This window comes from Lissotriton helveticus, chromosome 2_1 (assembly GCF_964261635.1).
Source record: "Lissotriton helveticus chromosome 2_1, aLisHel1.1, whole genome shotgun sequence".
Taxonomy (NCBI): Eukaryota; Metazoa; Chordata; class Amphibia; order Caudata; family Salamandridae; genus Lissotriton; species Lissotriton helveticus.
In genome coordinates this window covers 408,845,290-408,989,468 of record NC_136059.1, presented here as the reverse complement: position 1 = coordinate 408,989,468, position 144,179 = coordinate 408,845,290, and positions in this window count along the sequence as shown.

The following is a 144,179-nucleotide window of genomic DNA, read 5'->3' as shown; positions in this document are numbered from 1 at the left end:
CCTGGATAGAGCATAATTTCAGAGGAAGGGCGTTCCATGCTTTAGCTGCTTTAACGGAGAGAGACTGACCCCCCAGCCGCATCCTGCGGAATTGGGGGATCGCCATCTGTCATTGGGTGGCCGAGCGCAAAGATCGACTAGGGACATAGAAAGCAAAACGATTACTGATATACATTGGTCCAAGACCATGCAGGGCTCTATGGGCCAAGGTGAGAGCCTTAAATTGCACTCTGTGGGTCACAGTAAGCCAGTGCAGTTCTCATAAATGCTGTCTTACGCTCGATCTTCCTGAGATGTTAAACAGAAGTCTAGTCATAGAATTCTGTATGGTCTGCAATTTTTTTAATAGATATCCCGGGATGCTAATGTTCAGGGCATTGGCATAATCAATGCAGGAGAGGATGACAGCACGGGCAACCATCTTCTTAACAGGCCTTGGAAGCATGGGGAAGAACCTTCTTAATGATTTAAAAATCCCAAAGCAGACTCCAGCAAGTTTATTGATTTGCACGGCAAACCGAAGGTCTTCACCAAACCAAACCCCTAAGTTCTTTGCAGGGACGCCCTCTAACTTAGGTTGAGGGAAATCTGGTGGTCACAGGGTTTCTTTAAAGGCGGACGGAAATTGACCATACAGAAGGACCTCTGACTTGTCCTCGTTGCACTTCAGTTGGGCATGTGCAAGACACTGAAACACAGACGAGAGACATTTCTGGGCAATTTCTGTCGACAAGTCGGAGTCCTTCCAGGTAAATAGGAGCTGGATGTCATCGGCGTAAGCTATTATTTTTTCTCCCAGATCCTCCGCCAGAAAAATCAAAGGAGTCAAATATATATTAAAGAGCAAAGGACTCAAAGAAGAACCATGTGGGACTCCGGTAGAAATGTTCTAGGCAGCTGATGAAAACGGTGGCATCCATACCTGCTGAGTGCGTTCTTCCAAAAAGGATTTCATCCAATCCCAGGCGGGGCCACCGATGCCAAGGTTTGAGAGTTGAGTGAGCAATAATTGATGGAGCACCGTATCAAAGGCAGCAGAGAGGTCAAGTAAAATCAAGGCCACCCTGCCGCCCGTGTCCAGGCACTCCCTAATCACCTCAGCTATTTCCACCAATGCGGTCTCGGTGCTATATGATGCCCTAAAACCGGATTGCGCCGGGTGGAGAACACCAGATGCTTTAACATAGGCCTCAAGCTGACGAAAAACCACCTTTTCACAAACCGCAGTCAGTCCTGGGAGGAGAGAGATGGGGTGATAACTCGCAAGTTTGAGCGGATCTAAAGAAGGTTTTTTTATGAGTGGCAGGAGCTTTGCCTGTTTCCAATTACGAGGTACAGTAGCAGTCTGTAGGGATAGATTGATAATAGTATTTACCTCTGGATAAACCACCTCAGCAACCCCGGCCAGAACTCTAGCTGGACATGGGTCTGTCGGGGAACCCAACTTAAGTGATTTGAGGATTGGCCAATGTATCAGACCCAGCAATGGGAATAAACTTCATAAATGCAGAGGCCGAAGGAGGAGGAGCTAGAAAGGACATAGGAGAGGGATCTCTCGGCAGTCGAGAGCCCGTCCCAGGCTATCTTGCATGTTCTGAATTTTTTCAATAAAAAAAGAAGACAGCTCCTTACACCACTGCGATGAAATTGGAAGGGCTGATTGTTCAGCGCAGGGTGCCAAAAAGCTTTTAACAATGAAGAAAATCTCCTTACTATTGTTATTAGCCTTGGCAATCTGCTCTATATAAAAGCCACTTTTCGCCTCCCCAATGGCTGCATAGTACTCTCTCTGGGCCCTACGAAGAGCACTTTTGCCCAAGGGACAGTACTCCGGCGCCATTGTCGTAACAGTTTTTTACATCCCAGTTTAATCTATCTAGGGGTGCCAGAGTACCGAAGTTGAGAAGGAGTCTCGATCGCCTATTGGAAATGAGTTTAGAAGCGGAATTAACCCCTTGGCTGATCCAGGTGGTAAAACTATCCACCACTTCTTCAAGATCGTGGGCTACCGACGGGCGTGAAAGTAGAAGGGCCTTAGAGAGGGCCGGGGGTATTGATCTTCTATACTGGCTTGCTTTGGGCCGAGACTCTAAAGAAAAGGAACTTCCCTATTGTCCAGGAAAACTTGACCAATTAATGATCTGACCACGTGACCTGGCGGGGGTCAGTAATGGACAAGGCAAAGTTGGAACACACCAAGTCGATCATATGTCCTCCTTTGTGAGAGGAGGTCTTGAGCCACTGGGTCAGTTGTGCCAGATCAAACAAATCCATTAATTCCCTGGAGTCAGAAGCCTCTGGGCAATCTAAATGGATGTTGAAGTCGCCCAGAAGAACGAGGTTAGAGAAGCGAAGCGCACGGGTAACAATGACATCATCCAGGGCTTTCAAAAATGCTCTGGGAGGGCCAGTGGGGGCGGTAAACCAGAGTGACCCCCAGCTTATAATGCGGCGACATAACAATGGTAAAGTCAAGAGCCATGAATTAAGCTAAGGACCAACTTAATTTTTGAGCCTCGAATTTCAGATTCCCTCACATTCACAAAGGGTTTTTAAATTCTACAAAAAATTCCTGGCCTGCATCTGTGAATCAATAATACAATGTCACCACAGTCAAGATTATGTTAGCCAGTACACTACAGTAGTCCTGTGTCCAAGGACTGTACGTTTGTTGCACCCCTTAAGATCTCAAGTCCATGCACTGAGCTTCAGTAACATTCACTAAACGTGGGTCCATGAGCACCCATTTGATTGTCACACCTGCAGGTCACAAAAAAAACCAGATTTACCAAAGTGTCACGCAATGCTGCAGCCAAACATTCTGTGCTGCATGCTGTATTTTAGGAGCAGTCGTTCTGCCACCTGAAAAAACTTTACCTATTATGTCCCCCTTTTCAGATGGGATTCACAATGTATGTGGAAGCAGCACACAACTGAAAAAAACAACAATTTGGATTCAACAAATCTTTTTTGTATCTTAAAAATGAGTAGGTTAGACAAAATACCAAATAACTATATGCAACATACACAGAAAAATACACATGGATATTTACAATAGTGACATGAATTGGTGACAGATTGTGAAAATACACACCACAATACTCCACACATATTTACAAAGAGACAAAACATCAAAATGGAACATCTATTTCTTTATAATATTTCTAGCATTCACAGAAAAACCTAGTAAGACCACTTCAATTCTATAGATCTTGATGGGCTGAAAACATGCTAGTTCTTGAATGTTGACGTTTTGACCCCTACTAACGTGTGTTTCATGAAAATCACAACGAGGTCTTCTTCAGGACAATAAACTGTTGGTATGCCCTTGTAAACTGTATCAATGGATTTCAGTGTTCATTAGATAAAAACGTATCAAAAATTATCCATCATATTCATGGTGTGACAGGAAGGCAGCAAGAAAGAGAGTGCCATATATACAAAGATATGGCACTCCCCTCCCCTCTCCGCTAGCGCCGGCACAGAATTTTGCTGCGGTGTGCCACACACACCTCACCGCCGTAGTGCATAGGTTTTGTACTTGAAGGGTTTCCTCACAGTACAAAACACTCTGTCTAGGCAACTTTATAAACGTTTCTTACTTTGTATATATGCTGTACAATGCAGCACACCTGCAAAGTCGAAAAAAAGAAGAAATAAAACATTTCTTTTGATGCCTGCTTTTAAGTGGCATAACATTTTACCTCAAAACTATGTTCACTATTGTTAGTAAATGGGCTTTTGCATCAGAAATCATGGGTGGTAGCAGGGGAACGCCCATGGAACACCCCCTGGATGCAGTGTTATGGAAAAGCAGTACTTTTTTGCTGCTTTGTGTTACTTTTTCTTGAAAACCAATGCAAATACCAATTCACGTTGGTTTGTAAATGCCACAAAAATATTTTGCGTCAGGTCTACGTTAAAAAGCAACACAAACCTGACGCGGAACCTTTCTAAATCTGGGCCAATATGTTAAAATACGATATAGACTTGCATTTAATTAACTCAGGGTTGTGCCTTCGTGCTTGCAAACCCATTCAGGGGACATTTGTGTCCCAACAATCCCTATGGGTCAGGACTTGATCTATGCTTCTGTATAGACTGACTGAAGTACTGAGAACTTGCTTTGCACTGCAAGATCCAGTCATTCTTATAATTCTGGGGGTTACTTACGGCTTATAAATCAACCAAAGCAACATGGAGAAGTGGATTCTCTTGTTTGTTGCCCTCAACAAATGAAACCCTAGCAGTCAAGATGCTGGTGTCTTGGCATCTTAATTTAATGATTAATAATTGTCCTGACCCACTCCAACATGAGAGGGATGCTCGCTCACATCGAACAGACAGGTGGCTGGTATGTGTGACACGGTCTCAGGACGTCACCCTTGTCTAGCTATACCTATTGTGAGAACATTCATACCAAAGGATGAGTGAACTGGCCACCCATTTTAAGAACCACAGAAAGCCAGCAAAGGTGTTGCTCTTCTCACAAGCACCCACAATCATCTTGGAGTCCAGAATTTTTGCCAACATTTTAGATCAGGAAAGTGGGAGGTTAAAGAAAAATCGGAGAACTGTGTAGTTTCGAAATTGACAGATATTGAAACGGAGGATTTTTCAGGTGAAAGACTGCTAAAATAAAGCAATTTTCTGGCTTAAAAAATCGGATGATTACTACCGGAATCGGGTCTGGTGGTATGTATGTTCCAGGGCTGTAGCAATGAACAGAATGAAGCGTGCCACCATGTCTCACCGGCACCTGTTTCAAACCACTACAGGCCTTTCAGAAGAGCAGGCCAACTTACTTCTCTTGGCCTTAGTACTTTTATTGCTGAAAGGCATCACGATGACCCCGGAAAACTGCCTCTTGCGGGGAAGCCAGCAGCCTGACAAGTAAACACCAACATACTCAAAGAGCAGCAGAGACAGTAAAATATTGGTGTGAATCAAAACACTTTGCTGAATTAGCAGACACTGCATTCAGCTGCAAACCCCATGATTGCTCTGTCCATGATTTGCTACATGCATCCAGTTGCAGCCGAATGACAGAGTTACAAAATAAATATGTTATAAACAAATATTAGAAACGCCGTACAACTTATGGTCAACCCCACTACTTCTTTTTTTACTTCACTGCCCCTCAAAAGTGAAAGTAACAATTTACTAAGCCCACAGTGGTATCTGATTACTGTGTTTTCAGAGACAGCTGCAACACGTGTCACAAGCGCTGTTTAACGGCCCTTGAATCATACAGGATCTGGCATGACAGATAAAAAAGGATATAAAAGTGGATTTAATATACCACTGTCTCATTATCAGATATAAACAGTGGCTTTAATATGACGGTCTAGTCAAGATATAAATTAGAAATTGTGTAGTTAATCGAAGTTCATCATCACAGTTATGATGGAATGGTATCCCTGGAGATACGACCACTCCACCATTCTATAAGTGGTCCAGTTTTGCTGGAGCCGAGATTGCGAGGTCTCAAAAGCACTGGTTGCCTTCCTCACGGAGACCTGGATGAATGCATCCTCAGCTCCCGACATCGCCATCGCCATCCCAGAGGGCTACAAGATCGTCCGGAGGGACCGAAACGCCAACCAGATGGGAGGAGGCATCGCCATCATCCACAGGAACACCATCCGTCTCACGACCAGCACCGACAACACCCTGACCAGCGCCGAACACCTGCATTTCCAGATCCACACCAACCCGACCACCACCCTCAGAGGCACCCTGATCTACCGACCCCCGGGACCACGCACACAATTCAGCGAGGACATCGCCGACTTCGCCAGCCCGCATGCCCTCCCCTCCGCTGACTACATCCTCCTGGGAGACCTCAACTTCCATCTGGAAAACAACAACGACCGCAACACCACCACCCTGCTCGACAACCTCGCCAACCTTGGACTCAAGCAACTGGTGTCCACCCCCACCCACCTCGCCGGACACACACTCGACGCAGTCTTCTCTTCCAGCACAGACATCGAGTTCAGCCACGCCACAGAGCTTCAATGGACGGACCACAGCTGCGTCCACTTCACTTTCAAGAGAACGACGACCCACCAACACCAGCAACAGGCCGCCCGCAGAAGCTGGAACAAGATCACAGCAGACCAGCTCGCCACCTCCCTGAGCCAGCACCCCCCTGCCAGCTCAGCGAACCCCAGCCAGGCCGCCGACAACCTCACGAAGTGGATCAGCAACTGCGCGGACAAACTCGCCCCCCTGAGGACCCCGCCTAGCAGACCCGGCAGCAAGAAGGCCCCATGGTTCACCGACGAACTCAAGAGCTCCAAGAAGAACTGCCGAGCCCTCGAGAAAGTCTGGAATAGGGAACCGACACCGGACAACAGGACCTCCTACAAACTGGCCACCCGGAAACACCACCAGCTGCCAAGAAAACAGCATTTAAGGACCGGTTGGACAACAACGCACACAACTGCAAGGAACTCTTTAACATCGTGAAAGAGCTTTCCAACCCCAGCGCAGGAAACAACGACGTCACCCCATCGCAAGACCTCTGCAACTCCCTCGCTTCATACTTCCACAACAAGATCACGGACATACACAGCAGCTTCAACAACCAACCAACGCACACCGTGACCGAACAACCACCCCCCACCACCATCCTTCACGCCTGGACCCCGATCAGCACCGAAGACACCATCCGCACAATGAACTCCATCCACTCCGGATCACCGACCGACCCCTGCCCTCACCACGTCTTCAACAAGGCCGACGCTGTCATCGCACCCCACCTGCGAGACATCATCAACACATCCTTCGACACCACCATCTTCCCGGAGAGCTGGAAGCACGCCGAACTCAGCGCTCTACTCAAGAAACCAACAGCGGACCCCACCGACCTCAAGAACTACCGCCCCATCTCGCTCCTCCCGTTTCCAGCCAAAGTCATCGAGAAGACCGTCAACAAGCAGATGGCCGCCTTCCTCGAGACGAACGGATCCCTCGACCCCTCACAGTCCGGCTTCCGAGCCAACCACAGCACCGAGACCGCCCTCATCGCCGCCACCGATGACATCCGAGCCCTGATGGACAATGGAGAAACAGCGGCCCTCATCCTCCTGGACCTCTCCGCGGCATTCGACACTGTCTGCCACCGCACCCTAGTACAGCGCCTCAGCAACGTCGGAATCCAGGACAAGGCGCTGGAATGGATCATCTCCTTCCTCGACGGAAGAACACAGAGAGTCCGCCTACCACCGTACAAGTCAGAGGCCTCCGAAGTCATCTGCGGCGTCCCCCAAGGATCATCTCTGAGTCCCACCCTCTTCAACGTCTACATGAGCCCCCTCGCGGCCATCGTACGCAAACACAACCTCAGCATAATCTCCTACGCCGACGACACCCAGCTGATCCTCTCCCTGACCAACGACCCCGCCGCCGCCAGAGCCAACCTGCACGACGGGATGAAAGAGGTAGCCGAGTGGATGACGATCAGCCGCCTGAAACTGAACTCGGACAAGACGGAGATCCTCATCCTGGGCTCCTCACCCTCCGCCTGGGACGACTCCTGGTGGCCTCCCGCCCTGGGCACCGCACCCAAACCGACAGACCACGCACGCAACCTGGGCTTCATCCTGGACTCCTCCCTCTCCATGACCAGGCAAGTTAACAAAGTCTCCTCGACGTGCTTCAACATCCTACGCATGCTACGGAAGATCTTCTGGTGGATCCCCACCGAGACCAGGAAGACCGTCACCCAGGCCCTCGTCACCAGCCGTCTGGACTACGGCAACGCCCTCTACGCCGGTACCACCGCCAAGCTCCAGAAGAGACTCCAGCGGATCCAGAACGCCTCAGCCAGACGACATCCCACGAACCAGCCACATCTCCGGACCTCTGAGAGACCTTCACTGGCTCCCCGTCGACAAAAGAATCACCTTCCGCCTCCTCACCCACGCACACAAAGCTCTACACGACCGAGGCCCGAGTTACCTCAACAGCCGAGTCAACTTCTACGCTCCCAAACGCCACCTCCGCTCAGCCAACCACGCCCTCGCCGCCGTCCCCCGCATCCGAAGAGCGACTACAGGAGGAAGGTCCTTCTCCTACCTGGCCGCCAAGACCTGGAACTCCCTCCCCCCCGACCTGCGCCTGACCCAAGACCACCTCTCCTTCAGGAAGAAGCTGAAGACCTGGCTGTTCGAGCAGTAGCGGCACCCCCCCCCCCCCCAGCGCCTTGAGACCCTACGGGTATGTAGCGCGCTCTACAAGTGTCATTGATTGATTGATTGATTACTGTTTAATTAGGCGCATAACATAGCATGTATTTGTAAAGCGCATGTGCAGACCGTTGGGTAGCTTGGCACTTAATAATTGATGTTTATTGTTACCCAACTCAATGGTACTCATTTCATCAGCCTGAGAAGGATAAAATGCTGAGTGAACCCGCCAGGGGGGTTTGAACCTGTGACCATGAGATTGAACCAAGGACCCTACAGTGGACGCATTAGTACGCTGTAGGGTCAAGGCTGCTGCTACAGAGCCATGAAACTGCCCACATTAGTCCACTAAGCCACCAGACCTGGCCTGTGCAGATTCATACACAGTAAAACCACAGCTGGAGATGGACATGGGCTGCATAGAAAAGGTGTGGCCCAGACACCAAGGCCCCATCAAGCACGTCAAGGGTGGAAGAGAACTCTCTATCCTGCCAAGCAACACCCTACCCTCATTCTGGAAACCATCCTATCCCCATCATCCCCATCTCATGACCTGCACCTCATCCAGCGGTTTACCAGCAACAGGTACTTTAATACCACTCACCTGGGCCCATAAACACACATTCACACTATCTAGTAATAAACTGCTGGGGTCAATTGTTTGTACTTTTTATCATTCTAGATTAGTCTCTTCTTATTCTCAACAAATCTTTCACTGATCAAAAAGTTATTTCCTCTGGTCAATGGACCAAAATAGTTTAACTAGTTGATGGTGAAATGACATAAATATATTCTACTTACATTTGATGAAATAACCACAGACTCTGGAAATATTTAGAATCTTTATCTAGATTAATTTCATGTGAACCACTTACAAAGTACAGTACAGCATCTGTCACTCATAGGAAGGAAGATTCAATTAATCAAACATTCAAACAAATATATATCATTCTCTGCAATGATGTTGCTAAGAAAGGAGAGGGTAGAGAGAAAAGCACATCTGCACATACACGAAAATATATTTACCAAGGATGGTGTGAAAACCAGTCCCTTGGCCAAAGGGAAGGGGAACGGTCCCCCGGGAAAGATCAGGCAACAAAGGCTTCAGGACAGGAATCAGGACAGGATAGTTGACCTCTCTATCACTGACGCTTGTGTAGCACCCCTCTCTGACACTCTCTTCCTCCTCAAGATTCTTCTGCGATCTTCTGCTAAGAAAATGAATTTAAAATAAAGTGGTTCTGCATTTGATTCTTCTTCAGACTCTCTCGTCACTCCAACAGCATCCTGAGCTCTGCAGCATTCAGCAAACTCTCCTTCTCTGGTAGCATCCCGGTCTCATGCTTACTAACTAGCTAAGAACTACCTCAATTATACTCTACAATATTCATGTACTCCCCAAAAATGTTTAAATATCATGAAACTCCTAACTCTGATTGGACAAGCGAGGGGGGATGATCATCACACTATGCTTATTTTCCAATTTAGTCTTTCAATCCATTGTTCAAAGATCCCACCCCTTAATTTTTATTCACAACTTTTAATTCCCATCCAAATTCACATCACAATTGAAACAAAAGTATAAACGTCATCCATTTCCCATTCATCTTAGAGGTTCTCAAGCTGTTTCCCAGGGCATGTATCCGTTTTGGCCTTGGACGACGTTCCAGTATGACATCACTTCTTTCAGCTTGGTCATTTACGCATGCGTGAAGAATCAGGTGACCCACAGACTTTAGTCTCACACAAGAGGCCCAAGACACGTACTAGTAAAAGAGGCAAAAAGATATATGTTAAATTTGAACATAAATGGTTTCACTGTATACCACCTATCTCTTCTCTAATCCCATTCTGTTTTCCCCGCATTAGCCTTAGTAAAATAGTGTGTTTTAGTTTTGGCAAAGCAGATGCTGAGGATGTGAGCTTCGAGGCAGCCATGTTAATAGCATGTGTGCAAGCCCAAGAAATTCCCTCCAAGTGACAGCTCGTCATACTGCGTAGATGCAGCTGACACATGCGTAGTACAACTTTTCCATTAGCGGCCATTTTAGAAATTCACTCGAGTTACTTATTAGTAATACACGTAGGCAATCTTCTCTTTCTTGTATGTGCAATGTTGTGCATATCAATTTACACAATACATGGTTAATACAATATTAGAAGTGAAACGAGAGGATTGCTTCCGAGCCAGTCTCTTTTCTACAAGTCCTTGCTCCATCACACCGACCCCCAAGGATTTTTACCATCTACTCTAAACAGTTGTTAAATGACGGTGGATTTATCTGGTGACACCGAGATCCAGGGGGAGATTTACCAAATCTCCATGCAATGCAGAGCAGCCTCCCGTGAGTCTGCACTGTGTTGCGCGACAGGGAAGGAGCAGGAGAACGCCATATTTTGAAAGATATGGCTCCCCATTCCCCTGCGCCGGTCCCATTTCCAGCTGTCGTTTGTCCAGCGCTAGGGTGTGTGTGTGTGTGCGTTAGTCTAACATAGGTCTTGTGCAGGAAGGGTACCCTTCCTGTACAATATACTTTGCATAGACACTAGGGAACATTTTTCCCACTTTGTAAGCGTTCTGCACAGTGCAGCACACATGCAAAGTCGGAAAAGGAAGGAGAAATGAAAGCATTTCGTCATCATTGCGACTAGATTAAAAAGGACGCGTGTTTTCTCGTGCTAAACCCAATATACTGTATTTATTAAATTGGGTGGTTGCATGCGAACGCCCAAGCACCACCCTTGGTGCGCCCCAAGGACATGTGTGTGTGTAACATAGCACTTAGAAAAATGCACTAAAGTGCATTTTTCTAAGTTTTCGCTATTTACCACGTAGTTATACTTCGTGGTAAATAGCGGCCCCAGATTGCGAATTCGCAATTTTCAAATGGTTCATGAATTGCATTTAAGGAATCGCAAATTGAGATACCTTAAATGCAATTCATCGCAATTTAGCGAGTTCTAGATTTGCGATTTTTGCATTTGGGATGATGAATCCCAAATGCAAAAATAGCGCTCGCAGAATCTGGCCCTTTGCAAGCCGATTTTACTATGATGAATCTGGCTACAAGTGTTTAAATTACCATTGAAAGCATCCAATATGATATGTCTGGTTTAGAGACGAGAAAAGTGGTAAGTTTATTGGTGAAAGACAAGGCTCTATTATCAACTGATTGCAATTGATCCACTATTACCTTTGTAATATGATTTGCTTCTAGCTTGAAAGGGTAGTTAACTTGCTCTTGAGGTCCACTGCTTAAATGAAAAGCATGTGCAATAGAGTGTTGATCCCACCTCGCTTGGTTTCTGTATAAAGATTGGGCCTTTTTAATAGCCCATTCATTGCTATAAATTTCCTTGATTTCTTCAGGTCATATGGGAGAAAAGTCTACCCTTATTACCCTCTCATCCCTGATTTACTTCCCTACTATAGACTAAGAGCCAGTCCTCTGCAGCTATTTTGATATCATACTCTTCAGATAAATGTGTCCAGAACATTGCTCTAAAGATGCATATTGTACCCCCTTCAATCTGTATCTCTAGGTTATAAACCTTATCTGGAGGATTGAAATGCTTATCTGAAGTCTCAACCAGCATGTTCTTCTAAGTTGGATTTGCCACCAGAAACGTCTGGACAGTCTGGTGCACTATCATGACTTCTGCTGTTCTGTCTAAAAGCACTCTCATCCAAGTTCTGTCAAACAGGAGTATCCGTAGCTGTATCGGCATGTTTTTTAGAAAGTCCTGTTACTTTCTTTTTCTTAATTGAAGTCATAGAGTCTAATCCCTTCTTTTCCCTCTTTACAGTACTGTTTGACATTCTTGTGATACTCTTCTTTTCTTCGGTATTTGAATTGACTCTCTCTCCCTGCAAGTTTACGGTCAGTCCTGAAAAGAATGTGAGGAGCAGCTATCAGAATACTGATACTGTTCTGTTTATTTCATTGAGTCCATCTTTTCTATCTAGCCTTCTGTTTCTTCCTACCTTCCATTTTAGATTTATCCTTAATGGAACTTTAGCTATCACTCCTATCACTTTTAGGTTTTAAACGTGAGTTAACTTCTCATGTATCCAAGGTATCACAAACCAGTGGTATAAACGTCCGCAATTATTTTTGGCACTTCCAATTCAGATCTTGAACTGGAACTGCTTTAAGTCTTTGGCATATCTCGCTTAATGTCGCTCAGGATGATTGAGGTAACTCTAAGGAGGTTCTCCATGAACCAAATTCCTAAGTCCAGAGCTAGTACAGCCACTTGCTCGTTTTGCAGTTCTTTCAGTACAGCAGGGAGAACTGCCAATGAAGGTGTGCCATGCATGCTAGTATGGATGTATGCGCATATGGTTCCCTTCAGGTGGCACCATCCCAAAAGGAAGACACATAGTCAGTATTCAACATTTGTCATAGGGTGTCATATGTAGATAGACCACTTCCATCTAATTTGTCCTTTGAGAAATTCCGAAGGCAATCTCATTACACTTCATGGGCATCTTTCGCATGATAGCATTTTTTGTCTGTGGACTGATTGATTGATTGTCCTTGTCCCAGTACTAATGGTCCAGCCTGTAGAGCTGGTCTAGTGTTAATGGTAAGCAGTTCATACTGTATATGTTTCCTGTACAAGGAGACTTTATAATTTAAAATCCCTACAACATCTCTGAGTGTTAATGTCCCAGGAAGCAGAAAGGGTGTATATCAAGCTTGTAGTGCCTACGTAACCCCATAAATACCGAGGGTCAATAATCAGACATTCTTGCATGTGTGTGTTGTTACCTACCAGCAAATCAGTTTTCGTGCTTTTGGTAAGTTAAAGGAATTCCAGGTCCTGGTATGCCCTATAGTGAGCAGGCAGTCATCCAGGTTTCTAAGCCTGAAAATGCACTGAGGCAGCGTCTACAGCCTCAAACACCACCCATGAGTAAAACGTCTCAAAGGCATATGCCACATGAGCAGCAATTACAAATATAACTGCCTCCACATCAACTTTTTTTGGGAGGCCACACAAACTTCCCAGGCTCCACCCACTTCTTCCACTGGCTCCTCCCACTTACTCATTCAGCTGCATCCACATCCTCAATTGACACTGCTGAAAGCCAGATGTAATAGTGCAGAATAATCTATCCTGCATCCCTAGGCAGTGTACTGTGGTAGGTGGTGTTCCACAGAGGGATGAAGGTGGGATAGTGGTAGGTGTGCCACTGCTTTAATAATAGGGTTCCTCTTCAGTGGTTGTGTTAGGCACCCTCAAGCAAAAGGGGATAGAGGAATTCCTGCTTTGACTGAGGCGCAGTGTCCTGTGAGGGAGGGAGGGCTGACTGAGTTGCTTTCACCACCCCCTTTTTGAATCATTTTGGCCACTACGAGTGTGGAAGGGTATGCTCAGACTAGAGTCCCTTGCTCACTGCACCATCAGGATTCAAGCAAGCCGGGCCGAAGACGGCTGTAATGCCAGAAACCGGTCCCCGGAAGCTTGGTCCTTTCCAGTAAAAGAATTGGCTTGGTAGGTTGGTCTGCCCTGTTCCCATGATGCACTGGGCCAGGGTCAGACTAATTTGCATGTAGCCAGGTTCTGAAATGGGATGGTGCAGTGAGCTAAAAAACGGTGATGGATCAAGCCCTGATCTGTTGACTGGGTAGGAGTGTTCTGCTTAATTCAGACACTCTGTCCATCACCACCCCCTTTTTGAATTGTTTTGGCCACTACGAGTGTGGAAGGGTATGCTCAGACATGATTCCCTTGCTCACTGCACCATCAGGATTCAAGCAAGCCGGGCCAAAGACGGCTGTAATGCCAGAAACCGGTCCCCTGAAGCTTGGTCCTTTCCAGTAAAAGAATTGGCTTGGTAGTTTGGTCTGCCCTGTTCCCATGATGCACTGGGCCAGGGTCAGACTAATTTGCATGTAGCCAGGTTCTGAACTGGGATGGTGCAGTGAGCTAAAAAACGGTGATGGATCAAGCCCTGATCTGTTGACTGGGTAGGAGTGTTCTGCTTAATTCAGACACTCTGTCCATCAACACCCCCTTTTTGAATCATTTCATTCATACAGCGCTTAATACCTGCATGTATCTCTTTTTCTGCCACCCTGCCTCATCATCTTGTATATGTGACAGTGACACATGATTCCTTACATCATGATATATAATCTGTTGAAGTTCTATTACTTTATGCATTGTTACGATTACGATACCAATACTTACTTACTTACTGACTGACTTTTTATTATTCTGAGGCCTGCTGTGTACTGCTGGCCTACTGCACAACACACTGTTGGCTTCATTTGCTTAACGTTGCAGCTGTGCAGTATGCTGGGGCGGGCAAAAGCAATGTGGGGTCACGCATCACATTGATCTACTCGGGACACATTACTGTTCAACTCCAAGGAGGGACAGGCTAATAATTATTTGCAAGCGGTCGTTGATAATGCGCTGGCGCTATGATTGATGATGGATGGACCTGTAATGGTCGCTGAGGCAGAGACCCCCCCAGGCAGCTTCAGATGCTGTGTGCCTCATCATTATAAGGCGGGCGGCTGCAGTGTCACATTTAAAAATGTTTTCACACTGTTCGACACAAAGCACTAAATCCAGCCCAATCCGTGACCCAACAGTGCTTTTTCCGCACACAGAAGAGAAAAATGTCATCCATTTGTGTGGGAAACCGTACAATACAGCAGTACTGAACACAGGCATGCATTTTTCACATGTGCGGTATCGGCTCTTTACCAGGAATCTGGCAATCATGCGAAGTGAACTGATATCGCGTGTCACACATTGCCACCATGTGAGTTGGCACTTGGCAGGCAGGAATGTCAATAGACCCGGCCCTGAGAATTAAGTGGTATTGCCAAGCACTGGAAACCACCGGCACAAATTAGGCACTGAAAAAGGGGAGTTGCCCTAGGCCACTTGGTTAAACGACATTTGGATTGTGTAAACTGTTTAAATTGTTTAGTATGGGATGTGAGCTTAATTCCCAGATAGTCTATGTCCAAAAACCCCGTCGAGGGAATGACTATAATGGTGCAGGTTGTTTTAAATGAAGGTTTATTAGAGTTTTTTCCTCATTAACTAAAAATTAAGTTGGTGCATCACTCCATGTTTACAGTAAGTAATTGCATATAATAAGTTGAATTTTTCCAGAGAAGCAGAACAGAGATGACTATTAGGGACATATGGGAAAGCCAAAGAAAGTAGGTATTGTGGAGCTAAATCCCATTTGATCTTAAACATATAACTCAGGGCTTTAAATTTTACATGATTTTCCACCCTGAGCCAATGTAAGTCGCGAAGATAGCCGGAGATGGGTGTGATTCTGGGAACACTGCATAGCAGTCTCGCTGCGGCGTTCTGCACCAGCTGCAGTCTATGGGTCACAGCCTTATCAGCACCCAGAAAAAGGACATTGCTGTAATCCAGCCATGAGGTGATAAGGGGATGGGCCACAGTTTTCTGGGTGGTCTTAGGTAACATCCAAAGGATTTTCCTAAGCCATTTTAAGATGGTGAAACAGGTGGCTGTGATCTTGACTGCTTGATGATGCATGGATAAAGAATCATCAATATAGACGCCCAGATTACAGACGTAGCTGGAAGGCTGCGGAAGAGCTCCCATCTCAACAGGCCAATGTAGTGGGCCCCATAGATCTTTCTCCTTGCCAAGAACTAAAACCTCGTTTTTTTCACTGTTAAGTTTCAAGAAGTTCTGGTTCATCCATATAGCAATTCGCCTGAGGCCCGATTGGAGACAGGATGTAGAACCAGGGTCAGAACGAGATAGTGAAAAGATGATCTGCGAGTCATCAGCATAGGTAAAAAGAGTCAGACCAACCTGTTCAGCAATGTCCGCTAGAGGACTAACATATATATTAAAAAGTAAGGGACTCAGTATAGAGCCCTGATGTACCCCAAAGGGAGATGGATGGATGTTGGACCTATCTGTAGCAGAGAAAATCTGAAAAGTACGACCATCCAGAAAAGAGACAATCCAGTCCAAAGCAGAACCACAGATTAGGACCTCAGCATGTTAACTAGTATGGGATGGGAGATAGTGTTGAATGCTGCACTTTAGTCTAATAATATGAGCGGAACAGTTTCTCCAACATCCAGGAGGTGACGGAACCTCTCTGTGACCCCAACAAAGTGGTTTCGGTGGAAAATCCAGTTCTGAACCCAGATTGAGAAGGGTGGAGGATTGTGTTAGAGAAATTGGACGGTAGTTAGTAAGAATAGCAGGATCTGCAGTCGGTTTCTTAAGAAGGGGAGTTACCATGGCGTGTTTCCACAGTGGAGGAAATTTGGACTCCATTAGGGAAGAGTTTAGTGTATCCAAGATGACCTTCATGTGAGAACAGTCGAGTTGCTTGAGAATGGAAGTTGGTAGTGGGTCATTAGGGGAACCGGACTTGACTTTATCTAAAATGAGAGTGAGGGAATTCAAATTAAGAAGGGGCCAACAACCCAAGCGAGGGGGGGTAATACAACACTCCATAGCTGAGTGTGATGTGCCAGCAGTCAAATTAGAGGAAGATAGTAACTAGTGGCTGTCAAATTTGATTGCGGAGGCATGGATAAGGGATAGTTAGCAATTTCAAGATGAATCTTCTCAATTTTTTGAGTGAAAAATTGCGCCAGGTCTTCACACTGCTTTTTGTTTAAAGGCGTGGGGTTGCCTGTAGTTTCTGATCAGGCCAGTTTTTTTAATAAACCGAAAAGTGTTTTGGAGCAATTGGCTGTACCAGTAATGGTTTTAGAAACAAAACTGGCCCCAGCCGTTTTGCAGAGATTATGGTATACTTTTAAAGCCTTTTTATAGGCATATTTAAGATCAGATGCATAATCCCTATGCCATTTTCGTTCTAATACTTTACATTTAGATTTCTCAATCTTTAAGTGTTGTTAAACCAAGGAGCAGGAGGGCGATGATGTATAAGCTTTTTCTTGGTCGGGGGAAGACAAGAATCTATGGCATTAGAAAGCCAGGTATTGACACTCTCGGAAAATGCGACGACCAGCGAGTCAGAAGTAGGTAGGTTACAACTTAAATGATTGTTTAAGACATTAGCATCAACTTTGTTCCAATCATGTTTAGAAGACATAAGGGAGGGGTGTGAGGACACCAAGGCGGGTGGGAGAGAATTGTAAACTTTAGTAAGAAGTGATCAGTCTCATAAAAAAGAGAGTTTCCCAGGGACCAGAAAGGACTGGGTATCAAATGATTATCAACAAGAAATTCCTTTCTGTGTAATTATTCTTTCAGTTGGTGACCATGGGGCCTACACATACAAATCCTTAACCTTTGATTTACAGCTGTGACACTGGAAAAATATTATTGCTCCACACTAGAATAAGTTTTTTGTTCTCTCAAAATTTATTTTCATAGAATTTTTTTTTATATTTAATAAAACCATGTTCAAAAATGCATTCAATATATACTTGGGTGCTCTGGTACAATATTGCACAAACTGTCTAACAATTCCGTATTACGGTATCTACCTCAGAGTCACTCATTAGTACTGTAAAATCATATAATTTCAAAATCACAAATTAAATAATGAACAAATACATTTCATATACATTTAAAAAGTCCCATTGTCGACGCGTTTCGGTGCGTTGGGTACAATTATAGCACCTTCCTCAGGACGGACAGAGTTAAAAACCAATTTAGTTCTTCTTTCTAAAAAAAAGAATGCATACAATTGATACATTTTCCCTATGGAGAGTTACTTCTAGTTGTGGGCGTTTTTAGTTGTGTCACTATTTCGAGATTTTTACAAGAAATATCCTTACTTGTATTGGTATTTTTTAGAAAGAAGAACTAAATTGGTTTTTAACTCTGTCCGTCCTGAGGAAGGTGCTATCATTGTAACCAACGCACTGAAACGCGTCGACAATGGGACTTTTTAAATGTATATGAAATGTACATCATGTAAATCAAAGGTTAATGATTTGTATGTGTAGGCCCCATGGTCACCAACTGAAAGAATAATTACACAGAAAGGAATTTCTTGTTGATAATCGTAAGAAGTGATCAGACAAGCAAATAGGTATTGCTGGAGCACACTGAATGTCAGCAAAAGTGGAAAAAATGGGATCTAGAAGGTGTCCTGCTTCATGAGCAGGACCGGAATTGCAGAGATTAATATTCATAGCAGCAAGGCCAGGAATACAATTAATGCACGTAGGGTTGGACAAATCATCTAAATGTAAATTTAAATCCCCGTGTATTGAAAAGTTTTTTGTGCTGATAATTAATGGGGATAAGAGACCTGGCAGAGAAGTGGCCCATGAGGTGGGAGGGCCAGGCGAGCGATAAACCAATAAGCCGGAAAAAGTGAATTTGGAGTTAAGTACAATTTTAAACAAGGCCGCTTCACAATTAGGAAGATCTACTGGCTCAAGTTTACATTGAGGATGTTTCTTGTAAATAATGGCTATCCCCCCACCAGTTCTCATAGATCTATCCCTTCTAACGATGGCATAGCTAGATGGTAGGGCAGTGTCGACATCGGGCCAGCACTCTCATTTAGCCACGTTTCAGTGAGAAAAAACGCGTCAGGTGATTTCTCAAGAAGAAGGTCAAAGGTATCCCTTTATGATTAGGGAGGGAGCGACAGTTTACACTGAGAAAAGTGAACTCTTTAGAGGGGGAAAAAGTAAAAGATGTGACAGAACTATTTCCTGGGGACACAGGATAATGTAGCTGAGGAGTGGCAAACCAGCAACTACAGCCCAGACAATATTCTTTTTCTAAGTTATCGCCAAAAAGCTGGTACAATCAGATTTAGTAGCCAGGCGGAGGGCTAGTAGTTCATTAGACGAGAATATAAGTCTATTGGGGAGCATTTGGTCAGGGGTCGTGGCCCCTGGTCCCGGCCAGGCACGAACGGGCGCAGACGGGCTTGCCTGCGCACGTCTGCTGCGTGGAGTGTGAAGCATGCAATTTGAAGGCCCGGTCAGGTGACCGGCAGCATTTGATCCCCCGCCTCCTCTCTCTCTAACCTGAAAGGAATATGCCGCAACCTCCCTCCACAACGATCCGGAAGAACCGTGATGGAACGGGGAGTATGCGGTTAAAAAGGGCATCAGAGGTGAGCAGGAAGGAAAGGTGAATCAGGGTCAATGAAACACAGTGTCAGTTAAAAAATATTTTGTCAGACAATAGTCAAAACGATCAATGGCAGGTAAAAATAAAGTGCATTTTGTCAGCGTACCATTTTAAAAAGTATAGCGCATGAAACAATAATGCTGCAGGAGAGCTTTCACTCCCAGCGCTCGTCCGCTGCATGGAGTGTGTAGCATGCAATTTGAAGCCCATGTCAGGGGACCAGCTGCCCTTGATCCCCCACCTCCTCTCGTTCTATCCCGGAAGGAACTTCACTGGTTACCGGTCCACCAAAGGGCAGAATTCAAAGCTCTGGTCCTGGCTCATCGAGCCTTGCCAGGCAAGGGCTCTGCCTATCTTTCCACGTGCCTGATTCCTTATAACAACTCCAGGACCCTACGCTCCTCTTCAAAAAACCTCCTTACTGTCCCCAGATTTAGGAAAACCCGTTCTGGTGGGAAATCTTTCCCAGTATTGACGGCGGCTCTCTGGAATAAACTACCCAATGCCATCCGGTTGATCAAGGATGAACAACCTTTCCGGAGAGCCCTAAAAACCTACCTGTTCTGTTGATTGCCTTTCTTTTAACAACCATTCCATGCAGTATGAAGTTACACAGAAGCGCCGGGACACCCCGTTGGGGTAGCTGTGCGCGATACCAAAATACACTAAATAAATATTATGCTGCGACCTCCCTCCACAACAACCGGGAAGACCCATGGTGGAACGGGGGGTATGAAGTGAAAAACGGCGTCAGAGGTGAGCGGGATGGAAAGGTGAATCAGGGTCAATGAAAAACAGTGTCAGTTGAAAAATATTTTGTCAGACAATAGTCAAAACGATCAATGGCAGTTAAAAATAAAGTGCGTTTTGTCAGCGTACCATTTTAAAAAGTATAGCATAGAAAACAATAGTCCCGCAGGAGAGCTTTTACTCCCAGCGCACGCCCGCTTATGAAAGTGGCTGGAGATAAATAATTCTGTGAGCGATGCATAAAGCCTTGATTTGAATTCTCTTTTCTATCAGGAGCCAGTGTAGTTTACGTATATATTTGGAAGTAGGGCAAGATTTCGGGAGGGCAAAGAGGGTACGGGCAGTGGCGTTTTGTACCCTATGTAATCGATTAATGCCTGCCTTATGGGCACCCAGTTACAGAGAGTTACAGTAATCCAGTCTAGAAAGGATAGTAGACTGGATGATGGTCTGGCGTGTCTGAGTGTCAAAGAACCCGAGCAGCAGTTTCAAACTGTGTAAGAGTCCAAAACAGCTGACAAAGTGTGAAAGACACTGCTACCGCATCCCAATGCACATCGGCACGAGTGAGGGAATCAAGGGGAACGACGTGAACTGCCTAGCCAAATAAAAATAATAAGCTGGTCAAACATAGGATGTGAACACATCTCGTTTTATAGCTGACTAAGGCAATGACCCCAATAGAATGTCAAGTAACCTGTCCTTGTTCGAAACATGCCGCAAGACAAATGCTGCTTTGTTGTGTAGGAGTGAAAACTGTGCGTAAGTGCCATCCATGGTTTTTAAAACAAAACGTCATATTGCATAACGTGAATGTGATAAAGAAGAAAGACAGACCCAGTTCGTGGGAATTGCTCATCTATCGTGAGGGTAAACAGAGTCAGAAAAGTCATAAACAAACGGAACAAAACAGAAACATCCCTCTTGATGCATAATGACTGTCCTTCAAAAACATTACTACACGTAGAATATAAATTCAATGTAGCAGAACCCGGTAGAGTTACAACGGGTTTGAGTGGGCTCCTTAACATATATGCAATTTAATGAAAAATACAAACCCATCCATAGTTGTCATAGACCCGTCCCTGAGAAATAGGTGCCAGTGCTGGGCAGCGGAAACCACAGGCACAAATTAAGCATTGGTTTTCAGTAACTGTCTACCTGTTATTTAGTCCTCTCTCAATAGGAGCCAATTATTCATCCAAATGGATTAAAGTGCATTGGATTAAAAACATGGTAACCCACACAATGGGAATAACATTTTAAAAGTCAAGTGCTTGACAAACCTACGGCAATAGGAGCTCCCTTATTCCATGTAGGGCTAACCATGATTACATGGCTACTGCAGACATCTCTGTAATGATGTAATGATGATTCACATGTGTATGAATATTAAAAGAAACTACTCAAGGGTCCAACAAAAAATCTGTATTCAATGCTTGGTGCCAATATTTCATAAAATAAGCCTCTGGATTAGCTCTGCAGCGGCAAGACTGAACCGTGTTTAAAGGGCTACTGAGAGGGTGGCACAATCAAGGCTGGAAGCCCACTAATAGCATTTAATTTACATGTCCTAGGCACATATAGTGCACTTTACTAGGGACTTAGAAGTACATTAAATATACCAATTGTGGATAAGACATTGTAATTCTGTTTAGAGTACAGCGCATATGCACCTTAGCACTGGTTAGCAGTGGTAAAGTGCACTGGATCCTAAAGCCAGCAACAATGAGGTCAGCAAAGCAGGAGGTCAGGAGGCGAAAGGTCAGGGGAAACCACACCAAGGATACCCACCTCATGAAATAATCACAACCTTTGCCAGGGTGAACTCTCAAAGATATTAACCTGAGCTCAATCCCCTAGTAGCTATGGCACAGAGCGGACAGGCTTAAAGTAGGGCAATGTGTGAATTAGTGATATAGTACCAAAAGAGTAATAAAGTCAAAATGCTAAACAATAAAAAATAAGAATAAGAATAATAGCAACAATAATAGTAATAATTGTAATATTAATAATATGACATCTATCCAAAAAGGGGAACAGGAGAATTTGTAAAGTTTTAAGTAGGAATAGTGAAAAAAATCATAAAGTGCACAGGCACAATTCGCTACTGACTACAATGGAACACGGATCAAATGCACCAACCAGGTTAATTCTAGTCAAAGATTTAACTTCTGAATGTATTGCTTTAAGTCTCAATCCACCAGAGGAGTACACTTCTAAAGCTCCCCAAGATCTCAACAGGGGTACTTAGAGATTTACAGGGTGTCAGGCAGACGCCAACAGCTGGACCTAGTTGCCAATGATCAACTGGGCAGTTGCAGGAACGGCCAATTGTAGCTTTGGCCATTCCTGTAACTTGAATAGTAGTTCAGTCTTCTTATCACCCTTGCACTCCACGTTTTTTCACTAGGGACAAAAGAGAGCATGTGCAGTGTGTCCAGACTATTTATTCTCAGGCAGCAAATAGCAGGTTCAGTCCTCTTCTGATCCAGGATAGTTCTGAAGTGGGTGCCTGAAGATGATACATTTATGGCTGGCCTGAGTTATTAGGTTGAAATGACTCCAGGGAATGCCCTTACCAATGGGGTAAACATTCCCTAGGCCAGCCCTATGTCATTCGGTCATTTTCAAAATGGTGCAAGTTTTCAGCCACACTAAACTTGGGCTCTGAAGGTTTGGTGTGTACGGGGGAGTGCCCTCTGTCAAGCTCCGTATCTTCCCACATCTAACAGTTAAGTCCAGTCTGAGCCAGCCACTGCACCCACAATAAACCCAGTGAAGCCTGGTAAAAGAAAAGTAGGGTTCTCCAGCAATCATACAGTGTACACATAAGTTTGGGATCCTGTTTCCCTTCCTTTCAAGTGTAAACCCAACAGACCAGTGTAAAAGGTCAGGCTACCAATCAGAATAAAAGATCCTTAAGTATTGCCCGGCGGTGTCGCCTCTTAAACCCACAAGATATTAACCAACGAAGAGGCAGGCGCTGGAGACTGGAAGGCAGGAAACAAGGGTTTATTCTCTCCGGAGGAGAACACATCAGTTCGGACAGCCAGTATCGTCACGAGGTGCTCTAACCGCATCTCTGAGGCCTGGCCTCTTATACACAGTTTTATGATCTTTATTGCAGGTAACACATTCTTGCAATGCTTTGAAGTATGAAAGGACATCCTCGGAATCTCCCCTTCAGGCCCGTTCCCACACACATTTACAGTTGAAGTCCCCACCCCGGTCACAATAGGTGATGATTATCGCGCAGCTGGACATTCCGCCGATTCACGGAATGGGTGGGATTGATACGTAATGGATTTTGACCATGGTATAATATCATAGGGTGGGGGCTTTGATCAATTCGAGGGTCCTTTAATGGGGGAAGCTTCCTACTGTACGGGGGGGCAATAAACAGTATCCGCAGAGCCAGGTGGCGGCCTGGGAACGAGGAAGAAAAACGGGCACACAGGAAAAGGGGGGTTCGTATCAAAGGGTCTGGGACCATGAAAGGAACGAAGGGAGGTGTCGCGCTGGCAACAGGATGGGGTTCTGAGGCAGAGCTGCGCTGAAGAGGGGTTTATGACCCAAGGCATGTGAGAGCGGGGGTGGCCAGTGCGTGGGGGGTTTGTGAGGGCAAAGGGCTGTGCTGGGGGACGCGCTGGCTATCAGCGAGGGGCAGGGAGGCCATGGTGCTCAAAATGGCTGCCGCTTATGTGCACGAATGGGTTCAAGAAGAGCACGATGGCGCCGATAATGTTGACGTTTGCAGCCTAACTTTTAACAGTCCTCCCTTTTCAACATATCTAGCCAACTTGCCTACTCAATGTCAATCTTCATCAAATTCCTAACCTCGGCATCATATAATGCTCCCATGCGTTCGTTTCCAAAGTCCACAGTCTTAGGGCAAATACAATTTGTACATAGTGAACACAGAGGTGGCAGACATTGAATTCCTAAGCATAGACCGCATATTACAACTACAGGAATCAGGATAATGGTGAACAGTCTCCAGCCCCAGTTCTTAACGGTGTTCCAGAACCAACCACCAAGCGACCATTCTTCCTGATCCTGGTGGACTTCTGCAGAGAGTCTGTGAAGATGTTCGATGGCTTTGTACACTGAGGGTGAGTTGTCCGGTATGTATGTACAGCAGCTGGACCCAATAATGCGGCATGCTCCACCACGGTCCGCAAGAACCACATCTAGGACAAGGCGGTTCTGGAGGGCCACCAAGCGGACCGCTTGAAGCTCGGCGGTGTTGTTAGCAAAGATACCAGCTGTGATGTTCATTGTTGTCTCACCTGCCTGAGTCAGATGTCGGATGGCACGGCTGTTTGCCATCGGGCCCCACAGGGGAACAAGTCCCTTCATAGCATCGAGGAACTGCGCTCCTGTTGAGTCGGCTTGCTCAATGTCCTTGGCTCGTTTTTGTCTATGATGATTCGCTGGGGCCACATAAGTCGGAGGAAGGATGAAGGAGATGAAACAAGTGCCCCCCCAGCCTTTGGGGAGCCAGGTGTAGGCCTTTGTGCCGCAGACGAAATACATGTTTGGGGACGACACAAAGGAAGGTGGATCTGTGGAGTCCAAAGTTCTGGTAAAACGGCAAGCACTGCTGCCCACCAGCTGTGTCCCATGTCCTTCTATGCACATGTGGCCTGTGACGTTGATGACTGACAGGGCCACAGTCAGAGTGGCAGCCGTTTGTTTCCGCAGGTAGGAGAAGGTGGGTCTGGTTGGATTGTTGAACACCTGCATTTCAATTCGTTCTTTAGCAGGGATGTCCATGTGGATTGAGTCGTTGGAGGTCTGCGGGCAGAAGTGTGCCTTTGTTTTGTTTCGCCAGACCCCGTGGAAGAAATGCGTTACGGTTTTGCTGGAGGTGGCATTGTCCTTATAGCTTTCTTGCAGGAGGATCAGCCAAGCAAGGCAGGAGCCATGGACTGAGAAGGGTGAGGGGATGAATGGTATCGAGTGTCCAGTGGCGTGGGGTAGCAACCCACAGATCCAACAGTTGGTGGCATTGGTGGCGAGATTGTGCTGGTGAAGGAGCTGTACGAAAGAGTTATTCCAAAACTCCTTTCGCCTCTCTCTGAGTTGAGGAGAGAGCGAAATCAGATAATGTTCCTTCATGGTGGTAGGCTGAGCAGTGGTCAGGAATGTTTCGTGAGCAGGTGCATTTTCTTCCACAATCCAGAGTGTGGTCATGAGGAGAAAGCAGAAAAGGATTGTGATGAAGAGTGCAATTGTCTTTGAGGTGTGGAGTCTGTCTGTTCTTGGGTTTCTGTAGTGGGTATTTCCTGTTGCCTTCATCATCTTCTTATTTGGCGCTTCCATCATCTTCTTATCTGGCGCTTCCATCATCTTCATTTTCAAGGTGCTCGGTAGTGGGCAGAACCACAGACTTAGTTTAGCTTCTCTCCAGGTAACCCTTGGTTGCTTTGGGTCACCGTTCTGAGATTCAACTTAGTTCGTGGTCTACTTAGCCGAAGCTCCCTCCTTTCGTCGCAGGAAATACCCTTCTCTGGATGGCACAGTGGGATCAGAGAATTTTGAAAGTTCAAGTGCTTCAGTATCAGGATAGCAGGTTAGCGACGGTCGGTCCTTGTTCAGGAGCTCTTCTTGGTTGTCGATGTTTTCTGTCGTGGCCAGGGTCGAGGAGACCTTCTTACAGTGGTGTGCGTCCAGCCAGTGCCGTTTCCCCTCCACACGAAGAGCCGTCCGGGTGGTGATTAACACTTGCCAGGGGCCCGTCCACCGGGGTTCCAAACTCTTCGACCGCTGAAAGTTTCGGATCAGCACGAAATCTCCAGGTTGGATGGTGTGACCCGGACCCCTGGAAGCATCGGGGATGGCCTGCTGCACCTGCTGATGAATGACAGACAGAGTTTCAGTCAATTTATACAGATAATCAGACATTAGGATGTCCGGGACGTCATGAATGGAAGTTGGTTTCGGTGCAGACCAGACACTCATGGGTCGACCGAAAACAACTTCATAAGGTGTTAAGTGATGTCTGGTGGGGGTGGAACGCATCGATAGCAATGCCAGTGGGAGGGCGTCTGGCCATTTCAGACCCGTGGTAGCCACTATCTTGGCCAGTTTAAGCTTTAGTGTGGCATTGTGTCGCTCAACAAGTCCAGCAGACTGGGGGTGGAAGACTGCGTGGAATTTCTGCTTGATGCCCAACCCCTTTAAGATGAACTGGATGACTTCGGCTATGAAGTGGGGGCCATTATCGCTCCATAAAATACGACAAAGGCCGTAACGGGGGAAAAACTCCTTTAACAGTACTTTTGCAGTGGCCATAGCAGTGTTGTCACGGGTTGGGTATGCTTCCACCCATTTGCTAAATGCGCACACCACGACAAGTACATATTTCAGGCCTTGGCACCTGTCTAGCTGGATGTAGTCCATCTGCAGGACTTCAAATGGGTGATTTGGGACCCCAAATCCTCCCCGGGGTACTACAGTTCCTTTCCCGGGGTTGTGTTGCAGGCATATCAAGCATTGTTGGACCAGGCGTTTGGCGGAGTCTGTGATTTTATCATTGTGCCAAACTCTGGAGACAAGTTCAATCATGGGGGCTGATCCTATGTGGGCAGGGGAGTGTGCCATAGCCAGTATGGGAATCAGGTACGAGTCAGGTAGCAACCATTTGTTTGTGTCTCTTGTCCGCCAGCAGCCTTCGTCATCTTTTAATCCCACCCGTGTCCATTCAGTCAGCTCGTGTTGTGTGCTAGCCGTTTGAATGTCTCTTATAGTGTCCCTAGCGTCAGTCCATTTTTCTGCTTGTGACCTGGTCACGTACATATGTGTTGTCGTCCTATTTTCAGCTGTCGTTCGGGCCGTGATGTCGGCTAGAGCATTTCCCTCCCCAATGATGTCTGTCACCTTTTTGTGTGCCTGGCATTTGACGACTGCAAGCTTTTTGGGGAGAAGGACAACTTCGATCAAGGCGGAGACTAGATCCCCGTGCAAAATGGGGGTGCCGTGTGAGGTCAAGAATCCCCTTTCCCTCCAAAGGAGCCCAAAATGGTGAACCACCCCGAAGGCATACTTGCTGTCGGTGTAAATGTTCGCTGTGGTTCCTGCTGCCAGAATGCAGGCTCGTGTCAGGGCAATCAGTTCCGCTGCCTGGGCAGATCGTTGCGTGATGCGGGCTGTCTCGACTACAGTTCGAGCCGTGGTGACTGCATAGGCAGCGGAAGTGGTGCCGTCGGGGAGTTTGATGCAAGAACCGTCCACCCACAGCTCTCCGTCAGGGTCAGGGAAAGCCGTGTCTCTGAGGTCAACCCTACTTCTAGTCTGTTCGTCCGTGAGAGTCACGCAGTCATGTACAGGGTGCACATTGGGATCGTTCTCTGGTAAGGGTAACAGAGTTGCCGGGTTCAGTGTGGTGCATCTTTTCAGGGCGATATGGGGTGCAAGCAAAGTCAGTTCGTATCCAGTCAGTCGTGCACTCGTCAGGTGTTGCGTCTTGGTTTGGTTCAGGAGGGTGTCAACTGCATGGGGTACCAGTACCGTGAGGGAATTCGAGAGTACGATCCCCTCACTCTGTCGGATAGAGATTGCAGCAGCAGCTACAGCTCGAAGGCAGGCAGGCAAGGCTCTGGCTACAGGGTCAAGAGTGGCAGAGAAGTAAGCGCACGGTCGTTGCTTTGGGCCAATGGCCTGGGTCAGGACAGATAAAGCGCACCCCTCCCTTTCGTGAGTGTAGAGGGAGAAGGGCTTTTTGTAATCAGGGGTACCTAGGACAGGGGCCGAACAAAGGGCATCTCGTAGTTCCGTGAAGGAGGTTTGACACTCAGGGGTCCAAGGGAGTGGGAAGGGGACGTCTTTACCTAGCAGAGAAAGCAGCGGTTTCACAATGAGGCTAAAGTTTGGTAACCACTGTCGGCAGAAGGAGGTGAGGCCTAGTAGGGAGCGAACCTGTTTCTGGGTCTTAGGGACAGGAGTCTCGAGAATGGTTTGGATCCGGTCGGGAGTGAGTTTCCTTCCTTCTTTGGACAAAAGGTGGCCTAGGTAAGTGACCTGGGGTTGGCAGAATTGCAACTTCTTCTTGGAGACCTTGTGGCCATTTTCCGCAAGGAAGTGCAGGAGTTGAATGGTGGCTGTAACTGCTAATGGAGTGGTGTCGGCTGCCAAAAGGATGTCATCGACATATTGCACTAACACCACTCCATCGGGTAACTGGACTTGATCCAGTTGCCTCTTGAGGGCCTGGCTGTAGATGCTAGGGCTTTCTGTGTAGCCCTGGGGTGCTCGGCAGAACCTATATGAGCGGGCTTTTAGGGTGAAGCCGAAGAGATATCGGCTGTCTGGGTGGATGGGGATGGAAAAGAATGCGTTTTTGAGGTCAATGACAGTGAAGGTGGTGGCAGTAGAAGGAATCAAAGTCAGGATGGTGGTGATGTCTGAGACCACAGGGTACTGGGGTACCACCACTTTGTTGATCTCTCGAAGGTCAATGATAAAACGGTATGCTTTCTCATCTCCCTCTCCCTGTTTCTTGATGATGGGCAAGATAGGGCTGTTGCAAACGTTGCTAACCACTTCCTCTACCACTCCTGCGTCTATCAGTGACTGAATAATCTTTACCAATGCCTTCTCGCCCTCGGGCGATATCCGATATTGTGGAAGTTTTGGGAGTGTTGCGTCTGGTCGGACAGTAATGTGCACTGGGTCAATCAACATGCGCCCTACGTCCGAATCCGCCTTGGCCCATAGATACGGAGGCAGAGTGTCAAGCAGGGATGTGTCAGCGTCGGTGATGGAAAACATGCGTCGGGGAGGGCAATGTCTAAGCAGAACGGGGTTGTCGTAAAGGAAAACTCGAACTCCGTCTTGAGAACATCTGATCGTCGCTCGGAAGTGTTTCAATAAGTCAAGTCCCATAATGGCGTCAGGGCTATTGGAGGAAAGCAAAAACGTGGTGTCAGTGGTGTTGTTTTCTACGTCAAAGAGGATCGGGGCGGACAAAGGGTTAGTGGAGGGCGTTCCTTCGAAACCTATCGATGTTATAAGTGAGCCAGACAAGGGTGCCCTTGGAATCAGTCGTTTAGATAACGCACTACGTGTTGCGCCAGTGTCTACCAGAAATGGAGACTTGGTACCCAGGACCTTAGCAGTGACGTAAGGGCCTTGCTGGTCAACATAGAGCTCGACTGGATCCCTCCCTTGCCCTTGGCAGTCCTATGCAAAGTTGTGGGCGTCATCGTAGTCAGATTGCTGGTATTGGTTCTGTCTGGGTCGATCAAATGTATTTGGTCTGCCTGATCTGTCGTTAGTCATGTCATTTGGGGGCCCTCGCTGTTGTCCCTTATTTCTCGGTCCACTTGCTATGTCCTTGGGGTCTTTGTTTCTGATTATTTCCAGAAGAACTGGGCACTGGGATTTCCAATGGCCAGTTCCTTTGCAGAAAGCACACTGGTCCTCTCTAAGGTCTGTACGTCCACTGTGGGGAGTCAAAGTGCGGTCCTGGGGAAATGCAGCCTTAGGGACGTTCGTCTGATAGTTTCCCCGGTATTGGTCTCGTCCTATAGTCACCCCTTGCAGTTGGGCAATCATCACCCTCTCTTTCAAGTCCTTCTTCTTTTTCTCTGTTGCCCTATCGTTTTCATTTTTCTGATGTTCATAATATTGGGCCATCTGGAGGATAGCCGTAGGTTTGGAGGCTGCCCAACTACTCTCGCTAGCCTGCAGTTTCTGGGAGACCTCCGATGACAGACCCTTAACATAATTCTGGACAAACAGATGGTGTCCGGTCGCAGTGGTCATGTCCTGGCCGCTGTAATCGGAGAACACCGTTTCAAACCGGGAGAAGTATTCCGATACATCCTCCTGGGGTTTCTGGCGACAGGCCGTTACTATCGACCAGTCCACTTTCTTTTCTGGAATCAGGGTTTTTAATTTCTGTACGATTTTATCTGGAAGGTCTAGAATGGATTTCAAAGGCTTTTTTCCAGGTCCTCGTTGTTTGTCAATGTTATCGAGTTGTGACCAGGTATGTCCAAACAGCTCAAGGTGGTCGACTTTCCGGATTTGCTTCCACACATCAGCTGGTAGACATAACCCGAAAAACAAGTCGATGTCAGCCAGGGTCATAATCGTTGAACCTAGGGCTGTACCTAATTCAGTATAGAAGGCAGTGGGGTTTTTACGTAGGTCAGGCAGAGATTTCCGGAATGTCAGAATCTCTTGCCGGTCCCATGGCTGGTAGACCCAGTTGTACACTACCCTTCCTTTTGCATCTTGATGGTTTGCATCATCGTTAGTCCCTGCACCTCATGGAGGAACCCAGTAAGGGGCAGCCTCTCGTATCGGCATCATGGTGTTAGATTGCTCAGTTTGTGGTTCGGTCGCTACGGATGTCGTGGGTTTAGTTCCCGATTCTCGTTCAGTGAGGTGGCGGAAAACCTCAAGCGTACGCGTAAGGAGGTCCGTCACATCACACTCGCCCTCATCCCCGATATCGACCTTCCGGTACAGAGTCGTTAGGCTCTCGGGACCTTTGTCTCGATATCGGTCCTCATATGCGTTCAAGACATGGTAACACAGTCGTACGGTAAAATGTCGTCTGTGACTCCCTGTATACGAGTTAAACATATCCGTGATGTACTCTTCATCTTCCTTCCTTTCTACCAGTGTCCTTGCTATCTTGTCGATCCCTGTTCGTTCATCTTTGCTTAGTCTGTTTGTTCTTGCAGAACCAGCCCTTCGGGTCTCAGGGTCGCCTAACGTTGTCGTTTGCGTAGTATTTAATACAAGGGGTTCGGCCGGCACAGAGGCCATGGGGGCCGAAGCTGTGGCGCTACCTTCGTTTGTACCTGGGGGTGGTGAGTGCTGTGCTAAGGGTTGGGAAGGGGCATATGGAGGGGGCATGTAGATGGTCAGCAGATCATCGTTGGCTCGTTGTCTTGAGGGTAAATCAGGGTAGAGCATGGAGGACGTTCTAACCGGACACTGACTTGATGTTTCCATTTCTAGTTTCTGTTTGGCTTTCTCTCTTTCCTTTATCTCTCCTTCTAGTTTCTGAGCAGCTAGGTGGGCTGCTTTTCGCAGCTCTTTTCCCAACCTACTTTCAGTTTTCTTTTTACGTTGTTCAGTTTCTTTGCGCCACATGCCGAAACTATCAAGCATAGTGGGCGTTGTCTTGTTTTTACCAAGGGCTGTTTCTAGTGCATTTATTTTGTCATCATCGAAGGATCCTATCAGTGGCCACTGACTTTCTCGATCCTTTTTCGTATATTTATGCCACAGCTTGTTATAGGCTATAGCGATCAATCCATGCTTCATGAACATGTCCTTATTAGGGGTGCCTTCCAGTGGAGCCGGATGGTCCATCTCTAATAAGCGGTCCGGGCTAAACAGGCTACCAATCAGTGGGGAGAAGACAGACATGACGGATCACAACGGGGACAAAAAGTCAGCACTGCCTATCTTATCACTGCGTGCAAAGACTAGACAGAATATTCGTATTCTACGTTGTTTGCAGGCAGTGAATACCTCATGAACCAATATCAAATAGTAAACGTTCGGTCAATCAAACAGTTCAGTGGGGAGAATAAGTAGGCCCGCAAAGGTCTGCGTTACCTACCCTTTCACTATCTGCAAAAAGGGGGGGGGGCTCTTTCCTGTTTGTAGACAAAGAATCTCCAGAAAACGGTCTGTGAACAATAGTTCAGGTTCAAATAATTAATCAGTGGGGGAGAAAGATAGGCACGACGGCTGCATTACCTATCCTCCACTGCTTGCAAAGAGAGAGCCTGTTGTTTCTCCGTTTGCAGACAGCGGATCTCCAAATAAATTAACAAAGAGTAATACTAGTATTTTCTAAACAATTAAACAATCATTTCGCAATTCGTCGTGTTTACACGACCTTACCCGGACCGCATGGACAGTTTCTTGTCTTCCGAATCCAGCGCCCGATCGTCCTCTTTTCTTCGTAATCCTCGCGGCACTCCTGATGGTTCCCAGTCAGGACCGTAGATCACTCGAGAGAGGTCTGTTCGGAACCAGTGAAGTTCGGATGATCGGCTGTCAGACGAGGGTCTATCGGACAGGTGCACTCCCGATCGTTGCAGTCATTCACTCTGTCGTCAGGACCTCTCCCACTGGATCCACGAGTCACTGATGGGCCCCACGTTTGGGACGCCAATTGTAAAAGGTCGGGCTACCAATCAGAATAAAAGATCCTTAAGTATTGCCCGGCGGTGTCGCCTCTTAAACCCACAAGATATTAACCAATGAAGAGGCAGGCGCTGGAGACTGGAAGGCAGGAAACAAGGGTTTATTCTCTCGGGAGGAGAACACATCAGTTCGGACAGCCAGTATCGTCACGAGGTGCTCTAACCGCATCTCTGAGGCCTGGCCTCTTATACACAGTTTTATGATCTTTATTGCAGGTAACACATTCTTGCAATGCTTTGAAGTATGAAAGGACATCCTCGGAATCTCCCCTTCAGGCCCGTTCCCACACACATTTACAGTTGAAGTCCCCACCCCGGTCACAATAGGTGATGATTATCGCGCAGCTGGACATTCCGCCGATTCACGGAATGGGTGGGATTGATCGGATATCATAGGGTGGGGGCTTTGATCAATTCGAGGGTCCTTTAATGGGGGAAGCTTCCTACTGTACGGGGGGGCAATAAACAGTATCTGCAGAGCCAGGTGGCGGCCTGGGAACGAGGAAGGAAAACGGGCACACAGGAAAAGGGGGGTTCGTATCAAAGGGTCTGGGACCATGAAAGGAACGAAGGGAGGTGTCGCGCTGGGAACAGGATGGGGTTCTGAGGCAGAGCTGCGCTGAAGAGGGGTTTATGACCCAAGGCATGTGAGAGCGGGGGTGGCCAGTGCGTGGGGGGTTTGTGAGGGCAAAGGGCTGTGCTGGGGGACGTGCTGGCTATCAGCGAGGGGCAGGGAGGCCATGGTGCTCAAAATGGCTGCCGCTTATGTGCACGAATGGGTTCAAGAAGAGCAAGATGGCGCCGATAATGTTGACGTTTGCAGCCTAACTTTTAACACCAGTGGCTTTGACACTCACGCAGGATCTGACATTGTATTGCCTCAAAGAGTGCTCACAAGCCCTAGCCTTTTGCTGAGGTCAAAGAAGGTGTATTGCCCATTGGGGTCAATCTGTTAATCGCAGTAACCTAATGTGAACCTTCAAGTCGGCATTTAACAACTTTTCTTGTATCTATTCAAATGCTAATATGTGACTTGGAAAAATCGGAAAGCAAATGCAAATTACCCTCCAGAAGCGTCAGGCAATGAAAATGTAGCTTTCAAAAAGTTGCATTACCTTGATATTTATAAAAAATCTGGTGATTTGGATTTGTAATATTATTATATTAATATAAATGGTTTCTAGGCAGTGTCATTTCCTACAGTATTAAGCTTTTATTCTGTAATCTGGATTTTTACATAAAACTGCTAGGAATGCAACAATGAGAAATTGCTTTTTGGTGCTGGTCTCTGTAAGAACATGTTAACATTACCTTTCTATATGTCCTACTTTGAATTACCACGAATCCTGTCTTGTGGAGTGCAAGACATACACATGGATGGCTTATCATGTTTTTAACAGAGGTTTTGACCTATCAAAAGGGTTTGTTTTGACAGATTTAATTGTAGTGTTTAAACTGACACCATCAGGCTACAATTGTAGGCCTGACACCATGTTTTACAGTGTCACTCTAGTGGTTGGCAGGACTCCAGCAACAATTAACGTATGCTCCATTGGTACATTTTGTACCATATACCAGGGACTTATATGTAAGTCAAATATACCAATGAGGTGTACACTAATTTCATTATGTTGAAAGGAGTGCAGGCACTTTAGCAGGGGTGAATTGCACAGAGTTCTATAGCCAGAAAAAATAGTTGAGGCAAAAATATGGGGGTACACTATAGTAAGAATTGTCATTCTTACACATGGGGTAAAAATGTTCTGCAAGCTTACATCTAGGATTTGACTCTTGAACAACTTGCACCACTATTACATAAACTACAACTAACTGACTATGGTTTCAATTGTGGTAATGTAATTGCAAAACCTGGTCTTAATTTTAGGTGAGTGCATAAGCAGCTGGGAGCTAATACTTAGGCCACTCCTGATCAAAAAGCCAAATGTCAGATGTGAAGACTTTAAACTTCAATAGAAACACAGAAGAAGCACACCAACATTTCCTACAATGAGCTCTACATGGCCCAAACAGGCAGGAACAGCCCATTGTGTTATGACAACTTATTCGTTTTAGATACTCATAAGATAAATACCCTACAAAGGAAGTAAATCACAAACCTAATTTTGTTATTTTAACACAGGGCTCGACAAATCCGAAAAATGGTACTAGTCCTGCAGGTCTAGTACCATGGAAAATCCCCTCGACCTGACTGCAACCCACTTGACCTCCGTCTCTGAAAACGGAGCAAAAGTGACAAGATAATAAGATTTAAAGGCATCTTTATTGCTCAATCCCTTTGTGAGCAATAAAAATGCCTTTAAATCATGTTATCTTGTCACTTTTGCTCTGTTTTCAAAGACAGAGGACAAAAGTTAGTTTGACTTCCTACTCGCCAGAAAGGGCGAGTAGGACCTAAAAATAGCTCGTCCTCATCCATTCTCCCTCGCAAATGCGAGCGGGCGAGTGGATTTGTCGAGCCCTGTAACATCATAACTTAGAACTGCAAAACCAAATTAAAAACGTTCAGCATTAAAAAGATTATTGTTATGGAAATTTGGACATCCATACTACTATTATAAAGAGAGAGCTGAAACCTTTGAGGCGGGTAACTCAAGAAGTACAGCACCAATCACAACACCCAATACAGCATTGGAAAGGGGAGTTGCAGCAGATGGACTCAGGCTATACAGGTGGCCACCATATACATTAGAAACGTCAAAGAACCTTAGGGGTAAAGTAGTCCCTTGTGGGCGTGGGCGTTGGCGTGGGCGTGTCGGGGGAGTGTCAAACTACACACATTTTACTTTGTGGCCGTAACCGTTGTCAGAGGGGCATGGGCCTGTCAGACTACACACTCAGAGGGCCATGGGCGTGCCGGGGGCGTGGTCGTAGCCGTGTCAAAGTACACACATTATACTTTGTGAGAGGGGTGTACCACAACAGCGTTCTCAGAGGGGCGTGCCACAAATTTTATAACAAAAAAATGGCCTCGTCATTCAGTAGCGCGCCTTTCCATTCACGAGTTATAATCACTTCTCACATGTCCGTATAGAAGACACAAGGTGCGCCGCATTCACGCACATTGCCATTCAGGCGGCGTTAATAACATATGTTGCGAAGCAACCTTTGTGGGCATAAGCGTTACCGATCTCAACCGGGGATTAAGGCAGGCGTCTCAGAATGCACACGCCCACACACAACAACGCTGAACAGCACGCACACCTCACGACGTGCACAAACGCTAATCTCACTTTGATGAGATTAGCGCTCATGCACGTCGAGAGGTGTGCGTGCACTTCAGCGTTGTTGTGTGTGGCCGTATGCATTCTAAGACGCCTGCTGCATTGGAAAGCGGTGGGGTAGCGTTCAGTAAAGTTTGCCGTCCTTCAGGTAAATCTTTTTTATACCCGGACAACGTCGGGACGGGCAGCTAGTATTTGATAAAAATTTAACTTTAATTGAGCAGGGTTTTAAAGCTATGAACATTTTTGTTAATATGGTGAGAAATGACTCTTGGAATATAGAAATATTGTCACTCGTGCTGTGCGTCGTGGGCGTAGTGGGGCTAGGCGGAGCACCATGGAGCTGAGAAAAAAATCTATGGCGCTCCGCATAGCTCCGCGACTCCACCCGCCTCCCACCCGGCCTATTTACAATTAATACAACTTTCTATAAACAGCTATAAAATAACTAAAAAGAACCTTACCTTAAGCTGTGGCGTCCCGGGGCAGCCCTCCTCACCTTCATTGCATTCTCGGTGAAAACTGCACATGTGCAGGCGCCCGCGCATTCGTAGTTCTCACGAGAAATGCACAGGCGCAGTTTTCACTGAGAACACGATGAAGGCGAGGAAGGCTGGCCGGGGATGCTGCAGCTTAAGGTAAGGTTCTTTTTATTTATTTTACAGGCGTTTTTTAAAAGTTGTATTAATTGTAAATAGGGCGGGTGGGAGGTGGGGGCTGGTCAGCTCCCCTCCACCGCGGAGTGTGCAGAGATTTGCCTACTCCGTGTTCTCCACGGACCGTGGAGTAGGCAAATCTCCGCACATGTAGCGGGTGGAGAGGAGCTCTCCGCCCATGGCTAATTGTCACAATGCACGCTAACCAATAGGGAGCAAGATCAACTACTTGCCCAGCATTCAATAAAGAACCAGTAAGGACTGTTCACATTATCGTGCTTGGGGACCATATAACATGTAAACTGTCTGAAAATGGTGGTGCTTGACTATTTCTTTCTAAATGTTGTTAACATAATATTTTAGGAGTCCTGAGAAATGGAGTATTTGGAAATCAATCTTCAGAAAAAGAACTGAAGACAAACTAATTGACTCTCAAGGTATTTCTCTTCTGGATATTTTGACACGGTGTTTGCCAAGCTGTCATAAAATCACCTTGAAGGCTAGTAAAAGGAATTCTGCCCATAGACCAGTTTAGCTTTAGAGCAGTACACTGTTCAGTCGATAATGCCTTAACACTAAGGGGTGTATTTAAAAAATTGCCGCTCACCAGTATTAGTAAGCTGCAATATTTTTAACATTGCCTATCACTGAAAACTATTGCCCTGTTAGAGACGTATGTACAATGCATCGCTACATGGCAATAGTATCAGCTAGTTGATGCTAAAATGACCACTTACACTAGCGTCAAGGTGATAACTCTTTTGACGTTAGCAAGAGAAAAGTGACAGCCAATTAGCGGCGACAAAACTCATGTTAGTCAACCCAATGTCACTTTTCTGCCTCTAGAGGCAAAAAAAGCTGATAAGTCCACCTCCAATACTAAAAATATAATAAAAACAATGGAATGTAGATTGGAGGAGCCAGGGCCATGTAAACAACCCCCCAAAAAACCCCAACAGCCAGGATGACAAGCCAGGGTAAGAAGAAATGCAAATAATTCACAGTTTCATTTATGTAAAGAGGTGCATCGCTGGGGAAAACCAGTGATGAAGCACTTTGCATAGCGCCATACTTGCGACACCATGGCAGCCGATGCCTGGAAGAGCGGTCATTTTCTGGGGCCAGGAGGCCTTGCTGCGCCTGCGTCTGAGATCCGAGTGGGAGGTGGCGGTGTTGTGGAGTGTCATGGTGGAGGAGGGCCATGTCAGGGACAAGTCTGTGGGCTGTGGTGGTAGACATTGAGGTGTCGGCGTTCGCCCTTACCTGGTGGTGAAGTCTAGCTGGTCACATGAAGACATGTTACTGACCTGTGTGAGAAGACTTCCTAGTGCCCCTTAGAGCTGTGAACAGTATAGTTGCTCCTACGCACCAACTTAGGGAGGTATGCATCGCATAACATATGCTACCACTACACAGGGGTGCACAGAAAAGATTACCAATCGTGCCCCATGCCTCTTTGCATCCAGGCCAGAGGAAGTGGTGCTGCCCTGATGCTGTGGAGTGTAAGGCCCCTGAGCTGCGCCAAACTTGTTTGGTAGGAGCACTGCAACTTCACGCCTAAGGGGGCCCTGTTGCATCACCTGCATCCATTTGTTCCCCAGTGGACTTGGCTGTATCCAAGCTTGTAAAATCCCCTCTGGCTGAGGCTCCTGCTGGCTGAGGCACAGGTTTTGAGAGAGTGCAGTGAATTGAGCCCCTGTGTCAATGTCCAGGTGAGGAGAAGGTGGGATGCGTAATGGAGGAGGCCTGGGGGTCGAAACGGGCCCAGGTCTAGTGTGTGTGGGTGGTGCACACTGTGCCCTGAGCAATTCCTGCACTGCTGCAGATGTACATCACAGAAGGTACCGCACAAGTCTGGTGGAGGACTCCACTTATTGTCTCAAGTCACTGAGATCAGCCTTTGAGAGCAGCAGGTGACAGAGGCACAGGGCCGAGTTTGGGCCCAGGGTCTTGGGTATGCAGCTTGATACTCTGTTACTCGCTGGGGAACTGGGGAACACAGAATGTGTTTTCTACTTTTAGATCGGAAGACGCAACTGGGTGGTGCGGCCTTTCCTTGTCCCATGTTAGTTGTCTTTTGGGTGTACGGGGGACTATCCCTTAGTGGACTAGTTCTTCCCACGGCACTGCACTGTCTGGTAGCTGCTGCTGCTGTCCCCATCTGCTGCTGATGGTTCCTCTGACCGCGAGGCCAGGTATTCGAGTTCCTCCTCTACCCACAGGCTCCTGCCTGTGCCTCATCCCTGGTGGTCCAGTGGCAGAGTTTTAATGCTCTCTGTAGTAATCACGCCACGCTGGTATGATGTAAACCAAGTAGGTTTATTCACAGGTTGGTTAACAAGTCCTGTAGGTGGTAAATCACAGCCCCACCACGAGAAGCCTGCTAGCTGCTCAGCCCCTCTCACTAACTGTCATTCTTCATCCAGTCACCCAGGCATTCTACACAAGGCCCACACACCATCATTCCACTCAGAACATACACACAGACTGAGCAGCTAGGGAAAGGGTAACATAGGAGAAATATAATGACATGAGAATACTACATACCTAATGAACAGAAGAATGAACGAAAGCAGAACTATAAACATGCAATTAACTATAAACATAAAAGTACATCATACATAAATAGTGCACACCCAAAATGAAGGGAAGATCATGAAGAGGAAATGAACTATTTAAAACAGAGTAAAAAGTCCAGACCCATGGATGACGGGAACACCGCACCACGAGAGGGAAAGGAACCCAAGACAAGAAGGAAAGATGGATACTCAATACAATATAACCATCCCCCTCCTCAAATACAGAAAATAAATATAGATCAAAATGTAATGTGGAATAAAGGGACTGAAACCCAAAGTCCTGCCCCCACCATTACCAAGGGACAACCGTATGTGCTCTCTGTGAGGAGAATCAGTCGTATGGACAAGAGGGACTAAAAACCCAATGTCCTGCCCCCACCTTTAACAAAGGACAACCATAAAAACGTACGTTCTCTCCATGTAGAAACAAGTCACGTGAACAAAAGGGACTAAAAACCCAGTGTCCTGCCACAAACTAAAATAAGGGACACCAATGTAAAAATATGTGTCCTCCCATGTAGGAAGACAAGTAATGTGGACAGAAGGGACTTAAACCCAACGTCCTGCCCCAAACTAATCACTAAGGGACAACAAAAATGTAAAGTGCTCTCCATGTGGGGAGGCACGTAGGGAATATAACCCTGAATCTAAATTTTCCGTGCGGCACAAGGTGTCTTACGCAAGCAGGTACCTAGACCCTGCAACCAGTCAAAAAGACCACACTCACATAAGGGTACACTGAAATAGAGCGTAAAATTGGACATTAAAAATCCCAAATCTTACCCTGACGTAGGGGCAACCCTCTTGTAAGGGGACATTCACCCTGTGTAAGGGTAAAAATTTAAATATGAAATAAAGTGGGACCTAACCCTCATGTAAGGGAAGAAAATCAATTACACAATTATAAATTGTAAATAATGCAGGCTAAGTGAAAGCATGGCATAAGAAACGATTGCTGTGGAGCACACCCACTATAACATGTTCAAAAAGAAAATATATTTTAAAATTTGATCCCAAACTATACTGAAAACACCTGCAATACTCAATATGTAAAACTGTAATACTGTAATGACATTTTGACTTAAACGCTGCATACTGATATAAAAATGTGAAAATTAGACATAGATGGCAGCAATGTACAGCACAGTGAATACTGAAGATATGAATGAAAACTAGAATTCTATTTAACTATCCTGCATTACACTCGAGTAGAGAAATACTCCGATGAGCCTTCCAAGAAGATTTTTGCCATAGTGATAAAGAAATGTCTTGATGTCCGAGTATCCATATTAAACTTGTGTGAATTGACACCCAACCATGAACAAGAACTTCATAATGAAGTTTAATGTCAATGATGTACATAGCTCCAATGTACACAGAATTTCATCAACGTTAAGTACCTGAAATAATTTGTATTCTCCACCACGTACCGGAGGTTACCAAATATGCCAAAACGAATATACTCCGAGCTGTGACAGGTTTTAAACTGTCCTTTTTTTTTGCTGGAACAAGCAAGAAATGACGTGGTTGCCAACATGGGAGTCCGGTACTCGAAATTCAAGAGAAGAATTGCCAGGCTTTAAGATGGCGGCACGTTATCTGGCGCAGCGCCGGATGGCTCAAGTCTCATTGAAAGTGAGAAACATCCTGTGTTAGTTCTGTGAGCAGAGTAGAGAATGCAATCCTCGTGAAGGTAAGGGCGCGCAATGACAATAGCCTGTGCAGTGTTGATTTTAAATGTAAATGTGGCGGTTTAGAAACACCGTAGGCACCAAATCTCTGCATAAACTTAGCTTCTAAGTCAAAATATAATTTTACCTTTTTAGTTGTAAATGGCACCTTCCTCAACGAGTGCAGCTTCCAGAGGAAGGCATCCTAAATCGGCATTTTTCAATTGAAATGGCACACCGTTCTCAACTAGTGCAGTATCCAGATGACAGAAAAAGCTGTCAGTTTACTGTAAAATAGACATGTTTGCAGACAGGGCACACTGAATAGTTGTCATCAAACACCGCCAAGACCAAATTGAATCATTTTTCGCCAAAACGTGTTGTAAGGAAGTCCTTCACATTTCAAACTGTGCAGGAATCAATTTGAGTTGACATGTGTAAAGTCTAAATGGATAATTCTCACTTCACTAGAATCGCAGTTCTTGTCAAAATATACCAAATGAAGAGAGTACAGAATGCTTTAGCTTGCGCAGCCTCACACCAAACAAATGTCCTTGCGCAGCATTCATGGAATAAGTGGTGACATATTTTACATGTAACCTTATTCTTTGCCATTGTCTCTTCATAAGATGAGGTACAACATACTTTTTTGGAGCAGGACCACACAAAACAAATGTCCTTTCACAGCGTTCATTTGATTTAAAAGAGCCAAATATAGTTAAATAAATCATGCTTTCTTCTCTTGAATGAGCACATTGTGTCCATAACTTCCAGGTGAACACCACACAGCACGCTTGGGCAGGGGCTGTCCGGCCTGATGGACACTGGTGGGGCTGCTTGGCATGCAGTTTATGTTGCTTATGTGGCTTCTTACTTTGTGGCTCCTTAAGTTTCTGTTTTGAGTGTTGTGGGTCATACCTGTTGCGTCTTGTTCCTGTTATCTGTGCCAGTCGTTTTCTCTCAGTTGTAGCCTTTTCCAAACCTGTTGTGGAAGACATCTTCAGGTTTCTTCAGGCTACTTTTACCCCTTTAGTGCGTGGGGAGGTCTCCAACACGTCGCCAAAATTAATGTAGTAATCACTCCACGCTGGTATGATGTAAACCAAGTAGGTTTATTCACAGGTTGGTTAACAAGTCATGTAGGTGGTAAATCACAGCCCCACCAGGAGCAGCCTGCTAGCTGCTCAGCCCCTCTCACCAACTGTCATTCTTCATCCAGTCACCCAGGCATTCTACACAAGGCCCAAACACCAACATTCCGTTCTGAACATACACACAGTCTGAGCTGCTAGGGAAAGTGTAACATAGGAGAAATATCATGACATGAGAATACTACACTCTCCTGCTTGACTGCCCTCCTGTCCCTCTTTTCTGCTGTTCCTGTCCCTCTTTCTGCTCTTCTCGGTTGCTTTTTTACCTTTAGCTTTTTTTCTTTGCTTTGCTTGGCATTGCTTTTCCTGTGGTTTTTTTCAATTCTTTTTTCCCTGTCCTTTCCCTCAATGCTGCTGTAATCCCCTGCGGCGCCATCTCCTCCAGTGTCCTTTCCCATACTCCCCACCTCCCAGCAGCCCAGCCCCCCTCACAGCACTACTTAATGGTGGCCACTGTGCAGCCATGCACAGCGGGCATGCCACTGGTGCGCCGAAGGCAAGCCAAAGGCAAGCCCATCTGCGTCCCTTCGCCCCAGGACCGTGCCCAACACCAGGGACCCTGCCTCTTGGACACTATGACACCAGCACCCTCCTCGCCCTCAACCCTGGACAGAATACCCTTGCACCCTTTGCCTGCTGAAACTGCCAATGCACCTTCTGCCACATCAATACACCGACGCCTCTTGCCACCCAGCCAACCAACAGCATACCTGACCAACTCAACTGCATCGTCCTCAATGTGAGGTCCCTCCACAAACATGCCACAGAAATGTGGGACCTCCTCGATGCCCCTTCTATAGACATCACCTTCTTCATGGAAATTAGGACCAACCTCTGCTCCGGACCAGACATTGCCATCCTTGACAGCTACAAAATCACCCGCAAGGACTACCCCCACAGCTCAGGAGAAGTCATTGCCATTGTCTCCAAAAGCACACTCCGACTGACCAAGCACTCTAATGACCCAACGGTGACCATGGAACACCTCCACTTCCAGAACCGGCCCAAACCCAAAACCACCCTCTCTGGCACCCTCATCTACAGGCTCCCCAGCCCATGACCCCCATTCCAATCACATTGTAGAACTCATCACGCCCCAGGCTCTCCCATCCACTGACTACATCCTACTCATAGACCTCAACTTCCACCTGGACAACCCCAGTGACCAGAACACCACTACCCTCCTGGAGAACTTAGCCAACATCAGACTCAAGCAGCTAGTCACTGCATCAACCCACATAGCCTGACACACGCTCGACCCCATCTTCTCCGCCAGCTGTAATTTCAACTACAGCCACACTTCCGAACTATCCCGTACCGATCATCATTGTATACATCATGCCTTCACCATGCCCACCGTAAGCCACATCCATCACAACTGGATCAAGGCCATTGAATAACTTTGCGTCAACTCCCTCAGCACCACCACTGTGCCAACTGTTACAGATGCCAACAATGCGGCACGCAACTCCAACTCCGCCGACACCCTGGTTCAGTCTTACCCTCCACTAGTCCAGACGCACCTGCATACGTCTCGAGAAGAGATGGAGCCACAACGATACCGATGAAACTCGTACAACTTTCAAATCCACTGTCAACGCACACCACCTCGTCATGAAAACCACTAAGAAAATGACCCTACAAGACAAAATCAATGTCCACGCTCACAACAGCAAGGAACTCTTCGCCAACATCAAGGAGTTCACCAGGTCCAACAGTGAGACCACAGATGCCCCTCCCTCCCAAGACCTTGCAAATAGCACAGCACCTTCTTCCACCATAAGATTAGGAAGATCTACAACAGCTTCAACACCCCAGATCTGGCCATCATGCCCGCCACTATTGTACACACCCAAGCTGCACCCCAACAAACAGTGCTCCACTGGACCCTGCTCACAACAGCAGACGTGCTCAGGACCATGAAGAGCATCCTTTCAGTTGCACTGACAGATCCCTGCATGTACCATAACTTCCACAGAGCAGCCGACAACATCTCCCTCCAGGTTTGCCACACCATAACATATCCATCGAAACCACCACCTTCCCCGACGACTGGAAAATTGCCAAGATCAACCTTCTGCTGAAGAAGACATCCTCGGACCCTACAGACCTAAAGAACTTCAGTCCAATCTCACACTTCCCCTTCCCATCCAAGGTCATAGAGAAGGCATTCAATGCATACCTCTTTGAGTTCATCGAAGTGGACCATGTCCTGGACACCTCCCAATCCGGCTTCCGAAGCAACCACAGCACAGAGACTGCACTCCTCACTGCCACAGATGACATCCACTCCCTGCTAAACCAGAGTGAGACTGCAGCCCTCTTCATATTAGGCCACTTGGCCACCTTTAACGCCGTCTCTCAATGCACCCTAATCACAAGACTCCACAAATCCGGCATCCGCAATAAGGCTTTGAACTGGATGTACTCCTTCCTCACCGGCCAGACCCAGCGAGTCAGACTACCACCGTTCCTCTCAGAACCCACAGTGATCAGCTGTGTAATACCCCAGGTTTCCTCCAGGAGCCCCACCCTCTTCAATGTCTACATGTCCCCCCTTGCAGCCATCGTCAGAAGCCACAGACTCAACATCGTCACCTACACCGACGACACCCAATTGATCCTCTCTGTTACCAATGAACCCACAACTGCCAGAACCAACTTCCACAGTGGAATGAAGGCCATTGCTACCTGGATGAAATACAGCTGCCTCATGATCAACTCAGACAAGACAGATTACTCATCCTGGCACCCACCCCTTCAGCCTGGGATAACTTCTGGTGGCGAGCCACTCTGGGATGTCCCCACCCAGCACCACAAACACAACGTCAGCATCATAATGGACTCATCACTCACTATGAACTGCCAAATCAATGTAGTTTCCTCAGCCTGATTCCACATGCTTCGCCTGCTTTGTAAGAAATTCATATGGATTTTTTTCATAATCCAGAAAGACGGTCATTCTACTCCAGAAATAGCTAAAACAAACTACTGAACGTCCTTAACGCCGCGGCCTGACTGGTCCTCAACATCCCCCGCTGCAGCCATATCACCCAACACCAACTATAACTACACTAGCTCCCAGCCAATAAGAGAGTCATTTTCGAACTCCTCACTCACACCTACAAAGCTTACACGATGAAGGAGAAGCATGTCTGAACACCGCCTCACATTCCAAGTACCCGTCAAACAACGGCGATCCTCCCAACTCACCCTCACCTCCGTCCCCGGAACAGGAAGTAGGTTGCTCTCCTACCCCTCCACCAAGACTTGCACCTCAGGCAATCTGTGTCGCAGACCCAATTGAGGAAGGACCTCATGACCTGGCTCTTCAAATGATCCTCCACCCAGTCTGACCAGCAGCCCCTCTCCCCCAGCACCTTGAGACCCTGATGGGTGGGCATCCATGCTATCGAAGTCCCTGATTCATTGATTGATTTCAATCGGTTCCGCCTGAAAGAAGATTCCTGGCTAACATACACCTGACTGGAGGAGAGTAGCCAGCTGGCCACACTGCACTGCACAGCATGTCATATATAGTGCCTGGGTGTCTGGAGCAACTATGGGCTGCCTGCACATGGGTGTGGCATTGACACCTGGTAGCTCCTCTGTGTCAGTGGACCGAGCAGCTCGGGGTCACTTGCTGCCTGGGCAGCTTACAGCAGACACTCTGGATGCCAAACTAGACTCTGTACTTGCGGCTGTGGAGAAAATAGGTACCTCCTTTGAACAAAAGGGTACTTCCCTTGAGGGACAAAATCTCCTGGAAGAACAATGTGCAGGTGGTGGGTCTGCCCAAGGGAGCAGAAGGAGCTGAGGCAGTGGTATATACTGAGACATGGTTGGGTGATCTACTACCAGCAGTTGCACTCTCACCATTCTTTGCATTGGAGTAGTTCCATCAAGTGCCGGAAGCCGTCTGCCGCCCGGGACAGACCTAGTCCCTTTCACTTCTTACGCCGACAGGGACCGTGATGCTGTCCTAAGAGAGGTACAGCTGGGGAAGGTGAAAGTGGATAATGCCACATTACCTTTCTTCCCTGACTATGCCACAGGGGTGCAGAGGCAGAGGGGGTAATTTCCATTGGTTAAGTGATGTCTCCGAGAGTTGGGCATAAAATGCTCCCTCCTTTTCCTGGCAAGGCTAAGAGTAGTATAAGATGGTCACACGTGATTGTATGATACAGCTGAACAGGTCTGGACCTGGCTGGAATCTACGGGTCACCAGGCGGTGCAGACAGGGAGGATTGAAGGGTCTGCACAACAAGCTGTCATTCGCGGAGCCAGTTGTACTGGGAGGCATAGAAGGAGTAGGCATCCACACCACAACTACAAGCCACCCCCAAACTGAAGCAGGTTATACAAGAGAGGTTGAATGCACTGCATGCAGCAGTGATGATGCACAATTGCACTCAGAGACAGGTTCCCAACACTTCCCCGGAACGCTCCTCCAGCGACAATGGCTTCACTGCGATGTGGTCATCCGGTGTGGAGTCCAGGTAGCCCACTCCTCATATGGTAGATAACCTGATTTAATGTTTACTGGTTTTGTGTCTCACCATCTTCCACCGTTACAGACAGCTCCAGAGAGTCTCTGGTTTTCTGGGGGTCCTGGGCTCCAGCCTCCTGTTGCTGATGTTCCATGTATAGAGGTAAGCACTTGAGGGGATCAGGTCAAGTTGTCAACCAAAGGCAATGAAGCAGTTGTTCAGGTGTGCAAAGCATAACAGGGGTGGTGGTCTCCTTGAAGCTAAAAACTGCAATGACAGGAGGTCAATGGCATTGCTGACCTTGCCAAGGATGAATTGTTAGAGTTCTTCTATTGTCTAAGAGCCTCATTTGCGAGATCCTAGCTGCACTCTTGCAAATCTTTGACCTGATGTTTGGGGGGCGCTACGAGGATAAATGTTTTAATTTCTCCTCTTTTTCTCAATTTGTCTATGTGTGCAGCATGGTAGTGAGACAAAATATCGAAATTAAAATATCGATATACAATAATATCGATGTTTTAATTTCGATAGTATAGAATATCGATGTCCAAAATATCGACAGACAGAATATCGTTTTTTTAAGGTATGTATGTTACTAATATCGAATTTTACTAATATCGAAATTTTGTTTAGTGTTATGTATTTTAATGTGTTGTTTATATGTTTGTTAAACATGTTTTGTAATGTATGTTTGAAAATTTGTAAATTTGTATACATTTTGCGTTTTAGTATCAGAGCGGGTTGTGGGTTTATAGGGGAATAGGGTGGGAAGTAATTTAATAATAATTAATTAATTAATATATGTTTGTAAATATTTTTAATTAATACTTAATTGGTAATTAATTAATATTAATTAGTTAATTAATTAATATAATGTACATATTTTTAATTAATAATTAATTGGTAATTAATTAATATTAATTAGTTAATTACATTAATTGTAGTAATTTTTTTATATATATAATTTTTTGTTATTTTTAATTAATTAATTGGGAAACAATAATATTAATTAGTAAATTAAAATATTTACAGCTAATGTGCTAATATATTTACTTTATTGTGATTGTTAATTAATAATTAATTGATAATTAAATAATATTAATTATGTAATTAAATTATTTAGAGTTAATGTGCTAATATATTTAATGTGTTGTTATTGTTAATTAATAATTAATTGGTAATTAAATAATATTAATTATGTAATTAAATTATTTAGAGTTAATGTGCTAATATATTTAATTTTTTGTTATTGTTAAATAATAATTAATTGGTAATTAATAATTATTAAGTGAATAAATGATATGATTTATTTCTGTGTAGTGGGTTGTGTGTTTATAGGGGGATAGGGTGTGATATAATTAAATGTAATTAATTAAAGAGATTGTAATTTTCTTTGGTATTTATTGTTAATTAATTAGTAATTAATATGTGTTATTTAGTTCATTTATAATTACATCAATTTAGTAATATTAATTGTTATTAATTGATTAATTGAAATTTATATTAATTGTCTTTTTATATGTGTAGTGTGTTGTGTGTTAAAGTGGGAGTAGTGTGGGAATTAATTTTTACCCCCATGCTATCCAACGCTTTCCCTACTGATGCACCCTCTGGCGTGTGAATAGTAATTTTTACCCCTACGCTATCCACCGGGGAAACAACCTTTACAACGCAACTTTTACAACGCACTACCATTACAACGAAATTTTTACAATGCAAAAACCATTACAACGCATGTGTTTACAACGCATGTTTTTACAACGCAGGTACCTTTACAACGCATACCATTACAACGTAAGTATAGGTAAGTATATAATAATATTTTCAATTTTATATGTTTTAGTTTTTTAAGGGGTATTTTTAGGGTTCAGGGTTAGTTTTCAGGTTTTGGGTAAAAGGGTATTTTTAGTGTTCAGGGTCAGTTTTCAGTTTTTGGGTAAAGGGGTATTTTTAGGGTTCAGGGTCAGTTTTCAGTTTTTGGGTAAAGGAGTATTTTTAGGGTTCAGGGTCAGTTTTCAGTTCTTGGGTAAAAGGGTATTTTTAGTGTTCAGGGTCAGTTTTCAGTTTTTGGGTAAAGGGGTATTTTTAGGGTTCAGGGTCAGTTTTCAGTTTTTGGGTAAAGGAGTATTTTTAGGGTTCAGGGTCAGTTTTCAGTTCTTGGGTAAAGGGGTATTTTTTGGGTTCAGGGTCAGTTTTCAGTTTTTGGGTAAAGGGGTATTTTTAGGGTTCAGGGTCAGTTTTCAGTTTTTGGGTAAAGGGGTATTTTTTGGGTTCAGGGTCAGTTTTCAGTTTTTGGGTAAAGAGGTATTTTTAGGGTTCAGGGTCAGTTTTCAGTTTTTGGGTAAAGGGGTATTTTTAGGGTTCAGGGTCAGTTTTCAGTTTTTGGGTAAAGGGGTATTTTTTGGGTTCAGGGTCAGTTTTTAGTTCTTGGGTAAAGGGGTATTTTTTGGGTTCAGGGTCAGTTTTCAGTTTTTGGGTAAAGGGGTATTTTTAGGGTTCAGGGTCAGTTTTGGGTTTTTGGGTAAAGGGGTATTTTTAGGGTTCAGGGTCAGTTTTGGTTTTTTGGGTAAAAGGGTATTTTTAGGGTTCAGGGTCAGTTTTGGGTTTTTGGGTAAAGGGGTATTTTTAGGGTTCAGGGTCAGTTTTGGGTTTTTGGGGTACAGGCGTACAGGGTAAAAATAAAATAAATTTATATTTAAATTAAATCAATTAAATGAAATAAAAAAAAAAAAAATTACATTAAAATATTACGTTTTTAATTTATTTTAAATGTATATGTATTAGTTTTAATTTTTTAATTATGTTTTAATGTTTTTATTTAATATTTGTAAAATTATATGTATTTTAAAATTATTTTTACATTATTATTTATACATTTAAAAAAACGATATTTTTAATTTCGATATTTTTGTACTACGATATTAATTTTTCGATATTTTTGTACTTACCTTTATGAAGATATGACTCCGATATTTTTGATTTCGATATTTTTGTGTCGATATTTTTGTATGTCGATATTCTGTCTGTCGATATTATGTCAGACATTCGTGCAGCATTATGCAGTACCCAGAAAAAGAAGAAATACATTGGATTGATGTATTTTATGCAGGTAGGTGTCCCTTCCTGCACAACACCAATCAACTCCGCAACACAGTCACCATTGCAGCATGGCACAAGGGTGCCTGTGTTGGCTCATGGCAGCCATTATGCGTCAACATGAGGAAAAAAATACAGGGGGGCTTATTCATGAACAGTTTAAAGCCTCTGATGGGTCATGTTCTTGATTTACTTGCAGTGCGAATTTTGCACCACGTTGCATCATAGTTACAAAGGGACACATCTAAGAAAATGCGTGACCTTGTGAAGCCCTGTGCCACATTATACCTGTGTCAGGTATGATGTATGCAGGGGGGGGGCATTCCCACGCAACAAAGCCTTGTAGGAGTGAAGCAGTGAAACCTATCAGATTTCACTACGACACTTCTATGACACCACTGCATCAAAACCTCATGGCAGGCATAGGGTGGAGCAGAGCCATAGGGATAGGCTGACCCCATGCATTTCTGGAGTTGCGTCATGCTTGTGACACAACTGCAGCAATGCATGACTTTAGCATTGAGAGATACATCAGGATCCTTTATTTGCAACATAGAGAGGCGTACAGTAAATACGGCGCATCTATGGTGTCACACAGAGGGTGCATTGAAAAGTGTTGAAGCACTGTTTTGTCGCAGCAATGCCACACTTTTTATGAATTAGGCCCAGAAATGCACCCTATCTTACTGATAGGACGCATTCCTGACCTTTTGTTTTGGTGCAGGGCAGCGCAGCAATATTCCTTGCAGCACTGTCCAGCACTCAAACATCTTATATGTGAACCCAAGTTTTTGCACCAATTTTAAGACCAGTGTTAGATTTGGGGGGTCGCTGGTTGGCACAGGTAGGTACTTGTGACAAACAGGGACCCTCTCCTCTAGTCAGGGAAAGGGGATTACACACCTAAAATAACCCCTGCTCACCCTCTAGGTTGCGTGGCGCGAGCAGTCAAGGCTTATTTCAGAGGCGTTGTAAGTTGAGCAGTTGTGACCACATACAGTAAAGCAGTGACAACACTACAAATGGGCACCACACAGGTTTTATATAAAAAATAATTAGACTTTATATAGTTACCACAAGACCAGAAACGACAAAAAATACACACTATGATTACTTTAAGATGATAGATTAAGCTTAGTTCAGTTCAGTTCTTAGATGCGACACTCTGGGTCAATGTACCTTAAGTTGCGTTGCGCTTCTGCGACAAGCAATGGGAAATGCGGCAATGTTCAGATACAAAGAAATAAGGACGTGAAGATCCTCCAGATGCGGCACGCTTCTCGGGGATGAGAGAAGTTCTCGGTCTGATACTTGGACTACAGCGGCGACATCCAAGATGCAACGGCAGCAGCTCCAGCGACGACGCTCTTCTCCCACGATACGTGAAGCTTCCGCTCGATGCAACAACTGCAGCGGCGACATTCAAGGTGCGACGGCAGCAGCTCCGATGGCGGCGCGCTTCTCGGGGATGCGAGGTGCTCTTGATTGATGCGGTGCAGTGTGATAGTTTCAGCGGCGACACCCTCCTTCTCCGGAGTTGCGACGGCAGGCACAACGTCGGCGACACGCTCTGACCTCGTTGCGAGATTCTTCTCCAGATGCAGTGCAGTGCGACATCTCCAGCGGAGACACCCTCCTCCTTCGGAGTTGCAACGGCAGCAGCAGTGACGGTGACATGCTTCCTCTTCGTTGCTGCACGCTTCTCTTCGATGCGGTGCTGTGCGACAGTTACAGCGGCGACACCCTCCTTTCCCCGGAGTTGAGACGGCAGGCACAGTGACGGTGGCACGTTTCTTCTCGTTGAGTCACGCTTCCAGCTCCTTGCGACACGCAGTTCCTCAGAAGGCCCAAAACAGCAGCAGGCACTTCCAAAAGAACTCTGGGGAGCTGGGGGGTGAAGTCTGTTGTCCCTGAGACTTCAGCAGGAGGCAAGCTCTTTTTCGAGCCCTTGGAGATCCTTCACAAGTTGAAAGCAAAGTTACAAAGTTAAATTCTCCTTCCTTTGGCAGTAAGGCAACCACTGCAGGCCAATCCCCCAAGCAGCACTTCAGCTCGGGAATAGTCTCTCCTCAGTTTCTTCAGGTTCCTCTCCTCAGTAAAGGTTTCTTCTTGTAGTCCAAAAGTGATCTAATTTCAGGGGATCAGGGTCCCAATATTTATACCCAGAAATTCTTTGTTCTTTGAGGGGAGAGGGGCCTTTGCCCAGTCCAAACCAGTTCTGAAGCACTCTGTTTACCAGACTTCTCCTTTCCTTTCACAGTGCAGGGCATGCACATCAGATGCCCCGCAGGAGGTGGAACCAGCATTGTGGAAGGCAAGTACAGTCCTGGAGCACTTTGTGGGCATGACTCCTTCTCTTCTTTCAGTGTGCAAGGCAGAGACATCATCCGCTCCCCAGGGGGTGGAGCCAGCATTGTGGAAGGCAGGCAAAGCCCCATTCAGAGTACAAGTCACTCCTCCCTCCCATCAAGATGCAGATCTCTCTATTCACCACGGGGTGACTCAGCCTGTCTCCTGGAATTCCCCAGCCTTGTCACTCACAGAAACCAGACATTGGAATACACATCCTAGCAGCGGCAGGTTTGAATGGTTAGACAAACAAATACCTACTTTCTAAAAGTGGTATTTGCAAACACAGAATATTAAAATAAACTTTACTAAAATATGTATTTTATTATTCTGAGTTCAGGCATACTAAACTCGAATTTCTACCATGTTCTCTGAGCCTGTTAGGATTATAAAATATAATAACTCTATCAGCCCATTCTGGCCTAAGGGGAACAGGTAGCCTTGCAATAGTGAAAAACGAAAATGGCTGTAATTCACTATTAGGACATGCCACACACATCATGGCTTGTCCTACCTTATACTTACAATGCACCCTGCCCTTGGGCCTACCATAGGGGTGACTAATATGAAGAAAAGGGAAGGTTTAGGGACTGGCAAGTGGGTGCACTTGCCCAGTCAGCATGACAGTACCAGACTGCACACAGGCTCTGCAATGGCAGACCTTAGACACATTTTACAAGGCTGCTTCTGTGGGTGGCACAACCAGTGCTGCAGGCCCACCAGCAGTATTTGGATTACACGCCCTGGCACATTCAGTGCACTAGACTAGGGTCTGACAAGTAAACCAAAGTAGCCAAACATGGAATCACTAATCCATACATCAATTTACAATAGGGAGCACTTGCGCTGTGGCACTGAATAGCAGTGGCACAGTGTCCAAAGCATCTAACACAGCAAAAACACATGAGGCAACAGCAAAAAAATCGAAGGGAGAACCACGCCAATGGTGCTAGGTCTAACAACCAGCTATTGTGATCATAAGAAATTGCCTCTAACTGGACTTAGCTGCAATTTTTTTGCTTTTGCACCTCACAAGGAATTCATTGTAAATATTGTGTAGTGTGTTTTGTGGCAGTTTTTGGGCGGGAACGCCTATCTTGCATCTCATTTTCGTTGAGTCCCGCTAACAGAAGTGGTGATGTTAAAAAAACACGTATTCGCTGGAAAGGTGGCACTAACTGCAGTTACCGGCAACTTGTAAATAAGGTTATAAAAAAAGCCGCCACAATGTCAAAAAATGTACTCTACGGTGGTGTTAAGTTCTGGTAACTATGCCTCTAAGTTCTTGTCAGGAAAATATAGAAGCCTTCTGAAGAAAATCTGTCGGTTAATCCATAAGATTCATGAAATGACAAAAAAACTAATTTCACAGAGCACATATGCAGGGTCAAGGACTATGTGCAGAGAATACTGTGGACTTGAGGGCAGTACAAAGCAGAAGACTCTGCACAGCCGTTTTAGTAACACAGCAGATGATGCATGGGCTTGCATCATGCCAGAACCAGAGCCACCTTCATGCATCCAACAGTCATTTGTGTCCTATTTAGGGAATTGGGGTTGACACATGCCCTACACGTCAAACCTGTTGTGCCTGTCTAGACGCAATACACAGCTGTTCAGTTGTATGCCGTGCTGACCTCACTCAGAGCCTCATGCACAAAGCCAAAGACCGTGTGTATCTGGTTCAATGGGACAGAGTTCAGCTGGCACAGGGGCTGGTCAAGGACTTGCTAGAGCACACTGCAGTACCACGGGCTGGTCCAAAACCTGGCTGCTCTTCAAGTCATGTGCCAACAGTCCACCTTGAAAATGAAAAAAACGAATTCAAAACTAGCACCTACACAAGCCATGCATCTGTAGAGTGTTTGTGTGCCATTTGACCTTGGCCAAAGGAGGATAGGCTATGGAACACATAAATTCTAATCCTACCTTTGAATAAGACAGGGGTGAAGCAACAGTCACTATCTCAGCAATTGAGTTCTGTCTGCTTTTTTAGCTTAGTTTGAATACACTGAAGTTATCCATTGCCAAGAATAAAAGCGCTTTTTCAACTTTAATAGACTCTGGGGCAGATATCTCCCTATTGTAAATATATAAAAGACAGGCCTATAGGTTTTTTGAGGAATACTTGCAATGTCTGCTAATACACATTTAAATAAAGAAGTTATAATATATGGGATTCTGCAACCCTTGCATTAAATGCCTGTCTCTAATTTCTAAAGAAAGAGATTACAACTGAACTGTAGTAAGCTATTGCAGTCGAGTTCTGCCATCACTATGCCTGCTGCCAGAGCCAGAAGCTAAGGTGAAAGGCAGATCAGGCCTTGGAGCAGCTGTTTAAAGCAACAAAAGTGAAACGTTGGTTTTCTTTCTTCTGTTCTATTTTTCTATCTTACACTAACTAGCAGAAAGCATGTTTCTTTTTTTAGATTCTTTAGATAATTATAGAAAAGTTGGAATCTTTCTTCATGTGTTTACACAATCTGAGAAGCTTTCTTTAAAGAAAAATAACTTATATTGAAATGTTTCTAATATCTTTTAGCAAATATTTAAAAGGTTATTGATGTTTTTAATTTTGTTCCAGAGCTTATTTTGTGTTCTTCATGTTTTCAACCATGCTCTCTCTTGCATTTGAAAGAGCTAGGCACCAAGGTTTTAAGTCATTTGTTGAAAAGGTGATGGTGTGACCATGTATCCCCTGCTGTACATGATAATGATAGTGCAGGGTGACTTGCAATATCCTTATAATGTATAGCAGTGTGTGTTTATCCCTTCTATAATCAAATCAACATTAAAACAGTGTTGTGGGGGGCGTGGCCGGGCAAGATGGCCGATCGGACGTAGACCGTCTCGGCTCCATGCGCTGCTCTGGCCCGGCACTTGGCGACTGTAGAGCTTCCACCGCGACACCCTTGCTCCCATCCTGAAGCGGAGAGTGTGGGGCACCAGCGGTGCTCCTCCGATCGGTGCTGGTGCCACGTGAGTGGCGAAAATCTGCAGTGCGGGGGAGAAGGCGGCGGTGTACAAAATGGCGGTCAGAAACTTGCTGATAGCTGCAATCCCCAACAGGAGGTACGTCTGAAGGTTGCATCGCAATGAACAACAACGGCTGCCACTAGCTTAACATAACTGCGGGGGCCTAGTTAGCGGCATTGCATTGGAGTCGGCCCTCACCGCGATATTCCCTCCAGCGCCTGCCTTACCCTAAAATGGTGGCCGGAGGCGACCTGCAACTTGCGATCGCCATCTCCTATTGATCGCCAACACTCACTGCCTTCATGCGCCTAAAGCTGCCCCTGATATTACTAATTGCTTCATTCCTCCAATTAACGCACCTTGGCTGACGACACCGCTGGACTGTCCTGGGGCCATGCAAGACTGCTCTGGATTACCATGAACCTGCTCGCCTGCGGTGACACCGGTCCCGTTCTGTAGTGGTGTCCGCATGCCAGAGGTGGACCCTGGCACTTGTGCCCCGCGCCTCCTGAAGATATCCGTAATTAGCAGTTCTGATAGTGTTGAACAAAGCAGATTTTCCCCAGATATCCTCAAGCACTGCTTTGGCGTTAGTCGCCTCTAATTCAATCGTAATTATCAATAAAGAGGCGGGCGCTGGAAATTGGAAAGCAGGAAACTGATTTATTCTTCAAAGGAAAGCACGTCAGATCAGACAAGCAGGGTGTCGTCTCGAGGTGCTCCAACTGCATCTCTGTGGCCTGGCCTTTTAAACATGGGTTTATTTCTTTATTACAGTGTAACACATTCCTGACGTTTCTTTGATGCATTATAAACCATCTTTGGAATCCCCGCTTCAGGCCCGTTCCCACACATATCAACAGTACTGTACCCCGACCCCCGGTCTCAGTAGGTGATTGCTATCGCGCAGCTGGGCATTCCGGCAGGAGCTGAAATACATGCAATCGGTCGGATCTCATGGGGTTGTGGCATTGATTAATTCCGGCTCCTTTGATGAGAGGCGGAATCCTACTGTATTCGGGCAATAAACTGTATCCGCAGGGGTTGGTTATGGCCTGGGATTGGATCGAGCAGCCAGGTGCAGGGGAGGAGATTGTCAAAGGGCCTGTTCCTGCGCAAGGGATGAAAGGATATGTGGGCTCGGCACGGGAAGTGGCTCCGGGGCAGGGTCGTGCTGAGGATGCTTTTATTACTCTAGCATGTGTGCTTGGGGGCTGCCAGCACGTGGGGGGTGATTGCGAGGTCGGGGAGATGTGCAGGCGATCGGCAATGTTACGAACTGGCCATAGTGTCTAAAATGACAGCCGCTTACGCGCTCGCAAAGGCCTAAGCGGGACAAGATGGCGCCGGTAATGTTAACATCGTAATCTAATATCTAACAGTCCTTCCTTTGAACATGCCTAGTCATCTTGTCAATCTATGTCAATGTTCATCATATTCTGTATCTCTTTGTCATACAATGCTTTCATGTTTTCAAATTTTGTGTCCAAAGTCTTAGGGCATATCGAGTTCATAAAAAGAGAGCATAAGGGCGGTATGCATTGTATTCCTAAGCAAAAACTGGCACCAATATTATTATCAACAGTTTCCAGCCCCAGTCTTTCAAGATGCTCCAAAACCAGCTTCCAAGTGTCCAATCTTCTTGTTCCCGATGGATCTCTGATGCCAGTCTATGAAGGTGTTCGATTGCCTTGTAGACGGAAGGTGAGTAGTCTGGGACGAAGGTGCAACAGCTGGCACCGATGATGCGGCATGCTCCTCCATGATCTGCCAGTACCACATCAAGCACAAGGCGGTTCTGCAAAGCCACAAGGTGGACCGCCTGCAGTTCAGCTGTGTTGTTGGTGAGGATGCCAGCCGTGATGTTCAGAGCTGTTTTGACTGCTTGGGGCAGATGTCGGATGGCTTGACTGTTTGCCATTGGACCCCACAGAGGGATGAGTCCTTTTGCTGCATCGAGGAACTGCGATGCGGTGGAGTCTGCTTGCTCTATGTCTTTTGAGCTTTTCTGTCTGTGATAGGCTGCTGGTGCCACGTACGTTGGAGGAAGGACAAAAGCGATGTAGCATGTGCCCCCCCCAGCTTTTTGGGAGCCAGGTGTAAGCCTTTGTACCGCAAACAAAGTACATATTTGGTGATGCCACAAATGAAGGAGGGTCGATAGTGTTCAGAGTCCTTTTTATGGGGCAGGAGCTGTGGCCTACGATTTACGTTCCTTGGCCCTCAATGCAAACAAGGCCTGAGACGTTCACCACAGATAGGGCCACAGTCAGAGTTACTGCAGTCCGCTTTCGTAGATATGAGAAGGTGGGCCGGGCTGGGTTGTTGAACACTTGCATTTCGATTTGTTCTTTTTCCGGAGTGTTCATTTGAAAGGTAGCATTTGAGGTCAGAGGGCAAAAGGGAGCAGGGGTTTTTCCAGTTTTGTTCAGCCAGAACTCGTTGTAAAACTGTGTCATTGTTCTGTTGGATGTGGCATTGTCTTTGTAGCTCTCTTGCAGGAGCATTAGCCAGGCAAGGCAGGACCCATGAACAGAGAAGGGTGAAGGGATAAAGGGAATGGAGTGTTCGGTTGCAAGTGGTAGCAGCCCACAGATCCAACAGTTTGTGGTATTAGCAGCAAGGTTGTGTTGATGCAGCAGTGGTACAAAGGATGTGTTCCAAAATTCTTTGCGTCGTTCTCGGAGATGGGGCGATAGTGAGACAAGATAATGTTCTTTCTTGGTGGTGGGCTGCATAGTGGGTGAAATTGTCTGGTGAGCAGGAGTGCTCTCTTCTATGATCCAGACTGTGGCCATCAGTAAGAGGCAGAGGCGGGATACGATGAAAAGTACAATTGTCTTTGTGCTATGCAGTTTGGCAGTCTTGGGGTCTTTACGGTGGGTCTTCGGTCATCCGGGATCTTCCAATACCTTCAAGAGGCTCGGTGACTGGCAGGACCACATACTTTGTCTGGCGTCTCTCCTGGTAGCCTTTGTAGTGTTAGCCACCGCTCTGAGATTTTTCACTTAGTTAGTGGTCTCCTTTCGCCGCAAGTTGTACCCTTTCCTGGATGGCACAATGGGATCGGGAAATTCTGCCAATTCAAGTGTCTCCGATTCTGGGTAACAACTCAGGGCTGGTCTGTCTTTGTTCAGGAGCTCTTCTTGGGAATCCACGTTTTCGTTCGTCGCCAGGGTCGGTGATATTCTTCTACAATGGTGAGCGTGTAGCCAATTCTTTTTCCCTTCCACTCGAAGTGCAGTTCGGGTGGTGATCAAGACTTGCCAGGGGCCCGTCCACCAGGGTTCCAGACTCTTCAATCTTTGAAGTTCTTTATCAGGATGTAGTCCCCAGGTTTGATGTTGTGTCCGGGGCCCCTGGATGCGTCCGGTATGGCTTGCTGCACCTGTTGGTGGATAACAGTTAGTTATTTGGTAAGGTTATGCAAGTAATCAGACATTAGGATGTCCGGGAAATCGTGGATGGAGGTAGGCTTCGGCGCGGCCCAAATGTTCATTGGCCGGCCAAAGACAACTTCGGACGGAGTCAAATGGTGTCTGGATGGGGTGGAACGCATTGATAGCAATGCTAGTGGGAGGACGTCAGGCCATTTCAGGCCTGTGGTGGAAACTATCTTTGCTAGCTTCAGTTTTAGTGTGGCGTTGTGCCTTTCTACCAGGCCTGCAGATTTGGGGTGGAAAACTGCGTGGACCTTTTGTCTTACTCCCAACCCTTTCAATATGAGTTGGATAACTTCGGCTATGAAGTGGGGGCCATTGTCGCTCCATAAAATTCGGCAAAGGCCGCAGCGTGGGAAAAACTCTTTTAACAACACCTTTGCAGTAGTGAGAGGGAGAGAATGGTTTTTAGAGGTCAATCTAGCGATGGGCGCACTGCCTGTATGGAAGCACTAATGGACAGGTATTTGTGGTGCAACTGGGTGAGCGGAAAACCATATAACCACTCAATGGTTGTGTCAGCAAGCTGGCAAAACCCAATAATTACTAAATAGACGTACTCTATGCACACACACAATATTGTTGTACACGTAGGTGGTAGTACACAAAAATTCATAGAAATGCAAAACATGCAGAGAAACAGTAATTAATGACAATAAATGGAAAAGAAAAGTGTGACAAGGGATGATCCTTTGGTCCTTTTTTAATTTTCAAGGCTTAACAACAGCCAGCCGACACGTGTTTCATCGCTCTCGCGAATCTTCAGGGCTCTAGATAGCTGTGTTTGAGCCAAAGGTCGCTCTGCCGGTGATACTTCCGACCCGGTGGGGCCCAAGACCGTCTTAAAATTCCAATATGGATGAGAGGACGTGGACTTGAAGCGAAGTGCGCTTCTTGCTTATGCCCGGGAACTGTAGTAAATATCTAAAATGAGCCAGTCACTCCGAAATTCTTAGGGTCTAATAAAGCGCTGAATAGAGATGGAGGATCAGAGGTAGCTCTATACCCTCGTAGTATGTCTTTGTTAGTTTCTTCTTGAACTCAGAGGAGCTGTTCCCGGGTCGCCGTGTTCCTGGTAATGGACCTTTGCAGTAGTGGTGGCCGTGTTGTTGTGGGTGGGGTAAGCTTCTGCCCATTTGCTGAATGCACATATAATAACTAGGGCGTATTTCAGACCATGACACCTTTCTAACTGTATGTAATCCATTTGGAGCACTTCAAACGGATGGTCGGGGACTCCAAATCCTCCCCATGGTACTACTGTCCCTTTCCCTGGATTGTGTTGTAGGCATACCATGCATTGCTGAACTAGGCGTTTCGCTGAATCTGCTATCCTGTCATTATGCCATACTCTAGTGATTAGTTCGGTCATGGGGGCGGAACGTATGTGTGCCGGTAAGTGTGCCATGGTCAATATGGGGATCAAATATGCATTGGGTAACAGCCATTTGTCTTTGTCCTTCATCCTCCAACAGCTTTCGTCGTCTTTTATTCCCACCCGAGCCCATTCAGTCAGTTTATGTGGTGTACTCGTCAGTTCGATATCCCTAATAGTGATCCTAGCATCTGTCCATTTCTCTGCCTGTGACCTGGTTACATGCATGCGTGTCGTCGTTCTGTTTTCAGCTGTGGCTCGGGCAGTAACGTCAGCTAGAGCGTTTCCCTGTTCTATAATGTCTGTTACTTTCTTATGTGCTTGGCATTTGATTACTGCTAGCTGCTTGGGGAGGAGGACTGCTTCGGTCAAGGCGGAGACTAGATCTCCATGTAAGATCGGTCTGCCGTGTGAGGTCAGGAATCCTCTTTCCTTCCAAAGAAGTCCGTAGTGATGAACTACCCCAAAGGCATACTGGCTGTCCGTGTAAATGTTTACTGTCGTCCCTGCTGCTAAAATACATGCTCGTGTGAGGGCAATCAGTTCTGCCGCCTGTGCGGATCGCTGGGCAATTCGGACTGTTTCAATAATAGTTCGGGCTGTGGTGATGGCATATGCGACGGAGGTGGTGCCATCGGGAAGTTTGATGCATGAGCCATCTACCCATAATTCTCCGTCAGGTTCTGGGAAAGCAGTGTCTCGGAGGTCTACTCTACTCTTTGTCTGTTCGTCGGTGAAGGTCACACAGTCATGTAGGGGAGTTACATTAGGGTTGTTTTCAGGCTGTGGTAACAATGTAGCTGGGTTCAGAGTGGTTCATCGTTTCAAAGTAATGTGCGGTGCTAATAGGGTCAACTCGTATCCAGTCAATCGTGCACTAGTCAGGTGCTGGGTCTTGGTTTGGTTCAGGAGGGTGTCAACAGCATGGGGTACTAACACTGTAAGGGGGTTGGAAAGCACAATTCCTTCACTCTGTCGTATCGAGACTGCTGCGGCTGCAACAGCTCGTAGGCAAGCTGGTAATGCTCTGGCTACGGGGTCAAGAGTGGCTGAGAAATAGGCGCAAGGGCGCTGTTTGGGACCAATCGATTGGGTCAAGACAGATAATGCACATCCCTCTCTTTCGTGTGTGAAAAGGGAGAATGGTTTGGAGTAGTCTGGGGTTCCTAGAACGGGTGCCGAACAAAGGGCGTCTCGTAATTCTTTGAACGCGGTCTGGCATTCGGGGGTCCAAGGGAGGGGAAAGGGAACATCTTTGGCTAGAAGGGAAAGTAGGGGCTTAACAACGAGACTGAAGTTTGGCAACCACTGTCGGCAGAATGAGGTGAGGCCTACCAGGGAGCGGACTTGCTTCTGGCTCTTAGGGACGGGAATATCTAGGATAGTCTGGATTCTGTCAGGTGTGAGTTTCCTTCCTTCCTTTGATAAGTCACTAGTTTGCAATTTCTGTGAAACTTCCGGTAACAAACCTTTAACATAATTCTGCATGAACAAGTGATGTCCGGTTGCAGTGGTCATGTCCTGTCCACTGTAATCGGAAAACACAGTTTCGAACTGGGAGAAGTATTCGGAGACATCTTCTTGGGGGTTTTGGCGGCAAGCTGTCACTATAGATCAGTCTACCTTCTTCTCGGGGATTAGAGTCTTTACCTTTTGTACGATTTTATCTGGAAGGTCTAATATTGCTTTTGGGGGTTTCTGTCCAGGGTTTCGTTGTTTATCTAGACTGTCAAGTTGTTCCCAGGTATGCCCGAACAGATCGGTGTGGTTGACTTTCCGGATTTGCTTCCACACGTCAGCTGGCAGACATAGCCCAAAGAACAAGTCAATATCAGCAAGGGTCATGATTGTTGATCCCAAAGCGGTACCTAGTTCCGTATAGAACGCGGTGGGATTCTTTCGCAAGTCTGGCAAGGATTTGCGGAACTTTAGGATATCCTGTCTATCCCAAGGCTGATACACCCAGTTGTAATCTACTCTTCATTTTGCATCCTGGTGATTTATGTCGTCATTAGTTCCCGATCCTCTTGGGGGAACCCAGTAGGGGGCAGCTTCTTTTATGGGCATCATGTTGTCAAATCTCTCTATCGGGGGTTCAGTTATCTCAGGCGTGACGCTCTTAACTATTCATCCCTGTACTACGAGATGGCGGAAGACTTCTAAAGTGTAGGAGAAGAGTTCAGTTACGTTACATTCACTCTCATCCCCTGTGTCCACCTTCCTATATAGAGCCATGAGACGGTCAGGTCCTGTTTCCTTATATTTTTCTTCGTACGCTGTGAGGGTGTGATAACAAAAACGCACGACAAAATGTCATTTGTAATTGACAACGTACGAGCTACATGTGTCTGTGATATGCTCTTCGGTTTCCTTCCTATCAACTAAGGTCTTTACTACTCCATCGATGCCGGCCCGCTCAGTTGTGCTCAAACTGGGAATTCTCGACAGTTCTTTCTCTTGGGTTTCAATCTTTTCTGAGGTGCTTTTTGACGAGGTGCTTAGTACGAGAGGCTTGGTCGGCGCGGAGGCCATGGGTACCGAGGCCGTGGCACTACCTTCAGTTAAGTTCTGGGGTTCGGGGTGCTGTACTAAGGGGTGGGTAGGTGCATAAGGAGGAGGCATGTAGATGATTGGGGGACATAGGAGTAAATCATCGTCCGTCCTTTGCTTTGATGGTAGTTCAGGGTAAAGCGCTGAGGATGTTCTAACAGGGAATTAGCCTGAGGTTTCTGATTCTCATTCTCTATTTGCGTTCTCTCTTTCCTTCACTTCCTCTTCCAACTTTTTACCAGCTAAGTGAGCTTCTTTTCGTAGTTCTTTCTCACTTTTTGCTTCGTCTCTCTTTTTACGTTGCGTTGCTTCTTTGCGCCACATGCGCCACATGCCGAGACTATCAAGCATGGTTGGCGTGGTTCTATTTTTGCGAAGGGCTATTTCTAGCGCTTCAATTTTTGTGAGGTCAAAAGATCCTATCAGTGCCCACTGACTTTCTCAATCTTTTTTAGTATTCTTATGCCATAGTTTACTGTTAGCTACGGCGACTAGTACATATCTAACATAATATCCTTATTAGGGGTGCCTTCCAGTGGAGCTGGATGATCTACCTCTAATAAACGGTCCGGGTTGAACCAATTTCCAATCAGTGGGGAGAAGATAGGCATGACGTATATCGGACAAGTGAAGATCTCAAATAATGTTGGACAAAAGTCCGCACTACCTATCCTTCACTACCTGCAAAGACTAGACAGAATATTTCTATTCTTCGTTGTTTGCAAACAGAGAATATCTCAAAGAGAACCAATATGTCGAGTAGCAACGAGGGCTAAACGAACCAATAAATAATCAAATGTGCTGAGTAGCAACGAAGGTTAAACGAACCAATAAATATAAGGGATCGGATCGAGCAGCCAGGTGCAGGGGAGGAGATTGTCGAAGGGCCTGTTCCTGCCCAAGGGATGAAAGGGTATGTGGGCTCGGCACGGGAAGTGGCTCGGGGGCAGGGTCGTGCTGAGGATGCTTTTATGACTCTAGCATGTGTGCTTGGGGGCTTCCAGCACGTGGGGGATGATTGCGAGGTCAGGGAGACGTGCAGGCGATCGGCAATGTTACGAACTGGCCATAGTGTCTAAAATGGCTGCCGCTTACGCGCTCGCAAAGGCCTAAGCGGGACCAGATGGTGCCGGTAATGTTCACATCGTAATCTAATATCTAACAATAGGGTGTTTGCCAATTACATCTGATGAAATTCCTCTTCACTCCAACCTGGTTGGGGAAGACTTAGATCATGCTTCCCCGCATCAGATTGCAAATGCCAGTTGCACTCCTGTGTAGCGATACTGGCGCCAGCTAGACAAGGTACAGCTCCCATAGTAAGTCCTTGGTCAGGGGATTACTATTCTTTCACGTCTGGTTGTCCAGCAGTCCTCCACCTGGCTCAACCGTCTCGCTAGACCACCTGCAGCCTGGGCCACATATAGCTTCGCCGCCTCTGCTAGCTTCTCAGGGGCCAGCCTGGTACACTCCATATGCCGTCGAAGAAGGCGACGAGCAAACCGATGAGTAAAGTGTCAGACTTCTTCGTCCCTCCAGACAAACGTTCGACGCTGCGGGGAGACATGGCAGCCAAAGCTATGGCACTCACAAAAGTGGACCTAATGGCTATCTTCAAAGACTTTAAAACTGAACTACGCAATGATCTGAGCCAGGACATCAAATCTTCTATAGATCTATTACGGACGGATCTAACGGAGCACTTGACCTCCCTTCAGCAAGACGGGGACTCTGTAGGCACCAGGGTTCTAGATCTGGAGACACAATGTCAAGAGCAAGAACGACTCTTGACTAAACTGAGGAAAGATGTCTGCATCCTTCAGGACCAGCTACACCAGTCTCAACTCAAGATGGAGAACCTTGAAAATAGGTCACAGAGAGAGAACATATGTATTAGAGACCTTGAAGAGGGCTCCGAGGGGCCCGACCTGGCAGCCTTCATAGAGGGGCTGTTTGCAGAGATCCTGGCTCCCCAAACCCTTAAAATTTAGCTAGACAGGGTGCACCACGTGGGTAACTTGCAGATTGGTGAGAGAGAAAAGGCTGCGCGACATCTTGGCAAAGTTCCACCCTTTCAAAGTGAAGGAGGTGGTGCTGCAGGCAGCCAGGATAAAGAGATCCATATCATCACCTGGAATCGCGCCGCCGCCATTTCGGATACTAATGCGCATGCGCGGGCGGCCGCGCATGCGCATTTCTCATGAGAAATGCGCATGCGCGGCCGCCCGCGCATGCGCATTAGTATCCGAAATGGCGGCGGCGCGATTCCAGGGACGGGAGAGGGAGCCCCGGGGACGCGGCGGACAGGTAAGTGTTTTTAAAACCTTTAAATCCTTTTATTTGAATATTTATGGAGGGCGGGAGGGAGGCGGGTGGCGGCCGGCTACGCACCGTCTGCGGAGCGCGCGTAGTGCCGCCTGGCTACGCCCGCTACGCAAAATGCGTAGGAGACGGCCCTACGCGCACTCCGTGCACGGAGCGTAGCTGGCCGCCCACCCTTAGTTAAGAGTCCTGGTTGAGTGGGCAAAACAGGAATCCAATAAGCATTGGCCGCATATGGACCGTAGTGCGGCGGGGAGGACTATCTGGGTCTTGGTCTGGCGCCCCAAAAGAGACAGACCCAAGAATGCCTACATTGCTACACCCACACGCACCACGCTGAAAGTATGGGACATGGTCACAGGAGAGGATAGGTGGATTTCTTTCCCTTCACCATTTACACCACTCCATTTTAACCCAGCGTTCCCCCAGTCATGCAAGAGGGACCTTTCGATGCTTGAAGGGAGGGAGGATGCCTTGCTTTGATTCACCTTTTTCACAATTTTGACCCCCTCACCTTCGACAACTGCCAGCGAGACTATGGCATAGGGGACACAGAGCAATACCATTATACCCAACTAATGCATTGGGCCCTTATGCCACAAGTGCGTGAAGCAGCCCTTCGCCCTCTCACAAAGTTTGAATCCTTCCTCACTAAGAACACTACTTTGAAGGGGGAGATTTCGATTATATACAAATTTCTACTCACCACCACACTCTTGCCGCGACCACGGTACATGTCCATGTGGGAAGAACTACTACAACACGGTATCTCTGATGATGAATGGGGATACCTATGGAAAGACAGTACACAATTCAATCATTCCTCTGAACTACGGGAAGCCCACCTTAAGGCTATGATGGACTGGTATCTCCATCCCTCTAGGCTTAAGCAAATCTTTCCCACCACCTCTGACAGATGCTGGCGAGGGTGCGGGCTACTGGGAGACTTCCAACACATTTGGTGGGATTGCCCAACTATTTGCCCCTTTTGGGAAGAAATACTTGTGCACATTAAAGATATGCTAGGATATCCTGTCTCGACCACTATGGCAGGGGTCCTCCTGGGGCTTCGCGACCCTGCATTGGAACACCAGACCGAGCAGACAAGGCAATCATGTGGCTCGGTTTAGGAGCAGTGAAGATTACCCTGGAAGCTGCTTGGAAAAGAAAGGAGGCGCCAGCGATTTCCATGTGTGACTCTCGATTATGGAAACTGCTCAGTCTTGAACGTATGTTAGACGTCTTTCGAGACGATTTAAAGAATTTTGTATTCAAATGGGGCTCCCACTGCCACCACCATTGTAGGGGAGGGGGGAGGGAGGGATTGTCTTTGTTTCTGTGTCTGTTATCTCCCAGTTGGGGGTTGTTCTTACACATATGAAATCTATTCCCAGTGGCTTCCTCCGTATCGGGGACTTAGTACACTTATCATCGCAAAAGAAAGATGGGGCGCACGCTGACGTGTTGGCTATCATTAACTGATGTTAACGATCTACCCCAAACTCCGTTAATGTAAGAAACTGTAACCTTCATCTAAGCAATCCACTGGGATCGGGGTTGGGTTTATATTGAGCATTATGTAATCTTAGCCACTCACAGTCTTGTTGAACTCTGCGACCCCCCTGCGAGGGGTGACTTAATAGCATTGACGTATGATGTACCTTGCAAAAATTCAATAAAAATATGTTTGACAAAAAAAACAGTGTCAGAGACTTTTTTTTAATACTCCTTAAGCCACATGATGCAACCATGAGATCACCCACAAGGAGTCCCTTGAAGAGCAAAATCTCCTGCTCTGAGAATGCTTAAAGACAGTATTCTTGGGTTCATGTTATATTGACCTCAGAAAAGATACAGTTATTTTTTTTACGTAATTGCAGGGGTTGCTTGCTGCTCTGTAACACACTACTTAAAATACATGTTGTGATACCCCTGAACAGATTTCAGCCCCACCATGCAGAAAAGGTATGCAAATTAGCCCAGGAAGGGCATTTTGGGGTTCACCTTGTCAGAAGTGAGTAATAAATTAATGCGCACACTCATTTATTGTTCTTTTTCTATCTTAATCCCTTTTTTGTGGGTGTCTTGATACCACCTGGAACAGCTTTTTATTAGTGGGCTGCAGAAGGATCTCTAGGGCCCCCACAGCCCTGCTGGCTTCCTGCAAACAGTTCAGTTTACAGAGGCCGCACGTAAGCCAACTGCAGCATTTCATTTTTATTTTTAACCTGATATTTTTATGTTGAAGACCGTCGGGGGAATCCGATAACCCCCACAACCCCTACTTCTCCTTGCCAGTTGCCCCATTCTATGGAGCCATGTAGGTACCAGGCAAATTTTTAGGTCGAGCCTAGTGGCAGCGCGCATGCGCTGTCGGTCTGCAAGGCCTACAGTAGTCGTGTATGCTGTGTAAGCATCGCCTTCTCTCCGCCCATACTTTTAATTGGCTGGTGTCAATGTCCTGTCATTGTACTTGGTAAATGCTGGCTTCCAATTCATTAGGAGGCTTGTTAGTCCCTCCTTGTTACCGCCTAGTCGCCATTTGTTACAGCCCATGACGACTGGACCTTTTACTTGGCTCGTTACACTGTCGGCTCTATCTAGGGGTCAGCACTATTTTGATTATGGGCTCTTATGGGGACAATGGCGGATGCTAATTTATTGTATTAGTATACTGAGCGTGGCACCCACTTTAGGAACACCGCGCTCAGTTTATTTATATGTTACTTTCATGTTGAGCACTTCCACTTCTGGAACACAGCGCTCTATTTATTTGTTTTTTTACTTTCATAATGATCGCGGTGCCCGCTTCAGGGATACAGCACTCAGTGTCTTTAGTTTTTTTTACTTTAACACTGAGCGTTTTGCCCGCTTCCAGGACACCGCGCTCAATGTTATAGTAAAAAAAAAGAAACCCAACGCGGTGTCCTTGAAGCGCCGCTGCGCACAGTTTTAAACCTAAACAAGCTTTTAAAATGCAATAGGTATCGCATTTACGCAAGTTTAAGCTATTGGCATTGTAAATGACAGTGTCTTTTATTTATGTTTAAAAAAACTAAATATTACAATGCCAATATCTTAAACTTAGACCTATTGCATTGCAAATTCTTGTTTTAGACAGTGGTGTGTCCATTTGCCCACCCGAGGCACCACTAACATTAGCCAATTTGGGGTTAGGCCTATGGCCCCTGCAGCCCTACTTGATCTCCTGCCAGCACTCATCCCAGGTTCAATGAGAGCTGGCATTGATCAGACCCAGCTGGAGCAGCTCTTCTTTAGAGAGCAACTCAATTAATTAAAATATAACAAATTGGCCACAGGGGCATATCCATCCCGCATCCCCTACATGTTGTTTATACCTTTTTGTAGAACAGGGGACTGAGTCCCCTAATCCTAAAATGGCTGCCACCACATTTTTGATGTGATGGCAGCCAATCAGATTTTATCTTGAGATCTGTCAGCTCTGCAGATGCCCGACAGTGAACAATATACAAAGCTTTTGAAACTTGACTTTTCAAAAATCTATTGAATCAATTTAAAACAAATCACCAAAAAGCACACTATGATCCAGCTTTTTACCAAAGTTGTTGTAATTCCTTTAAACAGTTTTTGTGGTATCGCTGTTTAATTTTCCTATAAAAAGTGAATGAAGCAAATACGTCTTGGGAACCCCTCTCTTTTTCTCGTACTTTTTTTCACAACCCGCCCCAAAACTTTCCTGGAAGGATCATAGGTGAATGAGACTTTTTTATAAAAAAAAAAACATCACAGTTGCCTCAGTGTATTTATAGTTGGGCCAGATTTTCCATAAGAACAGCATTTATTATTTATAGAAAAACAATCCTTCCAGACACTCAAGCCCCGTTAGGTGGCCAGGCTTCTACTATGCACAGCTTTCACCTTCTGGACAGCAGATCACAGAGAAGTCACTCTATCTACATATCCAAGCCCAATTACATTGCAAAGCCCCTACTATGCCCAGCCTTCCTCATATGGACAACTCTTCAAGGAGAAGCTACACCCTCCACAGATGCAAGCCCCATTATGAGGCAAAGCAGGATGTAACTGCATACACTCAATAGCAGTACAAAATTGACAGAATATTGTGTGTCAATGTACCTTGCTAAAATACATTTCAGTCTCAGAAGCGTATAAGAAAATACCACAGTAATTGTATGATGTCATGAGTGATGTAATGTGAGATGTCATAAGTAATGTCAACAAGAATGTTATTGAACATGTCATGAATGATGTAATATGTGAAGTCATAAGCAGTGTATGCTGGGTTGCAAGTTATAGCTAGCTGAGTAAATTCTAATAGTGAATTTCAGTGATTTTTGCATCTAAATTGCGACAAAATATCTCTGGCTTTGCCTAACTACAACATTCCTTTAACCCCTTGTCTGCTGCGCAAATTCCACTGAGGTGCTGGGGAATTAAGGAGTAGGCGGGGATCGGATGGCCCCTAGCCATTCTCTGCACACGCCCACTGTGACGTCGGACGGCCGGGGGCCGTCCGACGCATGCAAAGGGTTAACAGGTTTTTACCCACTTCTATTAATGTTTTCAGTTAAGTTGTGTTTTAGGGACAGGTCATGAAGTCATTATGATAATGAAAACATCGTTAGCTGAAACTGAGAAATACAAATAAAAAACTTTCAGCAGCTGAAACTGAGAAATACAAATAAAAAACTTTCAGCAGCTGACCTAAACTCTGTGCCATTCTAGATGAAAATGTACCTGAAAGAAACAATTGGATGCTTGCCCTTAAGTGGGCATTTTGAAGAGAAAGCTGTTTTTTTCATGTTATATGGAAAAAGTTATGATTTTCTCTGACAAAAAACACAGTAATTGAGGAAGGAAACCCAAGAAAGGAATGATACCCTTTGTTTATAGAGAGAACATTGTGTGTTACTCTGCACATCAACTCCCCTAGACTGCCTTCCACGAGTAAACAGGGAGCCCGTGTTAAGGCTTCTATTCTTTGAAGTCCTGTTTTATGTTTACAAAATGTCCAGTGGCAGAAAAAGCAGTACAAAAGCTAATAAAACCTCTGCATTGAGCGAAACAGACTGTGTATATATAAAGGCAGAATCCTGGGGCCAGGGCCCTCCATCGAGATCATCCATTCTGTAAGCATGGTTCCATTTATCTTGGGCCGCAAACTCGGAGCATTATTCCAGTTGTAAATATTTAAGCATTACTGTTGACACAAAGTTAATACTGACAAATTGAGTTAACATTTCTGCTGGGAATTACTGACCGTGTGAAGAACAGAATAACTTTAACACCCACACTGATTCCGACTTTAAATCCAGTTTGTGTTTAGTCTGTAGCACAGCAGTGTTAACCAAAATTAATTTAAGCTTTAATTTACACCGAGTATAAAGGAAAGTGCCTTCTCGAAGAAAGTCACAGTCCGAGTTTTGTTTAAATAACTTTCAATTCTACCAGATCTTATTCCCGTCTGTGACGAATGGGTCAGTTGCATATGTCAGTAAGGTGCCATCTAATGATGGGCATTGATAACGTGTTTTCCTTCAATATTTATTTGCTTTATTTATATGCTTGTCTTCTACTCCTGATGCAATATGGACTCTTTATTTCCCAAGCTGTGTATCTATGGACCGTGCAGACTAATAACAACAGTAACAGTCAGGGTCGTAGCGTGGTCAGTAAGCCTGTGGGGTTATATGAAAAGCAGCGCACGAGGGAGACTTAAGACCCAGTCGAAAGGGAAAAGAGTAGGGATTGTAAGAGGTACTCAAAACAGTATTTTGTAAAATAGCCATGATTTAAGACCTTTAAAACAGAGTTGAGAGTGTATGTGATTATGCTTTTGTCTGAATAGCTAGAAATCCCAGGTGAAATCTGACAGACACCTTTATTATACCCAACTCAAAGCTCCTGTACCCAATTACTTCTTAATTAATACATTTATTAGGGGGGTGTAGCACCCCAAACACTCCCCCCACCGAAGTTACGCCACTGATGACAGTGCACAATGCTGCAGAACTCATCTAAAATGGACTCTGTCTTTCAAGCGACTGTGTCAATCAGTCTTCTATAAAAACAGGATTTTCTTGGGATGGATTTAAAAGGGCTCAGAAGGTAGACTTAAGAAGTTTATGAACAAAGAAGTTACCAAACTATGGGGCAGATTTACAAGCCCCTTGCGCCACGTTTACGCCGCCTTGCGTGACGCAACAGCGGCGTAAACGTGGTGCAACCCTGCAAGGCATTTACAACGTGACGCATCTAGGGAGATGCGTCACGTTATAAAGACCAGCGCCACAATGGGGGCGTTCCCACGCAGGGTGGGCGTTCCGGCGCCTGTGCGCCTCGCAAATGTGCCTACGTGAAATCTACAAGATTTCACGCACGCACTTCCGCGACGCTGCTACGTCAATTCCTTACGCCTGCTTGAAGCAGGCATAAGGACTGACGCAGCATGTTAAGTATTGGGCGGCCCTGAGCATTGCTGGAGTTGCGTCGCGCTTGCGACGTGACTCCAGCAATGCGCCGCCCTTACTTCACGAGATGCGTCACGCATCTGCCTACCCTTGCGCCATGGCGCGCCGCATTGTAAATGCGGCGCATCTGAAGTGACGCAAGGGTAGTTTTGCGTGACGCATTTGTTCTGGCGCATCTCTGCTGATATGCTGAGATGCGCCAGAACTCGTAAATATGCCCCTATGTGTATTCTGTGCCACGTTCTATGAAAACATGTTTTCTGCACAGTTATCTCTGATGTTTTGCAAAGAGCTGGCTTAATCATAGCGTGTTTTACAGTGATCTATGTCTCATGAGAGTTGTTTTTTGCTACAATTTACTTTAGAGCATAGAAAATTGTACATAAACTGGAGTTCCAAATATATAAAATAATGTGTAAGATACATTTAATTAATGAGTGAAATGGGTGGAATGAGCAAACCGTTTTGTCACTTTTTAATTTAGTCTCACATTTTTTGTCACAAGTCATTCATTCACAACAGTAATTTGATTTGTATCTAAAATTCCCATCTTTTCGTTCACCAAAGTAATTTCACAAAGCTTAAGATATACCTGTATACATTGCCCATAGATGTGAAAAAGGAGATATATTATCAAGGCACCTTTCGACCTTTATCACAAAAGAATAACACCCAGTAGAAGTCCCTCCAACTTGTTTTTAACTCTCATCTAATTGTTGCATCAGTCCTTGGTTTAATATGTATATATAGAGCCTGAGTCCCACAGGTATACATGTTTATGTTTTTTTGGTGTTCGCAAACTACCAGTTAATAGTACGTTTATAACTATAGAGTCTCCGCAGTTGGAGTGGAGAACTCTGCACTTAAAAAGATAGACCTGTCCTATCTTTTTATGTGCTGAGTTCTCCACCGTGACTGCATATTCTACACAATTGTAAACTTACTATTAACTCATATTTTGTGAATACCCAAATCATTTTAAGTGTATATTTACCTATGCAAATCAGGTCCATGATGTTGCCTATAATCACATTTCGTATACCGCAGCATTAGATAATGGGAATATATTTTAATCTTTTAAAGGAGATTGGATTCCATAAAAACATTGATTGACTCATAAAAACATGTTTTCAAGCTTAAGATAAAGAGGTTATTAGCCAGTTTACAAAATGTTATGAATGAAGGTGTGTGGCTTCCCATTACTGGCAGAGAAAGTAATCCAGAATCACTGACACAGCTATTTCATGATTTCAAACTAGACCAAGAAGCCAGTACGCTGAGATCACATCACACGTACCAGCAGGCAGTTGTACAGATCTGTGTTATAAAGCAGTACTTCGCGATGTTGACCAATGGAATACAAATATGGACATAAACTTAAGACCAGCATAGATAATCCCCCCAATAATGACTGGGTAGCCTTAAAAGAGTTACAGAAAGACCCAATCATCATAAGAGATGCTGACAAGTGTGGCAACATCGCTCTCATGGATCTAATTAATTAGAAAAATGAAATACAGAGACAACAGAGCTGAGTACCATAAATATCCACAAACAAAAAAAACTTAAGGGGTGATATGAATTCGGTCTCCTAGGTGATGCATATATAAGTATCTCAGAGTTTATACTGCACGTTTCCCATGTACACCCAGCCAAAGGTGCATGAGAAAGATGATTTTCCACCAGGATACCTGATTATATCAGGAATGAGTTCACCAACAGCGAGATGTTCATAATATAGGGATGTTGTATTAAAAGCATTTGTATTTAATATACCATCAAACATACAATAAATAAAATGTCTTAAATATTCTTGAAGTCATAACTTGAAATGACTACCTGGCCATCGCCATGTTCAATGTTTAGTCTTTTTATATTTGCATAAACCAAAGATAAGAGCATGAGTGCTCTCACACGATTTTATACTCTAGACCTGCCAATTACTACAGTCATACAAACTTGTTACTGAAAATTAATATTACGACATTTCGCATAGTAGCACGCCATTTGTGATAGAAATTTACTGAAAACACACAGGAACAACAGAATGCAAGCATTTGTTGGTCACGGTGCTTTTGTTTAAATGTGTCCTTGTGCCCCAAACTGAGAAGATGCATTTTGCGCTAAAATATAGCAACGAATGATGAATTCGTATGTTTATTATCATGCTAACTACATTCATGTAATTCTGCCAAAAATTCACGAAAGAAAATTTTCGCAAATGCAAATTTTGCACTTCCCTAATAAGGAGGGTCTGCACCACATGGAAACGTATTGGTCAGTATCGTGTCATATCTAAACATTATGAGGGTTCTGTGACTTAATGGGAATGTAGTTTTGGAATTTTGTTTTCATAGGCCCTATGCATAGTGTATTCTCCCGTGGTAGAAAGCCTATTGAAAAGTGTCCAAACTCAATCATTTAATTTAAACCCTTACACCAAGGCATTAAGAGCAAGCAACTTGTATGCGTGCCCAGGTGTGCAGTCATAACTTAATCTGTCATATCTAACATCTTGGTTTTATTCAAAACATTCTCTCCTTTTTGGGACATTGTTAATGCTAAAATCATCCACTTGGGGCTCCAACATAGATACCAATCATCAACAGCCTAATAAATACCCCACTAGCCATAGTAATTCTCAAAAGTTATTATCCAGGTTCTCTGGGTCCTTAAATATGTAACTCCCAGCATATAGACATCTACTGCAGACCCTGATACTGTGGGTCTCTATAGACCCATCCCAGGTATTCCTTATGATGCTAAGGTTCTTGAAATTATAGACACTGCGACATGTGCTCCCATTTGGAGGTAAACAACCTTCTAAGTGATTTTCAGTCAGGCTTTGGACCCCAAAGGCCCACTTCACTTAGAGTACATCTGGAGAGATCTTTCCATTTCCGGACTTGGGATGCTCCTGTGCACTGATGAACTTAGACCTGTTAGTAACATTTGACACAATTAGCCACCTGATCCTGATCAAAATAGGTCAGTGCTGTTAAAAGCTTCATTCCCTTCCAGTAAAACAATACTTATCAAGTCAAATTTTGTCCAATCTTCCCCAGAAGGAGATACCTTTTAATTCCAGTAAAGATACCCCAAGGCTCTGAACTGTCATCAGCACAATTAAACATTTACATTTACATAGTCATACAGGCAACGCTACAACCAATGTTAACCTATGAATGCAAGTCTACGCAAGGGAGGAATGAAATTGAATTGGACAAAATCATCAGCCGTGCCTTTAGATCTTCCACATGCCAAACTACGCTTCCCCAGCCCACATCCGCCAGGAATTTGCTCTACAGAAACAGACTGTGGCCAGAAGTTCATAAAACCCTGGCATAAAATCAGGGGAGCCGAGCAAGTTTTGCTAAACTTACACCTCTGGGATGAACTGTCACACTGGGGAAACTCCCCCGCCATAGAGTACCTCTTAGACTTCCTATCGAAACTAAGATTAACCAATTTGTGGGATAACCCAGCAACCCACCTGAGCTTCAAAAAAGCAGTAACTAAAGCAGCAAAAGCTATATCTACCATCGCAGATAAAGCAACTCTGGCAAAGAGGGCACTTGGATGGTATGTTCTCAATGACTATAAAGCCCTCTAACCACAGCCATACATAAGTGTAGTGTTTAAAATCAGAAAGAAGGTGAAGTGTTTAAGATATTGCCTGTTTTTCCCTTGATCTTAATCACCGCCCGCATTGCCGCACCATAATTTGTGACCTCACCGCTATTCAGGCGGCCCGGACCCTCGCGCTTTGAAATTGGTGGGCGCCATCTTGGGTGGGTGCTAGGGAAGCGCTGCACTACTCCGCGCTCTAGCAGTATGGTGGACTGGCTAGAGGCAGTTCCTGGCATTCTCTATATTACAAGGCTCGAGGTAGGACCGTACCTTGCTGGCTGTCTACAACTTCGCATTGCGCTCGTATTCAGACGCTTTTAGCGCTTTTAACTTACCCGTTTTTGTCCTCTAATTTTGCTGTTATTTTAGGCCACAGTTTTTCCCTTGATCTTAATCACCGCCCGCATTGCCGCACCATAATTTGTGACCTCACCGCTATTCAGGCGGCTCGGACCCTCGCGCTTTGAAATTGGTGGGCGCCATCTTGGGTGGGTGCTAGGGAAGCGCTGCACTACTCCGCGCTCTAGCAGTCAGGTGGACTCGCTAGAGCCCTATATTAACTGGACCTTATGGCGCGCAGCGTGTGCGCCGCAGTGACGCTGGAGTCACGCCAGAGTCCAGCCCGTCTGCGCCCGTACGCGCTGAGGACGGGCAGGATGGTCGGACGGCTGGTCACGATAAGGCTGGCCCCCCGCCCTTTAGGCACTCGTTACAGGAGATGTTGAAGCTTAAGCCTCTGGGACTTTCGTGTTTTCACAAAAGCTCCCCGGATGATCTCCTACTATCTCCTCGCTGCGGCTGCTTTCCGACAGGCCCTGGAGGCTCTAGCCTACCTCCTTCCACTCATCTATTAGAATCTCAGGTTGTTTTAGGAGCCAATGCATTGCAAGAAGATTGCATTCTTATCAATGCTCGCTCGCTTATTAAAAACAACATTGCTTTTAAGGAGCTTGTACTCGACAGGAAACCTTCGTGGGTCTTTGTCACGGAAAAATGGGCAAAGGACTCCTCTGGTCCTGACCTTGTTGAAGCTGTCCCTGAAGGGTACTGCCTGGCACGGCAGGACAGAATGGGCCGTGTAGGAGGTGGGTTAGCGATTCTTTATAAGGACAGCTTCCATTGCCATATTACACCAGTCTCTGACCCTAAGGACATTTTTCAAGTACTATATTTTTCACTGACAGGCCTCCATAAGTTTGCATTCAATGGGATTCTGGTTTACCGCCCACCAGGCCCCAGAGCAGACTTTGGACAGCAGCTGCTCCATGTCCTAGAACCTTATTTTGGTCGTGAAAATCTAACTGTTTTGGGAGATTTTAACTTTCATCTGAAGTTGCTGGAGACCCACGATACTCTCTCCCTGCTGGATGTTATGTCAGCTTGTGGACTCACTCAACTGGTGAAAGGGGCCACCCATCGAGCAGGCCATACGCTCGATGGGATCTTTTCTAATGATCGGAGGCTGACGGTAAAAGATCCCTTCTTTCTCTCATGGTCAGATCACCTGGCCGTACCATTCAATGTGTCTTGCCCGACCTTGGATGGAGCCAGAAATATTCCGAGTAAAAGGGAGCTACGCAGGAACTTTAAGAACATCACGGAAAGTTCCTTCGTACCTTGGATATCTAGCCTGTCTACTTCCCAGGGGGACAATGTCCAGTCGGCGGTCTTACAATATGAAAAGACCGTTACAGAGGCTCTGGAAGTACTGGCTCCCATACGGTTGTGCTATTCAGCAGGAAAAGACCATCAGCCCCGTGGTTCTCGGAGCATTTAAGACTCCTTCGACAGGAAGCTAGGAGACAGGAGCGTTTATGACACACCAGCTGGGATTTAAGGGACAAGGAAGCCCATAAGATCCTGATAAGGAAATACAAGCTGGAAGTAATAAGGATAAAACAAGAATACTTTACGGCCCTCACCACCTCACTCTCCTCCCCTAAAGAGCTCTTTAGGATAGTGGATTCCCTCACCACCCTTCAGATCCCGGACCCAGTCATTGCGTCACAGGAGCTCTGTGATAACATAGCTTCCTTTTTCCAGACTAAGATCTCGGACATTTATACCGCCTTGGAGTTACAGAGACCTTTTACTACCGAGCCCTCTGTCCCTGTTAACCAGGACCCTGTTCTCTCGGAGAAGCTTCCGCCGGGATGTTTGGATTTTTTCCCTCCTCTCTCTCTACAGGATGTAGAGATCCTCCTTAATAAAACCAAATCCGGCTCCCCTTTAGATGTTTGCCCGCTCAAGATCCTTAAGCAGTGTAGAGAATCCCTCCTGCCTCCCCTTGTTGACATCATGAACAATGCCATGAGGGATGGCATTTTTCCCCAGCAGTGGAAAAATGCAGTAGTAAAACCGTTACTCAAGAAACCTTCTCTTGATCCTGGGGTATTAAAGAACTTCCGCCCCATCTCACTGCTTCCAGCCCCTGCGTAGATGTTAGAGTGGGACATACACCCTTTGGTGTGGAAACCACAACACTCCACATGCTAGGTCTCCTAGTTTTGAGGTCACATATATCACATCTGCTAAGGTGCGAAATGCAGGGTATTGTGTTTTAAATGGATGCAATAAGTAGCACCTCCTCCTTCAGGTTACTCGTAATCAAGGCACTAGACACTAATCAGCACCCTACTCTAATTAAAATTATTTCTCTAACTTTAAAAACAGTATAAAGTGTCTCACTTTAAAGTTTGTGCATATAAAAATCACAAACAATTTGGTGTTAAGCAAATAATTTTGGGAATGTAAATGTTCCCAATGGAGGTTGCGGGTCTTCCACTTCCCCAGTTCTTCATCCTTGACATATACTTTGAGAGGTGAAGCAAAAATTTCCTCTATCCTATCTTTAATCTTTGGTGTCATTCTTAAGATTATAAAGTAGCTCTAATCCATTCATTGATAAACTTTATTCGACAATTAAGTCATAAAAGCATTCATAAAAACATACATAAACCCACAGTTTTCCAATGTAAAAAAATCCAGTAAAAATAGTACAATAAATATCTAAGAATAAATTAAACTGCTATGGACTATTGCCGAATATCAATTATTTCAATTTCATAAAATCTAGAATCATAAAACAAAATCCATAATTTTTTAACAGAACAGGGGATATTGCACATATGTCACATAAAATAAGTCGTCCCACTTATTTACAAATAATTAACAGTAATAAATACTTAGTAATCAGAGCCCTGCCGCAATAAGACGCATACGGATTACCGAGGCCCATTTCAGAAATGTAGCCATAGCAATAGCAATCAAGGGACTGGAGTCAGTACATAAAATTCTTAGGGCCTCTGCATGCCTGCGTGTACCAATCGCTCTGCAAATAGGCTTAATCCACATGGCTCTAGGTGCAGTATCTCGTTCGTCCCCGCACTTAGGACATTTATCCTTACCGTTTTCCCCTGCCCATTTAGCTGTAAAGGACCTAACTGGAAGGGAGCCTACTCTAAATTGGAAATAGATTTTACGATGCTGATGTTTCTCTATGGCATCCCAGTATATTTCCAGTTTCGGTTGGGCTTTGAACTCTAGAAAATGGCCTGTTAGGTGTGAAGAAAGACCCCTTGTACAAGCTTCTGCATTTACCATCTCCCAATAATTTTCTTTCAAAATTTTCTTGGAAGGGAATGCAGCATTTATCGGGTCGTCCCATGGTTCTCTCAATCCCAGCATGAGTAGTAGGGACCAGATGGACTTCAGCCAGTGTATTTTTTGGCAACCATCCTAACCATAGTCTCCCTTAGTCCCTGTGCATATTGCTGGAGTTCCTCTGCGGTCCACAGTCGGCGCCAATACAACAAAGGCCGTAGAGAGGCAAGATCCTGGAACGCTTTTTTTCCCAGATCCGACATTAGAGGTGTTAGAGGGGTACTTATAGGGACGCTAGTTGTTTTTCGCAGAAATTCATTTTCTGTTAGCGTCAAATTTCTCAAATTCTGGAAACCCCAAAGCTCTGCACCATACAATGTCGAACTTAGCACCTTCATCCCATAGACTTCCAGTAGTGGGCTAATGGGCTTTGTTGATGATAAGCTAAACCTTTTCAGAAGAATGCCAGCCTGCTGGCGGTGTTTTAGTACTGCAATATCTAATTGGCTGGTCCACCCCAAATCTCTCTGGAGTGTGACCCCCAGATAGGTGAAGGCGTCAACCCGCTCCAACGGGGCACCATTCAAATACATCACTCCTCTGAAGGGTTTAGCAGGCCCAGATGATATATGGCCGTTAAGGACCATAAACTTTGTTTTTGCCGTATTTATTTCAAGACCCCTCTTCAGACATAAATCTTCAAAGTGCTTTAGAGCGCGCTGGAGCCCACTTGGCGTTTTTGACATAATCAATGTATCGTCCGCGAACATGAGGATCGGGACCCGCTCACCACACATCGCCGGGGCATCAGTCGGGATCAGGGAGAGGAACTCAGCCACCCCGTTCACGAAGAGCGAGAACAAGGTCGGTGCCATGACGCAACCTTGCCTCACTCCCCGCTCAACCGGGAAGGTTTCCGTTACCTCTCCCTGACGGCCCCACCGAACCCGGGCAAACGTATCCTCATGTAGGCGGACGATTAGGCTCAACAGCTCAGGTGCCATCCCCAGCCCTGCAAGGACTTGCCACAGAATTTTACACGGGACAAGATCGAAAGCCGCCCTTAGATCGACAAAGACGGCATACAGGGTGCCTTTCTCCAGAATCACCGTACGCCAGTATAACATTATAAACCTGAAGACCTGGTCTATGGTGCTTGTTTTCGGGTGAAAGCCAGCCTGGAGGTGACTCAGAATGTTATCATCATCCATTCAGGACTGTATTTTGCCCAATACAAGCCGGCCCACAATTTTTTGGATGGAGTCGATCAGACTTATCGGTCTATAGTTAGCTGCTGTCGACTTATCCCCTTTTTTGTACACTGGCACCATCTCTGCACCTTTCCATGATTTGGGTACCTCCATCCCTTGTGCTATGGCATTTGCCACATACAAAATATATATCCTCCAGCGGGCTCTGTTGTTCAAAAATAGGTCTGCGGGTAAACAGTCCATGCCTGTAGCACGACCCTCATTAACTAGGTCTAGTGCCCTATCCACTTCTCCTAGAGTGAAAGTGGCTTCTTTGTAAAAGGCATGGACAAACACCCCCTCACTATTGTCAGCTACACTGCTAGCATATTGGGGCCTAAAATTCTCGACCCATGAGTTTTGGTCAACATTATTTTGAGGGCTCTCTCTATGCCCTCCCCTGTCCCATTTAAAAATATTCCAAAAAAGTTTGGGGTTTTTAGTCTTGCATGCCATTTTGAGGTCTTGCCACCAGTTACCTTCCCATTCCTTTTTTTTGCTACATGTTGCTTTTGTCTATAGTTTGCACGGGCCACCTTTATTTTTCTTAAGTCTTTAGTCTTTAGTGCATGGCCTAATTCTCCCCTAGCTTGGCGGCAGGAGCCATTGTACCAGCTTTCTTCTTTTCTAGTCTGGGATCTGCTGCCTAAGTTAGGTTTGCAAAAGTATTTTTTTAATTTAGCAAACAGTCTATTATGAGCCTCCGTCAAGAGTTGATAGGAAGGGCCATATAAAGTGGCCTCCTCCATAACTGCCAATGCCCCTTCCAAATCTACCCTAATATCAGAGATAATTTCCTGATGCCCCACAACCTGGCACCACTTAAGATGGCGCTTGTCATTTGACAATACCAGATCAGGCAGAATTATTCCTCCAGTAGCCTCATCCATTTTATGAAGACCCAAATTAAACAATGCAGAGAGGGGATTGTGGTCACTCTCAACACGAACAACCACCTCCATATGTAGGAGAGTAGTCCACAGCTTAAGCGGGACAAGTAGGTAATCAATATTACTTGTCCTTACACCATTCTCAAAAGTTTCCTTTCCCATTGTATCTAACTCTATCTAGCTCTAATTCACAACTATCATAGTGGCATTGGTGAGAGTTGAGCTGGGATGATTTTTAACCAAGAAACACATTAAAAGAATATAATAATGGAAATGAATGCTATTCCAGCATTTAATTATCATTTCGACTAAAGCTTCTGTGGGCTTGGAAGTGTGGTGGAAGAAATTTCTGTAAAAGTGCATTTTGCCTACTCTTCCCTAAGGAAAATAAACTCTGGCAGAAATTACTTAGGGCCTGCTTCAGAGGTTGGGAATTGTGGGTACTCCATCCTTCCACTTTACAGTTCCAGGTGGGGGAATTAAATGGTTTCTGGTCCCAGAGCCTCAGCTGACTTCACCATTGGAAACCCTTGACCCAATGGCCTGTTTAACACTCAACTGTCAGGTCAATGTTACAATCAAGCAGGGAACCCAGGAACAGACCGTACAGCAGGGGCCATTGCTTTTTTAATTTTAGTGAAACACGCTCCTTCTTTATGAGTTTATTTCACTAAAGCAAAATATGACGAGTGAGGCAAAGTAAACATGGCATGTATTCTACCTAATGCACTGCATTTACTGCTCCAGTGGATGCACTGTGAAAATTAAGACCCACCCAGGTAAGTAGGAATCTCAAAATATGGCATGCAGTCTAGGGCCAGGCCCCATCCACTAAGCTGGTCAGAAGGTGGGCTACCAACAGAGTATAAATGAGTAACTTGGGGGCAGACTTACAAGCCACTTGCCCCACTTTTGCGCCGCCGTTGCGTCACTTCTGTGACGCAGAGGCGGCGTAAAGCAAGCGCCATGCTGTGACGGAATTACGTGACGCATCTAGGGAGATGCATCACCTTGTAAAGCCCTGTGCCACATGAAACCTGCTTCAGGTTTCATGTGGGTGTTCCGGCACAGGGTGGGCGTTCCGTTGCAGGAATGCCTTGGAAAAGTGAAGCAGTAAAATCTACAAGATTTCACTCAGTCACTTTTCTGACGCCGCTGCATCAAAACCTTTTGCCTGCTTGGCGCAGGCGTAAGGCTTGACGCACTTTGTTGCAGATTGGCTGGGTTAGAACAGTGCTGGAGTTGCGTTGCACCCGTGTCATGACTCCAGCACTGCGCCAACCTTACCTGATTTGCAGGGATGCGCCAGGAATTGTAAATCTGCCCCCAGGTCTTGCCAATTTAGGAGTGCACAGGGTACAGTTAGCTGGGTAAATAACTTGCTAAAATGGGAAACGGAAAAAATCAAACTTAGCTCTTTGCCGCATGTCGCTGCCAGCTGACCTGTTCTTCTTAGTGTGATCTTACTCTAGTTGCATATTTACATCTGATTCTATTCTGGCGTGTGTGAGTGCAACTGAACATGTACCTTGCTAGGCTAGCACTGGCTGTATGAAACACCCAAGAGATATGTGTAAAAGGTGTAGCTTTTCTCTGTAGGCTGTATATGTTACTAGAGGAGGAGCCTGCTTTTAAAACGCTGCTCTGTGCATACATATGCAGCTGAGGGTTAGGGCAATGGAATATCTGGGTAGGGATGGAAGATGTTTCAGGCAGATAGCGGATGCCCATGATATGTTATGTTATGTTAAGTGTTTTTAAAGCGCGCAGCTGCCCCAGCAAAGAGGCGTCCCGGCGCTAACAAATCTAACTGGAACAGGATCCCCTGAGAGCTAGCCAAACAATATCCAGAAGACTATGTTAAAGGAAGGAAGGATAGAGAATTAGGGGCCGATTAGGATGGCGGTTTTTCCGCATCCTCCGGGCCGGCGGAAGTGTCCGCCGGCCTGGAGGATGCGGAAAAACCGCGGCGGAGACTCCAAAGACCCACCGCCAAATTAGGATGGCTGGTGGGTCTGGATTCCGACCGCGGCGGAAAAGCTATAACATGGCAGGCGGTTTCTATGAGACACCGTCCGCCATATTATGATGTTTGTGTAAATATGCTTTTCCACGGCGGCTTTTCCGCCATGGAAAAGCATACGGACATTCACTTTGGGGGCCCGTTGCGGGCCCCCTGGGTGAATGGGGGGTGGGGGGTGCACATGGGGGGTACCTATGGTACCCCCCAGCATTTGCGTACACAAAGCAGCAGGCACCGTGCGGTGCCTGCCGCTTTGTGCATGTAAATGCAACACATGCATTTTTAACATTGCAGCGGGTGCAGCTTGAAGCTGCACCCGCCGCAATGTTAATAATAGAGGATGTGACCGCCACCCTGGCGGTCACATCCTAATTGCCATGGAGGGACCGCCGCTGCCCATGCGGACGGTCCCTCCTACTCAGGGGTGGCGGACGGACGCAAGTCCGTCCGCCATCCTAATCGGCCCCTTAATGTTTATGTTAATTTGCCTAAGACAGCAAACAGTGAGGTAAGATGATTTTCACAAAACAATGTATCTAGGGATCCATATAGTAATAATATACAAATGCTGGAAATATCAGAATGTCAACATTTCTGTCTTACACGTGTGCACACAGAGACAAAAAGCAGATGTATGATCCCACAAATTGTCCAAGAGGCCCGTTGTCATGTGCAAGACTGTCAGCCACTGGCAGCTCTTTGGCCAACAACACAAACTAGCATTTTGAGGCAATTCTTACAATGTGGAAATCAAAACAGCAACTTATAGAATGCAACATGCTTTTGCTAATAAACTTTCACTCAAGATTCACTCAAGATTCCATTTCGCTATATCAGCATGACAATCACTAACATCCTAGACACGTCCCACAATTGACAATAATGCCTAAGTAAACTGCTTACAAATACTAAAAACACCACTTTTCCACATACCAGCCTACATACGACCAGTCAGGTTTTCCAGCATACACGGTCCTCTAAACCTGACAATCAGCTCATTAACAGCACGACCAGACTCAAATAACACGTAGTATGAAACAAATCGCATCAAGTTTGGAAAAGTGTGGCTCACCGATTAGAGCGGCAGACCCTGAGGCAGAGGTCTGGCCCGGGACCAGGGTTCAATTCCCGACGCGGCAGGGTCTTGGGCTCAATGTCCACGGACTCGATAATTCTCGCCTAGGTGCCTACTCTAATCATGGGTCCCACTCTGCAACGCTGGGCAATAGCTTGCTTAATCTCCACAACGGCCCCGAAAGCGCTAGGATGCCTGGCTTCACATTGGGGGTGCCCAGTTAGGGGGCATCTCACAGGGAAAGCCAGGAAGGGTTCCACAGCGGTATACAGCGCCAAGATACCTTTCAGGTAATAGTGCGCTTTACAAGTATACACACATTACATTACAAGTGTTCACTTCTTCATCTCAGCAATACAGTAATCACATCATTATTGCACAAAACAAAATAGACACTTAGGGCCAGATGTAGGAGGCCATTTACCGACCGGTAAATGGGTATTAGGGATTTAGGGGCATCATTTTACAGATTCGGTAAATTTACCCAATCGGTAAATTTACCGATTCTGTAAAATACCGAATCGGTATTTTTACCGATTCGGTAAATCCCAGATGTAGGTGGGACTTTTCTGAGTCCCAAAGGCCTTACAGATTCGGTATTTTACCACCCAATCCAATTGGGTGGTAAAATACCAAATCCAAGTGTGCATGCTCATGTGTGCATGCACACCTAGCCATGTGACAGACAGACATGCCCTTAGGGCATGTCTGTGTGCCACATGGCACACATGCCCGTCTTTGGGGTGCTAGAGGGTGTCAAAGTGACACCCCCTGCACCCTTGCCGGAATCGGTATTTACCGAATCGGTAAATACCGATTCGGTAATGCCCATTGATTCCTATGCGCTTCAATGCCCATAGGAATCAATGGGCATTACCGAAACAGTATTTACAGAATCGGTAAATACCGAATCTTAACGATTCGGTATTTACCAAGTCTGTGTTACCTACATCCCCCCCCCTCTATTTTACCACTTCTTAAATACCGAATCGGTAAAATTCGGTATTTAAGAAGTGGTAAAATACATACATCTGGCCCTTAAACACCACTCACACCTCATTCATGTGCCATCAAACAGACCCTCACTCACGGAGTCAAAGCAACACACCAATACTAAAGCCTCAGCCTACACACAAGCGACTATGCATACTAGATGCAGTCTCACATTCACATAATCTCAAAAGAACACTCAAAACCATTTAATACCATTTTATTCTAACAACTAACATAAGTAGGCAAAACTCCTCAATCATACACCAATCTATCAATGAAAACCTCCTCCACTCAACCACCTTACCATGAACCAAGTGACACAAAATATTAAACTGATAAACCCCTCAACATTCTGTCAACCATAAAAAAGAAATAGACAAACTTTTAATCCCATCTCATTACATTACATGTGACCACCCCAAAAGAAAAGAACTGTCTGCTTAGACTCCTATTATGACCATACCAACTACAACCAAAAAGGAACTCACAAACACAATTCTATATCTTGCTCACTCACAAAACTGTCACACAACCCAGACAAACTCTGCGTAAAACAAGATTTAAATAGTAATTCACCACAACTCGGCTACCATAACACTACAGCAACCAACAGTCACGTACAAAAAATATCAATGAGTCAAACCATTCATTAGGCTTTCGATAGCTATTCAGTCATCTTCATCAATGCCACTAGGTACTGCTTTGAGCCTTCAACCACAACTCTACCTCAGCAATTCTACGCATCATTCTCACCTCTAATATAGCGAGGACTGGGTGTAACTGGCTTAATTCTTTTCAGCGTGAATTTGTGAGAAATTAGTCTGAACTATGCATAATTGTGTAAGAAGCTGTATTCGAGCATTTAGCACTATTTTCTTAGTGCAACATGCACAGTCATGTCCAAAAAGGCTCAGGAGATGTATTTTGTGCTAACAAAATAGCACTAAGGGGCTTATTATGATGTTGGGCGGAATCACTTCCGCTCAACACCGACTCGGTCATGGTACTGACCAAACAAAACTCAGGTCGGCGGTCACGACCACTGCATTAGGATGCATTCATAAATTTCGCTGTGGGAGCATGCATTACCACTGTAAACTGGCCAAAATGCATGCTCCCATAGTGAAATGGGTGGTGGGGTTCATCCCTACATACCATCCTGAGGGATCAACAAGGAGGCACCATAGGTGTACCTTGGCCCCCAACCGGAGGATGTGAACAAATGGGGGCCCTGCTGGGGGCCCCCAAACACGTTTTCTGACATGGTTTCCATGTGGGACAGACCGGCATTGGAAACCATGTCCGAAAACTTGATCGTAATGTCAAGTGCGGAAAGACCCGCCCTTGAGATTACTTGCCGGCTTCCAACTGGCAGACGGGCTCTCCGAGCCCATCGAAAGCCAACTGGAATGACCGTCCGGTTTCCTTTCCACATGCCTCCAACATTATGAGGTGGTCGTATAGGAAACCGAGTGGCCCATTATATTGCAGCCCTAAAGGCTCTGACCACAGGTCGGAGCCTTTTAAGGGCCATATTGCAATTGGCCCTAAAATGTTATATGGCAGTAACAGCAATATCATAAGCCTCTCGCTCTCTCTTGGGGACATATTTACAATATCCCTTTAGCACTTTTACGCCGCTGGAGCACAACTTTTGTGAGGTTCTAGAGGCGCAGTGTGCGGCCCATATTTTCAATGCCACGCAAAGCCACCCTGCGTGGCTTTTCATGGCATTGATTTTACGGAGTCAGGCAATACCTTACTCTGAATTGAAAGGGTTTTCTATGGGTGTTGCTGTGGGTGTTCACATGCAACACCCATGATTTCTGACATTGCCCCAGATTTGCAACATAGCGTAAACCTAGGTGAACACCAAAACGAATGCCTTCCCAAAGCAGGTGTAATTAGGACAATTGCTCACATTTCTACTCGGTTTTTCCTATTTCCACATGTGCTGCATTCTGCAATACACAAGGAACAAGGAAATGCCTCCTTTGATTATTTTTTTGCAAAAGGTGTCCCTTACCGCACAAAAACAATTGTCCCAGCATCACAGCATTGCAGCCGAGCATTGGTGCTCGGCTGTGCCTGCATTGGTGCTCGGCTGCAGTTTGTGCGCCCGCGCTGGGAGAAAGGACAGGATTGCACTGTTTTTTGTAGCTACAGCACATTCCTGCCCTTTTGTTTTGCCGTAGGGTAGTGCAGGTAGAAGACTTGAGGCACTGCCCTATGCCAAAATATTGCAAATATGCCCCTCAGTTTGTTGTCTCTGTGCTCATGTGGTAGGACTTTTGCCACAAATTACTCTTCATTATTCAAGCTTGAGTAACAGCGTAATTTTTCCAATTTCACATCACAAGAGCAATACACAATTACTGAAATTACTCCAATTACTTGGGCATAATTACCATTTTACTCAGGACTAAATATAACTTCAACAAGACATTCAGAAAGCTACCACAAGAACACTTTCTAGTATATTTGCCTCAACTGAAAACGCTTCTCAAATAATCCATCTCTCTAGAAACAACTTCCTAATAGAGAACTCACCAACCTATGCGAAAGGGTAGTTAACCTCACATACAAAAAACAACTCCTAACTACCAGATTAAAACACTAAAGAGAGAATCTCCCGGGACATAATACATTACAGTCATGTAACTTCCCAATCGTGTGCTCAAAACAACCCACACTATATCAATCGTCACAAAACTGCCTCTCTAGCTACACAAGCCTCTCCTTCCTTCAAACATATCCTGCTTCATGAATATCTACTGCATCCGCTTCAACATGACCCCCAATATCTAACCAATAACAACGTTTTCATATGCACACCATCAAAAGACAGAAAAGGGCAAACATATACAACCACCACACAGAATTCAATCCTTTTCACACACCTGCATCAAACCACAAAAATTGTGTGTTAAACTCCCTGTGACATCATACACACATGCTCCCCTTCTGTACTTCACCTTGGAGCCATCCCTACATCTCTTAAACACTAAGCCTCAATGACAGCCATCATATTTGGTTAAGAGAATACTATAACAAACATCACTATAAGCGACCACTTAACACTCTCAATGCCAAATATTCATGTTTCCTCAACCAGCACACCATAAAAACACCTACATTATATCCCATCTACAAACTCTCAATAACACAATACACCTATTCTCTACCTTGGTTCCGACCAAACACAAGCCGACCTACCTCAATCACACCATCCTGCAGACATAACTATAAAAAGTCAGCACACTAATACAACCAAGATGTGAGGTATCCAGGAGCATTTACACTTTCAATGAGAGGTAAAAACATGCCTTTTTCCTAGATAACATCATCCCATAGCCCTGGGATGATTGTTCCTTCAAGTAACGTCTACATCAAAGCTTTCCAAACTGTGTGTCCAGACACAGTACTGTGTCGCCTGCAAATGGTGGATGTGTCGAGGGATGACAGCAGTATTAAGGGCACTTAGCACATAACTGCTGCTAATTAAGAGGCAATCCTTTGAAAGAGTGTCTTGGAGTCCGCCGCAGCAGTGTGTACTCCGAGACACTCTGCTCTATGGGGGCCGGGCGATTCACAACAAAGCCTCACTAACAAGTAAATGGTCTTTTAAATACCTGCGAAGTACTCGGGTGCGGCTGTATGTGCGCCCTGTGCTTGGGCAGCTGGGGTGAGGTGACAGAGGGTGACACACAAAGGGTGACAGGCAGAGGGTGACAGGAAGAGGGTGACAGGCAGAGGGAGGGAGACAGAGGGAGATAGAGGGAGGAAGACAGAGAGAGAGGGAGACAGAGAGAGGGAGAAAGAGAGGGAGATAGGGATGGAGATAGAGGGATGGAGGCAGAGGGAAGGAGAGAGGGGGAAGGAGACAGAGGGAGACAGAGAGGGAGACAGAGGGAGATAGACAAAGGGAGGGAGGGAGACAGCTAGAGGGAGACTGAGGGAGGGAGATAGACAGAGGGGGACAGACAGAGGGAGGGAGACAGATAGAGAGGGAAACCGTGGGAGACAGAGAGAGAGGGAAACAGAGGGAGACAGGGGGAGGGAGTCCGGGGTAGACAGAGGGGGGAGAGGGAGACAGAGAGAGAGAGACAGAGGGAGGGAGACAGAGAGAGATGGAGTCAGAGGGAGACAGACAGAGGGAGACAGAGAGAGAGAGAGAGAGAGAGAGAGAGAGAGAGAGAGAGAGAGAGAGAGAGAGAGAGGGGCGGGGGGAGATAGAGGGAAGGAGACCGAGGGACGGAGACAGAGGGAAGGAGACCGAGGGACGGAGACAGAGGGACGGAGACAGAGAGAGGGAGACAGAGGGCGACAGACAGAGGGACTCAGACAGAGTGAGAAAGACCGAGGGAACAGACAGAGGGAGGGAGACAGAGGGAGGGAGACAGAGGGAGGGAGACAGACAGAGGGAGGAGGGCGACTGAGGGAGGTGGGCAACAGAGGGATGGAGACAGAGGGGAGGAGACAAATACGAGGAGACAGATGGAGGGAGACAGAGGGAGGGAGACAGGCAAGAAGGAGACAGAGAGAGGGAGGGAGACAGAGGGAGAGAGAGGGAGGGAGACAGAGGGAGAGGGAGAGAGAGAGACACGGGGAGGGAGACAGATAGAGGTAGACAGAGATAGGGAGACAGACAGAGTGAGTGAGACAGAGGGAGACCAAGGGAGACAGCGAGACAGAGAGAGTGGGAGAGAGATAGAGAGAGGGAGGGAGACAGAGAGAGAGAGAGAGAGGGAGACAGAGAGAGAGACAGAGACAGGAACGCAGACAGAGACAGACAGAGATAGAGACAGAGACAGACAGAGACAAATAGAGGTGGAGACTGGGACAGGGGCAGACAGACAGAGGTAGAGACAGACAGAGACGGAGAGGGAGACAGAGGCAGGGAGACAGGGACAAACAGGGACAGACAGACAGATAGAGGCAGAGAAAGGGACAGACAGAGGCAGAGACTGAGACAGACAGAGACAGAGAGGCAGTGAGGGAGACAGAGAGGGAGAGGGAGACAGAGGGAGAGAGAGAGAGAGGGAGACAGAGGGTGACAGACAGAGGAAGACAGAGGGAGAGAGAGGGAGGAGAGAGAGAGAGAGAGAGAGGGAGTGAGAGAGAGGGAGTGAGTGAGAACCCCCCGAACCACCCTTAGGTGATTCGGGCTCACTCGCTACGCTGTCTCGCTACACTGCCTTACTGTGTCCCAAAATGATGCATCTGCAAAAAGTGTGTCACCAACATGAAAAGTTTGGAAAGCTGTGGTCTACAGTGTAGAATCCACAGATATGGAATTATCTAAACACCACAAAACTATCAAGATATGAATGGCTGACTTATATCCAGGCATCTGGGCATTAAATAGCAATTTCAATTAAAATATAGCCCTCCTACCCTTCACTAATATCAATAGTATAACACTGAGTGGCAAACTAATAACTACCTTCTACTGCTTGACCTTTTTACACTTACATTAGACAGCACCCCATATCCATCACCCAGTACTGTAACAGTTCACATTAGTCAAACCTCCGTCACAAACTGAACAGGGATGAAATAACTAAAGAGATCTGCCACATACCAGTGGCCAATGGAGAACCCTTATGTTGTCTACTTCACCATTGTGGTTCCCAACTCGCTATAAACAGTGACAGCTTCTTGACATCTCATAATGACAGTCATAGAAGAGATGACAGTAACAAAGTCCATGCCTGCAGGTCTCCCCACATTTTCTCCCTCCAACCTACGCCTGCTCAGGACCATACACTTTCTGCAAAAAATCTTGTAATCGACAACCCAGTGCCACAGTAACCAGCTTAGTGTACTATGATACTATGAAATACCATAAAGGCACCTGCAGAGCTGTTCAAAGCTGTCAATTTTTTTAAACTATACACTGTGCGCTTATGTCTCCCACTTCTTCATGTATCACACTGCGATGCTTGCGTCCCATATTATGATCAGTGTACCTCCATGGTCACCACATATGACATGGATGCACTCTTCACAGGGTCAAAACAAACACCCTTCAACCACACACCCTACACGGTGTATCATGCTTCCTGTATACTGTAGTGCATCAATGCCACACGTAAAGATTTTCTAATTCAGGACCTAGTTGAAAGTGATCATTACCCTCAAACTTTTACATTAACCATCACTCCAATTGGGTCAGAGCAGGCAAATCCCCTTACATTAAGGAAACAACGTTACAACTAAAATGGCTAATTTGAGACGAAAAGAACATCGACAAAATAATGGAGAAAACCGGTCGTTGTTAACACCTACAGATGCAGCACACACTGGAGATATTACGGGGCTCTGGGAGTCTTTCACAATCAACATCAATAAAAAAATGTCAATCTACCCACAAAGCTAAAAAAACACCCAGAACCGGAGGAGGGCCATGGTATACGCCCAACATACGGGCAATAAAAATGGATTAAACAAACAACTAAGGTTAATTCAAACTAATGGTCTCCAACCCTCACAACAGTCTCTCATAATTATAAAAAAGACGAAAAGGGAACTTAAACACGAAATAAGGGTGGCCAAACGAACATACAAGGAAAACGTTGAGGCCAACTTGCTCCACGCAAGTAAGCAGAGAAACTCGAAACAGTTTTGGGCAAAAATCAATTTCATGCTAAATGGCAAACATCGGCATTTTACCTCTGACAAAACAGAATATTCTTGGAGCATTCATATTGAAGAGAAATACAATTTCAGAACTGAACAGACAATAGACAATAGACAGCACTGGGGACAACATAAACAAGACTAAAAGGTGTTCCAGTCCAGAGAAAATATCACAGGCTAGGAGTCAGAGTAAGGAAAAATGGTCATCGGAGGACGAATCAGTCACCGATTTAAAGACTTTTTACAATCCCAAACTCCATACCGAAATCAGAGAAGTACAGAACGACAGCAGCATTTTTATCAGGCATGCGCAAAGAGTAGAACCCATACAGATCACACAAAAGCAGATTCTGCATACAATAAAACACTTGAGATCAGACGGGGCACCAAGCCCCAACCGCCTACTGAATGCACTGTTCAGGTACGACCCCGAGTTTTGGTCCTGCTACCTAACCCCTCTGTTCTCTAATAGTTCAGAGACTGGAAACATTCCTGACTCCTGGAGGGGCAGCATCTTTCAACCCATTTATAAGTCAGGAACATGCTCAGACCCCAGCAATTAAAGACTGATAGTTCTTATAGTTGTAGAGGCTGAGATCTACGCAACCAATCTATTGGCAGACTTGGAGAAATGGGTAAGCTGCAAAAGTGTAATCCCGAAAACGCAGATTGGGTTCAGAGCCGGCATGGGGACTTTAACAAATATTTCAGCACTTACCCTCTTAGCAAAGAAAGTGATTGCCAATTCAAACATCCTCTACACATGTTTTGTAGATCTTAAAGTAGCCTTAGATAAAGTGCCAAGAGTCAAGCTATGGGCTAAAATGAAAGCTTGGGGAATCCCCTCCAAATTACTAGAAGCAATCATCAACCTATATTCACAAACCTGGGTTCAGATAAAAAAAGGGGATGGCCGGAGTTTAACCAAGAAAACAAAAAGTGGACTAAAATAGGGATGCGTTCTGGCGCCGTGTCTTTTTAACGTCTACACGGCTGATTTAGAAAGCAACCTTAGGCTCATTCATGGAGACCCACCCAAATTGGGAAAGACACCAATAGCAAGTCTGCAATATGCAGACGACATCGTGTTACTCTCTCAAACCCCGCTTGGTCTACAGCGTTTGATCTCTCAACTAGCAATATACATTTCAAAAGAACAACGGATAATTAATTTTAAAAAATCTAATGTTTTATGTTTTGCCAGCACTCATAAAAAACGCCCCAAATTCATCTGGAGGATAAACTCAAGTATTTTATCGCAGGTAGATGTATATAAATATCTGGGTATTCTTTTAGATCACCATTTAAGTTTCAAACACCATCTAGAACATGTCAACACAAAAACCAAACAATTATGCTTTTAAAACTTTACAGAAAAGCCTAAGTGGTAGTTCAACAAACCAGCTCCTAAAGGTAGTGGCTGCAAAATTTCTGCCAGCGATCACATATGGCTCGGAAATGCTGGATACTAAGGACTCCCAAATGCTAAATCTAGCTCAGTGCAGACTGAATAAAAAACTGTTTTTAATCCCACGACACATCTCTCAGGCGCAGATACGACTGGAATATGGATTAACGAACCAGACGCAGGCCAGACAAGGTATTCTGGCTAAATATTACTGGCGTATGAGGGCTGCCGAAGGCAACACGCTTGCCCACCACTGCTGGGAGGAGGTAGAAATACAATCAACGAACAAAAATTCGATATGTCAAATTTTAAAACAGGCGCTTCAAACGCTAAATCTGGAGGAAGCTTGGCAAACACCCATGTCATAACCTGTTTTCACAAAAAATCACAAACAAATCAATTAAAAAATTATCATTTCAATCCGACAAAACCATATTTACTGGTAAAAGTCATGCATGGGCTGTGATTCCATCCTCTAAGCATATGAAACCACAACCCTATCTGCAAGAATGCTTCAGAGATCACTACAAGCGGAAATTGACCTTATTGAGATTGGGTTCATTTTCAAACAAAGATCTCACCCCAAAATGGCTACAGACCTGGCCATCCTTGGACTGCCGCCTCTGTGGCAACGGAGCAGAGACACTACTACGTCTATTATGCATCTGTCCGGCACTACATAACCTAAGGACATCACTTTTAAGGCCAATCTTAGGAGAAACTCTAATCCGGACTTTGCAGAGCGGCCGCCATAAAATGCCTCAGCGGTTGTTCAGTTCAACTGTCTTGTAACACCATCAAATTTTTGTCCCTAGCAGCACAAGAACTAGAAAAGAAAGAAACAGCGCAAAACCTTGAAAAGAATGGAACACCAAAATAAGTACCTGGCAGTAGGGTATAAAGTAGCCGGCCTGAATCATTTCAGACCTGTTTCTGTACTCACTTTCTTCCAAAAGCCCTTTCTATGTCATGCCCTAGGCACAAACCTGATCCTACCAGTAAATGTTCCAGGATCTGAAACTATAGTGACCTAAGAAACTGGATTGAAAATTATGTATAGCAGTTTTGATCTCTGCTCCCTCTCCATTGGCATTAACATTTTAATTTCAACAGAAAGCATGGACCTGTTTACATCGCTGTTATGATAATCCGCTGCTCTTCGGTTCAATCCCACATGAGGGTTTCGATAACTAAAAATGTTTTAGTGTCATTTTTATCTGTATCTGAATTATGACGTTTTCATCATGGTGGTATGTTCCACTCTTTTTATGATTTTAACAGATCAAATAAAAGTATTTTTTTACCATTTACCATTTACCACACATAAAGGTGGTGAGCGCTATATAAATGTTACAGTACAACACAGACTCTTTCTCTCCTTGCAGTCTTGCCTTTATTTCCTCATTTCACTAATACTCATTCAGCTCTTATTCAATAGGGGGCTTATTACTGAGCGCATGAAGAGGACAGCTGCTCCATCCATTTGTAAGTAGAATTAAAGTACTGCTGGGAAGGTTGCTTGTCCCATACAGGTCTGCCTGTCTGAAAGTATTGTGGTCTGACACTCGCACACAGCTTTGGCCTGTCAGGAAAAATCTGAGCTTCTTACAAAAATAAAAGCCTCATAAAGTAAGCAAAATAAATACAATGTTCGTGTTTAGCAGATTTGTTTACTTATATTTCCATGAAATTTTGCTTACCAAGCGGGATAATTTTTCTTGGCAATTTTTTCTTTTTAGTGCATTAGGAATTCAATAAGAGAAATTTCACTCTCCGGAAAATGTGAAATTGGAGACAATGTTTTATTTTCATAAGGCCGGCACATTTTATCAGAACTGTGACCCAGATTGTATTAATTATGGTGGTTGATCTAATACTCTGAACAAGTCTCATTTTACCATTAGGTCTGTGCTTATCTCTTTCTACTCTATTTAACCAAATACTTACAGCATCCTTCCATTGTTGGTTTAAGTGGCCGAAGTAATGCGAGAGAAATATATTCTGGGATATTTTCTCAGCCATGAAGATTATGTGATTACATAAAAAACCTGAACCAAGTTAAAAAAGAACACACAGTTTTAAATGGTATTTGGAGACAAGGGGAGGCGGAAGATATACATCTGGTCTGGGAAGTTGTAATACCAGCCCGTCAACAATTTACATTTTTATCGTTGTTGGAGACTTTTAGCGATCTTTTTAGGATAGTTAGGTACCACCACCCTGAGGGAGTGTACAATATGAATCATATTTCTTTGAAGGAAGTTTACTGAAAGCCTCTCACGCCAATTTCATGTGCTTGCTTGTAAGATTCTTTTCTTCTGTGGCGAGGTTGTCATGGGTTCTGTTTTCTTTCTTCCTTTTATGAGTATGAGTTCTCCTTTAGCTGATTTTCCCCCCACTTTCCTGCTGTGATTACAGAAAAGGTGCCTGTACAAGGGTGCATGAAGGTCAAGTCACCAAAATGCCAGGGGCACGGAAAGTGACATCACATGCCATTTGACCTTTTCTTTTACTCACACACACATAGTATACACATACACATACATTCACACATATGCCTACAAGCAAGCACACAACGTACATTTAAAAGCATTTTTTTTCTTACCTCGGCTGCCCGGAAGGGTCATATTCCAGCTATTTGTACTCCATTCTTTATCACACCAATAGTGAATAATATTATATTATTTACTATTAGGGTACCAACTGCCTTCAACTTAACACCAACAAGTAAGAAGTGCTGTTGGTGGGGAAAGACAAGGGACTTTGGAGCATGCAGTGGTGGCCAGTGTCCTTGGGCAGTGCCCCCACCCCTCAGTCGGCGGTGAAGAACCTAGGGATTTGGTTCGACTCCACTCTTGGGTTCCAGGAGCATACCAAAAAGACCGTGGCTACCTGCTTTGGACACCTACGTGGTCTAAGGCCCATATTGGGTTTCTTTGACCAATCCACACGTCAGGTGATAGTACAGGTGACTATTTTGTCCAGACTGGACTATGCTAACTCCCTGATGTTAGACGCCAACAAGGCGGAAGTGAATCGCCTTCAGCGAGTCCAGAATACTACTGCCCGAGTCCTGCTCAGGCTCCCAAGAACCTGCTCTACAACGAGTGCTTTACGGCGCCTCCACTGGCTACCCGTTCCTAAGAGGATCGAATTCAAGGCACTCTGTCTGTCCTTCAAAATACTAAAACTGTCATCTCCTGTGATCTTGTCCAATTGATTGGTCCCCTGTGTACCGGCATGCCAGCTACGCTCTGCTGAGCAATTCTTGGCTACGGTCCCTCGTGTGAAACGCCTTGGAGCAGGAGACCAGTCCTTTCGCTGTCTTGCCGCGAACTCTCTCCCTGTCTAGATCCGCCGCTTAGACTGCCTGTTACCCTTCCACAGGGCCATCAAAACTCTCCTGTTCCCTACGGTCTAGCCCCTCGCTCTCTATTGACACTGCAACTAGTGCCTGGACACCCCTTCGCTGGGGCAGCTATGCGCTATACAAGTTTACTTTACATTACATCACATTACAGAATACAAAGAAAGTGGAGCCGCAGCCTACCTCCATAAGGACAAGTGCTCCTGTGTTCCTGGCATTGAGTCTGCCACCTTAGAACCCAGGAATCGCAAAGGCTGTGCTAGGGGTCGCAGGGGTCAAGGCAGGGGTCACATCTGGGACCCCTGGCGACCATAAATGACATCTATACATGGGTGATGGGTGAGATAAAAATAGTTTGGAGAAGGGTAGAGTGAAAGTTTAAATTAAATCAATGAAGGGCAGTTGGCTGCGGTAAAAAAGACAGATCCCAAATGCGATGCAAAAGAGTGAACATTAATTTGATTTGAAATGCATTTATGGATTCATTTTCGCATGCATTTTGATTCACAATTAATTAATTATGTAACGAGACATCGTTATTGGAAAAGTGGAGTGTGTGATTGTAGTATAACACCAATCAATATAGCATGTGCTGTCATCAGTTGATTAAAATGTGTTTTATATCACTGAGAATGGTTTTTAATGGTCAGCATACCATTGAGAATTAGGAAATGGACCGAAACATCAACTGTTTTTACTGGAAGACTTTATAAAAATGAATCAAGTACTGCTTATTTGTTTATCTAAGATGTTGATCATTATTCAATAGTATTTTATTGTTTGTGTCTTTATTGTTTAATGGTTGTGTTATCATTTTTAGATTTATGTGTAAAAGAGTGTGACAATTGTGGTGATTATGTAAATATTGTATTAAATATATATATGAAACTTACTTTTATTTAGCTCTTTCTGATTTAATTTAAACTATGAAGCGTAATGAGTACATGCCATCATTGCAATGTGTGGCAAAATCTGGTAGATTTGAACCAGTCAGGGATATATATTTTTCGTTTTTTATTTTGTTAGCGTCAATAGAAAATGTGACCCCACTTAGAGCTCAATTTAAAAACTGCACACAGCCTCCCACTACATGACTGGAAAATTGAAAATCTATGGTGCTCTGCAAAGTTCAAGAAACGCAGAATACCTTCTCAAGAATGTCATATGTTACTTTCCTGTCATATGTTAGTTTTCAAACTACCTTCCTTCAGCTCTTTGCAAGACCCTGGTCATGCAATACTTAAAAAGGAAGTCAAAACCCTTCTTTTCAAAAGATATTTTGGTTAAAATTGTGAGCATCCTTACCCGATTGAGCTAAGATCCTGTCTGCTGTAATGTTTTTTATTGTTTTTCTTAATGTCTGTTCCTGACAATTGTTCAGACCTGGACCTTGTAAAGTAGTATGATGTCCTTGGGCAGGAAACATTTCTTATGGAAAATCATAGTATACTAGCACGTGAAGAGGACGAGGCCTTACATCTAGAGCTGTCGACTTCGAAGCTGGGGAACCGGGTTCGAGTCCGCAGTGACGCTCAACATCCTGTGATTCTGGGCAAATCACTTAATCTCCCCGTGCCTTACCAAAAACAAGCATTTGCAATGCAATAGGTCTCGCATTTTCGAAACTTTAACTTATTGGTATTGTAAACGACAGTACCTTTTATTATTGCAGGTTTTTTAGACATAAATAAAAGGCATTGTCATTTACAATGCCAATAGCTCAATATCTCGTAATTGCGAGACTTATTGCATTGCAAATGATTGTTACGTTTGTATGGGTTGCCATTGGTTTGCATATGTGTTTACCTGGGACGGAGCGCAGTCAGAAGCCTCTGAAAAAATGAATACTAAAAAAGGGGGCTTTCTCTTTTGCACCAACAGTTTTTCAGATGCTTTTGTTTGAATTCACTTCTCAGTGCTGCTACACTGCTTGCTGACTGATTATACCTGGACAGCCATATTGGAAAAGTAAATAAATAATAGAGTTTATAGATTAAAGTTGCTAAATGGTAGCCATGTGTATAATCTTGTGTAGCCAGTACTGACAAATGCAACTGAAAAATGTATACTATGGAAAATAAAGCAACCTTTTTTTACTGTAGTATCTATTTTCCAGGTGCTTCCAGGCTGTTCTGACTGTAAAATAGTTCCTTAAGCATTCCATTGTAGGCTGAAGGACACACCCAAATAGCCAATAGAAAAAATTATGTAATTAAATACTCCTGTGGGCTGATTAAGCATTTGATTGGCATGCCACAAGCTAATAGTTGAAGGTTTCAGAGCAGAAAAAGCCAGTGACTCAGGAAGCTGTCCAAAAACCTCTTCAAGTAAATGTAGAATGCAGGATGTGCGCCATGATTATTGTAAGTGCTATACACTTAAAACATAATTAAAAAACGTATTAATCTCCCAGTCATATTTGCATCATGACATTAGTAAGGCCCTGGTACAGCCTCCCATCCTCTTTAAGCTTGTTTGCTGTCCCACATATTTCATGTTCATCCTCGAGTGCCATGCTTCCAAAGTCCTGTGCAATGATGTAAGGAATTATTTGTTGATCGAATAGAAAAGATTGTTCTGTGTCCTGGATGGACAAACAGCCGTCTTCTCACAATGTGCTGACCTTGACCAGTAACAAACCATCCAGTTCGATCTCAATATTATCTTAGTTAATTTTTTTGTACAAGTAAACCTAGTGGAACCTTGAGTGACTTGTCCCCCTTTTGTTACTTAAACATCAGTCCTCGCTGCTTGTGCCACTGGCTATGTCACCTAATCTGACTTTCCATTAGTAAAACACGTGTGCCTAGCATTTTGAAAGCAGGTTTGAGTTCAAATAAAAATATCCAGCCTTTCAATTTGTAAATTATGAAACTGCGAAATGGATCCAAAAAAGAACAAACAGTCTCCGTGGAGCCGACGGGGGACGGAAAGTGAAAGCGCGGCAGCGTGTGAGCGCGCGGTGGGAGCCAGGGAGGAGACGCCATGCGGGTGCAATCGGATGTCCGTGCGCGCACATGGTTTGTCTCCCTTCGCTAGGAAAAGCCACAGCTATAGAGTCTCGCCAAGCGAAGCAGCGCATGCGCTGAATTCGCTAGGCGAGACCTAATGAATGTGTCTTTATGTAACAAAACTGGTGCTCATCTAAAGCGCTCTGATACCCAATGTCTCTGGTCTAGTTTGCACTATATGAAACTCTAAAACAAACAAAAAAAATCATCTTTGTTCCCACTCTGCACCAAATTTACAGTTTCTTAGACAACCCCCCTATACATTTCTTTCTCCTAGATCACTCTAGCTCAGTGAAGGGGTGCCAAAAGTCAGGTTTGCTATGTATACATATGGGGCTATGCTAAAAACTATATTTAAAACATATGGTAAAGACTGAGGTTTAGAGAATACAATTACAAAACATCTACAGTAAACAAAATAACTTTAGTTAAAAGGTTACAAGTGATATAAAGGTTTAGGAAATAATGGTATAATTAATACAGAGACGACATACTGGTTGTTCTATACAGTGGAGCTGATACATTTTTGTAACAAAGCAGGTGAGGTCAATATAGAAAGATAAAACCATTTACCACTTTGACTAGCCGGAAGCTGCTACAGTCTGCAGAAATCCTTTACGGTGTCCTCCGTCTCTAGGGATCCAAGTTCATTGCTGGGCTCACCTGACGTTCACAGTTGCTGAATTCAGAGTAAATATCAGGGGAACCCCCCAAAACAGTGCAGTGATTTACATTATTCATCATTCACATAGTAGCACCCAATTCCACTTTTAGTTTTTCATCTTCTTATCATTCATTTCATCAGGGGCTTCTGCAAAGATTGTGGAATTATGGTTTTAATTTTGGATATTGAATAGGGAATAGTGAGTTACCTGAATATCAAAGTCAAAATATCACGGACTAAAATATTGAGGAGGTAAACATATATAGGTTTACTATTCTTAACTCGAAATCTACATAACTTTAATATATGTAAATATAAATCATCAAGGTAGGCATATGTGGAGTTAAGTAGAGTAAACCTATACTTACCTATGAATGCTTACCTGTTGATATTTTGTTCCTTGATATTTTGGCTATGATATTCTGGTAACTTGATATTTCTTGTTCATTATTCTGTAACTCCACCTGAAACCACACTTGGGGCCAGATGTACAATGCGTAAAATAGTGCCTCGCAAATTGCGAGTCTTTTGCGACTTGCAATTTGCGAGGTGCTATATTGCATGTACAACAGTGTTTTGACCACTGTTTGCGAATCCCAATGGGGTCGCAAATTGCGAGGCTCATTGATATTATTGAGTCTCTCGCAATTTTCAAGCCCATTGGGAATGCCAGCCCTCCCAGGGATGGTGGCCTGCTGGGCTCAGCAGACGACCATGTCTGGGACTGCTTTTTAATAAAGCAGCTTCTTTTATTTTTAAATGCAGCCCGTTTTCCTTAAAGGAAAACGGGATGCATATTGTTTTATGAAACTTTTTTAGTCACTGGGACCACTGCCTGCTCTTAAAAAATACTCTCCCACATACTCACAAATGGGAGTAGGTGGTAAACTGCAAGTGTTTATTTGCAGCCTCAAAACAACAGTACATAGCATGTAAACTCTCTATTAGGAAGGGACGCCCCTTCCTAATAGGGAGAGTCGCAAATGCTATTTTGCGAGTCATTGACTCGCAAAATAGCATTTGTACACGCTATTACCCTTATTTGCGCCCGCAAACGGGAGGATCTACCATTTGCAGCTGCAAAAAAAGGGTCTTACATCTGGCCCTTGATCGGTACCTGCAACTATCACCCACCTGAAGATAGATAACTTGATTGACCGGACAACCCTCATCCCACCGTACCTAACTCAAACGGACTACATTCCTTCTTAGCATAGCCAACCCAATTGCCTAATTCTACTGAACGATGTGTTTGCATACCTACCTATACTTTTTTTTATTTAGCACCTTCAATATTACTAGGTGTTCCTGATGACCTTCACGTAAAAAAGGTGAAGGACTATTTTTGATGTTTTACAACATCTTTCATTTTCCAAAATGATTATGTGATTTAGTTAGCACTGCTACATGTAACCTTATTTGAAATTTGAGTTGTTTTAATGAAATACAGTTGTTCTTATTGATTTCTGCGTTCTTCAGCAATTCTGCACCTCTGAGGCCAGTGAGACTGCATCGCATTGTGGCTTTTTTTCAGGTGATCCTATTTCTGATGAGGGGATGTGGATGTTGTAGGAACCCTATCAAAATGTGTAAAATGATTTGTCAATTTCTTACTCCTGCCCTGCAAGTCGTAATAGTTAGAAATGGTGCTTTCTAGGTTGCTTTCCCTCGACTTTTTGATTTTCTCCTTCCTAGTTTTCTGCTGATCTAGATGCTAGCCTTAGGAATTTGAGTGTGTTTGACACTGCCATTCAGTGCCAAAGCGCTGTGCTGGTCATGTACATACTAATGATTGGTGTATGTATGATTGGCTGATTTGAGTTAGCTGTCAGTCCCTTGTCAAGGGGTAAGACATATACCCAGGGCATGTATCTCAAATGCTGCTCCGTGGGCTTGCAGCGCTAATTGTGCCATCCACGGAGGTAGCTCATCGATTATGCCACAGGTTTGCCCTGGTGAGGCCTGTGTGCGCAGGTTACTATTACTCGGCTTGGCATTTAGAGTGTTATTAATTCACCTACTATCAATACTGACTCACTAGAAACTGGGGGCTGATGTATGAAGGGCTTTTACCCATTCTCTGTAGATAAATGTGATGGCACATATTGGGAAAGATTCTTATGAAAGCAGCCATTTTACCTATCGGTGAAAGAATCAAACGCCGACAAAATGTCAAATATGATTTTGATATTTCCTGAATGTCTACAGTTTATAAAGTCATTAAGTAAGACCTGAAACATGCTTCCAAACACTGAATCTGTATACCAAAGACCACAAAACTGAAAAAAGCAAAAGGAAGAAGAAATAATATTTTAGTGACATACCTACACAACGAAACCCAAGCAGAATAATGTTAGCCCAGTCTTTCTTTCTGTTAGATTGTATAACAAAGTTATATTGTATTGGCCCCTTCAGGAAGAAAAAAAATACTCTTTCACTCTCTCTTTCCTTTCTTTGAATGGCATTAAGTTTGTGGTTCTGCATGAGTTTTTTTAGGTGTTTATATGTTTACACTGGTGAGGGCTATTTCCCTTTTGGTGGGGTTTTATCGGTTATTATAGGTTTAAACCTAAAACCGGACAGCCTAGCTATGTGCCAAGGTTCTGCATGTCTCTTGCTATATCGGAGTTCTCCCTGGTGATAGGGTACGGTGTTGGGAATGTCCACATTTGCGCTGCATGCAAGGGTCATGAATGTCACTGGATGGTGTGTTGATGGGTACGACGGGGACTGCTTCTCAAATTGGATTACCATGGGGAAATGTAGGGAAAGGCTATTGAGCACCATTTTTTTTTTGGGCAGAATAGTAGCAGTATCGTGTTTGACATCGATGTTCATAATGGCGAAGCCTCTCTGGTAGTGAGAGTGAATCTGACATAACATATGTGGAAATGTCCCTTTGGTAAAGTGATTCAAAAGGGGGTGGTGATGGACAGAGTATCTGAATTAAGCAGAACACTCCTACCCAGTCAAAAGATCAGGGCTTGATCCATCACCGTTTTTTAGCTCACTGCACCATCCCAGTTCAGAACCTAGCTACATGCAAATTAGTCTGACCCTGGCCCAGTGCATCATGGGAACAGGGCAGACCAAACTACCAAGCCAATTCTTTACTGGAAAGGAAACAAGCTTCCGGGGACCGGTTTCTGGCATTACAGCCGTCTTCGGCCCGGCTTGCTTGAATCCTGATGGTGCAGTGAGCAAGGGACTCACATCTGAGCATACCCTTCCACACTTGTGGTGGCCAAAACGATTCAAAAGGGGGGGGTGATGGACAGAGTATCTGAATTAAGCAGAACACTCCTACCCAGTCAAAAGATCAGGGCTTGATCCATCACCGTTTTTTAGCTCACTGCACCATCCCAGTTCAGAACCTGGCTACATGCAAATTAGTCTGACCCTGGCCCAGTGCATCATGGGAACAGGGCAGACCAAACTACCAAGCCAATTCTTTGCTGGAAAGGAAACAAGCTTCCGGGGACCGGTTTCTGGCATTACAGCCCTTCGGCCCGGCTTGCTTGAATCCTGATGGTGCAGTGAGCAAGGGACTCACGTCTGAGCATACCCTTCCACACTTGTGGTGGCCAAAACGATTCAAAAGGGGGGGTGATGGACAGAGTATCTGAATTAAGCAGAACACTCCTACCCAGTCAAAAGATCAGGGCTTGATCCATCACCGTTTTTTATCTCACTGCACCATCCCAGTTCAGAACCTGGCTACATGCAAATTAGTCTGACCCTGGCCCAGTGCATCATGGGAACAGGGCAGACCAAACTACCAAGCCAATTCTTTACTGGAAAGGAAACAAGCTTCCGGGGACCGGTTTCTGGCATTACAGCCGTCTTCGGCCCGGCTTGCTTGAATCCTGATGGTGCAGTGAGCAAGGGACTCACATCTGAGCATACCCTTCCACACTTGTGGTGGCCAAAACGATTCAAAAGGGGGTGGTGATGGACAGAGTATCTGAATTAAGCAGAACACTCCTACCCAGTCAAAAGATCAGGGCTTGATCCATCACCGTTTATTTAGCTCACTGCACCATCCCAGTTCAGAACCTGGCTACATGCAAATTAGTCTGACCCTGGCCCAGTGCATCATGGGAACAGGGCAGACCAAAGTACCAAGCTAATTCTTTACTGGAAAGGAAACAAGCTTCCGGGGACCGGTTTCTGGCATTACAGCCGTCTTCGGCCCGGCTTGCTTGAATCCTGATGGTGCAGTGAGCAAGGGACTCACATCTGAGCATACCCTTCCACACTTGTGGTGGCCAAAACGATTCAAAAAGGGGTGGTGATGGACAGAGTATCTGAATTAAGCAGAACACTCCTACCCAGTCAAAAGATCAGGGCTGGATCCATCACCGTTTTTTAGCTCACTGCACCATCCCAGTTCAGAACCTGGCTACATGCAAATTAGTCTGACCCTGGCCCAGTGCATCATGGGAACAGGGCAGACCAAACTACCAAGCCAATTCTTTACTGGAAAGGAAACAAGCTTCCGGGGACCGGTTTCTGGCATTACAGCCGTCTTCGGCCCGGCTTGCTTGAATCCTGATGGTGCAGTGAGCAAGGGACTCACATCTGAGCATACCCTTCCACACTTGTGGTGGCCAAAACGATTCGAAAGGGGGTGGTGATGGACAGAGTATCTGAATTAAGCAGAACACTCCTACCCAGTCAAAAGATCAGGGCTTGATCCATCACCGTTTTTTTTAGCTCACTGCACCATCCCAGTTCAGAACCTGGCTACATGCAAATTAGTCTGACCCTGGCCCAGTGCATCATGGGAACAGGGCAGACCAAACTACCAAGCCAATTCTTTACTGGAAAGGAAACAAGCTTCCGGGGACCGGTTTCTGGCATTACAGCCGTCTTCGGCCCGGCTTGCTTGAATCCTGATGGTGCAGTGAGCAGGGGACTCACATCTGAGCATACCCTTCCACACTTTGTTAAAGTGGGCATTTCGATGCTTGTGGCTCTGCGTACCTGTCGTCCTGTCTCCAATTCACATCTGGGTGCTTGGGGGATAGCTATATCTTTGCATTTCTGGTAGAAGGCCATAAACCAGGGGCTCAAGGGAAACGGCAGACCTCTGACTCTGATGGGTCTTTCTGGGAATGTTATGTGGGGGTGGGATTGGCACCTGCATTCCAAGGGTCAGGGTCTTAGCCCCACTGAGATAGAGATTAATCTTCCCGGGGTAGGATGGTTGAGAGGACAACAATTAGAGAGGGGTGGTGCATTTTACAAAGGGAAATGTGGGTAGAACTACTGGGGCTCTGGCCCCCTAAAGCAGAGATACTTTTGGATTCAGAACCAAACTACGCTGGTTCGACCCTGGGACATCGACACGAGGAATCATTAGGGCTGGGGGAACTGCAACTGGATTATCCATAGACTGGTGGTGGCCTGGAGCTTGTCATCCTCCAGGAAGGGGACTATCACTTGGTGGATTTTGCCTTGATGGTGTTCACCTGCTGCTAGGTGCCAACTGTCGTGGACTGGGTCTCTAAGTATTCTCAATGGGCTGGTTGGCTGGCCTCATGTCCTGAGATCCCAGAGATACAAAGGATCTCTGTTTCCACAAGATCATAAGGACTGCACATGGTATGATTGAAACAGGTGGATCTGATTGCCAGTTGGCACAAGGACTGTACTGACGTACACTGTCATCACACTGTGCAGAGGAGAGTGCTCGTAAACAGCATCAGCCACCTGAGGTATTGGGACATGAGAAGTTTGAGGAGTGCGGAAGAAGCTCGTTGAGTTTGAGGGACCCGTGTTTGCAACCAGGGGACCTGTGGTAGCTTGCACTCCAGTGCGTGTGATGTCCAAGGGGTGGTAGGAGATCTGAGCTGGTCACTGAGACTGCCTTCGACCTCCAGATCAGGAGGACAACAGTGCCTGACAATGCAGCCTCTGTCTAAGTTTGTTGGCTCCCTTGGACCCATGCCACAAGGTACTTTGTTGTGGAGAACATTGTGACATGGCCCGTGGGGTTTCATTTTGATTTATAGGCACATACGACTGGCTGTCTGGAGCTAGTGCAGCTCACACCTCAGTCTAAGGGCAAATATTTCTCCAGATGGAAGTGTGCCGGCTTCCTGGGTCGCATTGTTTTGTCTATGGGGAGGATAGCATTCACACCCAGGGTGCCTGGAGGTCTAATCCTGATGGACGAAACTAAGTAACTGTTTCTATCTGTTTTTAGGTAGCTCCGACTCGCTAGTCAACAGGGTGTCAGCAGGGGCAATGTGTATCATTGACTGGTGTATTTGAGCGACTGAGGGGCTCAACAATTGCATTTAACTGTAAAGTGCATATATAAGGTGTATCTTGTATTGATTTCAATGGGGAAGTTCAACAATTGCATTGTAAAGTGTACATATAATGTGCAATTTGTTTTGTGTTTCAGTGTGAGTGGTGTGTAATACAAAGAGAAGTGTTTTATACATACAGTGTAGAGTCTTTTTGTGGCATATGCAGTGTGTTGCGAGGGTAGCATTGTGCCAACACTTTACACCTGTGCCCTGAGGATAAGCCAGATTGGCCAGTGCCAAGCTAAACATGGGTGAGCACACGTTATCGGACATTTGTATCGTACTCATTCTATCTCGAAAGATGGATTCTGACTTGCTTCGATGCATCCCAGTCAGCCAGAAACTGTTGGGTCTAACAGTAATATAAAATAAAAACAGGTGATGGATGGAATGTTGAACAATGCAAACATTCATCCCCAGTCAAAAGACCTGGGTTTAATCCATAATTATTTTTCCCACCACGCCAGCCCAGTTTAAACCCAGCCACCTGCAAATCAGTCATGACCCTGCTCCTCATAGGAACAGTCTATCCCCGAACTGCCAAGCCAGGTCCTCCCTGGCCCAGAAACAAGCATCCTGGGTTGGGTTTCGGGGTATCACCCCTTATCAGCCAGGAAAGCTTGAATCCAGTGGTGCAATGAGCACGGGGCTCACGTTTGGGCATACCCTTCGCAATTAGGGCAACAACAAAAAAAGCAAGCATTTGCAATGCAAATGGTCTTGCATTTGTGAGAGTTAAAGCTATTGCTGGTGTAAATGAAAATGTATTTTACCTATGTGTTTAAGTTTGGAGTGGGATTTTTTTTTTTAAAGAGTTTTATATAGCGCAAACTGGACCCGAAGATATCGGGTATCAGAGCCCTTTACATAGCACCAGTTTCTTTACATGAGGACACATTCATTTTTGCTAGGCACAGGGAGATTAGGTGATTTGCCCAGAATCACAGGATGTTGAGTGTCGTTGCCAAGGCTCGAATCCGGTTCCCCTGCTTCAACGTCGACTGCTCTAGCCGTAAGGCTACATTGTTAGTTGTGGAATTGTGATGGTGGAATTGTGTGGTGTGTAGTGTATTTGTGTATGGAATGATGTCACATTGTGAATAGATAGGAGTGTGCCCTGCACAAAATAGATAGAAAGAGAGAAGGATAGGAAGTTTGTGCACAGATAGTCAACAGCGGGCTATGGTGCATCAACCACCAGTAATTAGCATTCTGGACTTGTGTCAACAGAAACAATGTGGACTTTTAATTTTTATTTTAGAATTGTAAGCATGTTCAATATCCCAGCACACAAATTACTGTTGGCTACATAAAACGTGTTAATTTGTTACTGGACTACAGATAAAATGCACTGATTTATTTAAAAAAAATATTTATTATGGTTCACAGTAAAGAGGAGAGATACCTTCCTCCCATATGCCTAATGTCACAGTAACGGGTACTGCTCAAACTTAAGAACAAAGGAGGGAGTAATTTGTTGAAACCGGCATCAGGTCTATGTGTATTGGGGAAAGACCTCTGCCCTCCCATAAGCTCACATTAATTGCAGGGAAAGTGGCACCTGGGGGTGCAAGCCTCAGGCACAACCTTGAATAAGGGCACATTAAGTCTGTAAAAGAAAAGAACAACTGGAGGAAGATGACAGAGAAAGAAAGAGAGGACATAGGAGGAGAACATAATACAGGAGGAAGGGGCAGACGGCCTAAAGGACGACAGGAAATGCAGCGGTTCTGGTGGTTAAGGCTGCAGATAAAAGGTAGTAAAAGATGGGAGGACACCCAGGTTAAACGTGTGCCGGGAAGGCGCAGGACATTGAAGTGCATTGGGTCATTAATTATGATGCTTAATGCAGCACTTACCTGAGCGGGGACAGAGGCAGCAGTTGAGAGGAGACCTCCAAGACCAATCTTTAACCATTGTGTTGTCTCTGAGAGGCAGACGTGTGCCCTTGCACTTCCCAGGTCGGGGGGGGGGGGGTATCTTGACGAGAGCAGCCTCTGGCTGCGGCCATAATAAATGTAAAATACAACAAGCCGGCGCCGCGCTGAAGCAAAGCTTGGCGTCTTTCTACATAAAACATATGGGTGTGGCTGGCCCTTAAGTGGGTGTCATGGTAATAAAAATAAACATAAAAGCAGGCGACCTGCTATTACGGAGCGTGGCTCAAATGTACCTTTAATGCGTGTACAAAGAAACCTGAGAGCGGGCCCAATGCCAAAACATGAAGTGCGGCGCTCATGTACATAACGGTATAGGCACTCATACAGTAACTCTAGCACAAATTAAAACAGGTAGTCCCCAAAAGAACACATAAACACCTACAGCTTAAAGAAACTGTAGTTGGCTGGTGCTCCTGAACTGAAAATGGAAGTAAAGTATTGGGAGCACCACCACTAAAGAGCCAGGAAATACAAGCGACACAAGAATAAACCAATCGAAGCGGAAGGCTGGATTACACTCTGTATAGTGATTACAGCAGGTCTTGCAGCAGCGCATGCATGCTGCTTAGGCTCGACCTAAAAAGAACAGATGATGGATGGAATACTGATCAGTGCAAACATTTCCCCCAGTCAACAGATCCATACAATTTATACAGTTAACTGAATTTAAATTCCACAAAGGAAAGGGAAGACAACTAGTCACCATTCAATTTTCTGTGGGTTCTGGATATAGGATTACTTAAGGCCTGGTTTAGAATTTGGCAGATTGGATGCTCTGTCAGAAACTGGATGGTTATCCTGTCTGTCATATTACAAGGACCAAAGGATATAATTCCCTTGTAATGTTGCAGGCAGAACATCCGCCAGGTCTGTGACAGAGTATCCCACCTGTGGAACTCTAAATAAGGCCCTAAATTACACAATAAGCTACTCCAGAAACAACTGCAAGGATCACTAAGTCAATCAAAGGTATTCCTCATCTAAAGTATACCGGCCAGAACACCATTTACCATATATGAAACAATGTCCATTTACATTTATCAAAACCACCAGCAGGTAAAAAAGCCCTTATGCACCTTTTTTTTAAAAAACCTCAAAGTATTCTCCAAGTTGTCCCAATAAAGTGATTAAGGAAACAAGCATTGCTTGCTGTCTTTGTGGGAAGGAATGTGTTATTAAATATTTGTATTTAATTTGGCCATGTATACAGTCATATTTAAAAATGTCATAACATAACCATCTCGTCAATCCACAGTCCTATTATGAATATCGTAGTTTGATTGAACCACTGACAAAATAGAACAGGCATGAAACTAAATCGTTTCCCGCGTTTCCTGGAAAGGTGGGATCGTAAATTCAATGTTGTTTTTGGTGCCTCCCTTTGAAGTAGAGAGGTCAGAAAATGTCAGGCGCGGCGTTTCCTAGTTCAGCATTCACATTGGGACCGGCTGTCCCGATGGTGGCCAATTGTAAATGCCTCTGGCTGTTTGCGTGCATCAGGGGCCCTCCATGGAAGAGAAGCCGAGCTCGGGTGCAGAGTGCCACACAACATCTTGTGCAGTGGCCTGTGCCAGCGTGTGCCCGTTAAACATCTGCGTGACCCATCCGTCACCATCTTTAAATCACTCCTTACAGCCATACATAGCTTGTAGAGCCTTCGCCGTTAACAGTACACCCTTCCTCCAAAACTTCCTGTTCCCATCCCTGCCTAACCTACCCCAGAAACCTTTACTTCCTGTAACTCCCCATACGCAGCCAGCGGGCTCTGTCCTTAAAAGCAGAGACCCTCCAGCTGTTCCTGCTAATCTTGAAAGATGCAGGTCTCTGAAATAACTTGCTTGCTTTCTTTGGCTTTATTCTGTGTTTTTCGACATTGCTGTGCTCTTTCATTAAACCGCTCTTTAGTGAATAAATACAAATTAGCTTATGAATAATAAACAATGCTGAAAATAATACGCCATGCGCCCTTCCTCAGATCGCCTGCTCAACCTCAACTTCGCAACCGCAAAAAGTGATGTATTTAATTGGTCACTTTGTCCTAATCCTGCAAAGTGAAGCAGGTAATGTGAGCAGTGCTTTAAAAGGTACCCCTGGTCATCAAATTAATAATTGTCTTCCTTACCCAGGCGAAACACACGAGTGAAAAGACAATCTTGAGTCTCGCGCTTGTGAGACATACTTTATGAGTTTACCCAGTCTGTGAAAACAGGTTTCCTGTTGAGGAAAAACCGTGGCACCTGAGAACCCAATGTCATTTACTTAGAAGTGCGGAAATGGTTATCTCCTGTCAACAACTGCGCCGAAGTAAGATGAAAGAATATAATGAAACCATAAGGAGGGTGTTTAGCTGTAATGGCCATGCCAGACCGCCCCTTGGGACCAAATCGAACACTTCCGTCCATAATATTTACAATTGCCATTTCGTGTGAGCGGGCCATAAAAATATCCTTAACAGACACCGCTTCTACCTTGATCTTCTCCAAGAAATAATGCCGGTGTAATTGATGAAACACTTGGACTCATATTTCTTGCATGTGTTTTTGTTTGATTCACCTCCTTAGCAAGGGCATGAGTGAGTTCGCTTGGGAACTTGAGTAACCGTGAAGCTATACAGAGAAAAGAGAAAAAGAATCACAACATAAGAGGCAAGTCTAATCTTGAAGAAACGCATAACAGATACAGATGATTAGAAGAACGTTTTTTAAGGTAATGTTTTGTCTGATGCTACTCACTGCCTACGCGCAAAAAAGCTTCCAGAATGTCATTCTGTAAAAGGATAGCTAATATCTTATATGTCGGTGCTTTTCACTGTTCAGATTTTGGCCATGCAACTTACTTGTGCCATCCCTCTACATATTATAATAATAGAACGTTCTATGTGGCACTCCTACGCCCTATTCACGAAGGGTTCAAGCTTTACACTTGCCATGCATGGCATTGTGCACCCTACCATTCACATAGCTTGGTCCTTGTTCTTGCTATTTCATGCAACATGACTAACATACAAATGTTGTTTATTTTATATTAGTGATCTGAAGGGCAACTTATGGGTGCAACAGACATTAGTGACCACATTCAACCAAGCTTTTCAGGTTGAATCACAGCTGTTTGGTTTGCCTAGGAAATTTTGGAAACATTCTGAAAACTTCCTAGGGAATGTGTTCCATACATTGCTTACTATTGGCTTTGTGTTTTTTTACTCATACTTGCCTGCTTTCTATTTTCTGGCTTTATTTGTTTTAGGCTGATCAGCTTGAGTTAGTCACTCCTGTGGAGCATAGCTTCTTTACTGCATTTTTAGGGCTCGGGCCTACGTCACCACAAAGTGGGGGCGGAGTTTCCGAGCTCTTATGTATTAGAAAAAAAAAGAATTCTGAAAGGGGTCCGGGCTGCCACATTCCAGAAAGCGCGCGTTTTTTGCGTGTGGTATTTTGCCATGTGCATGGTAATTGGTCCAGGCAAGGCTGTGTTTAAGTAAGGCAGCACGCCATAGGACTTAGGAATTTGTCAATGTCCACTTCCTGCATAAAGTGTTCGGACACGCGCAGAAGAATACATAAATCCTCAATTACCAGCTGTCCGAGGTGCCGGTAATTGAAGGCAGATGGTGCTGGGAGCGTGTGCACTGCTGTGTTTTTTTTCCCTTCAGCTCTGTGTGCGCGCATGAACAGCCGGCCAGCAATGTAGAGAATCACATGCATCAGATCTGGGTTTTTTAAACAACTGCGATCGCGAAAGTGATCTCTTTCTGTGCTGCTTGTTTAAACAATTGCGATCGCAAAAGTGATGCTTTCTGTGCTGCTTGTTTAAACAATTGCGATCGCGAAAGTGATGCTTTCTGTGCTGCTTGTTTTTCGTATGTAATCTTGTTCTTCTACGAACTCGATGGTAGCGGAGTATCCCATACTCCCCGCAAACTAAAGCAGACCTTCGTGCAGCCCAAAGAGAGTACTACACTGCAGTCAAGACTGCGAAAGGTGCCTACTTTGCGGCTAGGATCTTAAAAGCGGATAATAACGTCAAGGAAATCTTTGCTATTGTTCAAAGCTTTCTATCACCTATAGCGGAGCATAAAAGGATCCCGGTTTCTGCTGAATGGTGTGAGGAGCTTTCTTCCTTCTTTATTAATAAGATCAGGCTTATTGAAGAGGGATTAGCTTTGAGTAACGCTGCCTCACTCCCCTTGGAGCTGGCATCTAGTGCCCCTGCTAGTAGTTGCCTTGGCAAATTCATTATGGTAGATCAATTGGACATCCTAACACTTCTGAAATCTTTAAAATCAGGCTCCCCCTCGGACCCATGTCCAGCAAGAGTTCTGGCGGGAGTAGCAGACTGTGTAGGGTTTGAGGTTACTACTTTGATCAATTGGTCTTTACATTCGGCAGTGGTACCTAAGCAGTGGAAGCAAGCTAAACTTTTGCCTCTCCTGAAGAAACCCTCGGCAGACCCCGCTACTGCAGCCAACTACCGCCCCATCTCCTTGCTCCCGGCACTGGCGAAAGTCTGCGAAAAGGTTGTTTTCCGGCAGCTGAACGCCTTTGTAGAGGAGTCTGGTGCACTTCATCCAGCCCAGTCGGGCTTCAGGGCTTCCTTTAGCACTGAGACAGCCTTGGTGGAGGTGGTGGAAGCCATTAGGGAGTGCACGGACAAGGGTGGCAGAGCGGTGCTAATCTTATTGGACCTCTCTGCCGCCTTTGATACGGTTCCTCACCAACTCCTCCTGGCTCGCCTCTCGGAGATAGGCATCACGGGGGCTGTGTGGTCCTGGTTGGTGTCTTTTCTGGACTCCCGCTACCAGCAAGTCTGGATGCCCCCGTACTCTTCTTCGGCCAGGCTTGTTCAGACCGGGGTCCCACAGGGCTCTACATTGAGCCCGCTTCTTTTTAACATCTATATGACCCCGCTGATCTACCTGGCCGAGGAGCTGGGTGCAAAAATTATGGCCTACGCTGATGACACCCAGCTCCTGTTTACATGGGGCAACTCGACACTAGAAACAGAAGCAGCACAAAAATGCCTGGCAGCCGTCTTTACCTGGTTAGCTCATTCCAAACTCAAATGTAATGAGGGAAAATCAGAGATTTTACTATACGGTCAATTTCCAAGCCAATTCACTGAATCGGTTTGGCCTCCGGATTTTCCCCGTCCCCTCTCTGAAGGTGGCCCTGCTAAGAACCTGGGCATTTGGTTCAACGAAGATCTGAGGTTCGCAGAGCAGATCAAGCGTCTGACGGGTGCCTGCTTCGGGACCCTCAGATCTTTGAGTAGATTTTTCCCTCTTTTACCCCAGCCAGCTAAAGAAACGGTCGCTAGAGCCCTCATACTGTCCCGCCTGGATTATGCTAATGCTTTGTATCTGGGTTCCCCCTCCTTTCTGGTAAACAAATTGCAGCTTATCCAGAATGCGGCTGCGAGACTCTTGTTGGGTATCTCTAGACGAAATAGCATAAGATCGCATTTAGCCAATCTTCACTGGCTGCCGGTTGCCCAAAGAGTTCAATTCAAGGCCCTGGTACTCACGCATCGAGCCCTTCATGATACTGGCCCAGCCTATCTCAGGAAAAGAGTGACTTTTCATGTCCCAAGTCGCCACCTTAGGTCGGCCTCCCACCGCCGGATGGTAGTCCCCCGCTTCCGGCGAACTAGATTGGGCGGTCAATCCTTTTCGGTTAAAGCCACTGCCCTCTGGAATTCCCTCCCATTTACTCTCAGGGACACCAGAGACCTTGGCTGCTTTAAGAAGCTTCTTAAGACTCATGTTTTTAATGTAGCCTATTAAAGTTGTTATGTTCTGCTGTTCAGCTCTCGACTTCTCTGTGGTTATGCTTCGCGCCGGGATACTCACGAGTAACTGTGCGCACAATAAATATCCATATAACATATAACATAACAAAAGAAACACTGTAAATGAAGATTGTCCATAATGAGGTCCGGTCGTCAGCGCGGGACCTTGCCTCGACCCCAATCAAAACGGCGGCGAAAGAATGAGGAGAGTTCGGATTTCGAGGACGATCTCCTGCTTGGTCAAAGCAGCCCTAAGGAAGACACGCCCTGAGAGCAACCCAAATCAGTAGCATTTTCTCCAAACGTAAATTCTTCTGTAGATGTTCAATTCTCAGGACACTGTAATAAGTCCAGTAGCCGCCAACTTTCGATTACAGGATACTTTAAGGAGAAAAAATCTTGAAACAAGGCAAATGAGAATGGAGTATCGCCAGAGTCCGTTTGTGCTAATGGGGATCAAACATCTGAGATATCAAGGACTAATATAGTTGTCTCGCATGGCTTAGGCCCAGACACAGGGCATTTGTTGGATAATGACCTTTTTTTACCAGAGTCGGAATCAGAGTTAAAGAAAGTCAGTAGTGATGCCCAATTGGTAATCAACCATACTGGGTACTATTTGTCTTCAGCCACTGTACAATCTACTCGCAGGTTCAAGCTCAGTTTCATGCTCCCATTGCTTTTAAAGCTTCTTCATCCTCTACTACAGTACCTGACGGGCGTAAAGACTCAACAATTCCAATACCACAAGGTCTTAATCTGAGTGACATTAACTCCGTTATCAACATATCTGCTGGTTCGGAACAAAACTCAAGTGATGAGGTCTTTTTGTCCTCATTTACTAAACCCAAGACAAAAATCTTGAATGTCTGCCAAACATTGATTCCAGAGTCATCTTCCAGTCCAAATTGCAGTAAAAAGATATCCAATATAGCTCTAGCAAGTTTAATTCCGAAAACTAGTATCATCAATAGAGACAAATAGTCAACTCTGGTTCCAGGCAAAGCCACAGTTGAAAAGGTGCTAACCTCAAGAGAACATAGTAAATCTGCACAAGCCGACTCTATGATCAATCTGCTTAGCTCAACGGATTTATCATTGCTTGCCAAATACGACGAAAACATTTGGGACAAATCTTGTGCCTCAGATAATAAACAAATTAGTCCAGATTGTGGAATCTGTGGTAGTTTACTTAACACAATGGATAGTATTACTAACGCTCTTAATTTCCACTCGGACAAATTGAAAATTCAAGTTGATTTATTAAACACGTTGGCCCTTTATGTATCTGAATTGACGCCAAACTGCTTCACCTTTCAAACTAGGTAACCAAAGTACAAACAGTTAAAGAAGATCAATTGTTAACATTATTATTATTATTATTAATCGGGTTTTATAAAGCGCAAACAACCCGGAGGCCTCGTAGCGCTATGTACCGTCATACTAAGGAGAAAGGAGAAAAGATTAGATGAATAGGTAAGTTTTCAGATCCTTCCGAAATTTAAGAAGGCTAGGTTCACTACGAAGGATAGTGGGCAAGGAATTCCATTTCTTTGCAGCATTCCAGGAGAAAGAGCGACCACCCCATCTAGTACGTTTGATCTTAGTGACAGTAGCTAGGAAAGCAGTGCTGGAACGCAAAGTTCTGTGAGGAAGATAGGGTTCCGCTAGGGAACAGATCATAGTAGGTGCAGTTTTCCACATGGCTTTGTGCATGATGCACAGGGATTTAAACACCACTCTGGCCTTAATGGGGAGCCAGTGCAGTTTCCTCAGGGCCATGGTACCTGATTGTCGTTTGTTAAGGCCTAGTAGGAGGCGGGCTGCAGCGTTTTGTGTCACCTGCAACTTCCTTATTGTAGAAGCGGGAGCCCCTAAATATAGGGAGTTCCCGTAGTCCAAACGAGACAAGATAATGGCTTGCACCATTATTCTGCGAGCTTCAAAAGGGAGCAGTGGTAACACCTTTCTCAACATACGCATGAGCCCAAAGCATATGGCGGACAGAGTAGTGGCTTGCTGCAGAAAACTGAGGTTAGTGTCCAGCCAAATGCCCAGGCTCTTTACATGGGACTTAGGTTGAGGCGGGGGGCCCATACACGAGGGCCAGTCTGGTAGACGGCTGGGAATGGCTGAGTTGCCTAGCATCAATAGCTCAGTTTTCTCGCCATTTAATTTTAAATGCGAGGTAGCCATCCACTGAGCAACCGCTGCCAGACAGTTGCTTAACTTAGCAGAGGAGGAGTCCGCCTGGTTCATGGATACGACTAATTGCGCATCATCGGCGTACGTCACATGTACTTGTGAGCAACTAATCGCTAAGATCTCAGAGCTACCGACCATTGTGAGATCCATGGTGAAAGAGGTAAAGACGATGTCAGACAGATTTGCACAAAATAAATCAGCCTCAACTGAATATAACCATGGTACTATTTTGGATATAAAAGCTTTAACCTTGGGACCCCCAGATGAAATTGGGAATGCACAGGCAAAGAATGTGACAGAAAGAACCGCAACATCAAAATATAACCATAGTCTTAATAAAAATAAATTTCAACAACATAATATAGCACCAACTAATAGAAAAGTTGAAGTAAGAGACAACCAATCCCCAAATGACATAACTAAATCAAATCCGCCATTGGAATCCCAGCATCTGAACGAAGGAAATGAATCTTTGGATCAAACATCAGTAGATGATGTTACTGCTCAACAAATTACATCGATCCATACTCCAATTCTTAAAACAAACTGAGATGGTCTAACCAAAAGTGCAAGAAAAAGACTGAGTAAAGCACACAATAAATCGAAAAATTGAAAAAAAATCCCCAATCGACATCCGGCCAACAAAGCACACTATGAAAGAAATGTATTCAATCTTTAGACCCCTGGAATCCTGCAGGGGGAAAACGATAGCTGGCCTATCTAGTCTATCCAGTCAAGCCACAACACGACCACCTTCCGAAGTACTTCATGACAGCATATGGTCTAAAATCACTGTAAATCACTGTATCATCTAATTCACAGGTAAGGGGACAAGACTATGCTCATAGAGGAATTGAACAACACCGTGGAGAGCAGCACGCGGTTATACGGAACTCTGCTAATAATGTTACCTTTCCGGAAAATAGCACAATTAACATGAAGCACACAGTACCCTCCGAACAAATTAAAATGGATGATTCAGTGTCTGGTAAAGGGGTCACTCCTGACTTGCCTGACTTGCAGCTGACATTGGAGAAAAATGGCAATACAAAAAAGAGAAATTAAAGACTGATGAATCTTTAGATTCAGCAATGCAATTAGCATTTTATCCATAGTACACCATCAGAGGATCATACGATATCTTGAACCAAGGGAATATTTTGAAATTGCTGAATGCTATTCCTGAGCTCGAAGATTTAACATCGGACGACTTAGATTCAGTTGAATTCAAGCAAGATCGTAACAACATTAACAAAGAGATAACTATTACAACTTGGCGTCAAGCAGACATAATTAGTATCATCTTAGAAAACAAAACTCAATTTGAAAAATGGGGTATGAAAATATGGAAAATCATTGAAAATCAATATCCTACTTTGCTGATCCCGATGCTTAGATCTGATAGTCTGGTTTTAGGGGATCCTGCCACTAACTCAATTCTAAAAGGTCATTCGAGAATCCTGAAAGGAGCTACAGGGCCATCGATTAATTTAGATCTGACATCCGGGATCAAGATTACGAGCTGTAAATCAGGCCCTTGTGTATGTAAAGAGCTAAAGAAAGACACAGCTCTTATTGACGACTGGACTTGACTCCCTAAACTACTATCAAAAGGGAGTATTGACATGCACAAATGATGCCCATGGAATTATAATAATGTTTTAAAACCCTTTAATATTTGTTGATGGAAAGTAAATGGTCTAAAAACGTTAAAAGAAGATCCTGATACAATAAGCTTCCTTAGGAACTTTGATGTTTTAATGTTACAGGAAACATGGACCACGGAGAAGGAACCTCTAATTGGCTAGTATGAGTATTTGAACGTTGCTTTGCGCAAGTCAGAGTTTGGTCGTGTTAGTGGGGGCCTTTCCATCTACATTTCTTTAAGTCTGGATGTCAACATTTTGAAATCAACTTTCAATTGGCTTGGCTTATATGTATTGCCCAAAAAAATCTGAGAAATCATCTCAATTTACTATCTTATGGGAAATAGTTAAAATGTTGTATCATGACCATCCAGGCACAATGATAATAATCTCACGGGATTTTAATATTCATTTCCTTAACTAAAACCGTGTCAACAAATCAATAAAAGCATTAACAGAGATGTGTGGAATTCAGCTAGATAAATGTAATCTTGTATTATTAGAGGATATTGGCCAAATTCCCAGATATAAAAAATCAGGCAATTTCTCCGTCATCGATTACTCCATTATATCATCCGAGCTGGTAAACACCCTTCATAAATATCAAGTAATACCCAGGATTGAAAGTGATCACAACCCACAATCTATTTCCTTGGCACTATCACTGCACCATCTACCAGAAGCGAGATTATTGAAAGTTGTACCAATAGCCTTTAGCCTTAAAAGGATAGTATGTCATCCGAAAAATTAAAAGGAAATACTGGATTTTCTCGAACTTTTAACCCCTTCGCTGCGGGGGTTAATCCTCCGCTGTGCTCGGGGGGAGGGGATCGTGCACAGCGCCCCCATGCTCATGACGAGCTCAGCTCGTCATGAGGCACGGCGCTCCTGTGCTCATGACGAGCTCAGCTCGTCACAGGTGCATTACCTCCAGTGGAACGCTCAGCACAGCGGGGAATTCTCCCCACACCTGAGCGTTCCACGGCTTATGACGAGCTGAGCTCGTCATGAGCACCGGAGCACCGTGGCTCATGACGAGCTCAGCTCGTCATGAGCCTCGAAGAGGTTAATTAATAAAGTTCTGGAGGAGAAAAGGGAAGTCTATGGTTGATATCTGGCCCTATGTGTGTGCTTCACTTTTAGATCACTTTCCCCCTTCCTCATCATCCAAAGGCTTCATCATGAGGACAAAGAAATAAGGATGGTATAATAACTGGTTCCTTTGCTTAAAAAGAGAGCTTAATAGAGCTACAAGGGCAGTTTTCAGAAAATAGAACTGAGCGCAAAAAACTCTGGATATCCATAAATTAAAAAATTATAGAAAACAATACAAATACGAGCTATGGAAAGCCAAACAATCGTATTACGAAGGACTAAGGGCCAAATTAAATTTTTCATGTAAAACTCGAAACCCAAAACTATTCTGGGGCATAATTAACAATCTGGAAAACAGTAGTAAAAGGTGGAACAGTGCGAATATAGACGAATCTTGCTGGGCATCTTTTGTCTAAAATCTTTAAGTTGCTCCTTTGGCCTTACAGCTCTACTCCAATTCTTTCTGCCAGAAGACAATCATATCAAGCAGAGAAGAAGGCAGAAAACACAGTTCTGTCCAGCATAACAATCAATCAGAGTTACAAATTGAGGGCTTACTGTCTAAGGAGCAAGTCCCGCTCATTGCCCAAATGGATCTACAAGAAACGGAGTTTTGGCATGTAGAGCAAGTCAAAAAATCAATGAGCAAGATCAGACCGAATGGAGCGCCTGGCCCCAATGGGATTCCAAATTCCATTTTTAAAGCAAATCCTAAGTATTGGCCAGAGGTTTTAATGATTTTATTTAATGATGTTATCAAATCTGTATCAGTTCCCGAGTCAGGGCAAGGAAGCATAATTCAGCCAAAATATAAAAGTGGCCCCCAAGACAATCCTGCAAACTACCGACTCATCGCTTTAACTGATGTGGAGGCAAACATTTTTGCGAGTTGCCTCCTCGAAGACCTGGAAGACAAGGCTTCAAGAAATAAACTAATTCCAACTTTCCAAACCAGTTTTAAAAGAGGAAAATCAACTAGCACAAACTTGATTTTATTGACTTTACTAGGCGATAGGGCAAAATATAGAAAGCAAAAGTTATATATTTGTTTTGTCGATCTTAAAGCCGCTTTTGATTCTGTTCCTTGAAATCTACTTTGGGCTAAACTTTTGGATTGGGGTATTCCAAAACAATTGCTGGATATGATGAAATTGTTATATTCCAGCACATGGGTTCAGAGATGGCAGAAGTACTACTTGCCATCTTGAAACTAACACTGGTCTGAAACAAGGCTGTGTTTTTGCTCCATGCCTTTTTAATCGATTTATGGCCAATCTTCCTAGACACTTTAAAGAAGTTAACACTCACTCGCCCTCACTCTTTGGCAATGACATTAAGTATTTACAATATGCAGATGAAACTATATTATTAAGTCATTCAGTTATAGGACTAAGAAGATTAATTGATTCTTTTTAATCATTATATTACCCTCAATGGTTTGAAAACTAATACCAAAAAGACAAAAATAATGATTATATGCGGTAAAAAAACTGATAAGAAAGATACTTAGGAATAACATTTGACGATAATATGTCTTTTAAACAGCATTTTATTAACCTCAAAGCACAGGCAACAGCATTGTCATTTGCTTTTAGAAAGTTGAGGGACAAGTTTGTCATGCCCAAATCACGAACATCTAATAAAGGTCATGAAAGCAAAGCTGATTCCATCCTTGACTTATGGCTCAATGATTTTTCATGGTAAAGAAAATTCTTGATTCTCTGCAAATAAAAGTCTTTAAATCAGTTTTTAGGATTCCCAAGCATATAGGACATGCTAATGTCAGAATAGAATTTGGTCTGAAAAGGCAATATCTAGTACAACAATCTGCCTTTTTAAAAATGCTATGCTCATTATATCGCTCAGAACAAGATACCCTTGCCAACCAATGTGGGCAGGAGATAACGAGGTACGAGCATGCTTGAAGCTGGAGATCCTTTTTAAGCGAGAGTTTAAATAATTGTTATTGCCCAACATTTGAAGAAGAGGGGAGGAGTAAATCTGTTTTTAAACAAACATTAAATATATCAGCCAACCTATTATCGATTGTTTTAGATAAAGATGAGTTCAGAATAAAGCATCATTCTTGATCAATTACAATCTCAAATTAGAACCCCAAGCATACTTATTGACCCACCTAAAATCATTCTTAGGGGAAAAATGTATGTTGTTATTGCGGTTTAGGAGATACCCCACTACGGACGGAATACCTAAATGGGAAAGAAAATTGGTCCTCCATTCTTTGTAGGTTATGTGGTTCCTATGATGAAACTTTACTACACATTGTTACTACATGCCCCCATTTGCTAGAAGAGCGGAAGACTCTGGTAAGACCTGTTTTTTTTACGAATTGGGGGTGAGGACATGTCGTCACGCCATTATTACTTGTCTCATTGGGTCAACGCCTCGTCTGATCTCCCAATTTGTAAAGTTCATCTTTATAGACGGAAAAAAACGACTGGCCAAAACTGATTCTAATTGTTAGTTCCGTAATATGTTGTTAATGCAAAATGGTAATGAAAATGAAAAATGTGTTTTTAAAATCTACTTTTAATAAGCTACACATAAACTTTACATTATAACCATTATAGGATTGATCAATTTTAAGACTGATGATAAAGCGTTTTATAGAATTTTACGATAGGGTTTGGCAATTGTCATCTAGCAACCCTGCACAAATGCATCTTATTTATTGTTGCCCACTATTAACTCTGCTAAAAAATCTTAGTGTAAAGATGTATACAAATAATGTTTTTTTTACATACTGTATTTTATCTCTGTTTGAAATGATTTTTATTAATCAACAAATAAAGCAACTACTTACTTGCACACTCATATCAATGTCGAGATTACACAGGAAATGCTCTGTCTCTGTTCAAGTGCACTATCTCACATTAATAATATTAAATCACACAAATACATGAGACCACATGTACATATATGACATGGTCAAAAAATAAAGGGTGGAGCCAAAATGATGCTTCAGTGGCATTAGGGCAGATTTATCATGAGGACGAGATTTCCGAAAGCTGAGCTAGCTGAGACTAAGATGAAGAGCTGCTTATTCCAGTCAAGAATCCAGTGATTAACCTTTGTCCACCATACTGTTCCTGTGGTGGAGACAATTGTACACTGGGACTCCATTGGATTGGGAATATGCTCCGTAAATCAGAATTTGTTAATTTCCACCGAATTTCCTGAGTTCATAATGTAATCAAAAACTTTAATTCAGGAATATGGATTAATCTATAATACCCATGTTTTAAATTGGAAATACTGGTTTATTATATGAGTTAAATGTGAATAATGTAAATACATAAATACCAATTGCTTATGCATAATGTAGTCTTTGTAGTATGTTCCCCCATCTACATCCCAGAAAAGGTAAGCAAGTTTTAGATGATTCCAATACAATACAAATGGTTGTAGTGTAGTTCCTATATCCCTAATAGGCTCTGCGTATTGGAATAACATACACTATAGATTTGACATAGGACTGAGGTCAGTATGTCTCTATCGAGTTTATTAAACTTAATTGTGTGTGTGCCAGTTAACTCAGAGGTCACTAGAAACTTTCTTGAATAAACAAGAAGGGATAAGTCGCTTGCAACCGCATAAACATGACAACTTTGCTTACCCTAGAATCGAAACAATATCTCCAGAGTCGTTGAAACAATAGATACCTATTTCACTCAGTCAATCGTGCATGCTTCATTTCTATAGGGTTGCATAGAAAATAGGGAGACGGACGTTTCAATAAAAAGGGTTTATTGAACAGTCTTATTTCTCATGCAGGAGATATGAACTGCTACAATCGTTAGACAGAATGCGAAGTATAATGCGTACAGCGTACACAGTAATATAAAAATAATACTGTAATAGCATTGTCTGTTGCTATGACATATATAAAAATACATACATAAATAACACAGGCTAAAATACTCATCTGGTGCTTCTAAAATATGCCTACCCCAGTGTACCTAACCTAGGTCTAGTACGAGGGAAGAAGTAGGTGCAGTTTTAGCTAAGTTTCCTAAGTTTACTTTTGACAAGAATTGCCAAAGCTTTCTCTAGGTTCTAATCAGCTCCATATCTTAGAATGAGAGAGGTTGGTATCTCTTTCCCGGGACTCGATTTCCCAACACCCCCCAAGGGGAGTAAGAAACACTGGAGCTGGATTCTTGGCAGGAGGATGACAGTGTCTAGTCAGTGCATCAGCTGGAGAGTTGGCTTCCTTCGTGACTTGCTGTGGCGAGCTGCTTCGTGCAAGTAGGTAGTCGAACTGCAACGAACCACACCGTGCTTTGCCATAGCAAGTGAAGGTATATTTATACCTTGAAGGTGTTTAGGAATGCCAGTATTGATGTAAAGTCGGGCATATGAACCCTAAGGAATAGATGTTCATGCATAATAAATGATTTTCCTGGAGATATCAATATCCAAGCAAGGGGAAGTCCCTAACGGCTTAAGAGTCTGGTTTTCCTAGAACTCGTTGTGACGTAGATGAATGGATGGAAGTAGCCAGGCCTGTATTTGGATAGCATGGACTATGCCTAAATAAGGACTTGATATCTATGCCTATATAAGGGCCAAGGGTCAATTGTACTTATATAAGGGCATAAATCGGGAAATGCATACGGAATCTAAATCGACACACAACATCCACTCCACTTTCTTATGTATGACATTACTAAGTTCTAAACATGTTAAACATATCTAAATCATATCTACACATGAAGTGCTAAAAGCATGTTTCAAATACATTGTAAATGATGTATGCAAACTAAAGCATTTATGCTGTACACATCAAAGCAAGTATTCATTCTAAGCACATGTTGACATTGTTAAATGCTCACTGAATGAATCACGAAAATATACATTTATGAAATGGCTCGTAAATACAGAAGAAAAAAGGCCTAAACCATTTCATGTCAGATAACATAAAACTGTTTGTATGTGGACAAGGTTATATATTGTCTCTGGATGTATTCAAATAATTATTGTTCTCTATGAATAGTTCTACATTAAACATATTACAAGTTCCAAAAAATGAAAAGTACAAATTTGTAGAAAAAAATTAATCATAGGAAAAAGTTCCAAAGCTAGTACTTTGTTTTGAAAAATGAAGGTCAAATTCAAAGTCTCTCAGAACACTATGTGCCAAAATCAAAAGTCAGTGTTAGGGCTTGGAGAAAACATGAATTCTTCTATGTCTATTGACAAAAAGTCATCTACCATGGTAGGTGAAAGTTGGATTACATCGTTTAGACGATTAACCGCACATACATCTGAAGCATCACCGTCAGCATTGGTCGCATTAGCAATGTTCGTATTGGATGTTACCTGCGCGCCTGTTGTTTCCTCTCGTACCTCAGCAGTTGCAATTTGCGTCTGTGAGATCTCAATGAATGCCGTCATCAGAATTGGTGGCCGCTGGGGACAACACAGAGCATGGGCTATTACCGGGTCCAGCAAAGTATCAACATGTGTTGGCATGACTGATGGGAGTGTCAGACAGGTGTCTAGCACATATTCTTCTCCGCATAGCAGGCAGCATAGAACAGGTCAGATGCAATCTTGCCAAATGGGTCAGAATGACAAAAACCATGTGGTATTTAATTTTCGTAGACTAAGTAGTCCCAAAATTTGGACGATGTGCTCACGACACTTTATCACCAGTAGAGTTGTCTCCTTGGAGAACTGGGTGTCGGTGGTGATTTGGCTTGCCATATCCCAGCAGTAGGAGCAAAAATAGTATCCCTGCAACGAGTCCCAAAAGGAGGGGCAGTCCGCCAAACACAGAGTGCACAAAGTTTGAAGGGATTCCTAGGACTGCTTGAGAAGGTGCTAACAGTCAGGAAAATACGGTCTTAAATACATTTACAATACTGCTCGTATCAGACATATCTAAGACACGACTTAACATTTCTGAGAAATGTATAGGGCAGTTTGTATTTAAAAGGGCATGTTTCTCGGCAGAAGTCCTTGCAATTTGTAGATCATAGGTTTCTTTGGCCGAGGTCAGTGGCACAGTTTTTTGCAAAATAATGGCATTCATTCTGCTTAGAGTATCAATTCGTATAGAAGAGATGTTCAGTGAAGGCCAAAGTGGCGACTCCCTGACTAACTTGGTTTTTGAAAACAAAACTTGCATACAGCAAGTGATCCTGGATGACACAGTTACTATAATGGTATACCTGGCAACATGCCACAGCAGCTGTGATCGTTCAACATGAGGTAACTTCCATTTAAAAGTTGTCCAAAAATTGGATCAATCACCGCAGCTGGTGAACCTTGCAGGTGACAGGATAATTTGTTAGAGGAACCATCGCCGGCCCCATGTAAATGAATACCCGGACAAAGGAGAGAACCGCTTAGTCACAGTTTCAACCACTAAGAAACACTTCACGTCCCCCACTCCAACATCTGTGTGTGTATGGTAATTTCCAGGATGTCTTGATGTATTCTTTACCGAACCTTTCATATGTGCCTGCTAGTATGTGTTTTAGGCAATACTGAAAATGGAAAATTGTAACAGGCAGAGTGATTGTTCCATGTATAATCCATTCAGTAGTTGGTTTCTCTGCTACCGTAAATGGGAATCTTTCCAGTTTTTCAATGTTCAGCACCATATAGTCTGTTCCCCTTTGTGCCAATTTGATCTGTTTATCAGTGAGATTGAATTCTGAAAACAGTGACGTAGTATTGATTAAACACCAAGGCACATAGCCTGAACAAAGGGTTTGTAACGTCCAGCCTAATAGCATGATAGAACGTAATTGTGACTGACCATGCTGCAACATGAACAAGTCCTGTTCCATGATGTCTATGGCAGAAGACACTATGCTGTCCAATGAATATATCCTGGACGACAGAGTTGTTAACCCATTGTCAACCACACAGAGAGATTTCTCTAAATTAATATGATCAATTTCTCGCATTCGTTCTGCAGTCTCTGATTGGGTAATCCTCCGTATTTCATTATATGCAGCATATATACCGGCATATATAAAACGTTTTTGACACGGTTTTCTTGGTCCTAGCAAGAATTCCCTAAGATCAGCGCCATCTTTAAGTAAAGATAAGTGTTGCTTTACATCCTTAACTGTAGATCTTTGTAGCCACTCAAGGCAGAGCTTGCCTACACTGTATGTTACTACTATTCCAGGATTCTGTCTTTGAACATATCTTGTGTCTGGCATATTGAATGTGAAACCCTGTGTTTTGTTCATGAATCTATCTTGACAGTTGTTTGTGTCTGTGGTCCAGATCATCCATTTATTCCAATCTGGATTTGTTCTGTTGTGATGCAAAACAGTATAGACGTCGACCTACCCCTCTGAAGTGTTATCACTCCCAGGTCTAGGTGTAGGTATGGACGTATTGTTCATGTCTTTGATCTTGGCTAATCCAAGACAAGACGTCTCTTGGACAGTGTCATTCAAAAACATAATTTGCTCAGGGATGATACAGGCTCTAAACATAGCTTCTACACCCTGTACCTGCCAATCTTTTGTACCCCACACAGTTTTTGTCTCAATGTTGTCTTTCTAAAAGTCGAAACCTAGTTTAGACAATTGGGCATAAAAGGCTGCAGAATAAATCTGTTTGGTATTTGTTAATATACTTTTCATTCCTGTTTTGTTTACATTTTTAAAGTAAAACGAATCAGCATTGGATACCTTGAACCCTGAGAAGTATGGAAATTTCATAGCAAATGTTTTTTAGCTACCCTTTGGTGGCATAGGACAATGTTCCCTTTGGTTATACATTAATACATTTCTAGGACTTGCAGATTTGTGCAAGAAATGATGACCATAATTGTTATAACAATACATTTTTTCATAGTCTGATGAAACTTCTAAATATTCATGATTTGTAAATACTGCAGACATTTCTAGGTCTGACATCATATTATTAACAGTCTCGAAGTCCCAATCATCAGAAAAGGTACTAGATGAAACAAAGTCACTTAATGAAATCTTGAATAAGTGTGGAATCTTCAACAGCTCCGACGGGCCAAAAATGTCATAGTCTGTTTTGTCCCAAGCTATAGCATCAAGTATATGAACGGCTGTGATGTTCACTGATGACAAGTCTCTTTGTTCACAATGCAATGATTTGTGTGGCTTTAGGAGTAAGTTGACTTTCTTACTTCCTATGTCCATTTTGACATATCTTCCATTTATCAGCATTCCCGGAGTTATCACCAGAGTCAACCACAGTAGAAGAAAAAATATTCCCAACACAATCCAAAGTTCAATCCATGGTGAAACCAGATAAGTCTTTCCCAGGTGATGAACAAAGTTAGTTGTTTGTTGTTTGAAAGTTCTTTTCGCTGGTGTCATTTCAGATTCGCTGGGATCCTCAGAAAACGTATCAAAGTTAATGAAATAGCCAGAGGCAGTTCTGTCAATTGTTGGGATTGCATCTGGATTTGTTGAAATCACTGGAACCACTTGATCACTTGTTACTTCATTATAGACAGGTGCTACTTCGTTGTAAACAGGTGTTTCATGACAAACTGTTATTTGGGTCTCAAGAGGTACACGTTCCATAGCTTTGTTGCTTAGTCCTTCTTTTCTTACTGCAGATTCTTCAATGGTAATGAGTCTTTCAGTTTGAACATCTTGGGTTGTAACTAGAGGAGTGCGTCTGCTACATTGTTGGAGTCCACTTGGCCTACTGCTTAGTATCGGCCACGTAGTATGGTTTTATCGGGTCGATGGACACAAATCTGTTCTCCTTTTTACCAGCAAGGGGCGGCAGTAATACTGTTCTTGATCCGTGGATTGCTAGGACAGGTACTGGTTGTCTGTAAGAAGGCCCAAATCCCTTCTTGTCCGTGATCTTTTCTCTGACTAGATCACCAAGCTTTGGGATCCAGACACGCCTTGCTGGGACGGTTGGTTTTTTCCCAGTGGTGATTGGCTTCAGGAACACGTTGCTTTGTTTCAATCTTAGTTCATTTAAGTCCTGTAAAAAAGCCAAACGATCTTTGATATCAAATGTCTTTTGTTCCACCACTGATATCTGACAATCAAGGTCCGAGACCAACATTCTTGTCCCAAAAAGGACCTTATATGGAGTGAAACCCCCTAGAGAACTTCTTGGCAAGTTGTTAAGACTACGTTGGACACTTATTAGATGTTTGACCCACCCGTCACCCGAACCTAATACCCTAGCGGTTATAGATTGCTTTATGTCCCGTTTTTTTCTCTCTAAAACCGAATTTCCCTCAGGATGGAATGGACTAGGGTACCGCAATGAAACGCCCAAATTGGCCATGGCCTCTTTGTAAGCTCGAGAGCTAAACGAAGGACCCTGGTAAGAATGTAGCGTGCCTATTGCGTATGTGCCGATAAAGACTTGCAAATCTTTTATAACAGTTTGCGCGTCAGCCGAGCGCTGAGGCCACATCCAAAGAAACCTTGTCTTAATATTTGTGGGACCCCATTTGTCCACAGGGATGTCTGCATGTAGAAAGTCTAATGCTGTCTAACAATGGTGTCTGTACTGGGCTGGCTATGCTATAGTCAGGTATCTGCCGGCGTTCTGTGTTGCGATCTCTATTGCTGTCTATGCAGTTAAAGACAAACATGTGAATGTGAGCATTCATTCCTGGCCACAAGTACATCTCTTTTACAGTTAATATTGTTTTAGAGATCCCTTGATGTATCAGACCCTCTCCCAAATGTGCTTCATATATCAAAGCTACTCTGTATTCCCTGTTTGGAATTACTCTATCCCCCACACCAAGGATTCGAGCAAACGGAACGCTATTCGCATCAATTATATATGAGTGGAAACTTTTTAGGTAATGCTGCACCGCTGCCTTTGCTTGTAGCATTGACAACTAGCATTATTTCTCTGTCTATTTTAATTTTTAAACGAGTGATTGCAGCTACAAAAGCCGTTTGCACAGCTGCCTTCGCGGCTTCATCAGCCCTTCAACGTGAACACCATCACGTTAATGACTCAGCGTGTGTATCACGTGAGTGTTTTGTAGTCCTTCTCGTAACTGAACTACTTGTTCCCAAAACATTTTATGTTTAATTGTGCCACCTTTCATATCTTTGAAACCGTATTGAAGCCAATTCTGTAAATATTCATTGTAGGATTAGACACAGTAGAAAGAATCGCACACTATGAGTGTGGCGAATTCGCGATCCGTATTTTCAAGTGCCATTTTGAATGCTTGTAGTCCAGCTCCCTGAGCTGTACAATCTCCTAGAGATTGCGTTTTTGTGACCATAGGTCTGAATTTCCCATTGCGCATACGACCTTTAACAATCACGCATGCTGCACTGTATGCTTGTTTACCCCACCGTAGCGGGTTGTGCTGATCCGTCAGTATAAATTATATATTCAAACTGTTCTAGAGGCAGAATTTTAGTAGGCAGAGGACATTCTTGATCGTATTGCAGGAATGCTTGTCTTTTCAAATGAGGATAAAAAATGTATTCAACAGCAGTAAGATAATTAATCCATTGTATCCATCTCGGATGTAAAACCTTAGCATTTGGAATGCTCGCTTTTGTCACTGCCTCTAAGGCAGGTACAGAAGTTACGACCTTAACGAGTTTTCCCTGTGCTAGGTCTCTCTCTTTTGCTACAGCGGTTTGAACAGCTGTCAGAATTTTTTTTGTAGAAGTGAATTTCATTTCTGCTTGTGTGTACAAATTTGATTTGTAACCAATTGGTACTTTTTCACCTTCATTAAAAGTTAAGTAGGTGAATCCGCATTGACCCAGAATGATTCGGATCACTAAGGTGCGTACATTTACCAGTGTTTGTAAATGTTGTGTTGCTAACATGTCTGTTTGGAGTGAACGCTAAATTTCAGTGTGATCTATTTTCCAATTTACTGTTTTAAAATCAGGTTTGATTAATTCGTAGAGAGGTTTAACCCTTTCTGGGTAATTTAGAATGTAAATTCTTCCGAAATTCAGGAAATCTAGAATCAACTGTAAGTTCTTCAGCATTTTTGGAGGTTGGAGCAGCGCACACTTTTCTAAATAGTTGGCTGCCAGGCTTTTGCCTTCACTTCATAATTCAAATCCTAGAAAGAGGAAGTTGAGATGGGCAATTCTTGATTTCTTAAAATTGAATTTATACCCTTCAGAGGCGAAGCCCAATATAATGGTGTTCACACTGTTCAAGTGCCTGTCCAAGTCGTCATCTGTCAGATAGATGTCATCGACATATGACAATGCCTCGTCATCATAAGTTTGTAGTAACTCTGTTACCCTTTTGCGAATAACCCAGGACTATTCTTGAATCCTTGAGGGAGACGACAGAAGTGATGCTGTGTCCCCATAATTCAGAAAGCGGTCAAATACCTACTTTCTGGTGCAATGTTTTGACAAAAGAAACCGTTAGAAATATCTAATGTGGTTTTATAATTTTTACGCACAATGTTATTCATTAATGCCATACTGTGTGCATTTTGCTCTGCAAATGTTTTGCAACAAGAGTTTAGATGTCTGTAATCCAAAACTAGATGATATGTATTGTCTGGTTTAGAGACAGGAAACAAAGGATTGTTCATTGATGAGGTGCATGTTTCAATCACCCCCTGGTATTCAAGTTGATCTAATAATGGATCTCCATGACCTGGTTTTTAGCTTCTTGCTTAACTGGGTACTGCCTTTGTGCAGTTGGTTGACTTTTTAATTGGATTTTATGGTGAGGTGAGTCCTCATCCCATCCTACATGATTTTTGTATAAGCAGGAGCTTGGGCGACTGCCCATTTCCTGGCATAAGTATATTTTAAATGAATTGGAATATGATTAGAGAAGGCTGGCATAATGATGTCTTTGCCATGTGGGCACTCCCTGACAATTTGTGGTGGCCAGTCTTGTTCAGTCAGAAGTATATCGTAGCGTTTAGAAAGTCGCTCCCAATAGAGTGCTTTCACTTTTCTCTGTATGTCTCCCTCCATCCAGAGTGTTATTTCATATAACCTATGTGGAGAGCTAACCCTGGTGTCTGCAGTTTCAACTTGAATGTCTTAATTCAAGTCTACTGTCTCCAGAAGACCCTTCAGGTTCTGGTGAGCTATTGTGACTTCTGCTGCGCTATCCAACATTGTCTGAGCCCATTCTCCGTTCTTGAGTTGTGTCCTCAAGATCCTCGACATGTCTGATTTTTAGACCAGGTGAATTGAGGTTTTTATTCTTCTGAACGTATTGATCGTCTTTGGACTTCACGAGTTCTTCCTTGTTTTCTGACCATACTCTTCTTTCGGATTTCTGTAATGAAGTCTGAAAGGTACGAGAGGAAAGTGTATCAGTGTCTTGATATCTATCAGGTTTTTTCAAATTATCCCTATTCCTGATGTTGTACCTCCTTTCAGAGGGCTCCTTTTGAGGAAAGCTGCCTCCGGAATGAAAATGCTTCTCTTTAGAAGTTTGTTTGCTATTTTCCCAATTCTTTTTAGAAGGAGTAGGAGTGCTTTTAGTAAAGACCTTTTCAGGACTTTCAGACAGTTGTGGTTGGACTGGTTTACCACCCAAAATGTCTCTGCCTAATTCTTCATAGGATTTTTCAATTATACTGGCTAGTTCTTGTGGTTGCTCTGTTACATCAAATTCCCGTAATTTTTGGCAGATCGCTACTGATGCTGCTTCTCCTTTAATATTAGATAATGGGGCATATTACCAAGGAATAGCGATATTTATCGCAAAATGCGCTTAGCGCATTTTTTTTATCGCTGCATATGTTAGCGGAGAAAACATGCTATTAGCAATGTTTTTCTCCATTGTGCTAAAATATCCAGCGATAGCGGCGAAATGCATGAATATCGCTGCAAATACAGCGATATTCACGCTTTAGCGACAAAATGCTCTTTGCCATGTTATCCACCTCCCATTGGATAACATGGCTAAGAACTGATCTGGGCAGGTGTTAGTATTTGGAGATATTCGCGCTTAGCGCAAATATTTCCATCGCTACGCCTGCCTTGCTAATAGGCGATAGCGACGTTAGCGACTGCTTTCAGTCGCTAACTGGTTGGGTACGCCCACTTTGCATGTCATTAGCGATAAACATCGCTGCCATGCAAAGCGGACCCCAAACCACTCGCTATCACCTAAAAGCTGTCGATAACATTAGTTAGCGACACTTTGCTAATAGGGCAATAGAATTATCGCCACTTAGCGGCTGAAAACGGCCGCTAAAGCGGCTATAATTGCTTATCGCCCTGCTTGATAATATGCGACAATATTATTGCAGAGATCTGTTTGAAATATTTCAGTAGTTTCATACCTAAATTTAGAGCAGGCTCTGACCCGTATTTACTTTTAATCTGTTTCAGGACATCAGGTATTACTGCCATAGACGGAACACCATGTGTTTTAGTGTAGATTGCAGCGAAGACTGTACCCCAAGTGGTGCAGTCCTCCAGATGTGGTGTGATCCCCATTGGTAGACAGATTGTTAAAATTCATCGTTTTTCATGAGGGCTAGTATTAGGAAATACTGCTTTGAGCTGAGTAATTTTTTTAGCTATCCAGAATGGAATTTGTTCACATTTTGTGGGTAGTTTACCCATAACTGCGTGTAAAGTCTGTGATGTCATTTTTAGTGTATTCCCCTGGTGAGAGGTTTGTTGTGGAATAACTATTGCAGGTTGGACTGTAAGAGTCCGTATGACATATTGGACCAATTGTCTGTACATTTTGATGAACTCTTTGAGTTGAGCTAGTAATTCTACTTCTGACATGTCATTATTGTCAGGTTGTGGTGTATAGCCTGCTAAAACCGGCCATGTTGCTCCTGGTCTACCTAGTGGACCGAGCCTGGTAATGTGATTTAAATGTATTAGGGCGCTGTTAAACCAGAGTTCATGTTCCTGGTATGTGAGTGGAATTTCAGTATTCTCGAAAGGAATATATTTCTCTGGTGGATCAACTTTGTAGAAGGAAACCTACGTGTTACTGGATTTGTTTCTGGGAAGACTATCCATGAATAGAACACCTCTCTCTGGTGATATTCATTTGCTTCTATCACACAAACTGCTCTACCACCTCTTGGTGATAGGCCATGTTTTATAAGTTTTATAGTGATGGCTTTCCTTAAATTTTGAGGAATTATTACAGCATTCTCATCGGTTTCTTTGAAACCTATATTGTTTAAAGCTCTGTCAGCGTTTTCACCTGTAGCTCCACTGGCTCTGGGATTATCTTCGTCTGCCATTTTGTTGACTGAAAGTTTGCAGTGCAAGTTTCAAGGGAACAAAGATAAGATGCACAATATTTTGGAACACTGCATCCTTCAAAGTTGAACAAACCAAAAAGCTAATACATAGGATTTTTCGTCCTACTAAACTATGGCAGATATTATCCCTCTTGATGATAGGCCATGCTTTATAAGTTTGATAGTGATGGCTTTCCTTAAATTTTGAGGAATTATTACAGCATTCTCATCGGTTTCTTGGAAACCTATATTGTTTAAAGCTCTGTCAGCGTTGTCACCTGTAGCTCCACTGGCCCTGGGATTATCTTCGTCTGCCATTTTGTTGACTGAAAGTTTGCAGAGCAAGTTTCAAGGGAACAAAGATAAGGTGCACAATATTTTGGAACACTGCATCCTTCAACGTTGAACAAACCAAAAAGCTAATACATAGGATTTTTCGTCCTACTCAACTATGGCAGATATTATCTCTTACTCACTCCAGACGTCTATTGGAGTATTACGGGAAAAGGGGTCTCTGAGAAAAGCGCGACTGAGTTACTTCAGTATCTAGCGTTAAATTAGTTTCTTACCAAACTGTTGCGCGCCATGTAGTTTAGTTCCTATATCCCTAATAGGCTCTGTGCATTGGAATAACATACACATTTGACATAGGACTGAGGTCAGTATGTCTCTATCGAGTATGTTAAACTTAATTGTGTGTGTGCCAGCTAACTCAGAGGTGACTAGAAACTTTCTCGAATAAACAAGAAGGGATTAGTCGCTGACAACAGCATAAACATGACAACTTTGTTTCCCCTAGAATCTAAACAATATCTCCAGAGTCGTGGAAACACTAAATAACTATTTGACTCAGTCAATCGTGCATGCTTCATTTCTACAGAGTTGCATAGAAATAGAGAGACGAGTGTTTCAATAAAAAGGATTTATTGAACAGTCTTATTTCTCATGCAGGAGATATGAACTGCTACAATCGTTAGACAGAATGCGAAGTATAATGTGTACAGCATAAACAGTAATATAAAATAATGCTGTAATAGCATTGTCTGTTGCTATGACATATATAAAAATACATACATAAATAACACAGGCTAAAATACTCAACTGGTGCTTCTAAAATACGCCTACCCCAGTCTACCTAACCTAGGTCTAGTACGAGGGAAGAAGTAGGTGCTGTTTTTCCAAGAATTGCCAAAGGTTTCTCTAGGTTCTAATCAGCTCCATGCATTAGAATGAGAGGGGTTGGTATCTCTTTCCCGGGACTAAGCGTGGGCGTAAAATCAGTTTCGCCGGCGAATTTGCGGATTTTTGATGATTTCGCGATCCGCGAATCGCGCGAAATTGGCCAATAATCCGCAAATTCGCAAGCTACGAATTATTTTGCTTGGTCGCACTTGAAAAATACAATATCGCGCGCGCGGCGTTGACTCTGAGCCTGCCGAGTTGTTTTATTCCCGTTTTTGCATGTGCTGCGCCATTTTCGATCTTGCTGCGTGATCGAGCGAGAGTTTTTCTAACGCAATTACGTCATCGCGGCTTGCCATCTTGCACGGCGAGAGTTTGACAACGCGAGTACATCATAAATTCCCGCGACGGCGCGCAGCTGACTTCCGGCGGGAGATTTGAACAGCTCGTATTCGCGAAATTACAAAAATTGCAATTCTGCACAAGAAATCTACCGCAGGAAGCATAAACCTTGTGAAAATGATGATTTTGATCAGAATAACTCCTCAGATTGACATTTGGCTGCACTTTTTGGTGCAGGAGTCCATTTTCTGGGGTGGGGTTGGGTGGGAGGAAGGAAGTGCCCCAGAGTCTCCAACTTCCTGTTCTTGTCCAGCAGGCTCCTCCCAGTGCTTTGTCCATGTACTGGCCACTTTTCATTTGGCTGTTGAGCTGGAAGGATTACTTTTTCTTGCTGCTGGTGGATTTTTGTATTTGAGGACTTTTTGGACTTTGGAGTTTGGATCACTTTTGGACTTGAGATTTTACAAGTAAGTTGGTGTTGTTTGTTTGGGGCATTGCAGTTGAGGCAACTCCAGTTCTAAAACTTTTTTCACAACTTTAACAAAATATATATTGTGGTGGTAGCTAACCACAGTATCCAGTAGGCCCAGGGTTAGTCATGGGCGCATGATACAACGGTTTCTCAGATTTTTTTTAACTTAATTCTCATTTATGTCATGGAATTTTAGCTCACTGTTATATGTTTTTAATTTTTTTATTTTGGGGTGCCTGTAAAGCCTCACTAGCCAGTAGGCCCAGGGGTAGTGAGTGGTGCATGGGCCTAGTCTTTCTGTGGGGTGTCTTGAATTTAAACATCATTGAGGGCATGGATGGCATGGGATTGTGGTGATTTTTGTGTGTTTTTCGATTTTTTGGGGTGTTAATGGGGCATGGCCATGTGGGTGGGGGCCATTTTGAGGACTGGTACAGGCAGGGCCTGGCCATGTGCTGGGGGGCAAGGGGCCATTTTGAATCCAGGCAGTGTGCTTTGTGCCAAAGGCCTGCATCCAATGTGCGTTGCTTTCATCCATTATGCACGCGGGTATTCAGTGGTGCATGGGCCTAGTCTTTCTGTGGGGTCTCTTTAATGTAAAAATCATTGAGGGCATGGATGGCACTGGATTGTGGTGATTTTTATGTGTTTTTAGATTTTTTGGCTGTTGTTGGGGCCTTCTGCCCAGGGGTACTCAGTGGTGCATGGGCCTAGTCTTTCTGTCGGGTGTCCTGAATGTAAACATCATGGAGGGCATGGATGGCATTGGATTGTGGTGATTTTTATGTGTTTTTCGATTTTTTGGCTGTTGTTGGGGCCTTTTGCCCAGGGGTACTCAGTGGTGCATGGGCCTAGTCTTTCTGTCGGGTGTATTGAATGTAAACATCATGGAGGGCATGGATGGCATTGGATTGTGGTGATTTTTGTGTGTTTTTTTATTTTTTGGGGGTGTTGATGGGGCATGGCCATGTGGGTGGGGGCCATTTTGAGGACTGGTACAGGCAGGGCCCGGCCATGTGGTGGGGGTCAAGGGGCCATTTTGAATCCAGGCAGTGTGCTTTGTGCCATAGGCCTGCATCCAATGTGCCTTGCTTTCATCCATTATGCCCAGGAGTACTCAGTGGTGCATGGGCCTAGTCTTTCTGTGGGGTCTCTTTAATGTAAACATCATTGAGGGCATGGGTGGCACTGGATTGTGGTGATTTTTATGTGTTTTCGATTTTGTGACTGTTGTTGGGGACTTTTGCCCAGGGGTAGTCAGTGGTGCATGGGCCTAGTCTTTCTGTCGGGTGTCTTGAATGTAAACATCATGGAGGTCATGGATGGCACTGGATTGTGGTGATTTTTATGTGTTTTTCGATTTTTTGGCTGTTGTTGGAGCCTTTTGCCCAGGGGTACTCAGTGGTGCATGGGCCTAGTCTTTCTGTCGGGTGTCTTGAATGTAAACATCATGGAGGTCATGGATGGCACTGGATTGTGATGATTTTTATGTGTTTTTCGATTTTTTTGGCTGTTGGGGCCTTTTGCCCAGGGGTACTCAGTGGTGCATGGACCTTGTCTTTCTGTGGGGTGTCTTGAATGTAAACATCATGGAGGGCATGGATGGCATTGGATTGTGGGGATTTTTGTGTGTTTTTCGATTTTTTGGGGTGTTGATGGGGCATGGCCATGTGGGTGGGGGCCATTTTGAGTGCTGGTACAGGCAGGGCCTGGCCATGTGCTGGGGGGCAAGGGGCCATTTTGAAGGCAGGCAGTGTTCTCAGGCCTGCACCCATTTTGCCTAGCTTTATGCCCAGGGGTACTCAGTGGTGCATGGGCCTAGTCTTTCTGTGGGGTGTCTTGAATTTAAACATCATTGAGGGCATGGATGGCATGGGATTGTGGTGATTTGTATGTGTTTTTCTACTTTTTGGGTTGTATAACTGATGTTCCTCTGTCTTCCATTGCTTTTAGGTGCACAAGAGAACCACCAGTGCCAGGAAGAAGTCCTGCAGCGGTGTGTGCAGCACAACGTCACGCGACGTCACGTGTGGCCACAGACAAGACAACTCTGCAACTTGTGCAACTGCGGCCTGCTGTTCTGACATCTGAAGAAGATGGGCCCAAAGAAAGGTGGCCGTAGCGCCTCAGCGAAGAAAGTTGCCAGTGCCACTGCCAGTAAGAAGGAGCAGAAGAAGCAAGTGGCACCACCTACCAAGGAGACGGGTGTGCCCACCGGCACCGACACCTTTTTTGGGGGAAAAAAACTACGCCTGCAGCAGCAGCGGTGTCCACCGGGGACCAAGCTGGAAGCAGCACCTCCGCCTCATTGAGGTCAGTGCCACCACGCCAAGTTAGGTCCAAGACCATGAGTGCTGCTGCGGCAGCCACTTTGGTTGTTCAATCACCATCGACCAGTGATGTTGGCTCATCACAAGAAAGTACCATCCAATCAACGCCGGGTATAACTCAGCTGGCGAGTGTCCAACAATCACAGCCACAACAACAACCACAAGTGCAACTAGTACAAGCGCAAGTACATGGGCAAGGAGAGGCGCAAGTACATGGGCAAGGAGAGGTGCAAGTACATGGGCAAGGAGAGGCGCAAGTACATGGGCAAGGAGAGGCGCAAGTAGATGGGCAAGGAGAGGCGCAAGTACATGCACAAGGAGAGGCGCAAGTACATGCACAAGGAGAGGCGCAAGTACATGCACAAGGAGAGGCGCAAGTAGAGGTGCATGGAGAGGTGCCACTAGAGGTTCATGGAGCGGCACAACTGCCTACAATGCTTGTTCCTTCAGAAGTAGGGGCACATCAGGAAATTGATATTCAAGTGGAAGAATCATCCTAGGAAGCCACTCCTCCTGAGGATGATCCATTGTCTTCCAGATCCCCAGCAAGAAAAAGGCTAAGGAGGGCTGCTACTACTACAAGTTCTTCTTCAAGCCCCCTTCATTCTGATGACCTTGATCTTGATTGGAACCCACCAATGGAGTCTGACAGTGAGGCACGCCATGAGCCGACAAAGGTAGCTAAGCCTAAAAGGAAGGTTCCCGCAAGGCTTCGACTTATGGTTGCTGACGATGAACAAGAAGTGGTGCCTTCTGCTGCTGATGAAGAGTCTGACGATGACCCAATCATCACAGATGTCACTCCAGCCACAGCGGGCATGCAGAAGACACACATTTTAACCCAAGCCCGAATGGCTGCTGAGTGGTATGTGGTCGGCGTGGCACTGGTACCACCACCAATGCAGTTAACTACAACACCAACACGACCTCCAGCTTCCATATTTTCCAGTCAGAAGGGCCAGCAGGGAATTCCAACCAGCTCGACCTCCATTACCTCAAGTAGTGGTGCTGTAAGTGAACATCAGAAACAAATTCAGCCACGCCCATCCTCCACTTCATCTGGCATTGAAAGTCAAAGTAGCGCCTACACCACCAGCAGACATCTCCAGTCCCCAGTTTGGGACTTCTTTACTGTTAGCAAAAAGGCGGAAAACATGGTTGTTTGTTCGATTTGTAAAGTATCAGTTAGTCGGGGTAAGCTTGGTACCAATTATGGTACCGGAGGCCAGAGAGGTCATCTCAAAAAACACCACCCTATCCAGTGGTATAAGCACCTAGGTGATGTCGAGGAAGGCAAAACCAAAACAAATCCAAATGTATCCCTTGATATTGAATCTGATGATGACGAGAGGCTGATCGTGCAGGGGGGAAGTGAAGAAGCGACAGACATTTTTTCTGGTACACCCAGTACCCCTGGCAGCAGCACTGTGACTGCAGTGGTAGCGCCCACACCCTCTACCCCTGCAACATCTATGAGGCACACTAAGAGTCTGGGACAGACAGCAATGCAAAAAACTAAATCAATGAGCCTAACTGGTTTGAAGTCTGCATCATCCTCATCATCACGTAAGACGGTCCAGCGCACCATTAGCAGCATATTTTGGTCGGATGCGCCATTTGAACGTAACCACCCAACGGTGCGTCTGTAATGCAAAGCTGGCTAAAATGCTAGCGCTGGACCTTCTCCCTTTCTCTTTCGTGGAAGGGGTGGGTATTCGTGAATTGGTGGCAACAGTCTGCCCTAAATGGAAGGTTCCTAGCCGGTCCTATTTTGCAAGGGTTGCTGTTCCAGCACTACATCAAGATGTGCTGGAGGTGGTTGGCGCAGCTATTCTGAAGAGTGCTGTTCACACTATCCACATGACAACAGACATGTGGACCAAATGCCAAGCCCTTGATTACATGTGCATCACTGCACACTGGGTCTCTTTTGCAGGGGTCGAAAAACAGTTAAAACACAAAGATGTTGACACGGAGGAAGTTTTTCAAGCTACTCGCAAACATGCAACAGTAGGCATGTTTGCCATGAAGAAATCTCACACTGCGCCTAACCTTTTGGAGGAGTTTAACAGGAAGGTCAATGAATGGCTGCATCCAAGAAACCGCACACTTGGGTATGTTTCCACGGATAATGGCAGTAATATAGTTAAGGCCATGCAGGAAGGTGGCTATTTCAGAGTGCCGTGTTTGGCGCACAGTATTAACATCAAGGTGCAAGCCTTCTTGAAAACAGAAGAGCCAGTCGTCAAAGTACCGACCATCTGCCGAAAAATCTGCACACATTTCAACCATTCTTTTAGGGCCCGGAAGCAGCTGAGGAGCCTTCAATATGAGCGTAAACTGCCAGTCACAGGACTAATCCAGGAGGTGGCAACACGTTGGAACTCAACCTTTTACATGCTTGAGCGTCTGTCTGAGCAGTGGGAGGTAATAAATGAGTTTGTCTTTAAACTGGGTTCTACTCACAAAGACTTGATGCTGGAGTTGGAGGAATGGAAGCTAATTGCAAGCCTGACAGACATGCTTCGTCCTTTTGAGCTCTTCACGCATTTAGTCAGCAGGGAGGACTGTTCTATGAGCAAAGCTATCCCATTGTTGCGCATGCTAGAGCACCAACTGAAGGAGGTGTCTTCAATGTTCCGAGATGATGGTGAAAAGCGAGAAGCATATGGTTTGGCGGAGAAGTTATTATGGCGTCTACTTGACATTGAAAGGCTTAAAAAGATACATACAGAACAACATTAAATTTGTGCCACTATTCTTGATCCACGGTACAAAAAGGCACTGCCCACCAATACTTTCATTCCTTTTTCTGAAGCAGATGTTTCAAAGTACAAACATTGGCTAGCTGTGTCAGCCACTCGGTTGGAAAGAGAGCGGCAGAACCTTCAAGGAGGCAGCACATGTACAACTGAATCAGCAGGCCATCCGGCATCAATTTCTACTTCTCAATCCGTGGCCGAAGGAGTCACTTTCCCTCACAGCCGTTAACGACACCAGCAACCATATCATCATCCTCACCTGCACCAGGCCGCAAAAAAATATTGTCGGAAGGGGATTGGCTAACTCAGCACGGGTTAGCTCGGTCCACTGATGAAAAGGTCGCAGATGGTACGCAAAGTGGATCAACCCTGGAGAACCTTGAGTCGGTGGTGCAGGCCTATCTGGATGACCCAACAGAGGTCGGTCATAATGAGAACCCATTGGGATATTGGTATACGAAAAGCTCAAAATTGCGACTGATCACCAACCTGGCTCTAAATTATTTGTCTTGCCCACTCTCAAGTGTGTCTTCTGAACGTGTTTTCAGTGCTGCTGGTGCCATTGTTACTTCAAAAAGGACCCGCCTTTTGCCCAAAAATGTGGAGTGGTTAACAATAATCAAGATGAATCAGCACTTTATACCACCCGATTACAAAATACGAAGTGCACGCAGGAAGCAGAGGACACCGACTTAGGTGACGACGACGGAAGAACTTCTCGGTCACCAGGCCTACTCCCGTCTCAATTCATAGACTTTGAGGACGAGCTCTGCTTCCCTGACACCGAGGACTGAAAATTACTTCCTTTTTTTCCGTACTTATTCACTTTTATTCCTGTGTGTCTTTCTTTGTTTTGCTACTTTTACCACAACAAAACTCTAATCACCTAATCACAATAAGTCCATCATCAGCACTGTCTTCCTCTTATTTTCCTTATTAATTTGAAGGTGCCGCAGTCTGCATTCAGATGTTCACAAGTTCACAACTCAATCATGCTCCTCTATCCTCCTCCTCCAGAATCCCCCTATCCATTTCCCTCAAGGCAGATGGATGGATTATGGAGAAAAAACAAACTTTGTCTTCGTAGACAAGTCCCCTCAAATGGGACTGAAATAACTGACTGACTACATGCTTGCTGATTGTTGACAGACCTACTTCTGAAATTTACAGGAGAGACTGCCCTGTGGGCCCTCACTTTCCGAAGAAGATGCGGACATAAAGTAAAACAGGTAACGAATAATGAGAAGATGGCATGCAATGGACAGCAATGGCTGTCTGTCTCTGTTGAAACGAATTGCTGTTTGTTTTTTGTGAACAGCGCAATTTGCAATGTTTTCAATATACCAGTATTGCAGGTTTTTGGGTTTATTTGGAGGTGTTCTAAATTTGTGGTGCAGGGTTTTGGGGTCTGGGAGCACTGCTGGCACAGTCTAATTTTGCATTTGTTTTTCAGGAAATCCATGGTGGAAAACGGGAGTTATGGGCTAGCTGCACAGCGCGTTTGGACAGAATTGAAAGAAGGCCGATTCTATTTCTAAGTATGAGATTTTCCATTTTTGCTTTTTGCCTGTTTGGGGGTCTTCTACTTGTTTCCGCCTGGGTTGACGGGTCTTGGGGCATTGCTGGGAAGGTCTAATACTGGATAAAAGTGGTTTGGAGAAAATCAGAGTTTAACAAGGTTTTGCGTTTTTGCTCACTTGCTTGTCTTTGGGGTGCTGTTTGGGGGGTCCCTGGTGTTTGGGGGTGGGTTTTGGGGTCTGGGAGCACTGCTGGCACAGTCTAATTTTGATTGCATTTGTTTTTCAGGAAATCCATGGTGGAAAACGGGAGTTATGGCCTAACTGCACAGCGCGTTTGGACAAAATTGAAAGAAGGCCGATTCTAAGTATGTGATTTTCAATTGTTGCTTTTTGCCTGTTTGGGGGTGTTCTGCTTTTTTGCGGGTGGGTTGACGGGTCTGGGGGCATTGCTGGGAAGGTCTAATACCGGATAAAAGTGGTTTGGAGAAAATCGGAGTTGAACAAGGTTTTGCGTTTTTGCTCACTTACTTGTCTTCGGGGTGCTGTTTGGGGGGGGGGTTCCTGGTGTTTGGGGGTGGGTTTTGAGGTCTGGGAGCAACGCTGAATATGGATACTTTTGATTGCAAGAGGTTTGAAGGAAATCCATGGTGGCAAAGGGGAGTTAGGGCCTAGCTGCAGAGCGCGCGCGGAGTGATTTTGTAAATTTGCCTGAAAATGTCAAAGTACCCATTTTTGTATATTTGCTTTTTGCCTGTTTTGGGGTCTTCTACTTGTTTCCACCTGGGTTGACGGGTCTTGGGGCATTGCTGGGAAGGTCTAATACCGGATAAAAGTGGTTTGGAGAAAATCGGAGTTGAACAAGGTTTTGCGTTTTTGCTCACTTGCTTGTCTTTGTGATGCTGTTTGGGGGGGTTCCTGGTGTTTGGGGGTGGTTTTGGGGCCTGGGAGCAATGCTGGGTATGGATACTTTTGATTGCAAGAGGTTTGAAGGAAATCCATGGTGGCAAAGGGGAGTTAGGGCCTAGCTGCAGAGCACGTGCGGAGTGATTTTGGAAATTTGCCTGAAAATGTCAGTCCCCATTTTTTGTATATTTGCTTTTTGCCTGTTTGGGGATCTTCTACTTGTTTCCGCCTGGGTTGACGGGTCTTAGGGCATTGCTGGGAAGGTCTAATACCGGATAAAAGTGGTTTGGAGAAAATCGGAGTTGAACAAGGTTTTGCGTTTTTGCTCACTTGCTTGTCTTTGGGGTGCTGTTTGGGGGGTTCCTGGTGTTTGGGGGTGGGTTTCGGGGTCTGGGAGCACTGCTGGCACAGTCTAATTTTGATTGCATTTGTTTTTCAGGAAATCCATGGTGGAAAACGGGAGTTATGGCCTAACTGCACAGCGCGTTTGGACAGAATTGAAAGAAGGCCGATTCTAAGTATGAGATTTTCCATTTTTGCTTTTTGCCTGTTTGGGGGTGTTCTGTTTTTTTGCGGGTGGGTTGACGGGTCTGGGGGCATTGCTGGGATGGTCTAATACCGGATAAAAGTGGTTTGGAGAAAATCGGAGTTGAACAAGGTTTTGCGTTTTTGCTCACTTGCTTGTCTTGGGGTGCTGTTTGGGGGGGTTCCTGGTGTTTGGGGGTGGGTTTTGGGGTCTGGGAGCAACGCTGAATATGGATACTTTTGATTGCAAGAGCTTTGAAGGAAATCCATGGTGGCAAAGGGGAGTTAGGGCCTAGCTGCAGAGCGCGCGCGGAGTGATTTTGTAAATTTGCCTGAAAATGTCAAAGTACCCATTTTTGTATATTTGCTTTTTGCCTGTTATGGGGTCTTCTACTTGTTTCCACCTGGGTTGACGGGTCTTGGGGCATTGCTGGGAAGGTCTACGACCGGATAAAAGTGGTTTGGAGAAAATCGGAGTTGAACAAGGTTTTGCGTTTTTGCTCACTTGCTTGTCTTTGTGGTGCTGTTTGGGGGTGTTCCTGGTGTTTGGGGGTGGTTTTGGGGCCTGGGAGCAATGCTGGGTATGGATACTTTTGATTTCAAGAGGTTTGAAGGAAATCCATGGTGGCAAAGGGGAGTTAGGGCCTAGCTGCAGAGCGCGTGCGGAGTGATTTTGGAAATTTGCCTGAAAATTTAAAAGTCCCAATTTTTGTATATTTGCTTTTTGCCTGTTTGGGGGTCTTCTGCTTTTTTGCGGGTGGGTTGGCGGGTCTTGGGGCATTGCTGGGAAGGTCTAATACCGGATAAAAGCGGTTTGGAGAAAATCCAAGCGTTTTGGCACTTTTTTTAACTTAGGGCTCGTTAGGGTTAGCACTGGCAGCAGTATTGCATGTGTTTGAGAGTGTTCTGGATTTTTGCAACTGGGTTCTGGGGTCTTAGAGCACTCGTAGGAATGTGTAATTTTGGTTGCAAGTGGTTTGAAGAAAATCCATGGTGGGAAAGGGGAGATTTGGCCTAGTTAAAGAAAGCGTTTGCCACTATTCTTAACTTAGGGCTCGTTAGGGTTAGCAGTATTGTATTGTATGTGTTTGGGCAGGGGTTTTAGATTTTTACGACTGGCTGGGGTCTTGGAACACTTGCTGGAATGTCTAATTTTGATTGCATGTGGTTTGAAGATAATCCATGGTGGGAAAGGGAGGTTTTGGGCATACTTTCTGAGTGCGTTTTGGCACGATTTGAAATTAGGCCTCTGCGAGGTAGCAGCAGTATTATGCACGTTTTTGGGAGGGTAATGTGGGGTGTTCTAGATTTTGGGGATTGTCATCTCTGAAAGTGACAGTATAATTTTTGCACTACACAGCGTGCCTTATATATTTTTTTCTCCGAGGTGTCTTTAACACTTACTGTTGTGTTTTTCCATCATCAATTACAGGCAGGCTTTTACCCTGTGCCATGGATGTACTACTCAGGCTTACAATTAGCGATCAGCAAATCCGCATCAGGCAGGCAGTGGACAGTCAGTGTGTCTGGTCACCAAGATTGATCGACGGAGCAATCGATGGAATGAAGGAGTACCGCGAATAAGAGGAATGGCTGGATGCATCAACTTCACAAATTCAACAGGACAACTACAAAAAACAGTAACAGTATCCAAAATTCTCCTTATCTTTTAAATGATATTCTTGTGAACTTGAACTTACTTCTACGAGTGTGACTCTGTGCGTTTGTTTGATCTCTGCTTCAAATTCATCCCTCCAGCTATTTGATACGTTTTTGCTATGTTTAACACTAATTT